General features: G+C 43.4%; 2 protein-coding genes across 2 annotated transcripts; one reads left to right on the top strand and one right to left on the bottom strand.

Annotated features, from left to right (window-relative positions):
- Positions 1–18064: 18064 nt before the first annotated feature.
- PIG-N (Phosphatidylinositol glycan anchor biosynthesis class N) lies at positions 18065–78465 on the bottom strand. Its single transcript, XM_075877451.1, has 25 exons — positions 78093–78465; positions 74692–74912; positions 71070–71176; positions 70468–70592; positions 70265–70395; positions 58136–58252; positions 51362–51462; positions 51105–51253; positions 50941–51019; positions 48889–48968; positions 48449–48639; positions 46320–46392; positions 44956–45058; positions 44776–44859; positions 33879–33970; positions 32969–33019; positions 31648–31726; positions 26901–27009; positions 25196–25298; positions 24579–24666; positions 24389–24487; positions 22899–22954; positions 22568–22643; positions 19574–19690; positions 18065–18472 (listed from the first exon to the last, which is right to left on the bottom strand). The coding sequence occupies exons 1-25, from the start codon at positions 78320–78322 to the stop codon at positions 18293–18295; spliced, it is 2841 nt and encodes a 946-aa protein (XP_075733566.1). The 5' UTR covers positions 78323–78465; the 3' UTR covers positions 18065–18292.
- Positions 78466–78855: 390 nt separating this feature from the next.
- Positions 78856–80759, top strand: LOC119176334 (transmembrane protein 70 homolog, mitochondrial). The gene is made up of 3 exons (XM_037427560.2): positions 78856–79095; positions 79288–79577; positions 80111–80759. The coding sequence occupies exons 1-3, from the start codon at positions 78991–78993 to the stop codon at positions 80430–80432; spliced, it is 717 nt and encodes a 238-aa protein (XP_037283457.1). The 5' UTR covers positions 78856–78990; the 3' UTR covers positions 80433–80759.
- The last annotated feature ends 44337 nt before the right edge of the window (positions 80760–125096 follow it).

The raw sequence follows: 125096 nt of genomic DNA, 5'->3' as shown, positions 1-125096 counted from the left end.
TGAAGACGTTGAGGACTGGTTAGCCCAGTATGAGCGAGTCACTAAGGCAAACCGCTGGACCACCGAGCTAAAGCTTTCACGCACTTACTTTGCTTTAGCAGACAGCGCTCGTGCGTGGTATGAGAACCACGAAGCAACGCTGTCTTCATGGGATGAATTTCGCCGCCAGATTCTCAGCACCTTCGCAAACAACGACCGCCGTGACTTTGCTCAGCAACTCATCGAGTCTTGGGTCCAGAAACTGAATGAAAGTGTCGCCATGTTTGCGGAGGACATGACGCGCCTATTTGGACGGGCTGACCCTGATATGCCTGAAGCCAAGAAACTCCGCCATCTGATGCGAGGCGTCAAAGAACAGCTGTTTGCCGGCCTTCTCCGCAATCCACCGACGACCGTTCTAGAATTCATCAAAGAGGCTACAGCTATCGAGCGCGCACTGCAGCAACGGTGTCGCTATTACGACCGACCAAACGGTGCCTCAATCAGCGTCTCTGCTCTGACGGCCGGCAGTGACGGTTCTGTTCGTGAGCTTATTCGCGAGATTGTTCGTGAGGAGATCCGCAACTTCCTTGTGACTCCGCAAGAACGGGCGATGGCTTCAGTTGGAGAAGTTGTGCGGCAGGAAATCAGGCAAGCATTTTCCCAGCCCGAATCACTACCAGCCCAGCGATCGGCAGCCACCCGTCGTCCGTCGCCAGTGCCGCACAACTCGTCTGCACTGGCTCATTCTTACAACATGCCGGCGCCACCAGTCTACAACCCACCGCCGCCGCCACCACCACCAACGACGACGACTCCGCAATATAAAGCACCTACTGAAACTCCGTTCTACCCGCCATTCTACCCTCCGCCGACACCTGCAACTTGGTCGCCGAGGGTGCCTACCAGTCGACCATTCGTTCGGAAGACGGATCTGTGGCACACCGTCGACCGCCGTCCACTGTGTTTCAATTCCGGAGAAGCTGGACATGTCTACCGCATCTGTCCATATCGTGAAGAAAGATACCCGACTTATGCGCCGACTTTTTCACGACCTCGTTTCAACACCCGACGTGACAGCGCGCACCCGCAGGGACAGCCATCCGCTCTGTATCATCGACCCCGCTCTCCGTCACCTTCGCCGAGCTCTTCGCCCAGCCGTCGTAGTTACGCCGACGCTGTCCGGGGCAGGTCCCCAAGCCCTCATCGGGGAAACTAACAGCTGCGACCTTTGGAGGGAAGGTTGCCACTCGTCGAGATGCTGCAATACCTCCAGTACCAGTACGATACGACGATACGACGAACCATGCAATGCCGCCGACCCCACAGGAAATCGTAAGCGCCGACATAGCTGTTTACACAGGCGGACGCCCTGTGACAGCGCTAGTAGACACTGGCGCAGATTTCTCTATCATGAGCAGAAAGCTTGCTGATTGGCTTAAAAAAGTTAAAACATCATGGACGGGGCCTAACATAAGAACCGCGGGGGGCCAACTGATAACGCCGACTGGAAAGTGCACTGCCAGAATTAGTATTGGTGATTCAGCTTTCGTTGCCACGTTCGTAATTTTGTCCGAGTGCTGCAAAGACCTGATCTTGGGGATGGACTTCCTTTGTGAATATGGCGCCGTCATAGACATTCCAGACAGGTCACTTACATTTTTGATGGCCCAGATCAAGTTCCAGATATGAGATGTAACGACCAGCGGCGTAAACATCTGCGCGTCTTTGAAGATCACGTGACCCTTCCACCCCGTTCAAGTGCTCTCGTAGCTGTAACATGCGACCACCCAGGCAACTTCGACCACATCGCTGAACAAATTCCAGCATTGCTATTCAGCCATAGCTTATCTGTTGCAAGAGCCGTCGTAAGCCTCAATGCAAGAGCCGGACACACGCACGTTCTGGTTACGAACTTCAGTACTGAGCGACAACATCTTGCAAAAGGTATAGCAGTCGCGTACGTCGAGGAGCTCATTGAGGTTGCAGGCTGCTTGACTGTGGAGAAAGCCGATGTCACCGGGTCAGCCCCTCTATCCGTCGACGTTGGCCCAAGTTTACTGCCCCCGCAGAAGCAAAGCCTTCTGAAGCTTATTAATGAATTTCAGGACTGTTTTTCTTCAACGTCCAGAGTTCGCCAAACGCCGTTGACGAAACATCGCATAATTACGGATGAAACGGCCAGACCCATACGGCAGAACCCATACCGAGTAGCTCCGCGGGAACGTGAGGCCATCGAAAGTCAGGTGTGAAAGATGCTTCAGGATGACGTTATTCAGCCGTCAAAAAGTCCTTGGGCATCACCGGTAGTATTGGTGAAGAAAAAAGATGGCACCTTACGTTTCTGCGTTGATTACTGCAAGCTCAATCAGGTTACAAAAAAGGACGTTTACCCGCTGCCTCGTATTGACGACTCTCTCGATCGATTACGCCATGCACGGTATTTTTCGTCGATGGATTTACGGAGTGGATATTGGCAAATAGAAGTTGACGAAAGAGATCAAGAAAAAACAGCTTTTGTGACACCCGATGGTCTTTATGAGTTCTCCCGTTCGGCTTGTACTCAGCACCGGCAACGTTTCAGCGGCTCATGGACACAGTCCTGTCAGGCCTAAAGTGGCAAACGTGCCTAGTATATTTGAACGATGTAATTGTATTTTCAGCGACATTTGACGAGCACTTGAAGCGACTACACACGGTATTTCAAGCGATACGTTCGGCCGGGCTAACACTCAAGCCAGAAAAATGTCACTTTGGCTTCGAAGAGCTTCTTTTCTTGGGACACCTTGTCAGCAGCGAAGGTGTACGGCCTGACCCAGACAAAATAGCCGCTGTTGCAAGTTTTCCTACGCCATCAGACAAGAAGGCAGTGCGGCTATTTTTAGGCCTATGCGCCTATTACCGACGCTTCATTGAGAATTTTTCGCGTATCGCATCACCTTTAACCCAACTCACCCGAGAAGACGTCACGTTTGTGTGGGGTGAGGAGCAGCAGGAAGCGTTCAACGAGCTGCGACAACGTCTTCAAAGCCCGCCAGTTCTCGGACATTTCGACGATGACGCTCCGACAGCGGTTCACACCGACGCCAGCAATGTCGGCTTAGGAGCTGTGCTCGTTCAGTGGCAAGATGGCGCCGAACGAGTAATTGCTTATGCAAGTCGGACTCTCTCCCGTACAGAGGAGAATTACTCTATACACTGAAAAGAGTGTCTTGCGGTGGTGTGAGCGGTCATGAAGTTTCGTCCATATTTATACGGCCGCCCGTTTAAAGTCATCAGTGATCACCACTCGCTTTGCTGGTTGACGAACATGAAAGACCCGTCAGGACGATTGGAATTGGACCATTGGACGACCCGTCAGGACGATTGAATTCTGGAAGCCTCAAGCTTCAAGAATTCTATATGGCTATAGTTTACAAATCCGGAAAGCGACATACAGACGCCGATTGTCTTTCTCGCGCCCCATTAGAAGACGTAAATGCTGAAGACCATGACTTTGCGGCGTTTGTCGGTGTAGTCAACACGTCTACAATTGCACTGCAGCAACGCGACGATCCCGAGTTGCAACCCCTTATTGATTTCTTAGAGGGACGCACATCTGCTATGCCAAAGCTTTTCGCAAGAGGGGTAGCATCGTTTTGTTTGCGTAATGAGGTCCTTTATAAGGTGAACTTTTCTCCGAGCGGCAACACTTACTTACTTGCCGTCCCAACACCACTCAGGAAAGAAGTACTAGAGGCGTGCCATGACGAACCGACATCCGGTCATTTAGGCCACACACGAACGCTATGCCGAGTGAGACAGAATATTACTGGCCGAAACTGATGGCAACCGTTCAACAGCACGTTCGGACTTGTCTTGAGTGCCAACGTAGGAAAGTGCCAGCCGTCAAACCAGCAGGGCTCCTCCATCCAATTGATGTGCCGGAAACTCCATTCGCTCAAGTCGGAATGGATCTTCTAGGACCATTTCCAACTTCAGCTGCTGGTCGCAAATGGATAATTGTAGCCACAGACTACCTTACTCGCTACGCCAAAACCAAGGCTTTGGAGCGGGGCACAGCAAGTGAAGCAGCACAGTTTTTCATTGAGAATATAGTCCTGAGGCATGGCGCTCCATCTGTAGTAATAACTGACAGAGGAAAAGCGTTCACAGCCGAGCTATTACGCACAGTTTTAAGTCTAAGTGGGACATCTCACCGGTGCACAACGGCATACCATCCACAAACAAATGGTCTGACGGAACGGCTGAACAAAACACTTGCGGATATGCTTTGCGTGTACGTCGATGTGGAACATAAAAACTGGGACGAGATACTGCCTTACGTCACTTTCGCTTACAATACGGCACAGCAAGAGACAACACGCATGACACCGTTCCGTCTTCTCTATGGCCGTGACGTCACAACCATGCTCGACGCTATGTTGCCGCATGAAAGTGATGGCGTTGACACAAGTGCAGACTACATAACTCAGCTTGCTGAAGAAGCCCGCCAACTTGCCCGCGTACGTATTCGTCACCACCATGACTATGATACAAGGCGCTATAACCTTCGTCACCGACCTGTCTCCTATGAACCAGGACAGAAAGTTTGGATCTGGACCCCAGTTCGCCATCGTGGCCTCTCGGAGCAGCTCTTGAGACGGTTCTTTGGGCCGTATAAAGTCCTCCGTCGTCTCAGTGATGTTAACTATGAGGTGATTCCCGACAGTCCACATTGTTCAAGACGTCAAAGACATGCGCCAGAAGTTGTGCACGTGGTTCGAATGAAACCTTATTTGTCCGAATGAACCCCTGGGCTGCCAGTGACTACAAAACCTTCCGCCATGATGACGAAGCATCGGGACGATGCCTTCTGGAGAGGGAGGCTAATGTCACGGTTATTAGCCGTAAGCAAAAAAGGAGGAAGAAGCCAGCATCACGTGTGGTGGTCTCTGGCGTTTTCGAGGAAGACGACGTTGCGCGTCTGCTCTTGCGCTTTGTTTTTGTGTGCCAATAGAGCCTTGCTGTTAACGTCGAAAGGAAGCCTTGTGTCTTGTTCTTTGCACGTTGCGACAATATGAAGCTGAGCAGCTTTAGGGGCGAAGCTTCTTAGAACCTAGCTTTGCCTTTCATTGTGGTCACTGCACAAAACAGTTGCTATAGTCGAAACATACGTGAGGCACAAGAAAAAAAAGGCTTTACATTAGACTTCAACGTAGACATTGGCTAATTATAAGGCAAAATATATATCGCTGTTCCCTGTGAAAATAATCTATCGAGAAGAGTATTGATGTGTTTATCTCTACCAAAATGTGTCTTTATATGTCGAAGACGAAGAGGCAAGCGCGAGCATTGGGCCAAGAAGACAGCTGGACGCTCACGAACGCTGATCACCGAACGCTGGTAGCGCTGATCCTGTTCTGCGCTGCTTCTCACGGATTGGAACGGCTTGAACGACGGGCGGCGGGATTGCACTTGAGTTTAACGTTTGCTTCTTTGTGGTTTTAGTGCTTTTTTGGTAGTTGTTTGTGGTTTGTGCCATATGATTTTCTGAGTTCAAGCGACTCCGGCTATTTAGATGTCGGTTTCTTCGCCTGGCCAAGGGCCTTCTCCTTAGCTAGCATCTATACCGGCCAAGGATTGGCCGATTGATTCTTTTCTTTGCAGTGGGGTTATCAACGTCCCCGTGGCTCTGGTACCGACCAATGGAGGTACGATACCTATGAAGAACCCGAAGATGATTCAAATGGAGCTTCGGAAAGCCACAACACACTTTCAAAAGATCACTGAGGTCCGGCATTTCGGTCGTGGTGGTATTTTGTGCTGCTCTGCCGACCAGGAGTGCGTCCGAGAGCTTCTCAATTGTTCCGAATTTGCAACGCAGCCGGTGAGCCCATTTATTCCAGCGCATCTTGCATGTTCGAAAGGCATAGTCCGCGGTGTAGATACGAGCCTGACCCCTGCAGAAATTCTTGAGTTATTTTCGGTAGCAGGTGCAGTGTCAGTATACAGGTGCACGCGTCTGGTTGACAATAAAAAATCACCTACCGAATCGGTGATAGTAACCTTTGCGGGAACGATAAGACCATCTGAAATTAAAGCTTGGCCTCTTATCTATAAGGTAGAGCCTCTATCCCCTAAGCCACTGCAGTGCTTGAATTGTTGGAGATATGGCCACAGCGTGAAAGGGTGTAGATCAACTGCTAGATGTCGACTATGCGGAGAAAATCACGACAGCCGTAAGTGCAACTCGACGGAAGAGAAGTGCTGTTTATGTCATGAAGCACATCCTGCAGACTCTTTAGATTGTGAGGCGAAAGAACGAGAAGTTAAGCTGCTGGAAATCGTGGAACGCAGGCGTTGCTCCCGGAGGGAAGCTGTGACTGAATTACAAGAACGCTCGAAAGGTTACGCAAGCGTAACAGCACGACATACCACTGCTACGGATGCATCGTTAGCAAAATATATAGCAGAGGCTGTAGAGAAGGCAACGGAAAAGGCGATGGAGCGTCTTGCCAGCAGTATTATTGGAGTCGTGGCTGAATTGTTAACATCTCAGTTGACCCAAATCATTGCTTCAGTGTCTATGAAAAATCAGACTTCACAGGATTTGGAGGTTTCAAAGTGTGCCGGGACAGAAAGTCCGATAGCTCCTACACGATGCGCATCTCCCAAAGCAGGACCCTCCAATAAGATACTGCGGGCAGATCCAGAACCCGTATCAGATGACACTGATGAATTCACAGATATGGATGCGGAATCTCATAATTTCTTGAAGCGTGCCAGATCTCCCCTATCGAAAAAGTCTTAACAGAAATCAAAATCTAAAAAGTTCCTGTCAAAGAAAGACGTTTTGGAGAACCTCTCCAAAAAAGACTTTTTGAAGAAAGATCTTTTGGATCAAGCAGTCTCTGCTGCGGGTTTATAGAGTCAAAATAGGCTCTTTAAAAGTATTACAGTGGAATTGTCGATCAATAGGGTCGGCTACCACAGATTTATCGTGTATTTCTTCGCAAATTTCCCCAGATATTATTACTTTACAAGAAACTTGGCTTACAAATGGACAAAAATTTTACCTAAAAAATTATCGCTTATTTTGTTTAGACAGACCTAGCAGAGGTGGTGGACTTGCCATTTTTATATCAACTAAATTTAGTCATAGAGCGAAGATTAACTACCTGTGCATGGATTCTAACTATGAAATTATGGTATTAGACATCACTCTGCCAGGCTGTTCCCCTTTTTCTTTTGTTAACGCATACTTTCCGGTAGGAGTACAGGACACAAGATGCTTAGATGCAATGTTAGCTTCCTGCAGGAAGGATGTAATATTAACTGGTGACTTTAATTCACACCACGTGTCTTGGGGTTTCAAGACTGATGTAAATGGAAGGCGCTTGTGGGAATGGACTGTTGATAATAACTTATCTTGTGTAAATTTCCCCACTGTTACGTTTATTAGGAGACAATCAAAGTCGGCGATATATCTGACCTTTTACAGCTCCTCACTAAACATTTCGTCGTGGAAAACATTAGATTGCGCAACAAACAGTGACCACCTTCCTATTAGCTTCGATATTAATCTTCCCGGGATATTTTTAACTGGTAAAATTGGCTCGTTTGTAAATTATGAGCGTTTACAAAAAGACTTAAAGTCTACTTTGGTTCTTCGCAAGGACATGCAGGAAGACATTCGGGCTATGAGTCTGTGTGCGGTATTGAGAAGAGCAATGAAAAAGTCAACTTTTTCAATAACTTCAGGCACAGGCGGGTCGTTTAGTCCATGGTGGAACGCTGATTGTATGAGGGGGTATAGAAAACGAAAAGCGGCGTAGAAGCAAATTATCCACAACCAATGCCCAAAAAACTGGTGTGACTATAAATACGTGGCAGCAGATTTTAAACGTACAGTACGCAAAGCAAAAGATGACTATGACACTAACAAATTTAGCTATCTTTCAAAACCACACAACAGAAAAGCGCTTTTTAGATTTTTGCGTTCCAGAAAAATGATACCACCATCAGACAATATTGATTCTTCAATTCTATCGCCTAGCGAACTCACTGAAATATTAGAAAATGTTGCTAAAGGATTAGAAGAAAGATTCAGATCAACAATGCCAAGACACATAGTAAAGCCAATTGCAGGGGAGGAGTTCAATGAGGTGACATTAGCGGAACTAGCGGGTGTAGCGAGGCACTTGCCTCCTACAGCACCTGGACCAGGTGGAGTAACTTCAGCAATGATAAAAGTACTACATGACATTTCCCCACATGAACTCTGTAATATGGTTAATTACTCTTTGAAAAATTCTTGGATACTGGCGGATTGGAAACTTTCCAAAATAATTCCGATACTTAAAAAACAGGGACTTGGGTATACACTTGACAATGTGAGGCCAATTTCTCTTACATCTAATTTGGTTAAACTAACTGAAAGAGTTTTGAATGCACGTGTAATAAAATACATTGAGGAGAAATCAATACTGAACCCCAGTCAAATTGGCTTTAAATCGGGATGCTCCATATGGTGTGCGCACGCGGATTTGGAGAGTCGTATACAGTTGGCTAGGCGTAGAAGAGAGTATTGTGCATTAGTTACTCTGGATTTGGCAAAGGCGTATGACAAAGTGGAGCATAAAATACTAATAGAGCAGATGGAAATGTCACACTTACCATACTACATGACAGCATAGGTAGCAGAGTTTTTAAGGGAGAGAGAGTTTTATTGCTTTCAAAGGGGTTGTTTTTCTAACAGATATCGACAATACCGTGGCGTACCACAGGGGGCAGTGCTCTCACCGGTGTTGTTTAACATCTTCCTCAGTTCGATTCCAACACATAGCGATATCCATTTATATGTTTATGCAGATGACATTGCTTTCTTTGCGACAAACAGTGATCTGCAAATACTTTATCAGATATTACAGAATTACCTAAACATGATAGAGGAATGGCTTGAAAAAATTGGAATGTCTCTAAACGTAAACAAAAGCGCGCTTCTAGCGTTCTCGTTCAGGGATCCTGTCAACATCTCCTTGATGTATGGCACAGAGCAGATTCCCCAGGTGGATTCACTCAAATACTTAGGCATCATATATAACAGCTCGTTAAATTGGAAAAGCCACATCGATCACATTGCGTCCAAAGCAACACGAGCCATGGGGTGGTTACGCAACCTCAGCAACATAAAAAGGGGGTTGCGAAGAAATACATTGGTAATGGTCTATAAAATGTACATTCGTCCTATCATGGAATTCGGCTGTGTCTTATTTTCGGGCAGTGCCACATAAAAAATGAGACCGCTAATACTATTAGAAAGGGAGGCTTTACGACTGTGCCTTGGACTGCCCAAGTTTGTTGGTAACAATGTGCTATACATGGAAGCGCGTCTACCGTCATTGTTGAATAGATTCAAAATACTTACTATCCAAACATTTTTAAAACTATACACTGTGCCCCAGAAAGCATTGTTTTATGCTTTTATTAAAGAACCAAGTTTATTTTTTGAAACTTGGTGGTCACGATTCCGCTGCCCACAGATCTTGTTCGTTCAAGCGCTACTAGAACCACTGAACGTCAAAATCAAACATATTTTCTCAACAAGAAACGTTAATTTAGATATTAAGATAGAATTTGAGAATATTTATCCCTCTAACGCAAAGCAAATGCCATTTCAATATCTGAATGATCGGCTGCAAGATTACTTGGCACATGTGAACATGAACAACATAATTGCGACTGACGCATCCGTATCAAATGAAAAGGCTGGAGCAGGTATCTTCTCACGTTCCCTTGACTGGTCCTTTTCGGTTAGACTCCCAGATTACACACCAATATTCATAGCAGAATTATTTGCTATTGTACTGGCACTACGGAAACTTCCTTTGGGCGAATCGGAAGCAGTCGTAATTACAGATTCTTTTTCAGTATGTGCTGCTCTGTCTTCAGGAGCCAACTTAACACTTATGCACATGTTTCGACAACTCATACCGACAAACTTGAAAAAACTGCAGCTCTTATGGGTACCAGGCCATCGTGGCATATATCTCAATGAGATGGCGGATGCACTAGCCACAGTATCTCTTAGCGGTCCCCTTATCCCGATTTTGCACGATACGGCTTACGCGACAGCAATAAGGTTTAGAAACCTCTGTTTGCATGAATACGACTGCTACTCATTGGATAAATATCGAGATTTCGCACATCTAAGATGCCGCTGGAATAGACAGTGGTGTGCAACACGGCACTTGGAAGTTACTGTTACAAGATTGCGTTGCAGAATTCCTCAACTGAATTATTATTTGCATAAAGCTGGTGTAAAGGCGTCACCTTTATGTCAGACTTGCGAAGAAATGGAAACGATAGATCACTTCTTTTTGTTCTGTCGCCGATATTCTCATCAGCGGAAAAGATACCTGGTAGCTCCACTTGAAAAATTGGGATTAGAATTAAATGTGGCAGTAATTTTGTCGTTTGGCAGCATTAAATTCGGTTATAGCCACAGGGACGTCTGCTCTGCGGTATTTGAATACATAATTGAAACAAAGCGATTGCCATGTTAATCTGCCTATATATATATATATATATATATATATATATATATATATATATATATATATATATATATATATATATATATATATATATATATATATATATATATATATATATATATATATATATCATTTTAGACCCACCATTACCTCTGTCTCAAATCGCATCTGATAGCCTGCATCGCTCCCTGCTCAGATATACTCCTTTTTCGATTTTCGGCTTTTCTTTCTATACTTTTTTTCAGCCCAAAATTAAGTTTCCTTTGAAAAACCATTAGCCTTTTAGTTAAGATCCTGCCGCCCGGTTCTTGGCCGATCCCCCTTTGTGGGTGTGCGCCAGAGTGTCAAGGATCATCATCATCATCATCATCATCATCATTGTGTGCCAATAGAGCCTTGCTGTTAACGTCGAAAGGAAGCCTTGTGTCCTGTTCTTTGCACGTTGCGACAATATGAAGCTGAGCAGCTTTAGGGGCGAAGCTTCTTAGAATCTAGCTTTGCCTTTCATTGTGGTCACTGCACAGAACAGTTGCTATAGTCGAAACATACGTGAGGCACAAGAAAAAAAAGGCTTTACAATAGACTTCAACGTAGACATTGGCTAATTATAAGGCAAAATATATATCGCTGTTCCCTGTGAAAATAATCTATCGAGAAGAGTATTGATGTGTTTATCTCTACCAAATGTGTCTTTATATGTTGAAGCTTTTAGAAAACTTGTAACACAAAGGCACACGTCGAGCTCTATGTTTCCCAACAAATTACCCATATCAAAATGGTCCTTTCCTACCCGTGAAATGGCGGGTTTTCGGATTCACTTTTGAGGCATATCCTCCACTTTAGCGATGTTCTAAATCCTCTTTAAGTTGCCTAAGATCGATGACTGCAAGACGAAATAAATGTACATTTAAATACACACTTTATGTCACTCAATTTACATTAAACGGGGAAACGCTCGGGTAACGTACGGTTACTCACCAACACGACATCCAGGGCTTGTGGGGTCGCCGAATGAGGTGGCCGCGCTAAGAAGACATGGACACAGTTGACACGGTCGGGCAAACCAAACATCGTGTGCATTTATTCAACTACTTTTACAAACGACGATATCGCCAGCCAAACCAAACAAAAACTCATTTAGATGCGATCTCGCGTAACACTAAAAAACGCTGGTGTAAGAGAATACAGCCACTCCAGGTAGACTGTTGGCACAGTTTTTTTTCCCCTTGTTGAGACCGCAGCCCGTAGCAGCTCCCGCCTGTTGTGGGGGCACAAGGCGCGCGCTGATCGTTGCCGCAATAGCGCGGCAACTATAAAGGCCAAACCCCATAACCACGAAAATGCTCGCGACAGCGACGAGCGACGCGACGTAGAATGCCTTCGCGCGAACAGTCGCTAGCGCAGGCAAACCTCATTCGCGCGACGGCTTCGGCGAGCGAACTCCACTGTATCTGGCGTGAGGCCGTCTACTCGTACCAATAATTCCGCGTAGTCGGCAACATGCAATGTAGAAATAAAATGTGTTGTTGTATAATAGAACGGATGGGGCGTATTATTGCCTTGCAGCACTTCTTTTATATGAACGTGCATAAACAATGCGCTGTGCACACATGACTCGGGCAAAGAGGAGCATGAGAGGAGGTGGTGGTTTCCCGGCACATGGAGAGAACCGGATACTTCAGTCAGGAGGGATGCTGCGCCTCCCCAGCCTACAGCCGCTGCGGCGACCCCGAGACCCTCGAGCACCTCCTCTGTGCCTGCCCTGCCTTGGCCCAGGAACGCTCGAGGGTCACCGCAGCCTACCGGAGACATGGCCTTCCTGCTACCACCCTAGAGCACCTACTGTTCCCATCTCGTTCCCATCTACCAGCGCTCCGGAGCCTGGTGGAGTTCCTGGACGAGACGGGAATCGTGGCCTACCGCTGAGGATGGGCCCCTTGCCACCCCTACCCTTGCTTCTGGACTGCTGCTTCTGTCGATGACAACCGTTCCACTGCTCAATTAATCTTTCCTCTTCTTTCCACTTTTCTCCCTTTTCCCTTCCCCACAGGCACTGCGCCGTGCTCCCGACCGTGTTGCAGAAATTAGGTGCCTTTTCTCATTTTCTAACCACTACCATTACCAGTCAGGTACATCCTGTTCCGGCGTTTTTGGCACAGCACTTCTGGGCGATGGGCGACGGTTTCCAAATCTGGAGAACCGAGCGATCGCGCGAAAAACTACCACGCGATACATCGCGCGAACGCCCTGTTTCGTCGCTCATAACATAACTCGTCGCTGTCGCGTGCATTTTCGCGTTTATGGGGTTTGGCCTTCAAAGTTCGAAGTAGTCGATTTCCTAAACAGTTCCACTCGGACGACTTTTTCTAACATGTCTACGCTCCGAGATATTCGGCTGCAGTTGCAGTTTGCATGATTACACGCGCTGAGCAGTGAGAGAGAGAGAGCAATTTTATCGAGGTTCACTACCGACGTAGGGGGGAGTGTACCCCGCGCCCACCCGGCTATTCCCACGAGGGTACCCACAGGCCTAGCCAGCGGGCCCTGTCGCGGGCGTATCAGACGGCCAAGATTTGAGACTATAGTGCAGCATGGCTTACAGCTAAACAGTGACGATCGTCGCAAAATACGTCCCTGCCGTTATGCGCCATTTCTTGATACCGCCAGCTGGTGGTAAAATGGGTAACATCTTTTGTTAACCTTCCTGCCTTTTCCTCATTTTATTCTCTCTCATCTTTGATTATGCTTTCGACCCGCTGTCAGATGAAACATCACATGCAACTGCCGTAGCTTTGCGCCAGACTTCACCGTCGTGTGTGATCATGCACACCGCAAATTAAACTTTACATCCGCACACCCAAGTAAAAATGAGTAGGCACATGACTGCCTCCAAACTTTTGGCACAATAATACGATATAATACCTGGGCTTTAACGTCTCAAAATCACTGTATAATTATGAGAGACGCCTTAGTGGAAACTCCGGAATTTCCACCGCCTCGTGTTGTCTAACGTGCGCTTACATCCCACAGTACAGGGGCCTCTACCATTTCGCCTCAATCAAAGTGCGACAGCCGCCGCCGGGATCGAACCCACGGCCTTCGAGTCACAGCCGAGCACTGCAACCACTACACCACTGTTATGAACAACTTTCATTACAAACATAGCGCCTTATAAAATTGATTATATCTCAGTTTATATTTCTAGTTGATTGCGAGCCTGACAGTGATAGTTAAAACCTTACTTCATGTCCCCTTGGATATATAACTGATTCCCAAATATGGTCTTCGTGTACCTCTCACAGCTGAATGAAAGAAGAAATGTTTATATATATATATATATATATATATATATATATATATATATATATATATATATATATATATATATATATATATATCATCAGCCTGACTACATCCACTGTAAGACAAAGGCCTCTCCCATGTTCAGTCTGCCCACCTAACCTTCTGTCTTCCCCTAACCCGCCGGCCTTCTCTGGGAATCCAGTTAGTTACCCTTAATGACCAGCGGTTATCCTGTCTACGCGCTACATGCCCGGCACATGTCCATTTCCTCTTCTTGATTTCAACTATGGTATCCTTAACCCCCGTTTGTTACCTAATCCACTCTGCTCTCTTCTTGTCTCTTAAGGTTACACCTAACATTTTTCTTTCCATTGCTCGCTGCGTCGTCCTCAATTTAAGCTGAACCCTCTTTGTAAGTCTCCAGGTTTCTGCTCCGTACCTAACTACCGGCAAGATACAGCTGTTATATACCTTCCTCTTGAGGGATAATGGCAATCTACCTATCATAATTTGAGAGTGCTTCCCAAATGTACTCCACCCCATTCTTATTCTTCTAGTTACTTCAATCTCATGGTTGGGCTCCGCAGTTATTACCTGCCCTAAGTAGACATAGTCTTTCACAACTTGAAGTGTACTATTACCTATCTCGGAGCGCTGCTCTCTTCCGAGGTTGTTGTACATTACTTTCGTTTTCTGCAGATTAATTTTAAGACCCACCTTTCTGCTCTCCTTGTCTAACTCCGTAATCATGAGATGCAATTAATCCCCTGAGTTACTCAGCAATGCAATGTCATCGGCGAAGTGCAGTTTACTAAGGTACTCACTATTAACTCTTATCCCTAACTGTTCGCATTCTAGGCTTTTGAAAACCTCCCGTAAGCACGCAGTAAATAGCATTGGGGAGATTGCGTACCCCTGCCTTACACCCTTCTTGATTGGTATTCTGTTGCTTTCTTTATGAAGCACTATGGTAGCAGTTGATCCCCTGTAGATTTCTTCCAGGATGTTTATATATACTTCATCGACGCCGTGATTATGCAGTGTCTGCATAACGGCTGATACTCCTACTGGATCAAACGCCTTCTCGTAATCTATGAAGGCTATGTATAGTGGTCGGTTATATTCTGAGCATTTCTCTATTACCTGATTGATAGTATGAATGTGGTCGATTGTTGAGTAGCCTGTTCGAAATCCTGCTTGTTCCTTTGGTTGATTGAATTCTAATGTTTTCTTTACTGTGCTAGCAATTACCTTTGTAAATAGCTTGTATACTACAGAGAGCAAGCTGATCGGCCTGTAATTCTTCAAGTCCTTGTCATCTCCTTTCTTATGTATTAAGATGATGTTAGCATTCTTCCAAGACTCTGGTGCTCTTTCCGTCAGGAGACACCTCGTAAACAGGGTGGCTAGTTTTTCTAACACAATCTGTCCTTTATCTTTCAGCAGATGTGATGTTACCTGATCCTCACCAGCAGCTTTGCCTCTTTGCATGCTCTCCAAAGCTTTTCTGACTGCTTCTATCATTACTGGTGGGGTGTCATCTGGGTTACTGCTAGTTCTTCGACCACCTGGGGTTCTTTAACGTGCACCCAAATCTGAGCACACGGGCCTACAACATTTCCGCCTCCATCGGAAATGCAGCCGCCGCAACTAGGATTTGATCCCGCGACCTGCGGGTTAGCAGCCGAGTGCCTTAGTCACTAGACCACCGCGGCAGGGCAAGTTCTTATAGTATTAAGCTCGTGGTTGTCCCGGCTACTGTACAGATCTCTGTAAAACTCCTCCGCTATTTTAACTATCCTATCCATATTGATAGTTACTTTGCCTTCTTTGTCCCTTAGTGCATACATCCGATTTTTGGCTATCCCAAGTTTCCTCTTCACTGCTTTGACGCTTCCTCCGTTTTTCAGAGCGTGTTCAATTCTCTCGATGTTATACCTTCTTACATCGTAGTATACCTTACACCTATTAATCAACTATATATATATATATATATATATATATATATATATATTTATATATATATATATATGAGAGGTTACAGCTTAATGAACCTGTATATGGGATGATGATCAGCAGCTTTTTTTTTACTGGACGCATCCTCTGGGATGCTATTCGAGTTTTCTTTTGCACTTTGCCTTGTACCAAGATGAGCACCTAGTTTGAATATAGTGCTGCACAATATGTACAGCAACATCCAGGAGCCTGGTGACTCAATGGCTAATGTCATCAGAACAATGACGATAATGACCAGCAGTGAGAAACGACTGGATTTACAATTGGTACCAGTTCTACACCGAACTTTACCATGCTGCAAATGTCATTTCCAATTACACCCATATTAATGAATACTAGATATTTGTGTCACTTGAGCCCAGTGGAGTGGAGGTGTCTTTCAAATACCTGTTAAAGCACAAAAAGATGATGATGCAAGAAGACAAGGCACACAGGACAAGCACTAGTCTCATCTTCTTTAACTCCTTGTGTTATCATTTCTTTGTCCCTTGACACAAATATGCAATCTTTTATACATGCCTGAATTCTCGTTCACTAAGAAGTCTTCAAAACAGCAAACTTGGAGATCCACAAATGAATCGCAAACAAAATGCAATACAGCACAAATGTGGCATCCAGGCCTTATCCAATTCCCTTTAACAAGATTGTACACGCCAATCAAGAGGATGCATGTATGCATAAAAATCTTTATTCCAAAAAATTAAACAGCGGCACATTAAGTACACTCACTCCTCATGAATAATGTGTGTGGAGTTCTATCCATCGTTGTAATACTTAATTTCAACGCTTCATTTATTCTATAGCTACCACATTGTTAAAGTGTAAACAGGACAGTATAAATATAAACACTGTACTGTTACTCCAGCACAGTGAATTTGGCACCAGTAACGTTCTACATCACACATACACAGCCTCCCTGAATGATTCCTACTTACACTGTGCTGGATACACTGCACTTCCACACATTTTCTAACCCTGAATATACATCTTGGGAATGTTTCCCTCAATAAGCATTACACCTGAAGCTTTTATTTTTTTCAAGTTCTTCGACAGAGGTGTTTGATCACTTCTAGCACTCGACCTTGCCCTCGAGGCACTGGAAAATGCAAAAGTTTACCTCAAAAACTCGTGGATTAGGTTTCAAAAACATGCACTGCACTTAACCAGCACTGCATAAGTCAAATCATTTGCTAAGAATGTTACTGCAGTTCAAATACTAATGCACAACTGATACAGAATATAAAGGTTCTCAATTGCTTTGTTAAATAACTTTCATAAGCATTGTGCCACTTAAAATATCAACACACTTCTTAGCAAGGAATTAAAAACAGCAACAAACGTTGAAACCACAATTTTTTTTTCTGCACAATGATAAGGTCTGTAAATATATGAGGTCAACTATCATGCACAGCTTCATATTTCCCGATATGAATCAGATGATGTCATGCATACACTTAGTCGTCTATCAAAAAACTAATATAGCCCTCAGTGGTGGTACAGCTGTCATTAACACCTTGTAGAATGAAGCTCTTTAATTAATTTATCCCCCTAAAACCCTTTCATACAATAAATGAGTGCAAAAGTGGCATGTAGATATATTTTATATAATGGACTATCAGTTACAAATTTGTTTTTGCCAAAAGTGTATCTTGCTACTAGGTTTTTACATCATAATCTGCATGAAGATCTTTCGAGTGTTCCAGCACTGCAGTGAGCATCAGCAACCTATCTCCCTGCTCAGCTACAACACAGCATTATTCCTTCCAAGTCACACATTTTGACCATTCAATCCAGCAAGTGACTTTCAACAAAGAAAAAAAAACACAAATGTATGACAAAGATGCATTTGGTGAAGCAATTTCGTTTAAATATTCTACCATGATATATTAACTTAGGACAGTTACCTGAAAAAAGTCTAAGAATCGGGCACTTATTCTAGAACAGAATCTACAATATTAGTACAAACCAAGGCTTAGAGTTCATATCCTGTAGCTCATCAAAATTCATGGTGGACATAAAATTAAATCAAGAGAAACTGTGTTTTTTATTTTTTGTACACCGAATAAACTCAGGCAGAAAATATTTGCTATAAGCAAATTTCACAGAATAGCCAGTTTTTTTTTTATAGATGACACAATCACACGGTGAAGAGACACACTGAGGTTCATGTATGAATAAATAAAGAACGAGGAGGCCCTTACAGAGTTGACATGCCTTACTGTGTAATGTAATAAAGACAGACAATACGGACTTCACTGGTGCAAGAGGCAATTTAAGTAAATTATGAAAAGGTATAAATAATGAGCTATCCTGAAAAGTTTAGATTTCACTAATAAATACAACACACAACAGAGCACGGATACGGCTGATTTAAGGAATGTGAGGTGGCACCTTCAAACTTCTTGGCCATACGTGACAGTGCTAAAGTGTTTGTAAAATACTAAACTTGGAATATGTCACAAAAGATGGCGTTTCAACTCATGTCCAGAGCACTCAAGTGAGAATGTGGTCATGAACCAGGCGAGGCCATGGAACACTGCTGTGAAGATGATCATTCCCATGGCAAGCAAATAATGGCTGATCGACATTCCAATGTCAAGCCAACTGCCACTGTCTTTGATGAAAAAAAAGAAGTGCTGGAAAAAGATACAAATAAATTTATGCAATGGCATGCTACGGCAAGAAGCATGAATGCCATGCAGATGTGTGTGCATGTGTATATAAAGTAAAATTCTTAGAATATCATTCCATGCTAGTAATACATGGGATAACAAATGCACTATCATAAACAATATGGGCTGGAACACCGAATTCAAGTTAATTCAACAATTTTTTTTCTTATGCAGTGATATGAGCATGAGATATTTAGTATTTGCCAGAGACACATTTCAGCTTCAGAATTTAGTGCCATGGGGCCACTTTTGCACTTGCCAGCTGTGCTTAGCCACTATAATTTTTAAAGAGCGATATCAGTGTTCTTTATCATTTGCTCAAAGCAAGGCAACAAGGTATGCAGGTGAAAAAAAAAAAACTACAGTACACCCAAAATGGTTGGTGGCAAAAACATTTTAAAAGGGGTCCTGGACCCCTTTTTAAGAAACCATCTAATGAGAGCAGTAATGAGGTTAGTGAGTGCTCCATGAGCCAACTGCTGCAAAAAGTTCTCGAACTCATCAAGAATGAGGGGAGTTAGAAGAATTCGTTGCACACTTTAAGCGCTTTCTTTTCCCTCTCATTCCGGGGAACATGCTGGAAGCTACATGGGGAGGGATGTCTAAGGAAAAAGAAGAAATATCAGCATGCGTCCTAACCTTGAGCATGCCTGATGAAATGTAATCACTCTTTTCTGTTGTGATTCGTAATAGTGCAAGTGTTAACAGACCATTGACCATTGAATGTTAACAGACCATTGACCATGGCGCTGGCAAGTGGCACCTCATGGTGAGCACATTCAATCTAAACAGTGCTCTCGGTTTATGTAGAAAATCCGCGAATGGCAGCAATAAGCTGTATTACAAAATACGGTAGACGCCCCACCCCGCTCACTGAAGAGAGTCTGCTAGAAAAAGTTGAAACTTCACATTCTACTTATAAACGCACCTTGCCACACATGACTGAAAGGTTCGGCTGAGTTGTTCAGAAGCCTGAGCTGTGGTTTATGACCCCTTTAATTAAACAAACTGACAGACAATAATGTCTGCAAAGAAAAAAGCCAACAGTATGCTAGCAGTGCTTACCAATGCAGTGAAGTCTGACAAGACAACGACTAGAAGGAAGAGGGCCGTGTTCGATACCTTAATTGACTGTAGAAGGGCTCGAAAGGCACAGCTCACTATGAGTAACGGGATCAAGACCTGCACAGAAGAAAAAAGACTGATTTGAAAGCTGTTGAAGAAATATGAACATGGTCAACAATAAAACACATTCGAACCCATTTATAAGAGCTTCCAATCTAAGAGACACCCGAGTGCCTTCATTGAAGCTGGTGTGAATAAGAAAACACATACATGATACCCTGCTTGTAAACGACACCTCATACAAAAGACAAGAATTGCAGCCCAGTGCATGTCTCTTATAAAGGGGTTCAACTGTACTGTCACCATTTTCAACATTTTCAGAAAGGACGAGAATGAAACTTCACAGTACTCATGTGAAGTAAAAGACCGTCTTGGACAGCACAATTTGAGGTTTCCTGTCTATAGTTCGCAATTGCAATCTAAAAATAGCAGTGTGATTTAGTAAGCACATCAGTGAAATTGAATGACATCCTGACCTTCCTTTACTCACTGGAAGGCATTATATTGGTAAACAAATGAAACAAAAATACTATACTGAGTATACTTAACTCATCATATTTCTCTCACACGTAACAATGCTAAGTGAGTATAGCACACCTATCTAGACTTTTCTGAGCATTTGTGGTTTTCATGCTCACTAAAAGCAAATCCAATGTTTTATAATATTAATGTACGACAATCTTGGCAACTTGCAATAACACTTTAAAGCTGTATGAAATCAATCTTATCCGTTATATCATTGTGACCTATTTTGCCGTATGTTATGATCAGTAATCTAAAGTAGTCATCATAAGAAACATATTTCCAACATTTTTGGTACAGTGTTCCCCAGCATCACTATGTCCATGTCCCTGTGGCAACCTTATGAATATAGCAAAGTTTTCAGCCTGCTCTTTACACTTTGGATGGCAACTAATAAAAATATTGTGAGGAGCACTTAAAGGGCCCTGCAACACTTTTTAAGCATAGTCAGGAGATGCTGATGATAGGTAGTCACGGCTTATGAGAACATGGGAGCCAAATATAGCACAGCACGCGGCCTGGAAATTACAATAAATTCTCAAACTCGGCTAAAAATCCCTTTCTCTTCTCTTGACAAATGATGCTACATACCGTAAAACGCCGAGCGAGTGCCCCACTCTCTTTTTTGGGAGATCTGAAATAAGCACCAATGACCGAGAAAGCCCCCCTTCCCCAACGAGCCAACACCTGAGGGCAACATTCGAAAACTGTTTTGGCAAGATGTCCTGTGCTTAGTATTTCAGGCTTGGGCAGCCGTTTTGGTAGAAACAGTGACTCGATGGTTCACCAGGTGAGGCATATCTAATGCACTAGATGATTTGGAAGATGGTGTGCTGCTTTCCAGGCTGTCTGGTATCGGCAATTTACCACCAGAAGACTGCAGGTCTCTGCAGGCCCAAAGCCCAAAGTGTGCAGTCTTCGAGCACCTTGCCGCCAATAATGCCCCGCTGCTCGCCATTGTCGATCACATGAGTCGAAGAGTCGAGTCTCACTCTTCAAATAACGTCAGTTTCCCTCACTGATTCGGCACAATAAATTATTAAAAAAAGCATGCTTTTGCACGTTTTTCGAGTGCCACGATTGGCTTATCACGTGGTACGGATCGGGGACCATCATTGGCCGCTGCGTGCCTGTATGTGCTGTGAAGCCTACTTGCAGGGTCCATGTCTTGTCGAGCAGCACAGCTGAACAATGCTTTTCTCTTGTATTTATCTCCGTTATGAATGAAAAAAGCCATTACTCGCGCGTGAAAGCTGTTGTAGCGACGCAGTCTGTAGGAATAGGCTACGAGCAGCGGGTCCGCATTGCGGCATTTGTTGGCTTGCAAAAGCCAATGCATCAAAAGACATGCACAGCCATCAGCCGGAAAGTTCGTGATGTGGCAATGGATGATGTCAGTGCCACTCTTGCAAGGTCGAAGGAGCTCACAGTGACGAAGCTTAGCGGGGATGACATTGCCATTATGTACTACGGGATGTGGCACAAACGTGGCCGCAAAATGACATCGGCACTGTTGTGTCCCTCAACACTGGACTTAGTTTAGATTTCGCAGTCCTGTCGTACTTCTTCCTAGCTTGCAGTCAGCACAAAGCTCTGCCAGATGAAGTGGAAGAAGTTTGACAAGCGTTTCATGGCCCTGTCTGTGAGCGAAATGTCTGTGAGGAGTCGGCTCGAAAAAGCCGAGAAAGACAAACTGATGGTGCTGGCGTATTTTAGTGGCAGTGGCCAATACAAGAAGGATTGTTGTTTTTGATGTGAAAATTTCATCGTATTTCTAGACATCTTTTATTTGCCACTTTTTTCAATGTGCCTCTACATTTTCGGGCACGTCTAGTGCTCAGATCTGCATGAAATTTTGCCCAAAATTTTTCCAAAGTATGACAAATACAATTATCTAGTTTAAATTTTATTATTTTATTTTATAATAGAAAAATGCATGTAAACCTTTACTAGGATAGGTGAAATATGGTCTTTTTTACATCTATTATTTTTCATTCCTATTACGTATTTTGTATGTGCTTACTAATTAGTTATTTGTATTCTACAATTTATTTGAAACATTATCAACTATGAATGATAAAAAATTATGGAAGTTTAGGGATGAAAAGAGGGGGGGTGGCAAAAGGGTTAAGGTTTTCACTTTGTCATTTCGCAGAGCTAAAAGTGAGCAACTTGCAAGAAAACTAATTATATATTTGAAATCAGCACAAAAATTTCCATAAACAGCTCAAGTTTCACTATTCTAGGGTGAACATTAAAAAGAAGTGTCTTCGAGTAGCATCTCCCCTTAACTAACTGAAATGCATTGCTGAAGTTTTGAAGTTTTGTAAACACACGTACAGCACTTTCTACAAAAGCCCCACCAGCACCATAACAGATGATTCACTATCTGAGAAAAAACGATGACAGAACCTTGATCAGCAGGATGGCAGCCATAGTGAATGGTCGAAATACTGTCATGAAACAGTAGAAGCTTGATATGGAAAAGCTGCAACGAAAGACGTTCATGTGAAAACAGCAGTAAACAATCTTCCCATATCTAAAGGTGTGCTCGACAAATATTCAATAAGGCTGAATTTGATGTTTCAATGTATGTACCTCTGAATACAGCTAGGCTAAAATATATTTCCTATGTCAGTTAGCAAATAGCATTGATATTAAGTTTATGCCTTGTTCATGGCACTTAGATATACATGAAAAATACTAATTTTATTAACTTCTCAAAATTTCAAGAGGGACTCACCTGTTCAGACTGGCAATGTTCCCAGTGCCATAAAATGCAACAAGCATAAAGAAAATCTGTATGATAGCTCAGTATATTTAACAGAGACACAAGCATCAAAGCAATAAAATCAAAGCAACATAAGCGACACTAGTTTCATGCAAACAAAAATGATTTTGAAAATTTAATTGTAGCAAATATGTAAAGGTGTACTGACACAAAAACTTTGGCCTCGCATTTTTTTTTTTTCGGCAATGCGTTCCTGTGGGCCTGTTAGTCATAACTCGACACATAAATTACTGCAGCGCATCACAGATAATCAATTACGAGCTCTTCATTACAGACCAGCGTCAGTTTTAATTTCAAAAACGACGAGCCTCTGGGTGCAACTACACTCAAATCTCAATATAACGTAACAGGGTGTAACAAAATAATGAATATAACAAAGTAAATGAAATTTCCCTTGACAGCTTCATTGAGAACCATGCATTTTAAACCTCGTCGTAATGAAGTAAAATTGATCGGTAGATGGATATAATGAGCTAAATTAGTCTATCAAAAAAAAAAACCAGCCTGCATGTGTTACATATATTGTTTTCTGTGGAGTTTAACGGTCGTTTGGCACCACTCTTTCAAAACTCCCGCGCCGACCTTACGGCCACGCCCCGCGCGGCCAGAGAACCGTCCTCCTCACACAGCCAGCGGAGACAATTGAGGAAGCGCTCAGCGGACCACATGATCGAGAAGCGGCGCTGCGGTGCAAAACGATTTCCCTCTGACAACGGCAACGCCTGCGTCTCCGTTGACACCACCCTTACTGATACCTCAAACAGCACCAAACGGCCAACCCCATCTGCAGCGCCCACCAATAATCAATATAACGAAATAATGGATATAACGAAATAATTGTGGCTCCCCTTGAACTTCGTTGTAACGAGGTTTGAGTGTATTACCACCTAGCGGGTGCAACTTTCAATGACATCAGCACAGAGAGCAGGAACCTCATTCCCCACGGTCCACATCAAAAGTTTTTTCGAAGAGAAAACGGGACAGCCATGTCGCCAAACACAAAACTCTGAACGCGTGCGTTGCGGCCAAGGACTTGCGAGCAGCTGCCGAGTAATCGTTTGCTGGTCTGAAGGCAGCAAAAGAAAAATGGCGGCTATGACATTATCCTAACTTGTTGCAGCGTGGTCATGTGAAGAAAGTAGAGAGGGTCACTAAGGGTCACTTTTGAGCGTGTCAATAGTGCGAGGGAGCTGACTACTCACACAAACTTCAAAATTAATTTAAAATGCCTTCTAAGCTGTGTTTGCAGTTGATATCTTGCAGATGATATATGCATGTTCACGGGAGTCTGTCCTGCAGACTATCTAGGCCACGAAATTTTTTGTCAGTACCCCTTTGAAGAATATTTTACTGCTAAATACTACTGCGCAAAATTGGTGCCAATGCCTCCCCAAAGGGTGGCAGTATGGGTGCACAATCTACTAGGTTACACAAAAGGATACAAAGAAGTAGGCCTTTCGGATATCATCAATTCGTATATGATATGTTACAACCTTTGTTTGTGATGAAGCATCTAGAGACTCAAAAGTCATGTCTTGTAGCTGCAAGAGCAAGAGCAAGGAGGAAAATTATGTTCTTGTTTTTTAAGACCCCTACTATTCATGAGGAGTGAAGTGTTGCACATAAACGTACCCTCAGTGTAGAGCCTGAAAGCTGGTGTTCAATGCAGATCCAGAGAAACATCACAAAGCATAATGCCATAAAGAACAGGCTTTCGTAGCTGAAGCAAAATTAAGGCTTAATGTTGTGCACTACATTCAATATAAATATGTATACAATGCAAAGCATCAAGCTTTTATAAGAACAACCATTCAACAGAAATCACAATAATGCATATGCATACACAAACTTGCGTAAGTCGAAGAATGCTGCACCATGAGCACTGAATAGTACACACATTTTGCCAACAATAACCTAAAATAAAATTAGTGAAAGTTCTTACATAATTACCTGCATCATTTGACTAATAAACAATATGGCACCATTGTCAAATTGGCTGACACTAACTTAAAAGAGCAACTCAGGGCTAATGGCAAAGTTGCAGTAACACCACAGATGTCTGTCGGGGAGTTTGGAAAGTTGATAATATCTACAAATATGGCTCAGCTAAGCCATGATGCATATGCTACACTCTTGCTTGCCAATCTATACGTGTAAATTCACTTTAACTGAGTTCATCTTAATGCAAGCCTGCTGTGAATTCACTATGTAAATGGCCTTAATATTCCATCAAGAAAAAAAAAAGATACAAGATGCACATCAGAAGAAATGGAACCAGCAGTGACAATGTTAGGTTCTGCAGCCTGTTCAAGAGACTTGTGGTTGAGAAGAGGCATAAAACTGGGGAAAGAACTGCAAAATAAACAAGCAGAAGTAAGAATTAGTCAAGTTTTCAAGCAAGAGCAGTGGTGTTTACTGATATACCATCTGATATGTATGACCTTATTCACAGTTTATAACTTTTTGCACACACTTACACAGTATAAATTCACTTGCAAAGCACCAGTACTTAGAAGCACTACCTTCATATTTGCAAACACTCGTTTAGTTACACGTAAAGGCAACTTCTCATAAGGAGAGCTTAAGGTAAAGAGTGAGAAGAGTTAAAGAGACTTTTCAAAAGTCCACCGTAGGACATTATAAGGGCACCTTGCAAAAGGCACCCATATCCGAATTAGTGACTGACATTTGAATGAGGCTATGCACATGTTTATTATTTGTCTATGCATGTGCGTAAAATTTATTCCTACAACAAAACGTTAATTAAAACTGTCCATGGGCACTCCTGCAAACAAGTGCCATTAACATTAGGCAGGCAGTTTACCCGTCAGTGACTTTACTTTGTTTGCGGGAGGCAGCATTAGCCGTCAGAATAACATGCTAACTCGAGCTTCATGTAGTTGCAAGCAGCGTGCTTGCATGGGCCCCTGACATCATTCAACATTAACCCAGTCTTCACTTATGGCTGTGCAAAGGAAGCGGAGTGTTCCTCCAGCTGTGGCCAGACAGTTTAACTAGCACATTTTCACACCGAGGTCCAACTGTAGAAATTTAAAGGTAATATAAAAAAAAGGGAAGCCTGACTACATCATGAAAGTGACTGCGACAGGCGAGTTCCTATTCTCTCTGCTCTATTTCACTACTTGCTACTTTAGTAGAAATAAGCAATTTTCTGCTGTAAATCACTTTTAGCTCAAGGGCTGATTTTGTGCCATATGTAATGACTACTTATAAAATCGATGGTAACAAAAAGTCACAGTTCTGCTGTAAGGGTGACAGGATGAATGCAATAACAACTAATTGGGATGTTATATGAAGGTTAGCATCCGACCTGGTGAAACACAACAAAACACTAATGTAACAAAACACGCGACTACTGAGAGCAAAGCGACTTTCATGCTATTTATCGCTCTACAAGATCAGTGCTGAGAAGCCCTGATCTTTTATTATTATTATTATGTTTTGCAATCCATGCATTGTGGGCTTCACATTGAATGAAGACATACTACAGTTAGACACAATCCGTAGAGTGTCTATTATGTAAGTATGCAGCTACTCTACTTTTGCAAGAAAGGGTGCCTGACCCTTTGTAAATTTTACTGTTTCTGAGCAGCGCAGGTTGCAGACGAGATCGCCACTGACACATTTATGAGTGACGCTTGTTTATTTGCAATGCCTGCACCTGGTGAAAAGCCCTATAGGAACACAATCTACAGCACATAATCACTAGCCTTATCTTTTACCTTATCGGATATATTCTAGGCCACTCAGATCACCCTTCATGTCCACAGCACACCACTCCATGCTTTTGCCCAAAGAATCACAAGAAGCAGCTAAGCATACACAGTCCATGCACATGGTCCATTCACTGAGTTTTTTTTTTTTTACCTGTTTATCATTACACCTGTTTTTAATGTAACATATGTCTACATAGCTGTAAAACTATTCACATACCCAGCAGAAGCCATGACAATATTTGGTTGAATAATGGCAGCCCCTCTTTGCGCTCAATGCTGTCTGCAGTGCTTCTTACTATTGCAATGGCCACCCAAATCAACACAACCTGAAAGAAAAAGAAACATCTAGTTTGGAGGATTCGATCCAAATCAACACAACCTTAAAGAAAAGGAAACATCTAGTTTGGAGGATTCGCTATTGATATTTGAAAGAACTGTGGCTATAATGAATGTACTAGCTGATTATTACACAATAAAAGAACCAAGTAAACAGTACTCCGTAAAAATGCAAGGACAACATGCTGCCACTTCGGCAGTCATCAATAATCAATCAGTTTAAACAAATCAGCCGCCAGACTCAAAGTTGCACACAGTGCACGATATGAAAACTGCATGGCTAGTTAATTTTTTAAAAAATTTCAAATTGTGCTGCATTTGCTACCACTAGAAAAATATGTTTTAAACATTCAGCCTCTGCAGGGCATTCAAGGGTATGTTTAGGTCACAAGAAACATGGGTCATTAGAAATTTTACAGTTAAATTTTGGCTCAAGTGCACATTGCAATAAAATGGCACTTTGAGCCAGTTGGTACATATTCATCATGCATAAAGTGCAGTGTGCACAGGAACGACGAACAAATCGGAAGAAGGAAACTTGTGCATGGGATGCAGGATGAAGCATATAAACAAGTTTGTTGAGCATGAGGTGGAAACTGTACTGTCCAGCTGCCAAACCTACACTGGGCAGAGCGGCAAATGCATAGATTAAAAGAGCATACATGCACACTAACTGAAGATCGACCATCTACCCTCGCAGACCATTGCCACAAGTGTGGCTGCTTCCACCATTTTGAAGACACAATGATGCTAACACATCACAGACAGCAGGTAGCCAGAGATATGTTGAAGCCTTCCATATTAGAAAGAAAGAGGAGTCATGTGCCAGCAGCCAGTCGACCGACTTGAGTGACATTGAATTTTATTATCGAACACTTGCAAGAGATGATGTATCTAGGAAAAAAAACGTGACCAGCCTTTTGTAAAACAGCGCTAGTCGTGTTTGCTCCTTCCCTTTCATCCGTCGTTCCCATTGGCGCAGCACTTCACGCATGATCAAGTTCATTTGCAGGTTCTTCCAAATTAAAATTCATTTACCAGTCTTGTTCTTGTAAATAAAAGGCATAAAATTACTGCAATGAACCAGGAGTGACCAATGAGGCTAAAATACTAAACCTAACAAATAATTTGAGAAGAAGCAAGCTAAGAACTGCACAATAAGACATGTAACAAAAGAATCACTGTAGCAAAAATAAGGAACACAGTATAGGTCAGAGAGCAAACGGGCTGGCAACTTCTGAACCATTAAATGAAGAGAAGTGGTGCCCAGAGTAGAAAAGCATAACTAAAAAAGTTATAAATTACGTTTTATGGTGACATTAAAAAATTTACGAGCATAAAATGAGCAACTTGAGATCGCTTGGAGAGATGTTCATCTTGTAGTAAATACAAAATTATAACATTTACACTTTTACTAATTTACCAGTGTTTATCTGTCTGACCGATTTTCACAGCCAAAAACAGTCACACATGTTATTGCTTGGCAAAAGCCAGCATCCATCTATCAGAACATTTTAAAATGTTTTAAGTTACTAGAATGAGACTATGTGCATGACACTAACAGTAGAGTATTCTGAAGATTGTACAGGACTTTATCGTGTACGTATATTAATAGCGAATGCGTTAGGTCACCAGGCCGAACATTCGACAATCGATGACTGTGCTCGCCACTATCAGTGTACTGTGAGCGTTATATGCTTTTCACCCAAAAAGTTCACCCAAAATAAGTTTTAACTTTATTTAATGCCCCCCCCCCCCCCTTGCTGATGTATTCACTGCAATACCAACATTTCAATATATACAATGATGATGATGATGATAATAACAATAAACTGAGCATGAACGAGTTATAGATAATTTGTGCTACCATTACTTTTGAATATTTATTGATCTTGTACACTGTCTAGTGAACAGGACAACGTTATCGACTCTGGGAAACGACATCTTAAACTGGGGATACTGTCCCTTTCCAACAATTCTACCATTGGCTGACATATAAATAATGTCTCTTCTTCCTTTTCTTTGCACTTTAACCAGAGCACTCGAACCTATAGTGATGTGGCTTTGGTAAGTACAATGGTATGTTTCAGAGCATTATAGTAAATATTAATGATCTTGATTACGACTTCTTATTTTTAAACAAACTTATTAACAGAAACACTTTATTACCTTCCTATCCTGGAATTTAGTCATCTGAAATTTTTCTTGTAACACACAGGTAATCCTCCTCTGGTCAATTCTAAACAAGAAGGCCACTTGAGATGAACAGTAATCACGGCTGTATAATGATGTATCGGCTATAGCCAGTGACAGAGTTGCCACCAATACATGCATATGCAGCAGTAATGAAAGAATAAAATTCTTTGCTTTAGATACCCCAGCCACAACAACAGAAAGAATTTGGTCAATCAACAATAACTACAGCACGATTCTAAAATATTCTACAACACTGTTATGACACAACAATCATAACAAAATTGCCTCCCTTTGGTGGATGTATGTTACCGGAGAAAAAATTAAGGGAACATTTCATGTGAAATTTCAATGCGTGTTCCAAATTACCATACAAAAAGCATGTCTCTCTGGCGATTCTTCTCATGCTATAATTATAAGGAGCTACCGATGAAGCAAAGCTGTTAATTGCTAGTGACATTTCACTTTTATCACTACTCAATAAACTGGTTCGCACCAGCATGATGCCATCGGTTCACCTAACTCTAGCTCATTGAACTTTGAGCCGACTTCATAACAGCTTTAGTTTATCACACCATGTAACGTAATACTAATGCTTTCAACCAATCGGCTCTTTCACAAGCTATTCATTTGTGGAATGATTTGTCAAATGATCTTGCATCAGAGCAGGAGCACGCAAAGTTCTGCCATACTCTTAAAAAAAAAATTTGCGTACCGAAAACTGCTGTATTGCATTTTCATAATCATCTGTGCCTATAGGGCTGTTAGCAATGGTTTCTTTCCCTCCTTTCTCTGCCTTTTTAAAGACGATTCTTTCTCGGGGACCTTCGACGCAAAAATTTTGGTCTGTCTGTCTGTCTGTCTGTGTGTGTGTGTCTGTACATTTGTCTGTTTGTCCACTCTTACCGGCATAGGGTACTTGAAACGGCCGACCCCATCTGCAGCGACCACCAATGTTGCTCAAGGTTGAGCGTACATGCTTGTGCAATTGTCAATTGAAAAGCAATTATTGCGCATGTCTGGGGCACCATAACAACACGCATATATTCTGCATATGCACCTCTTACTAGAAAACGCATACATAAGTAATTTTAAGGACCGTAGTGCTTATCACGCTGCGCTTATCATGCAACGCTTGCACGGAACGGGGAGTGTTTCCAATGCTTTGCTAAGACGAGATGGTCGTGGCACCTACCTGTCGCCTCGTGTTCTACACCTTATCATTTCTGAGACGGGCGCGCACGGCCATGCTCTTTGTTTTCCAAAAGAAACTGCCAGATGCTGCCGATGTCTCACGTGTGACGTGACTTGATGCGCTCATTCCCCTTTGCTGCAAGCTCGAGGCACTCTAACGCAGCGCCTCCGGAATAAAATTCACCGATTTTCTTGCGCAGAACATCAAATAAATGTTTTGTTCACTCTCTCCACACGCAAGACTATCGATCGTCTTTCGACGACATTTCCAGATTACATACAGAAACGGGGCCATTTTTTTTTTGCCTTCTGTGCATTTGTTTGCAGTAAACTCATTTGTCAGTTTTCTTTTTTTGTTGTTGCACTATTGCTGGTTTATAGTTACTATAAAATTATGTTTTGCATTATAACTTACTTTTCTAGTATGTACTGTGCATATATGTTCAGGAGTTGAATTGTATTTTCTTTAAAAATCAATATATATATATATATATATATATATATATATATATATATATATATATATATATATATATATATATATATATATATATAGTGGGAGTAATAATTCAATGGGCCAGTTAGTATTCGTGAAGGTATGGGATATGGCACAACGGGAGCGTTGTCAACAAGGATAAGTATATTTATTTCCCAACAGTTTTGCGAGGGGTCCTCCCTTCATCAGGGGACTCATCCCCTGATGAAGGGAGGACCTCTCCCGAAACTGTTGGGAAATAAATATATTTATCCTTGTTGACAACGCTCCTGTTATGCCATATATATATATATATATATATATATATATATATATATATATATATATAGAAAAGAGGTGTATACCTAAGGGCTCGTTTTTCCATGTTTTGACACAATATTAATGAGATTTAACAGACAATAATGTCGAGGAATGTACAGGGAAGTTATTAGATTAGAACCAATGTAAAGTAAATAAGAAGAAAGAAAAGTGGGTAAAAAAATAACTTCCTGCTCATGGCCAGTTATTTTTTCACCTGCTTTTTTTTCTTCTTAATTACTTTACATTGGTTCTAATAACTTCCCCTATACATTCCTTAGCATTATTGTCTGTTAGATCTGATATATATATATATATATATATATATATATATATATATATATAATCTGTGCCGCCCCAAAGTACTGTAAATAAATAAATAAAGTAAATAAACTTCAAATGATATAGGAACTACATGGATGCGAGGGATTATGTACTGTTTGCTTACCTGAAATGCAGTCAGAATAAGAGACCTTTGCGGTTCTTTTGGTATTTGCCTGCTGTTTCTAATTAATCCCATTTCTGGCCTGGAAGAAGACACAGGAAGTGTAGAAGGACAACATTAGGAATGTACTATCACCAACATTTACAAGGCTAAAGATGTGTTACTAACTTTTATTTTTAATGTTGTTAATGAATCTTGTACAACAATTTTCATAGCTACACTTAATACAGCAAAATAGTAATAAAGAATATAGAAAAAAAAAGTAAGGATTGCTAAATAATCAGGCTTCTCATGTAGACACTTAAGAATGCTGGTAAGTTGTCTGAAGATATCTGGCAAGAAAACGGCACACTGAGCTTGTGGAAGCAGGTTCATTTTGAGTGAACTGTATCTTTTATACTATGTCGATGTTTCTTAAAGAAACATATGTCGATTGATTGATATGTGGAGTTTAACGTCCCAAAAGCATGATATGATTATGAGAGACGCCGTAGTGAAGGGCTTCGGAAATTTTGACCACCTGGGGTTCTCTAACGTGCACCCAAATCTGAGCACACGGGCCTACAGCATTTCCGCCTCCATTGGAAATGCAGCCGCCGCAGCCGGGATTCGATCCCGCGACCTGTGGGTCAGCACCTTAACCACTAGAACACTGCGGCGGGCAAGAAAAACATACGTCTTAGCTGTCTAATGCTTATGAGACGAAATTCTGTTAGGTTTTCAGTGAAGTAGTGAAGTGCATCGTAGCTTTCAAAAGCTGAAGATTTCATCTTGCTGCTTCTCCACAAGCTTTTTATCAGAGAAAGCGATCTCCCTGGCACAAAAAGTTGCTGATAAATGAAAGAAAACAGAAAGAAAAAGTAAGGCTTATTAAAAAACAAAACAAAAGAAACTTCAAAATATTTGAGAAGTTAAGATATCTTTTAGTGGCACAATGAACCTGTGCAATGAAGGAATATTAAACTGAAGCAGTGCCCACACTAAATAATGCTAACTTACTGTCTTGTTAATGTGAAGTCAACACTCAGAAGCTTTTTATGAAATCTATTGTGGGTGGATCTGTGGCATAATATGTTCTATAAGGATTTACACATTATGATCCACAGTGAATTGTTTGTTTGTGATAATATCTCAGCAGCCCTTTCCATATCCATTAATGTGCAGTGCTTTACAAAGAGCTTGATGTGCGACTTGGTAATCTGTGCAAGTTCCACAGATAACTGTGGAACTATGCTATTAAAAAACCATACACTGTTTCAAATGTAAAAACTTGCATTGGATATTGCTTTACAAGAAACAAGCCTCTCAGGACAAGAATACATACCTTCTGGCACAATATGAAAATATAATGATGCTGACCCAGCCAGAAAGTGTCCTGACAACAAAAACACAGTTATTGAGACGGGCAATTACCAGAGAAATAAAAGACATTTGGAAAAAACACTGTGTTTTTCTAAAAAAAATGGGGCACCAATATGCATGAAGCCCTTATTTCCTGCCACTAACTAAATGGTAAAAGTGAGACAAACACACACAGTTGCCCATTTCAAGACAGAACAAAGCAGAGAATAATGCACAGTTAAACATAGCCAAAGCATTCGAAAATCAATACAAACATGTAGTCAATTGAAGAATACAAACTGTCAGAACTTTCATATATGAACAACTAGAAACAAGCTTTTGACAGAAATACGAGATGTAGCAGCCTATTAACTTCTGTTAACCGCAAAGACAGGATTTTTGCTAAAGGCTGGAAGAATTGGGTAAACTGAACGACAGGACTTAAAATGAGAACAGCTGCTGTCTCTCTATTTTTTGAACTTGCAAACCAACACACACAGACAAACAAGTGTTTACACACGCAATACTACTAGACGTTTGTAAGAGCACACAAAGAATAAAAACTGAGATTAAATTGTATATTTTGAACTAACCTATCCTTCATCATGAGTGAATTTACAAGCACAAAGAGCTATATTTAAACACCTTCGCATTAAGGTAGTGTACATGGGTACAACTTCTGCCCTTGAAAAAAAATAAAAATATGTGCTTCCCATCCCTGCCCAATTATGTGCACATACAGTTCCTCCAAAAAGCACTTTTTACTGCAGGATTTAAATAAACAATACAGCCTTCCTCTGAGAACAATCCATAAAAAAGCTCCAAGAATTTATATTACGCATGCAATGAAACTGAGAAAGCAGCTAAATTAACAGAGCCTGTGTCATACTCACACCAAGGTATAGTTGTGCTGTTTGCCAATCACAGGCAAAAGAGGAAATATCCCAAGCACAACACATCCTATCAACCAGGTACAACACATTTTCTGAAAGATGAAAAAATAATACTTAAAATATAAGTCTACACCCTAAACGGTAGCCTTTAGGTAGCCTAAACGCCTTTAGGTAACCTAAACCTTTAGGTAGCCTAAACGGTAGCCTTTAGCAACAGCCATACGAAATGTACTTTTTGTTTGCAAAGTTGCATTTCTATCACAACAGTTCTCAATCTGGATTCTAAGGTCTTTTGAGCAAAATTCAGGGGATCAAGAAGCCAGATCAATTCATACATAGAAGGACTGAAAGCTGGGTAAATTAGGCGACAGTATTTGAACATATTTTAAAACAGCGCACAGTTACACGGACACAAGAGAAGAAGAGAGGCTGGGTTGTGCTTTGACAGAGATTTCACAAAGGATCGGTTTATGGCACAGGGTTCAACAAGCTCCACATGCCCCATGTCACGATAAGAGAGGGGTTGGGCAGTTTCCTTTTAACACGAAAATAGAGTGACTTGTTGAACGAGTTGGTTCATTCTTACGGTAGTTTTTAGCAGGAAATAAGCACGAGAGACAGACAAGCGCACATATAATGTTCGTCTCTTGTCCGGCGCTTGTCTGTCTCTCATGTTTGATTGATATGTGTGGTTTAACGTCCCAAAACTACCACATGATTATGAGAGACGCCGTAGTGAAGGGCTCCGGAAATTTCGATCATCTGGGGTTCTTTAACGTGCACTGAAATCTGAGCACATGGGCCTACATTTCCACCTCCATCGGAAATGCAGCCACCGCAGCCGAGATTCGAACTAACGACCTGCGGGTCAGCAGCCGAGTACCTTAGCCACTAGACCACCGCCGCGGGGCCATCTCTCATGTTTATTTTGGGCTAAAAGCTACCGTGACACGAAAGTGCTTCATGCTGGCATTCACCATTGTTCACTGACGCATTTCCATCACGAATATGATGTTGCAAAATATAGACTAACAGATGGCAAAGGAAAAAAACTTACACAAAAATCTTCCATTATCGAGAGTCAAACCAATGACCTCTCATTGTGCAGCGCATGGCGCAAAATGATTTGGCCAAGAACCGTACGTTCCTTGAAGTACTAATAGAGAGCTATTTATATACACCATTTACTATATAATAATAATAATTATTGAGGTTTAACGTCCCAAACCCACCAATGATTACGAAAGATGCCGTAGTGGAGGGCTCCGGAAGTTTCGATCACGCGGGGATCTTTAACCTGCACCTAAATCTAAGCACACGGGCCTCAAGCATATACCATTTACTGTGAGCATTACTTGGACATCAGCAGCTTAAACATATTTTCGTTATGATTAGCGAGATGGTGCGACATGCACAAGGGTGCACTTTAAAGGTTGTAGCTCCCTGTGTTGCAAAGCACACCCGTTTATTTATGGTGATCTCGACAGTTTTTATGCCTAGTGCTGGCGTTGAAAGTTTCAGAGAGCACAAAAGTCACTTCACTCACTGCAACGATCGCTTTTGTGAAAAAAGCTTGCTGCTCAGACTGCAGCAATTGTTATTTCACGTTTGCCCATGTACCTATATTTAGGTGCAAGCTAAAGAACCCCCAGTGGTCGACATTTCGGGAGCCTTCGACTATGGCGTCCCTAATAATCATATTGGCAGTGACTATGGTGACGGGGCCCGTCAGCGTAGTGTAATTGTGACTACAGTAACAGGGCCCGTCAGTGCAGTACTATTGTTAAAGTGAGAGGGCCTGTCAGCATAGTGTAATCGCGATTATAGTGACGGAGCCCGTCAGCGTAGTGAAATCGAAACAGTGAGGGGACGCATCATAATAACGATATAGCTATAGCAACAGGCCCCGTCACCGTAGTGTAATGATAAAAATGAGGGGGGCCGTTGCCGCAAATTTGTAGTCATTTTAGACACCACCGTTTAGCTGTTTTAGTGGTGTAGTGGCTTGACGCGCAGTTGATAAAGCGATGGTGCCGCAGGTCGTCAGTTTTAAGTACCGTTTTGTTATTTTTTACTTTATTCTTTCTTTTTGGGGTAATGCATCAAGATTGACGTTGCTGCTTTGAAGGAATTGTAATTTTGCTTTTTAGCAAGAAAAAAGTCATAGCTTTGCTGCAAAGGCGAAGCAATAAACACGATAACAACAAATTGGAAGGTCAGGCGCTGAATGGCAAGCAGATCAAAACGTGCCTCGCGTTTCTCATGCACAAATGACACACGAAACATACTCACAGAAACAGATGAATGTGAATAAGCATCTCAGTTGTTACATCGCTGCGCCTGACAAGCGCACCCTTTTCGTAAACGGACACTGTGAAAATATTGCAGTGACCTCTGTGCGCCTGGTAACTACAACAGAACGTTCCGGTGAAAGCCCAAGGCTAGCCAAGGCGTACGATTGTCCCCACCACGAGATAAACAAGTGCACGTATGAGCATCCCCTCTTCCCCTTCTCTGCGGGGAGTATGCAGGACGATGAGTGCGTGTGTCGCTGCGTCATGATGATGTGGTGACGCGCGCTCATTGCGCTATCTTGCTGGTGATGCTGAAGATACGAGCTTCTCTTAGATGCCCATCACCAGCGGTAAGGGGTATATATAAAAACCTTGCTGCCTGAACGTTGAAGGAGGTGCTCCTTCGTGGCTCAGTGGCTAACGCCTCGCACTCACAATTCAGAGGTCTGACGTTCGATTCCACGCGCCGGAGTATCTTTCTGGATTATCTTTTTTTTCTTGCGTTTTCATATATATAGATACATATATATATACGCTGAGTGACGGCGACTCCGGCGGCTAAATCCAGCCAAGAGTGTCCACATAATTGCTATCGCAATAAAATCATGTCGCCGTTTGTGCCAGTTTTAGACAGCTCTACCATGTGAATTTCGTGGTGCAGTGTCTTTGGTGTCCCACTTCAATTCGAATCGCACTCTTTTATTTTGTACTCTCAGTATTGTTTCAAGTATTGTGACTAGTTTTTAAATGATAATAATGTTTATTCATCGCGGATATAAATATCAACCTTCTTTTATATCCAACATGGAATGAAGACTTTTCCCCGATGATTTCCAATTGATACTGCACTGGGTGAGCAGATTCCGCTGATGGGTGAATTATATTTCCGTATAAACCAGACTATAGGTCGAGTGGGAATATAGGTCGACCTCCCAAGTTCAGGTCACCGAGAAAGAAAAAAAAGGAAATCAACCCAAAATTGCCGAACAACAATTATTTGCGAATAGAGCACACCGCACCCTAATCGTCGGAGCTCCCCTCAACCACCATCGCAACTGTTCCTAATCGTCAGACGAAGCACCACTGTCTTCTGAAGACGAGAGTTTGTCGCTGGCCGCCTCCCACAGTGCGTTGTATTCCGTGCCATACAGCCAGTTGCTGATGGACCATTTCTTAAAAGCATTTTCCACCATGGAATCTGGCAAGGAACGCCAAGCGGAAAGCACCCAGCCACAAACAGTCGCAAGCGGAGGCCTCAGTAGGTGGCCCGTCGGTGTCTTTGAGCTGTTGCCGGACATCCACTTTTGGTAATCCAGCCACACTCGGTCCTTGAACAGCTTGTTTAGCACAACGTCAATCGGTTGGAGGGAGGACGTAATACCACCTAGTATCACGGCGAGGTCCGTTTTTCCATCGCCCAGTGCGTGCTTCACTGCGTCGGTTAAGTGACCACAAAACGCATCTAACACCAGCATGCTGCAAAGATGCAGCAGTGTACCTGGCTGACAGTTCCAGACTACTCGTATCCATTTGAGCATCATGGCCTCGTCCATGTATCCCTTTTTGTTGACGCGAACGACAGCACCGGGCGGGAACACTTTCTTCGGCATTGTCTTATATTTGAAAATGATGAAGCGGGGAAGTTTTCTACCATCTGCCATGCATGCCACCATGACGGTGAAGCGCGAATGCTCATTGCCAGTGGACAACAGTTTCATATCCTTGGCGCCACGCTGCATGATCACGGTCGATGAAGGCATGTCAAACCGCACGGGGGTCTCATCGGCATTGTCAATCTGCCCCATCATGTCGTTCTGCTCCCGAAGCCGGTTCAAGAAGCCCTGAAAGTTTATAAGAAACTTCTGACAGATGGATGTGCACTACCGGAAAGAAAATCCTTCGCGTCTCATGAATCAACGCACCCAAGAGTTTGGTGCACAAAACTTCTTTCGTGAGCCCAGCTTCTCGAGCCAGTTCCACAGTTTTCTTGCGAATGGTATCCACGGTCACCGGCAGCGAGCACGTATGAACTTCCCACACAAGTTCCCTAGCATATTCTCCAGTGCGAATGCGGATATAACAACTGTGGCGAAGTGCGAATGAACCGCACTTCGCCTATGAAATAACATTTTCCGAGGATTGCACATCTGCAGGTTCCCTTTCTGCACCCTCCAATAGTGCACGCTTTTTTCTGATACACTAAAGCAGCACTGAGCAGCCATATATTCGCTTCTGCGAACTCAACAACCTCTAGTTTAAACGCAGCTGAGTACTGCCTTCTCGTACCGCTACTCATATTCAGTGAACGAAAAAAAGACCACTAAAAATGAAACACAATGTCAAGCGGAGCGAGAACTTGGAACAGATCGGAGGCAAATCACGAACACAAAAAAATTGACAAGAGAGAAAAATAAAAACAACCTGCTCTTGGATTTGAATGCGAATATGGCCGTGTCCAGCTTCTCATGCACATGCAAGCCACATGTTGCCAGACAGTGGTGCACTGTGGGCTAGACACCGCTATATAAGATGAGGGGCGACTTTAGCTCGTTGTTTTCTTGAAAATATCTCGACTTATATTCCGGTTTATACGGTTATTTTTGCATAGGAAAACCAGCTCCGTCAAGGTTTATGTCACTTTGTATTTATACTGTAGCTACAACTAATAATTTGTTACACATAATGTGATGTTCCTAAATCGATCTGTTCCACCTATTTTTGGTGTCTCTGCATAAAGGGACATATGGGCTGATTCTAAATGTTGTGCAGGTTAAGATAGAATGTGTTTACAGCCCTGAGGGCTGGGTACTTGGAGAGTATGATTCAGTAAGTCCCAAAACCACAATACATATGACTACAATACATGTAGCTCTGACTTCGGGCATACTTTGCTTGAAATCACACACACAGGCTTCATGTGATCAAATCGGCTTCCTTAAACAAAGGCAAAATGCACGTCACTTACGTCCCATAAATGTGTGCTATTGCTATGCAAATGCATATAGACATTCGAGCTCTCTACGGTGCGATAGATACTCGCACGGTGGTGTGCTCTTTGTAGCTGCCTTCCCATCCTGAGATGACGCTTGTTCTGCAGGATCAAAACATGTTCCGTATTGTTCTCACCAATTAAAATGCGAGCATGCCTAAGGCGTGGGTTGTCTGGTTGCTTCAATTTGCAAGTGCTGGCGGGTGCAGATGAGAGCTGGGGTGAACCACAAAGTGTAACAAGGTTTCACCGAGTTAATGAAACGAATACACAAATATAAAAGTGCATCTAGCAGCATCGATGTATACTACGCTGAGAGAAGGTGAACGCTGAGGAAGCTTGAACGCGGTCATCTCGAGCAGCAGTAAAGGAAAAAAAAAAACAATTAAAACTTCTCCAATCACTTCACTAAGAGCACAAACAGCAGCACTATGTTGAGGCTCGTCACTATAGGCAGTATTGTTAAAACGGGCCACTTCATAATTAGATCGTTACAGCTGTATCAATTGCCTCGATGCGGTAGTGTCTGTCCACGTGCTTTTAAGGGTGGTGGTGAACACACTACACTTTTAGTACTGCAGTGAATTTCGTGATAGGAGGAGCTCAGACCAGGGCTCTGCGGTGGCTGCCACTCAGCGAGCTGGGTCCGTCAGTGAGAACCTAGACTCAGCTAATCGCCCAGGTTTTCGCTGGAGAGCGGCTCCTCCCTTCCCTCTATTGTACGATATTGCCCAGCGCGATTCTTTCTTTAAAATAGGCAACATTACTAACTGAAGTCAAACACCAACAACGCATCATGTTGCACACCAACAACGTACCCACTTCACCTCGAAAAATCAATGTGGTAGAGCTGTCTAACAACCGGCACAAACAGCAACATGATTTTCTTGCATAAAAGCAAGATTACGACTCCTTCAGGGCGGTAACATGAATCTTGATGCATTACCCAAAAAAACAAAAGTAACAAATAACAAAATGGGATTTCGAACTGATGACCTACGGCGCGGCGGCTTCCCCAACTGCGTGTCAACCTACTTACTACACCACCACAACAGCTAGACGGTAGTGTCTAAAACAAATAAACATTTAGGACAACGGGCCCCCTCATTTTTACTGCTATAACAATTATATGGGCACTTTCGGCTAGATTTTCCCACCAGTGTCAGCATCGCCATCACTCTTCGTATATGTATACGTATCTATATATATGAAAATGCAAGAAAGAAAAAAAAATCCCAAAAAAAGACTCCGGTGCGCGGTATCGAACTTGGGGCCTCTGAAACGAGAGTGCGAGACATTAACCACTGAGCCACGGAGGAGCACATCCCTCAACGTTCAAATGGCAAGCTGTTTATATCTACCACTTACCGCTGGTGATCGGCAACCCGGGGAGGGTGGACCTATCGTGCTTTTAACATTACCAGCAATATGGCGCAATGAGCGCGCATTGCCACCTAATCACGACGCGGCGGCACGTGCTCTCATCTCCCACGCGCACTTTGCCCCGTGGAGAGGAGGGGGTGGATGTTGCCTCGCATGCCCTTATCTCACATAGAGAAGGATCGTACGTCTTGGCTGGCTTTTGGCTTTTACTAGAATAATTCTGTTGTAGTTACCGGGTGCACAAAAATCACTGCAATCCTTGCACAGTCTCCATTTGCGAAAAGAGCATGCTTTTCAGATACAGCGAAGTAACAACTGAGATGCATATTCACATTCATTTGTACCTGTGAGTATGTTTTGTGTGTTAGTTTTTCGTGCGTTGTTTATTACAAGAAGGAACACAATAAGGCAAAGCAAGGCTCACTGTACAAGCAATGTTCTGCAGAAGGACTTCTTGCTGGGCTAGTTTGTGTCAGATCACATTCATAAAATAGCGCAAGAAAACGACAAGATGGACACGAAGAATGACACACCATAAGCGCTACCAAACGCTTAAAATACAAATCTAGCACCACAGTTCGGAACATAAAATCTTGCTTACCCGTGAGCTTTCCTTTTACTTATTGTGTTCCTTGTGGTCTTCCAAACGCAGACTCACTTGTGGCCAACATCGTGGTGGTTATGTGTCGCGATAGGCACTTGGGCTTTTGTATAAGGAAGGGCCTGTACCCACCTGAGGTCGGTTCTTTTTTCGGAGCCATCCCTCCATAATGTCAACATGTCAAGCGGGTACATAAGATTTTACGTACTGAACTGTGGTGCTAGATTCGTATTTTAAATGTTTGGTAACGCTTGTGGTGTGTCATTCTTTGTGTCCATCTTGTCGTTTTAATGCGCTATATTATGAATGTGATCCAACAACTAGCCCAGCAACAGGTCCTTCTACAGAACATTAATTATACTGTGGTTTTGGGAGGCTTAGCCCCAGATATCATCGACAGTTTGCGCTGGCCTATGTATATACTTGTGTGCTTGTTTCGTGCGTCCTTCTTTGTGTGTGAGCAATTAGTTCGCACTTCTTCTGTGTATGTCCTTTTCGTGCCACCTTTCTTCTTGAGGAGTGAGCTGAAAGTTTTGAGCTGCTTGCTGTTCTTCGCGTGACAGTACATTGCTATAGCATTCATTCATTTGCCTTGTGGTAAAACAATCCAGAACTGATGCCCAACAAGCTTTGTAAAGACACGTTTCACTTTCGTGTTTTACTAATTCCTGTGACAGACGAATCCCAGTCATGTTTTTTTTCCTCTAGCTGAGTCGACATGAGATTGTTGGCGGGTACAGTTTGCCTAATTTGGCCATATTGTAGGCAGGCAATCTGCATTTATTTGCCACTGCTAGTGACATAAAAACATGATTGTTCAGCTACAAGCAACAATGGCAGTGGACATTTCTAAGCATGGACAAAAAAAAACGTTTGAATTAACCAAATTTAGAAGGTGGGTAAATTTGAATAATGTGGCTTTAAAATACATAATGGACCAACAAGTAGGCCCAACAAAAATTTATCATCCATTCTAATTAATCGAAAGTCTGAATTATTGAGGTTCTATTGTACATTTTAACAAGCAAATCAACAAGCAGTATTTTGTTTGCCTCTAACTCACTGTTCTGCAGCATTGTTCTAGCGATTGTGTGAATCATGATCCGTTCAAATGGAAAATGTCTGTAGATGAGCACTTCTGTTTTCATTCTAGCGAAGCAATTGATATAGAGCGATACTTTGCTTTATAGACAAGTTTGATAAGTAATTAACTGTTAAAACGTATGGTAGGGTAAGTCGTATATGTCTGTTTTAACATAATATTTTACAAGCAGCTGCACACATTCAGATGAAATTTGACATGCTCATAAGAATGCCACTGCATATCACGGAATACTATTTTTTTTTTTAAACCTACGTTGCTTATCCTTCATATGACCCACTCCCAAATTTTTAAGTGGGTTCACTTATTCAATTTACCTTTTTTCTGCTACCACCGAAAGGAAGTGACGATATTCAGTACTGTTATTGTAGATACATGTATGTTATATCTGGACTAAAGAAATAGGACATCCTTTAGTGAGTTAAGGTGAAAGTAAAATAGCTGCATTCACAATGCACAGAGAGTGCATATTGCTGCGTAACTTTCTTACAGCTTCACTTTTCACAAAATGAGCAATTTTTTTATTTCAGATTGTTTCCAACTTGTTGCAGCTCATGCATGCAAAGTTTTATCAGAATTGATTCCGTACTTTTTGAGAAAAGGTAGATAAAAGTTTGAAAGTTTACAAAAAACGCAATCTGAGAAAACCGAAGTTGCATCTCTCATATTCATATGGTGATTTCGGGACACTAAACCCCACATATCAATCGAGAAAAACGAAGTTTTATTAGCGCGTACTGCGTATGCCAGAGGGCGCGCGGCGCACTTTGAAACAGAATTTAAACCGCTTGGAGCGGCCGCTCGATGTCAGGCTTCCACAGGTTTGTTCCTCAGAGTGCAGTGGATATTTTGCTGTCAAAATTGCAAGTTCAACTTTTTGGGGGGTTTACCCTACCATACATGTGCACAATGCTTTACACAGCAAACTGTAGCCCCTGGCCTTGTATGCACAACTTCTGTAATGAAGTTATTCCTTCTTTTATTCATTCATTGAATTTTTGCCTATCCATACAGTTTAATCATTGGAGCATGTAAAGTAAGCATGCATCCTCTCACTTTTGGAAGTTTCTGCTCATATGGTCATTCTGACCAGAGCCCGACCAGATATAGCTAATGTATGTATATGTTCTGTTAAATAAACAAGCACTCTTTGTTTTTTCGGTATGATACATTGTCTTCTTTTTGATGTATAATGCACATAAGGATTAATAAGGATTACATAGTGTGCATTATTTTTAAGTGTGCTCCACGTAACTTGTAATTCTCCATGTAATTTGCTCCCCCCTCGCTTTTAAAGCCTTAAGTTTCCAAAAAAAAAAAAAAAAAAACGTGGCTTATCCCCCTTATAGGAATCGGTATAACACGAAAGTGTAATGTGTCTTTACAGAGGTAGCTGACTCATTTATTGTGCATTGTTTCAGCAACAGCAACAAATTGTGAAGTCAGGTTGGGAACGGCAAGCAGCTCAAAACTTGCAGCGCACACTTCAAGCAGAAAGCATGCGCAAAATTAGCATACGCAGTACGAGTGCAGACTAACTGTCACAGCTAGACACTTAAAGCATGCTCTTCACACAAAAAGAAACACGCACAAAATGAGCGCACAAGATACACAGGACAAGCGCGAACAACTGTCACAATTTTTTCTGAGTCGTCTGTCAGCAGCGCGCTCCTTTCGTAAGCACGGCCGTGGCAGCGTGCGAAGTGACCTTCATTCTCTCCAAAATTACAAGTCTGATAAGCGCCCGCGTAGAAGAGACCACGCTCTGTGGAAGCGGTGCTTCGTGGAGTCGACGACCTTTAGAGTGCGCCCAACGTGAGCCTGTCACGCCATCTCACCACTAATAATGAAAACACGCTAAAGTTTCGAAGCTCTGAGGATCGCCAAACGGTTTATGGTGTATATATAATTGGCTTGCTGTTAGCATACCAGGCAACGTACGTTTTGTGGCATAGTGGTTAGCGTTACGCACTGAGAATCGAGAGTTTGCTGGATCAATTCCGCATGACAGATGCTTGACTTCTGTTTTTTTTTTTGTGTAGAATCTCTTGGTATATATTTTTCAACGTCATTTCCGTGACTGAAGTACATGAGCAGAGTCGTGGTGGACCCCAGCATAAAACACTTTCGTGTTAAAAAGAATTGTGCAAATTATGCAAGTAAATACAGTAGCAGTAGATAATTAATTTCAAATTATTCTGCATGTTTATGCTATATACTGTATTCGGAAAGTTCTTAAGGCTAACTTTAACATTGGATCTTTCTGGAATGTAGTGTAATCCCTGCTTATCAATAAACTAATGATAGGCGAGATATTGCCAAAATCTCATGAGGTTACAAAGAACTAGCAAGAGCACCTCAAGCCTGCATTTCATTTTTGAATTTCTGGTTTATAAGGCCTCACTGAATATGACAGTAATGTACTTAAAAAGTGCTGTTCTCCAATTGAGCTTAACATTTTTCTTCATTGTTTCAATTAGTGCTTGAAATTACTACTGATAAAAATATTCTAACATTGCAACACATACCTTTGATAAAGTGGTGCTGAAAGGCCAGAAGCCTATTACCAGGAGCCCAAGAGACATAATACCTCTGTAGAAAAAGGTGATGACCTGTTTTTGATAAAACAAGGGTGCATTTTAATGAAAACTTGTGTGAAAACTAGTGCCATTTTCAGTATTAAACAGTTTAGAGAATAAAGATCTTACCACAAGCTCCATTGCCGAAATTGCAACCACGGTCATAGTAAGAAACCACATTTTTACGTTGAAACGCCTCAGGTATGCTTTAGCTTCGTAGTAGACATCAAGCCTAGAAATTAAGACAAAAATAATTATACTAACCACAATAAATATTAGGTCACACTCAGAGAGCCAGAAAATAAAAATTACATGAATAACTTAATTTTTCTGCCAAGTTTTTCCTAAATGCCAACAAAATGCCTAAATGCTAAATTAGACGATGACAATCCTTGAAACTAAATTAACTTTTTTAAATACCATAAAATGTCTTTTATGATGATGGCAAATGCAGTGCAGTTGCCTAGGCTATGATTTCAATGTAAAATTGCGTACAATGCAGACAAAGATGACAGGACAGAAAGAACAATAAAGATCTTTCGTCTTAGTTGGTGCTGTATGCAAGCTTACAATGGTTTATAAAACCTTGCTTCAGTTTAGAATTTCAAAACTGGTCTACAGATGCAGAGTTGTCGACAATGAAAATATCTGGTTCTGCTGCCAAAGTGCAGCAAGTTTTTTGCAGATATCAGATTGCACTCCACGACCTCAAAAAGACACTCCAGAGCAACATGTTTAGTTACGTATTATGTTCATCATTATCATCATGATGAGCCTGACTACGCCCACTGTAGGGCGAAGGACTCTCTTGTGTTTCACCAACCAACCTGGTCCTGTGTTTGCTGCTACCACGTTATAGCCGCAAACTTCTTAATCTCATCAGCCCACCTAACATTCTTCCTGGCCCTCGCATGTTTGCCTCCTCTAAGAATCCAGTCAGTTACCTTTAATGACCAGCAGTTATGCTGTCCATGCGCTACGTGCCTGGTCCATGTCTTTTCTGGATTTCAACTATGATGTGCTTAACACCCATTTGTTCCCTGAACAACTCTTCTCTCTTCCTGTCTCTTCCTTAAAGCTTGCCTCAGTCACTCTAAACTTAGATCAAAAGCAGCAAGCAGCCCTTTTCTTTACGTAAATGTTTATGTATCTTTAGATGAATGTTTTAGAGGATGTCGGTAATGGCAGTATCAAAAATGTTTTCGAAACAGTAGTTTATTGATATAGCCTCAATTTTACCTGTGCCTGAAAACACCACTCTGTATGACCCTACAGGCGTGATTACGCTCACAGGAAACTACATGGGGCAATACTGAAAACAGCAAAACCTGTGTACCTTTTTTAGCAGAATTCAACTTACCATAGAAAGTAACACAGTGCAAAGCATGAACTTTAGGGAGTCAGCCTAAAGCCTTTAGTTTCTAATGCCATAAATAAACATTGTGTTCGTAACAACCTCCTGTTACAATCATGGAAATTCGTGCAATACTTACTCATAAAAAACCATTGTCCATAGAATAATCGGGATGAGGAAGTAAAAATAGTACATAACACGTGCATTTTGCACTGAAATGAGAAGAGATATGTCAGGTTAGCTAGAAAACTATTCCTTCGAAAATTCAAATTTGCTATAGTGCCATTCTGTCACGATTTAATGCTAAAGGCACGATTACGGTATTGTAATACTCCAGAACATCTGTGACAGACAACACAGTTTTAATCTAGGTATGATGAATAAGTATTTCTCTGCAGGTTTCATATTAAAAGAAGAGATTGTAAAACAAGTACAATTACCACAACAAGACATCTTTAAGGGCTTTACATTAACTTTTATGGAATTTGTGGAATGCTGTATCATAGGTGATGTTCCTGTAGATCTATCTAATGAAATGTTATAATAGGTGGTTTCTTTATATATTCTTCCTTATTACAATAAAGATTTGTTACAAAAATGCTATGGCAGTCAAGCACCTGGTGTCTTTGCACATGAACTCTATGGAAGAGATACTCGGTCGCACCTAAAGTTACTGCTCCGCATAAAACTCGTGGACACATACTATGACACTCCTTCTCACAAACAAGTTAAGGAGTTCCTCGCACCTATTTAGAGTTTAAACGGACACTAAAGGCAAATATTATGTCGACATTGATTGCTAAAATAGCCATCCAGAAACCTCGTAGTGACACTTTTATGCCAAGGTAGTGCTTTTTTTAAAATAAAATCATATTTTAATAGTCCGCATAGCATTAGCACACTTCAAATCCCCCGCCTGAAAGTGGACTGTCAGACGTCACTGTTACCATGCCCAACGATGCCCGCCTTTACTTTGTGGCCGTCGACACCAGTAGCAGCAGAGCGAAATTAGTGGGAGCCACAGTAGGTACAAAGGCCATTAAGCAATTCAATGCCATCTCGGAGGCCATAGTTCTGCTTGCTTGTATCAACTGGGCTCCGGTAGATAACACCACCTATCCACCCTAACCAGCCGAAAACTGAACTTTTGAACCATTTACACCCTTCCTCATAGTAACGCTAGGCAATTCTTTTTTCCATAAATCAAACAGAAATGGATAAGCAGAATTTTTATTTCCTACATCCGTTAATGCACAGAAAGTTCTTAGTTCTTTTTTTATTGCAGCTAGTTTGATTACTAGTGATTATTTGTACTTGAACACTTTCGCATCATCGAGATCATTTCGCAATTGTCCCACTCATGGTGCACATCGTGTGATATATTCAGCTTAATTTCTAGCTAAGTAAGGCACTGTTGTTGATAATATTGACGTTTTAGACGTTGTCATGCATTGAGCTTTCACTATGACGTAAATTGCCATTTGCCTTTAGTGTCCTTATAAGAAGGAAACAAAAGCACCGTACCTCAACCATAAGCGGTTCATTTGTGTATTTCAGATGACTTGCCATTTTTTTTTATCTGATTCTGCTGTGACATGCAATTTTTCAGCATTCATTATAGGGAATTCCGACCTGACTAACATAGTGGCCACATTTCGTACATGCCTTGCATGCTCAGTTTCAGAATCACCTGGACTGAAGAATTCAGTTTCGATGATTAGTATCTTAAATAAATGTTTCTGGATTATCAAGAGAATGGCATATCCTAGATCTTTTTCATATAAACAACTGGCCTGATATTAACAATAAAAAATCTAATTAACACATTTTATTAATTATTATTTTAATGGCAATTATGATATAACAAAGTATTTTCATCTCTCTACATATAGTTCATGAGCAAAAATGGCAGGTGCCTGACCATCATATAAATTTTTATAAAAAACCTTTATTGTCTAGAAAAAACCTTTTATAAAATAAAGTCAAACCTTGCCCCTACCACAATGTCACTGCCTCCTCCCCTCTCCCTCTTTCATAATTTTTACTTCACTTGAATCTGTGCTATATGCCCATGAAAAACGTGCAGTCCCATCGTTCATATTTATGTATACATGATCAGACTTGGTGTCAGAGTCAATACATAGACTGGCATGACCTTGCAAGTAAAATTGCACAACTCAGAGCCCTGCAGAATGCAAATTTTAAAAACGAAAAATTTTAAGAATCCATATCTAAGTATCAGCTTCAAAACTCTGGGTGCACTCTCACCATAGAGGAGCATCGTTGACAAAAACAGCACTAAAATGGACGTCGAAATAATCTTCACTTTTCCTTGCCAATCTTGACTCCTCTTGTTCGACTGACTTTCTAATGACTTGCACATGATGCCAGTATAGTTGCGTAGAATAAGAAGAATTACAAATGCCATCCAGCCAGTGAATCCAAGCGCTACTGCAATGCTAAAAAAAAGGCACATATTCAGTGTGAGCATACTAGCATTTTTTAAAGAACTATACTCAACAAATAAACTGCAACTTCTAAAAAACTGAATGCAGTGACTAAATAAGAGCGTGTTTTCTCAATTTCACCCTTTGTAATGTATTGACAACATGGGTTTCTACCCATGGTGATTAACAGCGTACAAAAATAGCACCTGCACTACATTACACATGAAGCCAATCAAGTGACATATGTATGAACAAACCTACCTCAAGGTCAATCTGTCATACTTTTGATAGTACACAAGCCCTTTTAGAGAGAGCTCAATGAACTTTTCGATGACTTGTACCTATAAAGGTGTAAAAAATAAAAAGCACAATATACATAAAAAAAGTTCAGCATTTAGAAAATGGTACCCTCTAACAAAGAACATTAATAAATGGTGTATCAGTATAAATGCAGTCACCTATCACTTGCCCTATAAACAAAAAAAAAGTATGACAGCTCCATGACTGTAAAACCTGGGAAAGTGCGCAGCCTGGCCACCCAGCGATTCCCGTTCGAAGAGTTCCCACTGCTTTGTTTACCAAAGCATCGATGACGCCAATGTTTAAGTAAGGTTTGCCCAGCACATGTAGAATCTTGTTAGGAAGAACCCCAAACTTAGTGTACAACATGTGCACTACCTTTTGCTGCCCTTTATACTAAATGTCCTACTTGTACAGCAGTTAAAATGCGTGTCGTCTGCAACGAGTTCCACCAGGTCATATCACTCATCAGATGCAGCAACGCAGCACTCGCGACGCGCAGGAGGTGAGGCATTTGCTTGCTCGGTGAGAGAGTGACGCCCTCTCTTGTGTGTAGCCAAAGTCAGTGACATGTCTTCGTAACATTTCTAACGATTTTAAGTTTATCATGGCTACTTTTTAGTTACTTCTGTTATTTATATTAGTTTAGATCTCGTTCATTCATTTAATCTGGTTTTGAGCATTGTTAGCCTTGTTATGGCCTGTACTGAACCCTTTGATGCAAGTGTGATCACGCCACATGAGATGTATGGAAAGACAAGCCGGGTGCCTAAAGTGCTCCACACATAAAAGGAGGGGTAAAGAAAAGGGACTTTCTACGTCGGGCAGGAATGCGTGTTATCGTTTGAAATCAACTGCACAGTAGCATTTTCTATGCTACTGCACAGAAATATTACTGCATATTTTCTATAAAATCAATTCCATAGCAATTCTTGCATCCCAAAATATGTCCAAAGATAGCTTGTTATACATTGTGCAGTATGCTTATAGTTACAAATTTTAAAGTATGAATTTCTGAATTTCAAAATGATAGAAACTTCTAGACAATTCATACATACATTCACTTTTTATATAATTACAGCAGGACTTCGGTTGCCTCATAATAAAAACATTTATTTCTGTATCTTATACGAGAGTGCATGAAGCTTTGTAAAGCGAACACAAGCCGCCTAGTGCTGATATAAATGATGTAGTGATTCTGGCATTTTATTTGGTGTGATGGTGTTTTGAACAAACTACAAACACTGAAGAGACAAACACACACACACAAACAAACAAAAAAATTCCCTATTGATTGTGCAGCAGCAACATAGTAGTATATAGCACGTGGCTACAGTGACAGAGTGCGTGCCAGGAAGATTGACTGCAGTCCATAAGCAGATAGTTTTCATAAAATATGCTGAAAATTTAGGACACAAGAATACACAGTCCAGTAGACTCTAAATAAATGCAAGTTGAATGTACTGGTACAAATATTTTTCATTTAACAGGAGTTCCATTTACTGAGTGATGAATAGGGGTGAAGAATACAAGTACGAAACAGATTGTATCAGAGACAGTTGTTCCATTCAAGTAGCAGTTTCGTTTTAACTTCTAACAGATTTCTGTTTACTGAGAGTCTACTGTATCTCTAACATTCCATCGCTCAGTAATTATTTCCCTGCAGCACTCATGCTAGTCTTTCTCTTTGCCTGTGTAACTTTTGATGAAACGATCAACCTTTATGGAAGACAGACTACTACATATCGCTGAATGCAATATTACTTTCTGCATTGTTTTATAACCACCATTCAAAGTAAACTCATATATATTCAAGTACTCTACATCACCACTTGTATAAATGTACTGCGTGTCACAAATAGCGCATGATGGCTCAAACCCTCACCTTGGGTCAGTATTTCGAAAATTAGCTTTTACTAGCACTTCTAGATAATTTGAAACTGTTGGTAAGTTTACAACGATATGAAGATTTCATTTAAGAAAAGGACATGCAGCATGGTGTTTATCACTTACTGCCTCCTTGTACCTCGACTGCTTGAGTAAAGTCTCGATCATCTCAATCAGCTCATGCTGCCTTTTGGGCATCATGTCCCTAAAATAAAGACAAAATGTGAAAACTCCATCAGAGCCAGAGCCACAGAAGATGTTTAACAAAATTCAAAATAGTTCGACCTCACCTGAACTGACGAAAGAAAAGAGAGAATGTTGTGTCTTCTATAATCTGTTTTTGCTGTTGGAACTGTGCTAGGATTTGCCTAGCATTTGTAAGAAGTGCCACTGCTCTGAAGTGCCAGTCAGTGTTGAGGTATTCAACAGGCAAGACGCCCTGCACAAATGCACTTGATTAAAAAAATTTACACACACATACAAAAAATATAGATAACAGAGAATAAATCTCAAGTTTACAATTGTGATTTAATGCTAAAATACTCACTAGGGAATTGATTGGGATAGGCACACCCAAGAGAACAGCCATGAGAGGTGCCATATCAGCCTGATTAATGTCCACTCTTCTGTATAGTGAAAGGTTCCAAGCTGTAGGAAAAGGGAGAGAGAGAAAAAAGAGAACGCATGTTGCTTATGTGCTGACAGGCATAAAAGATAATGACAAACACATAACTCCTACAAACCAAAAGAAGGATACAAAAATATATTTCTGTGGGCTAAATATTATTCCACCAATTGGACATAGTCTTCATTTTTCTATGCATTATGATAAGATAGTGTCCCTTGATGCAGATAGCAACATAAAATGCTTACACATCACTGCAAGTTTCCTCGCTGTTCTTTATTCTATATATTCTATATATAATCACAAATAGTGCTATGGTACATCCAGAGGTATACCTATATACAGTGAACTTTAGTAAAGTAAACTCAGATATGCCTGAAATCTTTAAAAATATATAATTATTATGCCCCCGCTTTGGCCACTTTTACATCGCAAAGCTGCGATGGCTCATCGCATGAAGAGCTTCAATTCCTCTATTTAACATGACTACAGAACTCCACTAGTGAAGATGTTAATTAACTTATCATTTTAATTACTGCTCCAAATGATCTATTCAGCCACCTTAATATGCCTGTGGTTACAGGAAAAGTCATTGTGAAGGCATCATGGCATCAAACAAACATTGCAGCTCTCTGATTTTTGCGAATTTCGGACACATTGCTTGGAACACCTGGTGTGTGGGTGTGTGTGTCCATAGCAAACACATCTGGTAGGTTGTTGGTCCTAATCTCTCTTGCTTCATACTTAATTTGCTTCACACAGCAGAGGGACCCAAAGCTCAACTTAGCGGAACGACAACAATGGTGCGCTGTGGCTCTGGCAGCAAGCTCAGGAAAACTGGAGATATATGCGCAGCAGAGAGCACAGACGATTCAGTGTGTTTCACCGCAGCGGGAGCACGTGCGGCACGCATTGACTCGGTGTGGGGAACTTTGATGCTGTGCTGTCAGCTTGGCGCACTGGAACAAGATGCTTGCTATTCGATGTTGCTTTGCCGACCACACGAAAGCGTCAGTGAGGTCCGAAGTATAGTTCTGTGCCACGAGAGTGCAGACAGTACCAAGACACGGAAACCACGTGTAAAACTTTCAGTTGCCGGAGAAGCCATACAAGAGAGAAAGAAAACATGCGTGGATAACCGCAGTTAAAAGAATAAAGTAAGTTCTAGCTTTGTCTTGCCTTCCGTTTTTGATTGTCTCAATTTGCTTGAAATCATTTGTTTCGACTACCTGAATCAGTGTACAACACAGTGTGCCCATGCAAGGACTGTAGCAATGATAGTTCGCTGTCTCCACGTATTTTAGAAGTCCAATAACAGTTGTGAGTTGAAACAACTTTGTGTGTTGATTCCGTGTGTTTGTGAGACGTAGCTGTCATTGTTGGATGTTTACACTCACATAAGCCATACCACGGTTGGCGTTGCATTGTTGGTTGCTTTCAATTGAACTGCACACATTGTCAAAGGTTCGCCACCTGCAATTCACGCATCGGGAAGGCTACAGCATCGCGCTGGAACGAACGTCTGTGCATTTTCAGTAAACTTTGACATCCTGGTTTGCTCTTTTTTTGTCGCTTCGTTAGGGTGGTATTTATTCGAGCCACTGAATCGAACTGGCACTTAATACATTCAGAGATGTGTGTTTTTTTTTTCACATGCACCATGTGTATGCGTGTTACACTTTGTAGAGTGCTTCCAGTGTGTGTTTACGTGTGCGCTAATTAAGTGAGCTCATCATGCACCCGATATCACATCGTGTCTGAAATACGACACTTCTCACGCTGAGCCACATTCGCGCAGCAGGCCTTATACACCTGTACACTCGATATTCTCATAAAACGGGAGTGCAAGCACAACGCGAGAATCGAGAAAAAAAACATGAGGGTAGCAATTCAACTTGCTTTGCAGTGTAACGTTATAGCTAGGCTAGCTGCCTCGCAGCTAAGCCAGCGTCTGATGCTCCAGTGCTACGGAGGGCATGACTCTATCACTTTATCAGTCTTTTTAGTGCTATGGCCTTGTCATCCTTGTTTATTTTTCGCATGCCACGTAAGTTCGTTCATGACAGTATGCGTTTGCTACTGCCAGCATGTACATCGAAACAACAATCATGTTTTTCATTGCTGACAGCGTAAAACATCTATCATGTGCGTGGCTTCATTTTGAACTGCAGATAGAGTATTAGGTATATTTATTGACAGAAGAAGCTTACTTTGGCCTATCGTACACGGTAATGTCGTAGACTTCAGAAATGCATTTCGCATTAAGTCGGGCGTCATTGTCGTGAGCTCCACAACGTAAACGTGATTAACAAACTTTTCTGATTTGATTACGTTTGCCTTTCGAAGTACTTTACATGTCCAGCTGGGAAATTTCTTTCAAGCGGTTCGTGGCACTCCCAAGCACTGTGCGAGAGCACTGCATGTCCCCAGAAGCGAGGGGCAGAGTGGCAGAAAGAAGGGAAGAAGCGTGACATACATCGCCAATTTATATTTTTCAGCCAGAGATGGTGCTGCCTGTCCAGAGTAGCAGCGCTACCACGCGTTACTTTGGATCCTTATAAGTGTGAAGCAAAAACATTTCAGCTCGTCTTTAATGAAGGTCACCACTTTCAAGAAAAAAATTCACAATTTACAGTTATAGCTCATAAGTTTTAATTATGGTTTTCGCGCTAGCAGGCCTTCTGTAAACTTAGTTTGTAATAACAAAATTGCTAGAAATCTAAACAATATAATTTATAAATCTCAGAATGTGCCAAAATATATATGTTGCACCAACAATCATAAGTATAAAATGGTCGGTATGACTTATACCCGATTTAGCAAGTACATAGTAGTGAAGACAACATTCTGCGCATCAACCTTCACGATGCAGACATCTCTAAGCTAAGGTGTGTTTTCATAAAAAGACTGATAGAGTTGATATTCAGTAGGCTTGTTTTGCACAAAATTGGCCAGAGTAGAAAAATTTCGGCTCTGTTTCAATTACTCTGCTTGAATGCACAGATCCATCCATAAAAGAAAGCATGCAAAAGTTGATGTGAAAACATTTATTACAAGGAAAGTTGTCACTGTTCACGTAACTGTAGAATGCAAAAAAAAGCAAGTTTTGAGAAAAATGACCTTAATGTTTTGAACTAAATATCCATGAAATAAAAAAACATCCAATATATCTGAAGTTCACCATGCTTATGGCTTGGGACTTTTTCTGAAGCAACGCAATCTTATTTTGAGCAAGCTGAAGCACATACCGTATTTACTCGCGTAATCCTCGCACTCGCATAATTCTCGCACCGTCCACACCGCTCAACAAAAATACGATTTCTTTTTTTCCTCGAGTAATTATCGCACCCCTGAAAACTGCCACAATAATGTCGTCCGCTCGTTCCAGCGACTGATGATCATGATGATTTGAGGCTAATCCTTTTGTATAATGATAGCGGGTGCCATCTCTTAACCATCAAGCGTACTATGGCACAGAGATTCAATCCAATCCAAGCCAAGCAGAAGTGGCCAGTGCGCGTTGCGGCGTGTTTGGCATGCTGTGTCGGTAAGCTTGTCAAATTATGAGGCGATACTCAAGCTACACGGCTGCTTTCAAGTTACAAGTGATAGACCATGCACTAAACAACAGCAACAGGGCCGCCGGTAGGCCCTTCGGAGTCTACGAGTTTTGTGTTCGCTACTGGTGACGGCAGCTGAAAGCCACCAAGACGCGTTGGGCCTGCTGTGTGCCTAAAACTGGGATTGATGGTAAACTTTATTTCTTCAGAAGGAAACTGCGGACGATTCTGTTAAAAAGCCATCAGCCCAATACTGACGTCCTGCGCTTACCTTCTGAGGGCTCCTGTTGAGCGACGAATGCTATCACTACACCCGCAACGTCCACAAGCTTTGCGTATTCTCGACTATTTGCTTCCACTTTTTGTGTCTCAAATAAATCTTGTCTTGTGTTGAACCTCTGCTTTTATTGTTGAGGTAAGTTTTAATTAATACTTCTTAAAGCTTGCTATTAGTTGCTGGTGTGAGAATCCCGATTTGCAGCCACTTCGTTTTCTTTTTCGCTTTGTACGTTTTCGTGGAAAGATTTCCCCGCGTAATTCTCGCACCCCCCAACTTTGCGTCGATTTTCCGGCAAAAAAAGTGCGAGGATTACGCGAGTAAATACGGCAATGTTTTTCTAGGTCATTTTGCATCTCCAACTGAATCTCCTCCATGTGCTCCACAGCAGGTCCAAACTTGGTATATTGATTCCTTAACTTGTCACGACGCATTTTTCCTCCGTCCTATACTTCACTACGCCATATTTCACGGAGTACTACCGTACTATAAAGTCTCTGTGAAACGACAAAAGTTAGTCCAAGAGCTTTAAATGATGTACGGAAAAGCACAGAGCTGTTCCCAACTTAAACAACAAAGTGCCACAGCCATGCGGTGGAAATTTTCAAATAAATAGAAAACATCATGTCCCAGAAGCTTTAGAATGCACTTAGACAACTTTGTATTATTTCTTCTTGTTATCTTGCATATATTTAGGCCAGGCCACAGCAATGTGAAAATGACATAGCCTTTGATAAGTGGCTCAAATATTTCTTAGTGCGTGAGCTCTCATCCATTATAAGAAATGTTGACTTGCTGCTATAGTGTTGCAGTCAGAGAAAATAAGTGCAGCATGAATATATTGAAGCAACTGTACAGATATAATTATGCAATACTAAACCCTAGCATGGGTAGTGACATGTTGCACTATGCCGAGAACCCTGTTTTAATCTTTCATGCGAAACACATTTCGCTGCTTGCCTGTTAAATATGTAGTTGTTAAAACCAAACGTTTTTTAGGCACACAATATTTGTCTTTTTTTCTTATGTCGTTTACCAACATCCCCCTATTTTTTCTTATCTCGTTCTTTTATCATCACACTATTATGATCTCAAATTTCCCACATATTACGTATTACATTAAAGTCTCTCTTTTAAAACAACATGCCAACTCAATAATCTCGAAATTGCAAGCACTTAGATTTCAAGCCGCAGGTGTTGTAACTCGTGTGCTGTTGCATGGGATGGGAATGAAGGATGTTGATGTTACACGAGAATTCTTGGCAATATATTTTCTGCGTTAACCATCGGCTGTGAAATTTCTTCTTTGATGCAGATGATGAAGTGAACCAGTACCCAAGCAGAATCCCAACTGGTGTAATGAAGGAATAGCCACAAGCGCCAGACACTGCCTAGTGGCTATTCTGCTCCAACAAATAGTTCATAATAAATAAACTATTTTTTGGATCAGAATGCACACAACACACAAAACCATATAGAAGCATGGTGCATTTCGCATGTCTCGACTGTAAGTCTTTTATGCTTCTGATAGTTGTTGTTGCTGCCAAAAAGAACGCAGTGGTAGCCTGTCGACCTTCTTTTGTTCGAAAATTTTATTTCAGCAGCACAATTGCTTAAGCACATAAAAAAATTATAGCACATTGACCTTGCACGTGCTGCACAATGCAAAACGCAGAAAGGCCCACACACCAGCAGCAGCAATGCCAGGGCGCACAGATATGTGGAGAAGAGAGAAACAGAAAAAATGCACCAGTTCAAGGCTACGCTCCTCGTCTTCGTTAAAACAGACTATACTGTTGGGAAGGAAAATTGGAGTCTTAATAAGCGGTACTGCGCTATCTGACCTTGCACTATGGTCAAAATTACATTTTGTGCTGTGCATCCCAATGCTGCACTACCTGTGTGTTGTGCTTCTGTATGCATTATTTGTTTTTTTTTTTATAAGTATAGCTTGTGGTGTCCTACATAGACCTAAAAAACTAGTTTGGAAGTAAGCACAGATCAAAAACTATTCTCAACAGCATATGAACAAAAGTTCCAATTGCTAAAAATGCAGACGTCACTAAAATCGCTTCGCATTTGTGAATGGGCAGCTGGAATTTTCAGTTTAATTAAAGCCTCCTTACATTGTGACAAAACAGCACAGACAACAGGACAAAGAGCATGCAGGGCGCACGGCTGTGTCCTGTATGTCCTTTGACCCGTCGTCTACGCTGTTTCACCCAATGTTCACGAATCAATGTTCTTGAACCTTTGGTTTACTGACATGGCAGTGAAATAGATTAAATAAAAACCACACTAAAATATACAGTATATCTAATAATAATATGTGCCGTTTAGCATCCCAAAACCAGGTATGATTATGGGAAAGGCTGTAGAGGAGGGATGCAGAAATTTCGACCATCTAGGGTTCTTTAACGTGCACCCAAATTTGAGCCTACAGCCCTACAGCATTTTCGCCTCCATCAAAAATGCAGCCGCCGCAGCTGGGTTTCGATCCTGCTATCAGCGGGTTAGACAGAACATCTACCTATAAAATAATTAGTCTGTATGTCTAACTGTAAGTATAAGAAACCTACATATATGTTGACAAAAACTCAGTTTTTTCCATGCAAGTATTATACTTAGTGCCATACTAAGTGGTACATTTCGCTGTAACTGAGTATCTTGGTTTTTTTACAGGTCATATATTGAAGTGTATTCTATGTTAGAACAAGCTCTAGTGAATGGACTTTGCCAGTACCAAGAAATCTGGTTTAGCTGCATCATTAAGATGGCAGTAAAAAAGCACTGGGAACGACACATGTCAACAACATGACATATGTTTCTTGACACTTGGAACAGACATAAGACTTGTACCTTCCGAGTATCCATCGTAGTAGCCATCACGCCCTGATAACCGCGGTGGTGCAATCCCTGCTCCCCAGGCAATAAGAGGCGTTTCAGTTTCAGAGGGGTTTCCTGCTCCATGATTACCTTGGTTAGAGATGAAAATTTCATTTTAGTCCCAACATTACATTCATATTAAAAACAAACTAACTGGAAATACTAGTTTATTACTATTGTAAATGAATGCCCAAGTAACCACGGATATCTGCTGGCTGTCCATTCTGAATACAAATGCCCGGTCGTATGAATATCCGACATGGCTAGCCAATGAACATGCTGTGAAAATCCATGTCCGGTGTGGCTGTTCTCTGGGCAACCGAACTGGATGTCCGACCGGACATTAGGTTTTGAACGTTGACTGGCTGTCTATATAAGAACACGCCAAGAATATGTGAATTTTTGCTCATCAATTATTGTAAAATTAGAATGTAGTGAAAATATATATAGATCTGTAGAATCCCGGCTGACAATCTTGTAAAATTGCATCAGAAATGCTACTATAAACTTCAAATTTCGGCACAGCATTTGATCCCAGGATGCCAAATAATTTTTGCTTTCTGAGGAAAAACAATGTGGCTGATTCAATATGTGTATCGTATGTTGTAAGAAACAACGTATTTAGTGTTATTATTATCGCATGTGAACTGACAAAAATACGGATTGAGTGCGTCATAGCAGTCATTAAGTAGGCAAACTTCCATGCACCAGCCTTGGCATTCCTCAAGCATACACTTCATGATAGCCATGCCACTCTGGATATGTTGGGAGAAAACACGCGTTATTGTGCCTGTTGTTCTGAAACCTGCTTGACCAGCAGCGCGCACTGATGGAAGGAGCATGTGGAAGGAGGGTGTTCGTGTCATGTCGAAGGTATGTACGCTGAGCTAGTCTCCAAGCGGCAGAAGGCAGATTTTTTTTTGAAGTGCGCCTGTGTGGTCATCAACAGCAACATGTGAAGTTACAAAGGAAGACTTTTCTACAGGAAACACCAAAACGCAGCACAGCCCACCACTGTTTTTGTCAGAGATTACCACGGCAGGCAGTAGCAACCCCGCTCACTCGCACGGCACAGATAAGGCCTCGTGTTACATACCTGTTCTTTACGTCTCATATCGGACATTTATCTGTTCACATTGACTATTGTCCATCATTTGTATAAGCCCTGGTGACACGTGGCATGTTTCCAGCTTTTCATTTGCTCGCATATTCCTTGCTATTAACCACTTTAATACACACGTGGTCAGTGCCTGTACACCTTCTTTAAAAGCATGTGCTACAACCACTAGCTTTTCTCCTCTTCTTGTCTATATGTACATATTGTGGTTATGAAATAACATTGCCATAAACACGCGCAAGTTGGGTTTGTTGCTAGTAATTTAATCTACCCGCAAAGAAGCAACTGCTGCCACCTAAGAAGTCATCATACTTGAAGGCAAAAGGGCAATGAACACTGAAATCTTGTAAGACTACGTACACACACTTTCACAATCGCGGCTGCAGACTGAGTTATGTGCTTTTTAGCCCAGATATATGTTGATAATAAAGGTTAAATTGTTCTTGAAAGCCCGTTTGAACTCCACCTTTTTAGAATTCATTTTCAGCAGGAAAGCTCCCGCAAAAAAAAAGATGGGCCTCTGAGTAGGCTGTGTGGGTACATTGTTCACATGAAAGGTTTTTCTTGAATATGCACTAGCTATATATGCATACATGCACAAACATTACATATATATATATATATATATATACGTGTGTGTGTGCGTGCATGTGCACGTGTGTGTGTTTGTGTGCGTGTGTGCACGTGTGTGTGTGTGACATAAGAAGGCAGGGATGGTTAGGAGAAGTAGATGAGGAAGAAGTGCTTAATAGAATAAACATGGCGTATGAGCCAGGCCACGCCTCCCATTCATCATAGCATCACGCGAGTCGACAGGATGAAGACCTCTGTTACGACCGGCCCTGGGGAACCGGGCAGGACGAGTTTGGGGGAGAACCGGTTCTTGACCGACGGTGTCGTCCACCCCCACCTCCCCATTCGGGCTCCTCCTCTCGCTGGGAGAGCTCCGGGGTCTGCTGTGCGTTCGTGACCATGTTTGGTAACATTTTGGGGCGCCGGGACCATATATGGACATCGTGTTGGGTTGTGCCACTCCATGTGTTGTGAGAGGTGTTTCCCCCTCCCTCGTGGCCGAGGTGCCGGGGACACCGTATTGGCTGACGATGCGGACAAGGCGCCCAGTGTCAACAACGTGGCGCTATAAAATGCCGAAGACGTTTTGTATCACTCCCACTCTTCTCTCTTTGGATCAGTTGATCACTTCTCCACATGTAAATAAATCTCTGTTGTTCGTTCGGGCGCTTCTTCTCGCTGAATTGTTGGACGATGGATCCTGCGACGGGGCCAGCTACCGAAAACGAGACCGGCAGGACCCGGAGTCCCAACAACTGGATGGCAGCGGCGGGATGCCGATAACCCCGAAAGCGACCACTGGACGGAGTGAGCCCAAAGTTCAACAACGGGAGGACAGGAGAAGGATGACACGAGCTCATCGACTTCCAAAGGGAATCGAGCGGCACTTCTGAGAGGCATGACGCCGGAGACATGACTGCGAACTGGGTGAGTGCCGGCTTTCTCTGTTAAATTTTACCAGGCATTTACTCTATGTGTTAAGTAAAAGCTGGTAGAGAGGGGCTGTCTTGGTCATTGTGTTAACAGGTAACTTGCGTCAGGCGGAAATTGTGTGATAGCTTGGTTAAGCTCTTTCTGTCAGTGGCGTCAAGGTTAACAGTGGCAGGGCAGGATTCCGTATAAGAGCTTTTTGAAGCTTTATTTGTAGACTAAGTTAACGGAAAACTTGAGGCAAGGCAGGAACCTAGAGCTGTTGTTGCCGACAAGGTTAATTAGTTGCAGGACAGGAATCTTTGTGGAACAGAGACAGCGGTACTGGAGGCAGCCATGAATCTGAAATCCCTGCGAAAGTCCATGTTGTTGCTACTTGCAAGGGAGTTGAATCTGGAGGTGTCGGACTCTCAAAGAAAGCCAGAGCTGATAGAGGCGATTCTCGCATTGGGGGCGGAGGATGACGAGCTGTCAGAATGTGTCGAGGAGATTCAGGAGAGGCAAGCGGCAGAGGCCGAAAGAAAGGCGGCGGAGGCCGAAAGGAAAGCGGCAGAAGCCGAGGCAGATAAGATGCGAAAGCACGAGCTTGAAATGAAGCGCCTCGAGCTAGAGATTAGCCATAATAGTAGAGCAGGAGGCAGCGAGGCATCCGGTACAGCAGAGCGGGTCAGGTTCAAAATGACGGACCTAATGAGATCGTACAAGCTAGGGGAGGACATTGGGCTGTTCCTCGTCAACTTTGAGAGAACTTGTGAAAGGCAAGGTTTCAGCCAGGATACATGGTCTCAACGCTTGTTGTCCCTACTTCCGGGGGAGGCCTCAGAAGTAATCGCGCGCCTCACGAAAGAGGAGGCTGACGAGTACAGTGAGGTAAGTCGAGCCTTCTCAAGAAATACAGGTTGTCAGCGGAAGGTTTCAGACAAAAATTTTGCAACGCCGTAAAAGAGAGCAATGATTCATACCCGGAGTTTGCTTACAAGTTAATGGCCAACATGGGGGAGTGGCTGAAAGAGGCAAAGGCGTATGGGAATCATGACAAGGTGCTCGAGTGTATCGGTCTGGAACAATTCTATCAAAGGTTACCAGAAAAGGTGAGGTTCTGGGTGCAGGATAGACCAGACGTGAACACCGTAACAAAAGCCGCAGAGCTCGCTGAAGAATTCGTTACGCGCCGCGCCCTCGGGGCAAACAGCGAGCCAAAAAGGGAAAAATTCCTACTACCGAATAAGGCGCCGTTTAGAAAACAACCGACAAGTCTCGCACAAAAGGGTGAGGAAAACAATTCATCTAACCATGGGGCGTCGGCAGAGGCAAGCAAAAGGAAATTTGAGGCGAGAAAACCGGCTGCTTGTTTCAATTGCCACGAAACAGGGCACTTCGCGAAACATTGCCCGAAAGAAAAGGTGGCCTTTTTATCTATAAATGAAGCCGACGAGAACATGAAGTTGTTAGAGCGCTATATGTACGACCTTACCGTGAACGGCAAGCAGTGTCGGGTTCTTAGAAACTCCGCAGCCACTATGGACGTAGTTCATCCGTCCTTTGTTCAGTCCGGACAGTATTCAGGAGACTGTGCCTGGATTAGACAAGCCGTAGAAGCAAACAGTCAGTGCCTTCCCGTAGCTAAAGTTGTCCTTAAAGGCGCATTTGGTACGTTGGAAACGGAAGCCGCGGTATCGCCATATCTACCCCCTCAGTATCCTTACTTATTTTCAAATAAGTCAGATCAAATGCTGAAGGAGAAAGGTCTAACGTTGGGAGAAGGCATAGTGCAGGCACTGACTAGATCGAAGGCACGTGCGCTGGCTGCGAGAGCAACATTCACTGAGGCAAACAAGCCTCAAATCGACAACGGGCCTGGTTGCGAGTTGGACACCACGGTAACAAATCGACTTGTGCGAGAACAGGCTGCAGAAGCCGTAGTCGCGGAGGCAACCATTCCTAAAGGCGACGTTGAACCTCCTCCCGAATTGGAATGGGTCAATTACGCCTCGTTGACCGAGCAAATAGAAAATGCCATTGCTCCCAAGCCGATTCCTGGTAGTACAGAGGATAGCACAGAGGGTGACACATTCCAGGTACTAGGAACTACAAAAGAGTTGTGTGTCATGCCAACTTCGGATAATTTCAGTCGGCTGCTGCAGGTGAGCCCCGCTTCATTAATAACCGAACAAAAGGGGGACCCGACGCTTAAGCAATTCCAGGACAGTTCGAAAGAGGGAATCGCCAAACGAAATGTGAGATTCCAAGAGAGGAGCGGCATACTCTATCGAAAATATCTAGATAGGCTAGGAGTAGAGTTTGACCAGGTAGTCGTACCTCAGGCGTATCGTCAGGATTTGCTTAGTTTGGTGCATGGAGAATCATGGTCAGGCCACTTAGGCATAAAGAAGACGAAAAATCGTCTTTTACAGGAATACTACTGGCCTGGATGCTTTAAAGATGTAGAGAGGTTTGTAAAATCTTGCGATGTGTGTCAGCGAGTGGGTAAGCCGGGAGATAAGGCGAAATTTCCAATGAAGCTGGTACCCGTAATCACGGAGCCCTTTCGTCGGTTGGTAATTGACACAGTAGGTCCTTTGCCCAAGACAACTTCAGGCTACCGTCACATCCTGACCTTAATCTGCCCAGCTACTAAATTTCCAGAGGCGGTCCCGCTAAAAGAGCTAAGTTCCGTGGAAGTAGTGAACGCACTTCTGTCCGTGTTTGCCCGGGTAGGCTTTCCTGCCGAGATACAATCAGACCAGGGCACCATTTTCACGAGTGCCTTAACGACAACCTTTCTAGAGCGGTGTGGCGTGAAATTATTGCATAGTTCAGTCTACCATCCGCAGTCGAACACGATAGAAAAGCTTCACTCCGTGATGAAGCGAGTGTTAAGAGCCTTATGTTTTGAACGAAAAACTGACTGGGAAATGTGCTTACCTGCAACGATGTTTGCACTAAGAACTGCACCACATGAGACAACAGGGTTTACGCCAGCGGAACTTGTTTACGGCCGCAGACTGCGGTCTCCTCTTCGTATGCTGAGAGAGTCGTGGGAAGGTCAGGGTGATGTTCCTGTAGTAGTGGAATATGTCCTCACCTTATTGGATCGCCTAACAAAAGCCCAAGAACTGACCGAGAGTGCGATGACCAAAGCACAGCAGAAGGCTAAGCTTTACTACGATCGGACAGCTAAAGAACGACACTTTGCTGTAGGAGACAGGGTCATGTTGTTGAGGCCCTCCCAAAAGAATAAGCTTGAAGTGCAATGGGTCGGCCCGGCCGAAATTACTCGAAAATTGTCTGACACCAACTATGTGGTAAAATTACCAGGAAGTCGTAAGGTACACCAGGTGTATCATAGCAACTTACTCAAACCCTATAAAGAGAGGGAAGCCATCGTGAACAAGACTGTAAATGTTCCGGAAGAGGTTCCGGCAGAAATTCCTGAATTAGCTCCCGAATCGGACGAAGTCCCGATCGAGAAAAGAGTTGAGGATTTAGTATCAAAGGCACAGCTGACAATGAAGCAGAAGCAGGAATTGCGTGGTCTTTTGACCGAGTTTCAGGACAGATTTGTAAGCGAGCCAGGCCGGACATCCATCCTCACTCATGACATAGAGCTTACCTCGCCGGAACCGGTAAGATCTAAGACGTATCGGGTGTCACCTCGTCGGCTTGAGCTAATAAAAGCAGAGGTTAACAGGATGCTGGAATTGGGCGTGATTGAGCCGTGTGAAAGTGATTACACTTCCCCGTTAATTCTTGTGGAGGTACCCGGCAAAGATCCGCGTCCTTGCGTAGACTATCGTAAGTTAAACCTCATCACCAAGGATCAGACATACCCAATTCCCCACATTGAGGAACGCGTCGAGAGGGTAAGCAGCGCAGAATTTATCTCAACGCTAGACCTAGTGAGAGGTTACTGGCAGGTGCCGCTCACCGAGAGGGCGAGCCGGTATGCTGCATTTATTTCACCATTGGGGACATTCCACCCTAAAGTGTTGAGTTTCGGCCTAAAGAACGCGCCTTACTGTTTTTCAAACTTAATGAATAAGGTTTTGCGGGGTCAAGAGGACTTCGCATTGCCTTACTTGGACGACGTCGCCGTGTTTTCTTCGTCCTGGCCAGAACACTTGGCGCATTTGAGAGCAGTACTGACACGCCTACGCGAAGCAGGTTTAACGGTAAAGGCGCCCAAGTGTCAGCTAGCACAAGCAGAGGTACTCTATCTCGGGCATGTTATCGGTCGAGGGCATTGCCGTCCCTCTGAAATGAAAGTGGCAGCTATCCGAGACTTTCCCCAGCCCCGAACGAAAACCGATATTCGGGCTTTTCTTGGAATAGCTGGTTACTATCGTAAGTACATCCCTAGATATTCCGACATTGCCAGCACTCTTACTGACGCGTTGCGCAAGACCGAGCCCCAAATGGTCGACTGGGATGAGGAGAAAGAAAAGGCTTTCCGCGTTTTGAAAGCGGCCTTGTCGAGCCAATTTTTGCTTAGTTCACCGGACTACTCGAGGCCTTTCATAGTCCAATGCGACGCTAGTGATAGAGGCATGGGGGCAGTTCTTAGTCAAAGGGATGAGGGGGATCAAGAGCATCCCATCCTCTATGTTAGCCGGAAACTCACCCTTCGCGAGCAGGTTTACAGCGCTAGCGAAAAGGAATGTGCGTGCTTGGTTTGGGCAGTCCAGAAACTGGCTTGTTATATTGCCGGAAGCAAGTTCATTGTGGAAGTGGACCACTGTCCTCTCACCTGGCTACAGACCATGTCCTCTAAGAACGGCCGCCTGCTGCGTTGGAGCCTCGTTTTGCAACAATATACGTTTGAAATACGCTACAAAAAGGTTGTACTCCATGGCAACGCTGATGGCTTAAGTCAATGCCCCTGACGCGAGAGGATGTCTCGAGAACTCTGGCATTTTTTTTCCTGACCTAGACAAGAGCTAGTGATTGTTTTTTTACTCTTTTAGGTGTACTTGTTTGAAAACGTTGAAGACACGGCTATCCAGGGTTTCGGGTTCGGTGTGCTTCCAGTGTTGTTGTTTTGTGTCACCTTAAAGTGTGAGTAACATTTTGAATAAAATGTGTATTTCCTTTAATATCAGTTAAAGGGGAAAATTGCCTGGTGGAGTTTGGCGGAATTGTCCGGCGCTCACCGGCTGAGTAGTTGTGTTTTCATGTGCGTATGTGATGTCTGTTGAGCCCACAATGAAGCAGGTGTTGCCCTCTACTTCATCAAAGACGGTCGTCACCAAACCGACTGCCGGCGCTGATCTCTCCGGACAGTGGCTGCAAACCTCAGCCCATCGACATCTTCACCCCCCCGCGCGAGAGACTGTTACGACCGGCCCTGGGGAACCGGGCAGGACGAGTTTGGGGGAGAACCGGTTCTTGACCGACGGTGTCGTCCACCCCCACCTCCCCATTCGGGCTCCTCCTCTCGCTGGGAGAGCTCCGGGGTCTGCTGTGCGTTCGTGACCATGTTTGGTAACATTTTGGGGCGCCGGGACCATATATGGACATCGTGTTGGGTTGTGCCACTCCATGTGTTGTGAGAGGTGTTTCCCCCTCCCTCGTGGCCGAGGTGCCGGGGACACCGTATTGGCTGACGATGCGGACAAGGCGCCCAGTGTCAACAACGTGGCGCTATAAAATGCCGAAGACGTTTTGTATCACTCCCACTCTTCTCTCTTTGGATCAGTTGATCACTTCTCCACATGTAAATAAATCTCTGTTGTTCGTTCGGGCGCTTCTTCTCGCTGAATTGTTGGACAATGGATCCTGCGACGGGGCCAGCTACCGAAAACGAGACCGGCAGGACCCGGAGTCCCAACACCTCGCAATCACTTCATCAACTGGCCATCATCATTGAAGACCTCAGCGAAACGCAGTGACCAAACATAGACCACAGAAGTGCATCGCCACTGGACACCGTTGCAACCATCATGACAGAACCATCGACTGACCTTGCCATCCCCAAGTACACCGGAGCAGCGGATGATGGACCCATGCAGGACTGATTCTACCTGTTCGAGCTTTACACTACCGCTGCATCATGGTCGGAACGGGAGATAATCACCAACTTCACTGATTACATCTCTGGTGAGGCTTTCAAGTTTTACTTTACACACATATTCGAAAACGACAAATCGTGGCAAAAGATAAAAGAAGAAATGATCGCCCGTTTTCGCAACTATGATGAAGACTTTCTTATTTTCAACCATTTGGAAACAATCGCACTCGGGCGCCATAGCCAAAAGAACTGCTCACGCATTGGGACACCAAGAATGAATCGGCCTTTGAAACAAGACCAATTAAAGCACCCTCTCACTGAAAAGCAGCCAGATCTGTTTGCAGGAAGAGTGTACCCAATACTACACCGCGTTTTGCAACTTCCCGATTGAAAACCAACCTTTACATCATCACTGCACCGAAGCACTCACGTTACAGAGCCAACCTGTGCACTGTATTCTCCGTCTTGGACACTTCGAACACCTCCTGCTTTCCCGTCGCTTGGCTCTTCACTTGCTCACAATGATGTCGCATCTCACATGCTCACTACGGTTGATATAGAGGCGAGGAACTCGAAAGATACTCAGCCAGGCTCTGGCCCTTCTGTGCAGATGCATGCGTCAGAACAGCTTAACTCGTTAGTTACACAGAAAGACAAACATTTCCGACTGAAATCTGACCAAGCCACGCTTGCTGCGGTGTCACCATCCAGTGCACGGACACCTGAGAGTCTTGACACAGGAGGCTCGGAAGCATCAAATCACACACATTGCTGAGAACCAGAAGCGTCCATTAGGAACGGCGTCACAAGAGCCTTCGAAGATCCTGCAGTAAATTCTAGCGCACAACCTTCATTACCCGAAATGCCACATAACAGTCCACAGACTACCATCTGCCTACTGGACACCACATCAAGTTGCCCAGAAAATCAGTGCTATGGTTGAAAACGGCTGCCACCTCAGCTCGTTCCGCAGCAACACCATCAATGCCAGCAAAATCAGGCCCAAGAACAACAGAGTCTCCAAGGGCTACATCAACAAGGATGATGACGAACGGAAATACCTTTGGAAGAACACTCAAGAATTAAACAAGGGCGTCTTCAAACGAGTCAAGTGAAGCGACGACAAATTCAAGATGTCTCGCTTAAGACAAACAAGTCATCTAATTCAAGACATTTTCGCAAAAAGGAACATCGCACAAGTTTTCTCCAGAAGAGATCAAGACTCAGTCTACAATCAAAGTTGTTGAGACAACAAGAGACAAAGTGACGAAAAAGGTGCAAAACCACACTCTGTATTCCCGAAGGATGCAGAAATCATCGCACTAGTCTTGTTCAACAAACACGCAGACTGGTGGTGCTACATGTGCACCAATTAAGGCAAAGAGCACGACGCCTATGGAAATCATGCTGCTGGCACTCCAAAGCCTTCACACCACAATCATTCCTCGCAAGACTACAAGCAGTTTCATCATCTGCAGTTTCCACGTTAAAGATGTACTTGTGTTTTCCAGTACGCAAACGTCAGCCTCGCCCACCAAAACTCCAGCACTTACCGGACTGCTGCACTCTCCTGTGAAGCTATAGTGTGTTTGCGGAAACTTCCTGGGACATGGAACGATCTTCCCTTTTTGACAATGTTCACTTCTAAGTCATGCAAATTCACTTTTCGTTTCTGTTCGTCTGACGGGACTTCTTTCAGGGGGGGGGGGGGAAAATCCTGTGACATAAGAAGGCAGGGATGGTTAAAAGTAGATGAGGAAGAAGTGCTTAATGGAATAAATATGGCATATGAGCCAGGCCACGTCTCCCATTCATCATAGCGTCATATATATATATATATATATCCTTTAAAGGGCCGGTCAATGTCTATGTTGGCTGTCCTGAATGGATGTTGAGCGAACGTACAAATTCTTTCCCTTTGTACATGTGATGTACGTCCATCAGATGTACAGTGACAGTGTACATCCGTGGACATTTGATGGATTTCTGGAATATTCGACATGTACGTCCCATTGTATGCCTACCTGATATCCGTGGTTACTTGGTTAATTGATATGTGGAGTTTGACGTCCCAAAACCACCATATATTTATTTATCAGAGAAGCAGTAGTGGAGGGATCCGGAAATTTCGACTAGCTGGGGTTCTTTAACGTGCACCCAAATCTGAGCACACGGGCTTACAACATTTTCGCCTCCATCGGAAATGCAGTCGCTGCAGCCGGGATTCGAACCCACGACCTGTGGGTCAGCAGCCGAGTACCTTAGCTACTGGACCATCGCGGAGGGGCATGGTTACTTGGTTGAAGGAAGGGAATTTTCGGGGGCTAGGTTCTTTTATGTTTGACACAACTTCAATAAAATGGGATTTAGCAATACAGAAATAACTGCAAAGAAAAAAATGAATTTGTTTTAATTAAAGCAATGGAAATCGCACAGACATTACTGTTGCCATTTCCACATACATAATGGCAGCCTCCAAATAAGGAGTGATTCAAGTAGTTTTGTGGTATTGCCAAAATTATATTACTTACTTCTTTTTATTTACTGAACTAATAATACAGACTAAACCAATTGAGAATTGTGAAGACGATCTTCAATATGTAAGTGTACAAAGAAATTTGCATTAAACATACTCATGCAAAAAAAGACAAAACAATATTTCACCTTCAAAGGCTCTATACAAGGAAAACCGACACAAAAAGTGGCAACTATGAACTGCCACTAGCGTCGTCACCAGAGCATGTTCCCATGCATGTGAAATTTACACAGTTCCTAGGCTTAGCATTTAATAGCAATTGTAGTAGTTTGACGTCGCAAACCAAGATTTGATTATGAGAGACACTATAGTGAAGGGCTCCGAAAATTTTGGCAACCTGGTTTTCTTTACTGTGCACATAAATCTAAGCCTCAAGCTTTTTCACATCCATCAAAAATACAGCCACTGTGGCCGGGATTCGATCCCATGACAGGCTCAGAATTTGAAAAGCAATAAAGGTTGTGTGCTTTCTGTAGGTGGAAGACACCACAGACAAACTGTAAAATATCTAAGCAAGTTTCATCATCAAAGCTAAAGAATTTTTTATTCCCACTGCACATGGCTAGGAGAATGAGGCCTCCATTGCCACTGATAAGGGTTCTGTGGAAACAGGCCATTAGTCCTTCCATCGATAACCATCATTCCTTCCATCGATAACCGTCAGTTTAGCAACATCCTGGCCAGTACCTATACCGCCAGAGGTGAAAACATAGAGAACACAATGCAACATGTTGCCTCTAGTATTGAGAGCTGTCAGAAAGGAAAAGCGAGTACACATACTATCACTATCATAACATGTGATAACTTGAAAAAAAAAACTATGTTGGATGGTCTTCTTACAGGCTATTCATCTCTGAAAATGTTATAAGGTGACAATTTCAAAGAATATTGAACGAAGCCCATTCAAAGAGCAGTTAAATATGTAAAAATACAACATACCCCAATCCGTCATTCCATGATCCGATGTAAAGATATAAGCAGTTTTGCCATCTTCTTGATAAAACTCTTCAATGAGCTTTACCATATGCTTGATGTTTCGGTCAACCAATGCAATGTTTTCATAGTACTCTCTAGAAAGAAGAGAATTGGGAATAACCCATGTGCAAGCAAAGTAACAAATATGTTAGATACAATGCACTTACGTGGAGTCAGGGTTATAACCGTGTCCTATGGTATCCAAACCAAGAAGGTGCAAAAAGAAAACTATCTTGTCCTGCCTGAGCATTTCAGTCAGTGTCTGATTATCTGCTGCACTGTGAAGAAACTCCTGAAACCAACCAGAAATTATCAAATACTGGTAATGAGGTTCTAACTGCAATCACTGGTGAATACTGTCTATTAAAATATCTCTTGCAAGTTGTAAAATAACAGTCTGTGGTTAGCTCAAATAGTCTACCGTCATGGCCATTTTAGTGCCCTACAAACATACTCACCATACTTTTAAAACAAAATCAGAAAATGAAAAGAACTCAGAAAAGAGCAGAAGAAAACACAGAGCCCTGTGCACTGCCTTCTCCTCTTCTCCTTTCTGAGAAAAATATTCAAGTCAGAGCAGGCTACGGAAAATGTAGCAGGACTCATATTTTATTTATTTTTTCTTGACAGAGGCAGAGTGTTAAAAAATTCTGATTAAAATTTTCAAATTGTACTGATAGGCAGATAATATTCATAATAGAGAATACAAAGCACATTCTACATGCAATAATTTAAAGGCCCGCCTCAGTGCAGGAACGTATATTCATACCTGAATCTTTCCAAAGACCCATAAGTCAAGCCTGGAGGCATCCTCATCAGCAAAGTCAATCTCATTTGTATCATAAGTGTGCGCATGAACATGCTTTTCATGGTCCCCTATTGTGCAAGAGTAGCATTTGAAGTTTAAACCAAGCTCTCGGGCAAAACAATCATAACAAAAACTGATTATTGACATGACCAGCTTGAAGACCACAATATATTCTTTAATGAAATGAAGCTATGACATTTGAAGATATACTGCGATACAAAAGCATATTTATCTTCGCAACTGAAATTCAAGAATAAAAAGCTAAATAATACAGCAGATATTGATGTGCTGGCCAGGGCTTGGCACATCAGCTTTACAGAAACAATTTGCTCATTTCAATCCAGTAACTGCACCAAGTGCCCAAGCCAATTATTTTGGTTGTTAGTTATACAGACTATCAGAAGCCATCACTACTTCAAAAAAAAAAAAAAAAAACGCCCGAACAGGCTGGACTGTTCACAAATAGCAAACGTATTTCATGTGCATAACAGATGGCTGTTGATGCACATATCAGTGCTACATCATACCAGTTTTAAGGTTCACCAGTATCGCATCAGACACTGGCACCTTCTTCTGGTCAGCTTAATGTCAGTCACTTCAAGTTTTGCATATCAAGAAATGAAAACTCAATGTAAGCCTTTACGTTCTATCACAATAACTTTAATCATTACGTGTATTGGTGGTCAGCAGGATTACCAGAATACACTTCTTGTTCAGAAGAAATCATTCGAACAAGAAAAACAATAGATATGCTCATTGTAAATCATGTGTTGTATATATAGGGTGTGATTATCATGCAGAAGGGCTTACATAGGACAAACTGGGCGGTTCATTAATGTTAGACTAAAGAAACACTTATCTTAGTTATAAGAGCACTGACATCGAATTTACTCATGTCAAGACTTTTGTGTCAGCAAGTAGCTATCGAACCCTTAGGAAGTAGCTATCGAACCCCTAGGAGCGATTCGCAACCTATAATGCATTAGAAGAACGAATAATTATCACATTTATTGGTTTATATTACTGGTATCTAGCACAATTCAAATCAGGCGGCAGTCCCGCCACTTTTTGGCACTGGGAGCGCTACCTTGCGGTCACCTTAGATCCCGCCACAGCTGACCATTTCTCCACAGAAAAGAGTGACGTCAGGATCAGCTGCTTCACAAACATTTTGTCTGCTAGGCACACATATGCAGGCAGACCTTGTCACCTGCATTGCCCTTAGTTCCGGCTAGGGTTGAATACGACAGTTTGTAGCTTGGAATCGTTATTATTCGCAGTGTTGTGAATAATTTTTGCTTTGATCCATCCTTTGCAGAATAGCGATTCTAAAATGGACTCCGTTTCAAGCAGGAATGAGGAGGTGCCTGAGGATGCATGCTTTGGCAGTGCTCTCTTCTGTGCCTCAATTAGCTATATTGGTGTGTTCTGGTATGCACAGCATTCAGGCATACGGAAAGGGGTCAATGGAATATCGGTATAGAGAATGCGCACCAGCGGAGAAATAGAATATGTTCCCTGCTTGCCAGGTACTTCTTTGCGTCTCCAGATGGCCCCACCTATCTAGCCTCTCAAGCACTCTCACGGTTGTGGCGGTAGTAACCTGGTATTATGCGACACAAGGAAGTCTACGGACGAACTACAATTTACTATTATTAACAATAACAGCGTGTTACTTGTTAGCAATGATATCTGTCTATTCGCTACTCCACTTTGATAGCTTGTGGTGGTGTTGGTCTGTAACATGCATGTAATGCAAAGACACCTTCGTTGCTCTTTTTCTGCTCTTCGAACCATATGACTGCAACTCACAACAGTTCGCCAACATGCTGACTAATGAGCTGATCTCTTATGGATGGTTTGCATCTTGGTAATTTCACGAAATCATTCAAAGCAGTGCGACGAAGACCAAACATGATGAATGAGTGCGTTTCCAGGCTTCGGCGCCAGGTGGCGCCACGATAAGAACACTCAGATTGTACATGTCGTCGCTACTAGCATATTGTCACTCAGGATGGTATGCGTGGAATGTATCACACCAAACATGTAGCACTAGTGTTGATGTCGCAGCGGCACTGCAATTTCTATTAAGCTCTCGTACGCGATTCAAATTTGGCCAGGAGAACCTTACACACCGAGCTATCGAATGAAAGCCACACCTTGATTCTGAAATTTGATGTCAGTGCTCTTCTAATGGCTTCTGGGGATTTGCACTTGCCAGTTCATTTGAGAGAGTGTGGCTGCCAACCAATGACAGAGAAAACCACTTGTTTGCTTAGCCATCAGGACAAATGCAGTAGGAAGATTGTGGAAGCTCCTTAAATAGAAGGAAAGGAGGAAGGGTTTTTTTTAGTTGTGAGTCAGCATCTGTATCGTGTCCTCCTTAGTCCTCATCTGTTTATAGCGTTGGTGGCCCTTGGTGAAAAGGAAGCTTTACACAGATTCAAAGCTGCCGCATTAAAGCAATTATTTTTGTGGAACTCTCATGCAAGTTTCTTGCCTGTAAATGGTTTGCTTTTTTTTTTTCAGATGTCCTCACACTCTACATTTTTAGATGATTAGCTATTTTGTAGATTGCTCTGCTGTGCGGATGCCATGGTATGTCACATGACTGGGTCAGCTACTTTATATATGTAAACATGCACCTTCCTATAAATTTTTAGTTGTGAGTCAGCATTGGCATTGTGTCCTCCTTAGTCCTCATCTGTTTATAGTGCTGTTTTTCCTGAACAATGATGAACCACCAACTAGCCCAAGCTTCTGTTCTAGGACATAAAATAAACTGAAAAAAAAAAAAAATGGGAAAGGCTGCTCGGCTACTGAGCCTTTGCAAACAGTGGGATGATTACAAACACACAACGGTCCCCACTTGCATAAACCTGCAGCTACACCAGCAAATATGTCGCAACTTTAGCACATTATCAAAAAGCTTTTTGATCTTGTGTATAGCTCATGCCTAGCTTTTTATCTAAGAAAAATATGACAATCACCATAAAGACTAACAGCATACTTAGGAATGTATTCGGAGAACTGGTGTGTAAAACAATGTAATGTAGTTTCAATGCCCATTTAAATACAGTGTTACCTTCTACAAGTGTTGCACAGTATAGAAGCCAAAAACAACAGCAAAAAAATAATAAAACATATTGCACTCTGGGAAACATAACATGCCCACAGCAGTTAATATATGTGGTCAGACAAGAGAGGAAATTCTATGAATATTGCTGTGAGCATGCAAATACTAAGTGTAGCAGAAAAGCTTGTACAAGATTTATGCACAGCAAAAATTTTGTACAGAAACTAGGTGGATAGCTGAAACTACATCCAAGACACTAAGTATTTCTGTTGCAATGATTCAGAACAATGTGTGAAAGTTTCAATCAGGTAACAGCATGCATGTATGTAGGAAAATGCATTAAACTCTCATAGGAGCAATAACTTTTCTTTCCCAGTGGTCCCACCACAAATAAAGCATTGGCTTAATAGTTAAGAGTAGGATTACATTAAAAGACCACAACTACGCTTGGCAGCTTTTTTTGTGTTGTACAAATGCAATTGGTAGCCTCAAGATGATTTGCCATACCCTTTGTGAATAGGTGTACCATGTCTGCTGCACCCCATGCCCAGACATGTCGACTTCTGTTGAACACTGAATCGAATTCTACAGGATTTTGCTTCCATCCTTTGGTGACTGCACTGACATCTTCATAAAATCCTGCTATGAGGGCAACATGGCCAGGCCTTGACTCAGTTGGCACACGTGTGTGCGACACTCCCCAGCTTCCTTTTTCAGTGATAATTGACCTATAAAGAAAAAGAAAAATACAAGTTGCATTGTTGCACCAAAACATTCTTATGTACTTATTTAAAAAAAAAGACCAAATATTCCTGTATTTCGATAGTGATGCTAATTCTTGCATCAGAACGCATATGCAGTGTCTACCAAACCCACAAGAAATTCCCTTATTTACCTGAAAAGCATACAGAGAATGGGAGGAGAGACAGCATGTATAATGTATCACATTTTACTAAAAAATTCTGATAGACAGTAAAACACGATGGAACAACTGCTAGGAGCTTTCAAGCTCTCAAAGGTCAGGAAAATTGTTTTCCTCGACCTCCAAAGTTTGTATATTTAACCACAAAGAGGGAACTTCATTGAACAGCATAAAGTTTGTTCTAAATGTTTGTGCAAGAACGTAGGAGCTCCTGCTTGAGACGAGACACATGGTAAAACACTGAATTCACTGAACATAAAGGGGTACCAATACCTTCTTTCCAAAGCAACTTTACTTTGCCGTACAAACTTCCTGTGTACAAAGAAGATTCTGAGCAAGTGTGAAGTGCATCAAATGCTGATATTTTATTTTGTCATTAGAGACAATTTCCCCATTGTGCACCTACTGCCATCGACACTAGCCTGACGTCAGGCTACAATAAATATTATGGTGACTTCAAGCAGCAGTCTGGCTAGTTGCCATGGTGTTAAATACTAAAACTTTTAAAATGACCGCTTTTGCATCACAAAAACATTCAAAATGGCCAATTCTACATCTCCAACGAAGCAAAGCCACAGTTTTCATGGCAGAACGGCCGTGAAAATGACATAATATTTTGCGCAAGGACATGACAAGAAGCTCATACGATGAAGTGACATGAATCGTATGAATCGAAACTAACTTTTAAAAACATGCTTTTACTTTTTCAGGGTGAACTCACACTTAGCAACACATTTCCTAGGATTTCAAAGGCGTCACCTATTATTTGATGCAGGAAAACTAGAATTGAAAATTTTCGTGTAAGTACTCCTGTAAGTGCCCGTCTTATGAAGGAGGAAAACAATTCCTCAAAGTTTTCAAGCTAAATACTGAGTAGAAAATTCCAAAATAAACCATCTCGAAATGATAATCGGTTTGTGAAAATAAATGGGCAGCCTTATCTCACACTAAATTGTTTGTCCGCTTGTTCTCCTTTATTTGCACTCGAGCAATGTAATTTGTTCTGACAATGTCCTAAATCTTGAAAGTCACAGGAGCTAACTTACACAAATAATGTTTTAAAATGTTTCTACAAATGTCTCAGATGAAACAATTAACATCATACAGAGCAGGTTGAAAGTGCTTATATTTTCAGCAACTTGCAAACCTCTCAAAATTTTATCTTTTATGGAACCTTTTTTATGAAACAAAGCTAATAATTTCAGTGAAATATGAAATGAGCTATGCATGGCATGAGCGCAAAAGAATATTGTCAATATTCTACTTACATCCTAAAAAATAAAGGCGAAGCATTTGCCAGAGTGAAAATGCCAGAGTGAAATGCCAGTGAAAATGCCAGAGTGAAAGACTTAACATTAACAGCTTCAACATTGATATGTTTTACAGTTAAAAGTGTTACATAAGATAACATTTTTTAGATAAAGAAGGCATGACAAGGATCAACTGGGAATCATTTGCAGAGGTAATTTTTTGCAACTTGTTTCTTTAGTTTGAACAATAATGATTTAACAAATTATATATGAACAGACAATATTTGGCTAAAATTTCTCCTTTGAAAGAAAATTTTGGATTTAGTAATATTATAGCACATAGAACATCACACAATGTTGATTGATTGATATGTGGGGTTTAACGTCCCAAAACCACTACATGATTATGAGAGACGCCGTAGTGGAGGGCTTCGGAAATTTAGACCACCTGGGGTTCTTTAACGTGCACCCAAATCTGAGTACACGGGCCTACAACATTTCCGCCTCCATCGGAAATGCAGCCGCCGCAGCCGGGATCATCACACAATGTTGACTTGAATTATGTCTAGAAGGCCAATTTTCAGTCAAGTCACCCCACTCTACACCTGTGACATACTACAAATTAACAAGGGTCAACTAAATATGATATGAGAGTGCTGCACAATCTTAGTAAGATATACGTGAAATTGAAATATCACAACCTCATAGTTACCTTACTAGCTATGTACTAGCAATGGATTATATATATATATATATATATATATATATATATATATATATATATATATATATCGTAGTTTCATGGCTGGTTATTTTCTCATCCACTTTTCTTTCTTCTTATTTACATTCCATTGGTTCTAATAACTTCCCCTGTACATTACTTGGCATTACTGTCTGTTAGATCTCATATATATATATATATATATATATATATATATATATATATATATATATATATATATATATATATATATATATATATATATATATATATATATATATATATAATCAAATTCTTGGCAAATAAAATGCATGACGGTAGTGTTAAGCAAAGCTGATGACTGTTTATGATCATGGCAATAGTGTCACATCATACACTGTCTAGAAACGGCAATAGCACAGTACTTAGCATTTATTTCTCCGCTATCGCCATTATGGAACCTAATTTTGTAGAATTAAAAAAATGAAGGGTCAAAACAAAAGTAACGAAGACCTGGGTAAACTAAATTGGCACAAAGAGTTGTTGATTCACTGCAAGCAAACATGCATACAATTTAAGAAAACGAAAGTTGAGCACCAGTAATCGGTATTTCAGTATGCACACAATGTCGACAATTTTGATTCGTAGCTCCTTTGCTAGCTGTGAATGTAAGCTGCGGTAATCAGCTACTTAAAAGCATAGCTATAAGAACAAATATGATTGCACTTGTTCATTTACAAAAATACCAGGAGGCCAACTACACAACGCTGTAACACTAGATTTTACTAATGTGTGCCACTTTTCCCCTTCGTCTTTTGGCTGGCTCAAATTCTCTGCATTATGTACAACAAGTCAAGATTACAACACAACCAGACTTCGCATGAAGCGCGCCCTGCAGACGAAGTTCCCGACTCCCCAGATGCGCGTAGAGCAGTTGGCCCGCAAACATATCACACCATTAAAAACGTGCACAACACCCTCACAGCACTCGTGAATCGTCGATGACGTAAATTTTAAGCTAACACTAAATTTTTACCTCAGGTATGGCGCTCTTGATGTTCCATTTTTCTGAAGTTCGAATATCTTATCCGCGCGAAGACCGTCTGCAACGATGAGCACCAGCCTCGAAGCTGGCGAAGGCAACGGCACTTCGTACGCCGGCAGTCCGTGAATGATGGGCGACTTAAAATAAATATCAAATATTGAGAATAGAAAGACGATATGTACAGCTAAGCCGATGACACCTGTGAAGACTGACAGCAACATTTTCCATGGAACGCGATTGTCGCTCCAACAGTTTCAATCAACACCCAAGTTCCTCAGTAGGTTAACTTTCGCCGTACAAGAAACGCCCATTTTCACAGCTCGGGGGTCAGTGCATAAACGGTGCTTTGACAGCTGATCCCTGATCAGTCTCTTACGAGTAATTAGCGATCTGCCGCGATTCTCGCAGGGAACCACTCTACCGACACACAGTGCACGTAATCTGACGCGTATCCGCAAATCAATAGCGCATTCGGCATCGCTTGGCTTGGCTAGCCGTTGATTGACTTGTTCACTTGTGCAAAAAATGCATTATGCTACAAAAAGTAAATCTTTTGTTACTTTTGTTACAAAATCTTTTGTTACTAAAAACACACTTAATAAACCTAAATTAGTTTGATTTACACAAATAATTTTGTAATAAGTAACCTACGAAACAATTTTTTTACTTAAAGTTTATGTCTATTGTTGGCCCGCTTACGAGCTCAGCGCTATGTTTTTGCAGCGTGTATCTTAAACAAAAGCACGATCACGGTTATTTGAGCTTCCCAGCTTAGGATTTTAGAGCAGCGCATGGTATCCGAAAGCTATTGAATGCCCTGTACCGGTGTGAATCGTGGGATCTCTCTCGATTTTGGACTCACTGAATCATAATTTACTAAGTGTTGAAAATGAGTGTCGTCGCCCTTGTAAGCAGGCTTCCTAAGCTTTCGTTCCAGAAATCTGTAGTAACCTTACGGGATTTCAGATGCGACCATCGATACGTAAAGCACGCTGTAAGTTGACTTTGTTGGCATTGGTGTGTGTATTCCCGATAGCTTTGAGTTTGGCGTAATTGGAATTTTAGATAATATACGCAGCTGACGAGAATTGGGAGAACGCGTGAACTATGCAAACGGTATTAACGTGTGCGCATGATGTATTCATACCATGGAATAGTCACAAGCTTTTGTTACTTGTTCTTCCAGCAACCAGGGGTTTCTCCTGTAATGCAAAGGAGCCACCTGTCAACGTCGACGCGTCGGGAACAGAACAATGGTGAAAAGAATAAAACCCTCGTCTACTTGGGCTCCATTCGCTCCACAGTGAAAATGGTGAAAGGCCTGTCCTTGACCACCAGCTTCCTTGGTATTCTGGCGCAGCCCATTTTACTTCAGAAGCTAAGTGGAGCATCATTGGGCGCAACCGTGATTGTAGTGTCATGCGCATCATTCTTTATCTTCGTCACCCCGCTGATGCTGCACTACATCACCAGGAGGTATTCCTATCCATTATTTAGGATACTTGTCAAGTTACATGGGCTGTTTACGTTAATTTGAGGATAGATATGGGTAAAAAGAAATCTTACTGTTTAGAAGTCGTATATTCGTTGCCTGCTGTATAAAGTAATGAAAGGTCAAACGGGAGGCAAGTACTGCAGATTTTTGCCATGCCATCTTTGATAACTTGCTTCTATTGATTCCGAGTATAACGATGATTTGGCGCAACCAAATCATTTTTAATGTCCATTACAAGCTATAATCCGTGATATGATTGGCAGCATTTAAATAAGGTACCAGGACGATACCTCTGGTGTGTTAGATTTTTTTTTTTTTTTGGCCAGCTTCTGTGACCATCACTCATCATAATATTTTGATGCAGCTCATTTTACTTCAAAAATCTTCTTAGCAGTATTGGTAAAACTGAGTTTTCTTTTGTAGTACAACGTGCAGTAATAATAACGTTTCTATTCGGAAGTTTCGATCGGTACAATGTTACTAATAGCCTCCTTTTTTTTGTTTTGTAATTTAGATATGTGACTGAACTCACGTACGACCCCGACACGAAGGAGTTCAACGCAACGACATTGACCCTGCTGAACCGCAAAAAACACATTAACTTTATTGCGGATGACATAAAAGTGCCTGCTATCCCTGGCCCATTTACAACCCTTCTGGCTAAAGGTCACCCATTGTTCGTAGAGGTGCAAAACATCCAGGACGCTGATGCTCTGGAACGCTTGATGGGATATGACAAGCCCATTGACCTACATGTGAAGGTGTCAAATTCACAAGAGGAACAGACGGAAATGAGAAGAAAACAGCCAGCACAGTACAGTGATAGGGACTCTTGATGTGCTAGCAGTATTTCTTGAGCATTATTAGGAAACCAGCATATTCTATTCAACTTATTGCTACCTGCTCACAAAGGACGAAGTGCTCTTCAACATTTTTCATGTGACTTCCAAAGCACAAGCAAATTTTCTTACAGCTAAGGAATATGTTCCCTTCTGCAGCCCCCCCTCCCCCCTTTTTTTAATTTATTGTGCAATGTTTTTTGGATCTCGTTATGCAACATGTTTTAACACAGCATTAATGACCATCTGGTTTGGGTATATCAGTAAAGTGCACAAACACTTAGTAGGCGTGTCAGCATTATTTCAATAGAAATACGTGGTAAATATGTACTGCAGCACTTTTTTTCCTTAGGTTGTGCAATGGTACGTTTTGTCAAAGCTGTTGAGCATGGAGGCAACTCAATATGTAGAATGTACTGTATTGTGCGGGTGGCTTTCTGAGCTTGCAGCATTTCTTTATGATGTCCTCCTGGTTTATCACAACTAGTACCCTGTTATAAGTGCTTTAAATGCAATCTTCCAAAATTTCAGTTTTTAACTGTTTATCTAGCACTTCAGTTATAATGCCTTTTGGTGTGGTGTCTTAGCATGAGACTCAACAAGTATTTTATTAATGTTCGTAGTTGCATGTATGCCAAAGGGTCAAGTGCACTGAAGGCCTTACAATAGGACTTTTGGTTCATTTTTCATGACTGGTTGTTAAAGCAAGGGTGTATGACAGGTGTCCTAAGTTATCCTGAAGCCTATCAAAGCTACACAAGTAATTTATATATAAAATGGTGGAGTACTCAATAGATTATGACATTGTATATGTATGGGGTTTAGTAGGATGTTTTACACACCCTTGATGCCATGTTCAGAGTAGTTTTAACTGAAAAGGGATGAAGCGGTACCTCGGGTTAGATGGTGTTTAAACAACATACTTCCACAACTGAAAAGGGATGATGACAGATAACAGCCTGTGTTATATATTGTCATCTGACCTGACTTATGTTGTGCTGTGCTAATATTTCTGAAAAGTGGCTGTCTGCTGGTTTCTAAGGATCCATATTTTGTAGTGAAGTAAAAGCCTTGCCAACAGAAATGCCTGTCACCGAGTGATTTCATTAGAGATATTTTTTAAATTTTTTTAATAGAGAACTTTGCACACAAGGTGGAACCAATATGTCATTAGTACTGGGTTCGGAAGCGCATACAGGATTTTTCGACGGAGAGTCGGTTTTTTGAGGGTCATAATAGCTCCTTTTCTTGGGGCTCTAGATGAAATGAATAAGTGGGCGGTGGTCAGAACATCAGGATGGCCTTCTGTATCTGCCCATGGTTTAGTTCATAGTGCCGCCATGCACCTAACGGTTTTTCATCTTGGCGATCTGTGTTTGGGGTACTCATTACTCGGGTAACTGGCTTCTCCTTGTGTATCTTTTTTCACTCCTCTTTCCCATCTGTCTGCCATGGTGGATTAGTGGTTACGTTCGGCTGCTGACTCGCAGGTCGCAGATTCGATGCTGGCCGCAGCAGTTGCATTTGGGTGGAGGCGAACTGGTGGCGGCCTGTGTACTCACAGGTCGCCACCACACATGTCGGTGCACGTCAAAAAAAGAAAAGAAAATGCCAGATGGTCAAAATTTCTAGGGCCCTCCACTTCGGTGTGCCTCATATTCATATTGTCGTTTTTTGGGACGTAAAATCCCAGATGTCATATTTTCTTTTCCCCTCTTTCCTATGACCCAGAGTCTTGCTCCCTTTCGAGTTGCAGCAACACTTGTACTTCCTTTCCTACTCTTCTGTTTCGCAAGTACAACTCGGAGCCTCAGTTTGAACATTGAGTGAAGCGACATAAGCCAGGAAGAAAAAAGATGGGTTGAGCGCTGAGCTACCGACAAATTTTAAATGCAAAGCATTCCTTGCCGAAATTTGGCGAGCCCTATCTATCTGTCTGTATGTATGTATGTATGTCTCTAGCTAGCCACCTATGACTTTTAGCTCTCCTGGCCATATGGATAATGGGATCTGTACCAAAATTGGTATGGGATAACATGATTGTATGGTGAACATAACTGACTAGTCATAACATGAAAATCATGACATGTATGTCATTAATGTCATGATTTACATGTCAGGGTCTTGCTGCTCCTACGGTGGTTTCGTTCACGACATATCGCAAAACTGGTATGGTGTGACATGATGCACTCGCAGCCGTTTCACTACTTTCAAATATACCAAATTTGGTATTACGTGACGTGAATAGATGATGAAGATAAATGACACGTACAAACATGATAATCATGACAAGCGTGTCATGTAAAACATGACTACACTCTATGCTCATAGCATGCTCGTGGCCGTTTCGCTAGCTTTACATATACCAAATTTGGCATTACGTGATGTGAATGAACGACTGAGCACAAATGCCAGGCGCAAACATGATACTAATGGCATGGAAGTCATGTACGGCATAATTTACAGCCACTTCGTAACGTTGAGCTGAATTTAATGTGTCAATTTAACATTCCTCATTCATGCTTCGCATATCATCAATTCCCACTGTATGTGGGATCTACCAATTTTTTATTCGATGACCCCATTGTGCACTATAGGGCTCACATCACACACGTGAAACCATATGTGGAACGAAACATTCGTGCCAAAAAATGAAAAAATAGTCTTCCAACTTGTAGAAAAGTACATGATAGTTCGCTGGATACGTGTTAGCCGTTCAACAAAATCAAGCTTTTCCACATGGTGTATTGAGGCACATACTGACATTTTGTGCCTTAGCATTAACCTCAATAATCTTGCTTTTAAACTGATTAAGACTGCGGCTCACACATCTGCCGAATGCTGGTGTGCAACCACAGGTCTTGCAATACAAATCAAGAAAACCGCCAGAAATATCTAGTTTTTTTTCACTGCATTAAAGCTCACAATCGTATTTTTGGGACGTAAAACCCCAGATGTCATATCTTCTTTTCCCCTCTCCCCTATGACGCTGAGTCGTACTCCCTTTTTGGTTGCAGAAACAGCCATAGCTATTTCCTCCTCTTCTGTTGCGTAAGTACAACTAAGAGCCTCAATTTGAACATTAAGAAAAGGGACATAGCCAGGAAGAGAAAAAAGTCAGCATATCCACAGAGAGAATGATGGTGAGTGGGGCGAAGTGTCCGTTTGTCCGTGCATGCATCCGATCGCGTTCGAGAATGCACACGGTGCGTGGGTGACATCGACGAGACGTGAGCCAAGCAAGCCGAGCGCAAGCGTCTTCAACGCGCCCGCCACTCTGCTTCATCCATGCCCCACCAACGATATGCCGCGCACGGCGACTATCCAGGAGACTGAGAGAAACACTTGTTCTCCGCGTACCCAGGCACAGCCCGCACAGCAGCCAATCGGAGAGTGGCGGTGCAGCGCCATCTAGAATATCCTCAGTTTGTATGTACTTATATCAGACAGCGCCGTCTGTTATACTGTTAGGGAGATACTGCCTTCTTTCTTTCTCGTCTTTTCTCTCGGTCACGCGTGACAAGGTTAGACTAAGAGGAATTGCGCCTCTAAAATGCCCCATCCTCCTCGAAGGGAATCGTGAGGTAATGCGAATCTGTTGCGTAGCGTCCATAACGGCGTTTCGCACGTGAAAATCCAACGTTAGGAGAATGTTTTCTTTTTATTACACCGTGAAGCCGATAGCGTCGTTTGCCATACGTGGTGCTTTTCTGTCGCGAGAAATGCAGTATGCGTTTCCAGCTGTAGTAGCTAGCGTGAATGGTTAAAATAAGCGCGCGCCCGCAGGTGTCGTTGACACTGCCAACGCCGAAGCGTGACATGGTGGGCGCCCCGGTTGCGAAGAACGTGGCGCGCTCGCAGCTTTTGCTATGTGAAAGGGTGGTGGATGGATCCCGGCTGACGCCTGACATAGCCCGACTAAGAAATGAATTCGCATTCAAAAGACATGATGAGCGCCGAGCTATCGACTGATGCTCATTCGATGACCTGATCGCGCATTATATGGCTCGCATAGCACATGTGAAACCAAAGACAGGACGAAATATTTGTGACAAAAAAAAAAAAAAGTCACAGCTTCGCCGTAAATGCGAAGCAATGAACGCGATAGCAACAAATTGGAAGGTCACGCGCAGAATGGCAAGCAGATTGAAACGTACCCCGCATTTTTCACGCACAAATGACGCAAAAAACGTACTCTCAGGTACAGATGTACGCGAACAAGCGTCTCAGTTGTTACTTCGCTGTGTTGAAAAGCGCACCCTTTTCGCAAACGGAGACTGTGCAACGATTGCTGTGACTTTGGTGCGCCCGGTAACTACAACAGAAACATTCTAGTCAAAGCCCAATGTCAGCCAAGACGTATGATCGTCCCCAAAGCGAGATAAGGGCCCGCGAGCGAGCGTCAGCCTTCTCCACTCTGAAGGGCAAAGTACGCTTGGAAGATGGGAGCGTGCGCCGCCGCGTCGTGACGTTGTGGCGACGCGCGTTCACTGCGCCATCTTGCCGGTAATGCTGAAAACACAATAGCCCCCCCCCCCCCTCTCCGAGATGTCTGAATGACCAGCGGTAAATGGTAGATGTAAATAGGTTGCCGTTTGAACGTTGGAAGATGTGCTGCTCGGTGGCTCAGTGCATGGTTAACGCCTCGAATTCACTGACTCGGAGGTTACACGATTCCAATCCGCATGCCGGAGTCTATTTCAATATTTTTTTTCTTTCTTGCGTTTTCATATATATAGATACGTATGCATATACGGTGAGTGACAGTGACGCCGGCGGCAAAATCCAGCGGAGAGTGTCCATATAATCACTATCGCAATAAAAAAAAAAAGCTGAACAGTCTTCCAAGTTGCAGAAAAAGTACATGATAGTTTGCCGGATGCGCATTCACCGTTCAACAAATCAAGCTCTTTTTGAAACGGTGTATTGAGGCACATACTGACCCTTTGTGGGGTATAGCATTAGCCTCAATAATTTTGCTTGTAAACTGATTAAGACTGCGGCACATACGATCACACATCTGCCAAATGCTGGTGCGCAACCACACGTCTTGCAATATAAATAAAGGATGATGATGATATGTGGGGTTTAGCGTCTCAAACCCACCATATATTACGAGAGACGCCGTAGTGGAGGGCTCCGGAAATTTCGACCACCTTTAACGTGCACACAAATCTGAGCACACTGGCCTACAACATTTCCACCTCCATTCTAAATGCAGCCGCCGCAGCCGGGATTCGATCCCGCGACCTGCGGGTCAGCAGCCGAGTACCTTAGCCACTAGACCATCGCAGCGGGGCAATATAAATAAAGAAACCCGCCAGAAGTATTTTTTTTTTCAAAGCAACAAGACTCGCGCAAGCGTTTATGACGCACCTTCCGCGCTCCTCTATATAGGCTGCCTATTTATGTAGTTGTTTTAAAAGCGAAACATTTTTTGCCTATTGTAGGCGCATCTATCTATCTATCTATCTATCTATCTATCTATCTATCTATCTATCTATCTATCTATCTATCTATCTATCTATCTATCTATCTATCTATCTATCCCCCTACGTATAGGTGCTGTCGTGATCAAGCCCTTAATCATCATCATCATTATCAGTCTGACTATGTCTACTGCAGGACAATGGCCTCTCCCATGTTGCGCCATTCAACTCGGTCCTGTGCTTCCTGCTGCCACATTATACCCGCAAACTTCTTAATCTCATCTGTCTATCTAACTTTCTCCCCCTAACCCTTCTCTGGGAATCCAGACTGTTACCCTTAGTGAACAGTGGTTATTCTGCCTACGCACTAACTGCCCGGCTCAGGTCCATTTGCTCTTGTTGATTTCAACTATGATATCCTTAACCCTGGTTTGTTCCCTGATCCACTCTGCTCTCATTTTGTCTCTTAAGATTACACCTATATATGATTTTACTTTCCATCGCTCTCTGTGTCGTCCTCAATTTAAGCTGAACCCTCTTTGTAAGTCTCCGAGTTTCTGCTCCCTAGGTAAGTACTGGCAACATGCAGGTGTTATATACTTTCCTCTTGAGGGATAGTGGCAATCTACCAGTCATGATTTGAGAGTGCTTGCCAAATGTGCCTCACCCCATTCTTATTTTTCTAGTTACTTCATTCGCGTGGTTTGGCATCGCGGTTATTACCTGTCCCAAGTAGACCTAGTCTTTTACACGTGCACTATTACCTATCTGGAAGCGCTGTTCTGTTCCGAGATTGTTGTACGTTACTTTAGTTTTCTGCAGATTAATTTTAAGACCTACGTTTCCACTCTCCTTGTCTGAATCCGTAATCATGAGTTGCAATTCGTCCCCTGAGTTGCTCAGCAGTGCAATGCCATCGGCGAAGTGCAAGTTACTAAGGTGCTCTCCAATAACTTTTATCCCTAACTCTTCCCATTCTAAACCTCTGAAAACCTTCTGTAAATACGCGGTAATATATATATATATATATATATATATATATATATATATATATATATATATATATATATATATATATATATATATATATATATATATATATATATATATATATATATATATATATATATATATATATATATATATATATATATATATATTGCTACGTTTGAAAGAGACTGGTACACGTTGAAAGGGGCTGTTTATTAGGTCGTTGGGGGGCAGCTCAGAAGCGGCCGACTGGTTAAAGATCCTCCTGATCCTCTTCTTCCTCTCTCGCTCTGGGCGACAAGTGCGTTCACCGTATACGCTTCTTTGTCTTCGTGCATGTACGCAACATTCCTCTCCGCGCAGACGAAGGCCGCCGGACGAGTCAGTCGAGTTTTCGTGGAGTGTACAGTTTCAGGCGGGCAACATGAACCACTTGAGTTTTGGCAGCTCGTCGACCACTCGCCGTGAGACGAGCTATTACATAGTGACCTCTGTAAGTCTGTCGACAATGACAAAAGGTCCATCGTAAGTGGCCAAAAACTTTTGGCATAACCCGCGCTTGCGCATCGGAGTCCACAACCACACCAGATCACCACGGCGATAAATCATTGGTCGATGGTGAATGTCATAGCATGCCTTCGCTTTGTCTTGCGATGCCAATGTGCGTAGTCGAGCTATGCGACGCGCCTCTTCGGCGAGGCAGAGAGTCTCGGCGACAGTGACGTTGTCGTGGTCACAGAAAGGCAATATTGTGTCGATTGTGTGCCAGGGCGAACGTGCATAAAGCAAAAAGAAAGGGCTATAGCCTGTAATCTCATGCTTCGCGGTGTTGAACGCGTAAGTAATGAACGGGAGTACGTCATCCCAGTTCTTGTGGTCGCATGAGACATACATAGACAACATGTTGATAATGGTGCGGTTGGTACGCTCCGTCAGCCCATTAGTTTGGGGGTGGTATGGTGTCGAGTGACGCAGGCGGGATTCACATAGACGGAGTAGCTCCTCCACGACATCCGCTGTGAATTGTCGTCCACGATCACTGATAATCAGGCGAGGTGGGCCGTGTCGGAGGATGACGTACTGTAACAAAAACGACGAGACTTCACTGGCAGTTGCGGAGGGGACGGCCGCCGTCTCGCAGTAGCGTGTGTGGTAGTCGACGCAAACAATTATCCATCGGTTGCCCTCAGCCGATTTTGGGAAGGGGCCCAGAAAGTCAATGCCCACTTGTTCGAAAGGTGCGCTTGGAGTAGGCATCGGCTGTAGAAGACCAGCTAGACCAGTTGATGGACGTTTGTGACGCTGACATTGCATGCAGCTTGCCACATAACTCTCAACAGACTTCTGCATACCAGGCAATAAAAGCGCTCTTTAGTCCGGGGAAGCGTCCGCGCCAAACCTAAATGTCCAGATGTAGGGTCGTCGTGCATGACGCTCATAATAACTGTTCGCAGGCTCTCCGGGACCACTAGAAGGAAACGCGCGCCACTGCTGGAGAGGTTCCTTTTGGACAACAGTTCATCACGCATACTGAAACGGTGTGCACTAGTGGAAGCGGATGCAGCGGCGAATAGTGGTGCTAGTTTAGCGTCCTTCCACTGTTCTGCTCTGAAACTGGGATAGTCCGGGAACGTAGGCGACACAGACGCTACAAGCTGGTCAAGGTCATCAGATTCACAGTCTGTTGTGCTAAGTGGCATACGTGAAAGACAGTCCGCGTCAGCATGTTGACGACCACTCTTGTAAGCGACGGTAAAACTGTATTCTTGTAGCCGGAGTGCCCAGCGCGCAAGGCGGCCACAAGGGTCACTAAGGTTGACAAGCCAACACAACGAGTGGTGGTCGGTTACGACTGTAAATGGGCGTCCGTACAGGTAAGACCTAAACCGCTGAATTGCAAATAATACCGCCAGCCATTCTTGTTCCGTAACAGTGTAGTTTTGGTCCGGCCTGCTTAGGGAGCGACTTGCGTATGCGATGACGTGTTCCTGGTCGCCGTAACGTTGTACTAGGACGGCTCCAATACCTATGACGCTAGCATCCGTATGAAGTTATGTCGGAGCAGAAGGACTGAAGTGCTGAAGGACGGGTCGTGACGTCAGCAAAAACTTCAATTGACGGAATGAAGAATCGCACTCCGGAGTCCACTCAAAAGAATTGTCCTTTCGTAAGAGGCATGTGAGAGGATACGCAACGTTGGAAAACTTCGGAATAAAGCGGCGGAAGTACGAACAAAGCCCCCAGGAAACTACGAAGCTCCTTGACGGAACGCGGCGCATTGAATGCCTCAACTGCTGCTGTCTTCTGGGGGTCAGGGCGGATGCCATCCTTGTCAACGAGATGCCCGAGCACAAGCATCTGGCGGTCTCCGAAGTGGCATTTTTTCGAGTTTAAAACTAGGCCAGCGTTTCGGATGCAGTTCAAAACAGTATCCAGACGAGAGTTGTATTCACTGAACGTGCGGCCAAAAATGACGACGTCGTCGAGGTAGTACATGCAGATGTTCTACTTCAAGCCACGCAGAATGGTGTCCATATACCTCTCGAACGTTGCCGGTGCATTGCACAGTCCAAATGGCATCACGTTGAATTCAAAGAGCCCATCAGGGGTTACAAAGGTACTTTTTTCCTTGTCCTCTGGGTGCATCGGAATTTGCCAATAACCGGATCGTAAGTCTACGGAGGAAAAATAAGAGGCCGAATGTAAGCAGTCCATTGCGTCCTCTATACGGAGCAGCGGGTATACGTCCTTTTTAGTCACGGCATTCAGTCGGCGATAGTCGACGCAAAATCTCCAGGATCCATCTTTCTTCATAACAAGGATTACCGGTGCTGCCCACGGACTGGCTGACTCTTGTACCACTCCATTTTGCATCATTTCCTGCACTTGGTCGTTCATAATTTGTCTTTCTGACGGGGAAACACAATATGGTTTTTGGTGAATCGGACTTGCCGCGCCAGTGTTGATGGTATGGCGCGTTCGAGACAGTCGGATAGGGATTACTTTGCCCTTCTGCGCAAAGTCAAATACCGAAACGTGCTTCAACAGCACATTCATTAAAGTTCGGCGCTCGCTTGAGCTAAGCGACTTATTTATCGTTGCCATAAGCGCCCCGTACAAATTGTGACAACCACTTCCGTCACGTTCTTCCGGCACGTCTGTGAGCTCGACCACTGATAAGGTCACGTGTTCTTTGCTGACCGAAGCTAATTTCAAACCATTGGGTAGTGTCACGGGCTCAGAGGAACAGTTTACAGTCCACAGGCCAATTCGTCCGCCATCAATCGACACCACACAATGGGGAACCAACACATTCTTTTTCACGCAGTTTATGTGCATTGGTTCTTCGCTCGCATCGAAGCTGTCAGAATCCGCGCCGCGACAAACAACAGGAACACGTACGGTAGACAACGCAGGTATGAATGTATCGCCACAGACACACAGCGTAGTTTGGTCATTCGCTGGAGTTTCCAGAAGTTTTGAAGGCATCTGGCCACTCACAAAGACTTTCCCCGTGCGACAGTCTACAGTGGCACCACATTCTCGCAAGAAGTCCATGCCGAGAATGACATCATGTGTCGACCGAAGAATAATCGCAAACTCTGTCGTTATCATAATGCCTCCCAAAAATACTGCAGCACTACACACATCAATAGGGCGCAATGGCTCTACACTCACTCCACAAAACGTTGAAGTTTCATCCCAGGTAAAAACAACTTTCCGCCCTAACACGTCTTTAAAGGAAGCACTCATCACGGAAATCATTGCACCTGTGTCCACCAAGGCCATCACAGGCACATGATCCACCAAAACACGCACTTTGTTTTTAAACATACACACAGGAGGTATTTCTCTCAGTAACACGTTTCCAGCGACTTCACCCCCATTGGCCGCGCTGGCTAGTTTTCCGGTGGCGATGAGGGCGTTTGCGACGCAGCGGTGAAGGAGAACGATGAGCACGAAGTCGCGGTGGGGGCGTTAAACTCCTGTCAGATGCCGGGGAGTGGTTGCGGAAGTTGCTGGGCCAATAGTTGTCATCAGGTGGTATGTGGGCCGGCCGCCGGACACCATGAGGCTGTTCGAAGGGTCGTGAAAAGTCGGATGGTTGGTGATACCGAGGAGTCACCCGACGGTTGCAAAATCGCGATATGTGGCCGGGCACACCGCAGGAATAGCACACCGGCCGAGGTCGAAAAGTCGGTCGCTCGTCGATGAATAGAGCGTCATCATTTGCTCTTGTGTGACGGATGTACTGGTCGGGTGCGTCGTACCGAGACGTCTGGTGTCGAGGAGGCATGCGCTGAGAGCGTCGGTTATACCACGACGCGGGAAATCTGGTTGTCATCCATGACTGTGCGGCTGGGCTGTACTCCACAGTTGCCGTGCTCATCGTCGGTTGCCATGGGGTCAAAGGAGGCACATCCATAGCCTGACGTGACAGACACAATTAACTCGCGATGGTCAGCTGTCTAACACGACATTTCTTGGTGGGAGAGTTCCTCACGAACAATCTGTCGAATGGTAGAAAAAAAGGTCGAGGCCAGGATTCGTGTCCACACTGGCAACAGTTGTAACGTCTGCCAGCCGACCAAACTTGGGCGCAATGGACCATATGCGAAATTGCTTTGTGCTCTGGCAACACTGTGCATTTAGGCCCCGCCGTCATTTTAACGTGGGCGAGCGGTCGACGGCAACGCGTTCGCTAGTACGGCCGTACGACTCCTGAACACTTGCTTCACTGTGCTGAGCTACTGCGATGGCCACAGCAAGGCGTTTCCCAGTGCCCAAACATGTGATGTGGACACGCTGTTTAGGAATCTTGCTACATCTTGCAACTTGTATGTCATTGCATCTTTCGGAAAGTGGTGGAAGGATACCTACAAGATATAAGCAAACAAACATTCAGTGCGACGTCATGAGCTAGGTTTCTCTTAGCTGTTTAAACGATTGTTGTTTACAAACACAGGCACTATCACAAATTCATCTCACAGGGAATAGAGGTCACATTTATATGTGCATTGCAGGACTAATGATGCACTTGTAATGTGACCCCCTCCCCCTCAGTTTTTTCTGTGCACACTCCCGTTTCCTAGCAGCCTTTCCTAGATATGGCCCTTCACAGCAAGCCTTAAGAGGCATTAGTCACTTGTGGACACTCGGGGGAATTTAAATCAGTTATTTTTTATATCTAAGTAGCTTCAAAGGTTTCTAGGAGCTGCGAGTGTAAGGCAGCCAAAATGCTGAATCCCGTACAACTAAGTTATGGCTGTCTCCACAGCTGTATGTTTTATAATGCAACATCAAACATTTTTCAAGTGAGGTGAGTTGCAACTCAAAAAAACAGCTGCAACGCAACTGAGTCAAAGAGACTAAAATGCAGAGAATGAATCCCGTCTTCCGAATAAGTAGGACTGCCGCACTCTGAACTCATGCAGAACGTCGTTCAGTCAAGCCCTGGCGATACTCATGGTGCCAGTTTTCGAAACCTACGGCAGTGCGCCCCGCTATCTTTTCGATTTTATTTCGTTCGTAAAGGAAAATTAGTGAGGGAGGCCCCAATGGAAAAGTTGCGTCCGCGCACGTTGGGGGAATTGAAGTTAACTGCCTGAGTAGATACTTTTCTGTTCCAAAGTGGGCATAGCCCTTATCTTCCGAATGACTGTTTTATTGCTGCGCGGTGACCGTACTTGCGGACACAACGGAGCTTAACGCGGACAAGCAACCGAGCCGCCTTTCTAGGACGCGTGTACGGCATGTTACTCGGAGTAGCGGAAGCTCTGCGCGCCTCTGTGCGCAATCACCTTCAAAAATAACATTTCTACGTCATCTACCTACATGGTGTAATCTCGTCACAAAAAAGCCCGTCCTAACAGTTCGGTTCTGTCACACTATATACCCCACCAGCAGTGGCGGACTCTATTCGACTGCAGGGAATCACCGGGGCTCTTCGATTTACCATCTCAGACCCACCGCGGATAGTCTGCGGGTAGTCTGAGGCTTCCCCGAAGTCATAAGAAAATTTGAATGCCGCACAGCTTCTCAGCGAGTTCGAGACGGTAAATTGAAGAGCACCACTGTCGTGTAGAGGCCCGACGTAGTGAAAACACCTAGCCGCAAAGCTGACAAACCTATATAAAAACACGGCCTGTCCGCGTAACACAGAAAAATGGTTAGTCCTGCATTGCTCTCGTGCAGCCCGCGCACCGCGGAGATACATGCATCCAAGACTGTGTCCATAAAGCTTGTGCACGCCATAACCTGTTTTGCGTTTAAATGATCGCTGCAAAATCGTAATTCATGCCACATACCTTGCTCCCATCGCTGTCTGTGACTCCGCGCTGCTTGCACAGCGGCACACAGCAGTGTACTGACATTTCGCCAGCAAAAAAATCTCACTGCGACAGTCGAAGCGTTGAAACGCGTACGTTCGCATGTGGGTCGCCCGCGCGTAGTGGTCAAGCCTCGCCAGCATCAAAATGGCGGATATGGTACCTGCTGCGTTCACTAGATGGCGCTGTTAATTTCGCATATTGCTGGCAGTGGTGGTAGAGGTCGGACGTGTTTTTGGAGAGCTCCGGAATGACAGCTACAGATAAGTGTTTTTGCATGTTTCCAGCTTGCCTCTGTATGTAGCGTTATGGCAGTGGTGGTAGAGGTCGGACGTGTTTTTGGAGAGCTCCGGAATGACAGCTACAGATAAGTGTTTTTGCATGTTTCCAGCTTGCCTCTGTATGTAGCGTTATGAGAACGTAAGGCGCTAGCGTAAAGCTTGATTAGGTCTAGTACGGTGTACGTTTTTTTTAGTATTTTGTACTGTGTCTTTTTTTTTTCTCCAGCCACCACGTGGCTGAGGCCTGCGCGTAGACCGACCACGTGCATGCGCAGGTGCTGTGAAGTGTAGCGTATTTATTTATTATTGTGGTTCTTTTTGGCTTAGACCAGTGTATTTTAGTACAGTTTTCTAACACGTGGGCATCGGTAAACTGAGCTAGCCATGGTCAAAAAGACCGTAAAGTGTTCAGAGTGCGGGGTAGGGTGGAAGGTGGAAATTAGTGCGGAGGAGAAAGCAGAAGATGACGCCAAGTGTAGACAGTGCGAGTTCGAGGAGAAAATGAAAAATATGATGGCGGTCCAGAGTGGGCTCATGGAGAAAATCGCAGAGCTGGAGAATGCATTGGCGAAGGAGCGAGAGAAAACGTCAGCCATGGAAGAAAGGCTCCGGGCAGCCGAGAAGGGCCTATCGAAGGTCGTGAGAGGGAACGAAGACGCAGGTGACGGCGGAAGCATTATGGCGACGACCCCCCGTGCGGGAGAGATGAAGGAAACAGGCATGACAAAGGCAGATACATTGGCCACAGGGCCCAGCTACCGGGAAGTAGTTTTGAGGGAGGGAGGGAGCAAACCAGCAGCCGTGACTCACGCTAGTCACCTAGTCAGCAGCCAGGTGCAGGTTTCAGAAGGAATGTCTGAACAGGTCATCATCGCCGGTGACTCAAATTTAGTCCGATGCGCAGCGGCAATCAAAGAAAGGGTGAAAGGCGACAAGAGAGTTGCGATAGGGACGTTCCCAGGACAAACGCTGGGGACAGTAATGAGTCAAGCGGGTGAACAACTCGCAGCTAAAACTAACAATCGTAACCTCGTTGTAATTGCGGGAGGGTTAAATGACGTCCTGAAAAAAGAATCGTCAGGACTAGCGACGACCTTGGCGAAAGGGGTGGATGACATGCGCACCGTGTCCCCCCAGGTGCAAATTGTAGTATGCACAGTACCGGAAGTACCAGTACGCAACGTCAACCTGCAAAGAGCGGTTGTCGACGCAAACAAAGAGATATGGCGAATTAGTCGAGAGAAGGGTTTCGAGGTAGTGGATTTAAACAGGGAAGTGCACAGGTGGGGTGGATTCCAAAGAGACAAGATTCATTTCGATAAGAGGCTTGGACACGAGGTGGGCTGGCGACTGGCAGGACGCGCAGTAGCTTTTTTGGGGGGCTCACGGGCCCTTCGGAGTCCGGGGTAGCTCGTAACAGGGAAAACAACCAGGAGGACGCTTTGACAGGTAGAATTGCGAAAAACCAGAAAAAAGGTAAAAGAAAAAGGAAAAAGGCGCGTGTTGCAATTAGTTACATAAACATGCAGGGTGGCAGAAAGAAGGCAAAATGGTTAGAGATTGAGGAGCAGTTAAACAAAGAACAGATAGGCGTGTATGCGGTTACAGAAACACACCTTAGAGACTTGGAAGAGCCACCACATATTAAAAATTATGTTTGGGAAGGGTGTAACAGGACCATATCGGAAAGGAAAGGTGGGGGTGTAGGAATGCTAATTCACCGCGGAGCCAAATGGGTTAGAGTGAAACAGACGTGTTCAGAGCACCTCTGGGTTCTGGGCACAGTAGGTGGAAAGGAAACGTGGCTAGGGGTAGCCTACTTGTGGACGGGGAATAACTGCAGAGAAAAGAATCAGGAGATAGTGGATTGCATGAGTGCGGATATTAAGGAATTTGGTAATGGGGCCGAAATCATTCTTCTAGGGGACATGAATGCCCACATACATGACCTTGACGGATATTCAGACACCAATGGGAAGTTATTACTAGATCTTTGCGAGCAACATAGTCTGGAGATAGTTAACACGGGGCCTAAATGTGACGGCCAGATCACATGGGAAGTCGGAAACAAGCAATCAAGTATTGATTATTGTCTCATGACTGAAGGAATTTACCACAAACTGACAGAAATGAGGATAGACGAGGAAGGCATTAACAGCTTGGGTAGTGATCATAAACGAATAACATTACAAATGGGATACGAAACTGAAAATATGAGCATGGAATCAAAGTCTGGCAGCTCGTATTTAAATGACAAACAAATAATAAATATAGCCGCAAGAGTCGAGGAAGAAGTAGGCGAAATACCAGGCAAGGACTGGGAGTATAGTGAGCTGTTACATCTAATGACGAAGGAGATAGGGAAAGAGAAGAAAACTGTTTGCTGGAAAGGAAAAAGGAAGCCAAAAAGTTGGTGGAACAAGGAAATCCGGGAGGCGATCGAGAAGCGACGCGAAGCATCACGGGAGCATAGAAAGGCAAAAAAGGAGAAGCGGCCGCAGGACGAAGTCAAAAAAATATGGGAAATATATTTAGAGAAAAAATTCCTTGTACAGAAATTGGTAGAGGCAAAAATTAAAGGTGAAAGTGAACGCTGGATGACAGAGATACACGAAAAAAAGGAGGCCGCGCCTAGGATTTTTTGGAGCCACATAAAGGCGCTAGGTAGGAAGTCTGTCACAACGCAACAACATATTCTAGATGAAGGAGGAAATCAATTGGAAGGGTACGAAGCGCTAGGTTACATCCAAAAGGTAACAGCCGATTCGTTTCAAAAGAGCGTCCAGGGGATCTCCCCGGTGAGTAAAAGTGTGGCGGAGAAAGCAACAGAGGAAGAGCTAGTACTTGATGATTTCAACTGGAAAAAGGCCGAAGGAAAAATTCCAAAGCGCACTGCCGCGGGTTTAGATGGGATTCCCGTTAGCCTCATTAACGAACTAGGACATAACACTAAAGAAGCATTGTTAAAAGCAGTAGAAAAAAGCTTAAAGGACGGACAAATACCGGACAGTTGGCGACAAAGTAGAATGAACTTAATCTATAAAGGCAAGGGAGAAAAGGACAAGATTCGCTCGTATAGACCACTAACCATTACATCGGTACTATACAGGTTGGCGATGCAAGCAGTAAAAATGAAAATAGAAACATGGGCCGAACATAACGATATTTTGGGAGAACTTCAGAACGGATTTCGAGTCGACAGGCGGTTAGACGATAACCTGTTTGTTCTCACTCAGTGTATAGAAATATCTAAAATAGAGAATAGGCCCTTGTACGTGGCTTTTCTAGACATCACTGGGGCATACGACAACGTTAATCAGGAAATTTTGTGGGATATATTGAAAGAAATGGGCATGGGCGACGACTGTATACAGCTTTTGAGGGAGATATACCGAGAAAATACAGTTTGCATAGAGTGGGAAGGAATGCGTAGCAAAGAGAACGTTGAGGTTAGCAGGGGTCTGAGACAGGGATGTCCTTTGTCCCCGCTGTTATTCATGCTGTACATGGTGAGTATGGAAAAAGCGCTAGAAGGTAGCAACATTGGTTTTAATCTGTCACACAAACAGGGCGGCATGATGATTGAGCAGAAGCTTCCAGGTTTATTTTATGCGGACGATATCGTCTTATTTGCGGACAGTCGAGATGATATACAGCAGCTGGCGAATATATGCGGAAGGGAAGGTGAAGCTCTTGGACTAGGATTCAGTGTAACGAAGTGTGGATTGATGGTATTCAATGATCCCTGTGATCAGACGGTGTCCATACAAGGCCAAGAAATACCGAGGGTAAGTGAATACAAGTACCTTGGAGTATGGGTAAATGAGAGTGATAGATACATGGAGGTACAGGAAAAAGCCTCGGCAGCAAAAGGAAAGAGGAATGCGGCAATAATGAAGCACAGAGCGTTGTGGGGATACAATAGGTATGAGGTGCTTCGAGGTCTGTGGAAGGGTGTAATGGTTCCAGGGCTTACTTTTGGGAACTCAGTGGTGTGCATGAGGGCAGAGGTGCAATCAGGAATGGATGTAAATCAAAGGACTGTGGGACGCCTCGCGTTGGGTGCTCACGGGAAGACGACAAACGAGGCTGTAAAGGGCGATATGGGGTGGGCAGGTTTTGAGGCGAGGGAAGCGCAGAGCAAAATAAGGTTCGAAGAAAGGCTAAGAAATATGAAGGAGAGTAGATGGGCAGAGAAGGTGTTCCGTTATTTGTATAGGAAGAGCGTGGACACACAGTGGAGAAAAAGAACTAGAAGACTCACTAGTAAATATACGGCTGGTATTGTAAGCCATATGTCAACAAAGAGCGTTAAGAGAAAAGTCAGGGAGGCGGAGAGGATTTACTGGATGGCAGCTATGGAGAAAAAACCGGCTTTGAGTAACTACCGAAAGGGCAAAAATGAAATAAGGAGGGAGGCATTTTACGATAATTCAAGGGGAAGCGCTTTACTGTTTGAAGCGAGATCGGGTTGCCTTAGAACGCGTAGTTATAAAGCAAGATTCAGTAAAGAAGAAGAACAATGCACATGCTGCGGGAAAGATAAGGAAACGGCGGAGCATGTTCTGATTGAATGTGGAGATATCCACCCAGGTGTACGTTTGGGCACGAGCCTACAGGAAGCCTTGGGTTTTAGGGACAACAATGGAAAGCTGAACACACCCGCGATTGAAATAAGTAAGAGACGGTTAGAGTATTGGTGGCAGAAAATTAGAGAGAAAGGACAAAAATAAATATTGGAAAAATAAAATATGGACAGTGTGCCGTAAATGGCAGAGAACTTAAACTGAAAATTTACCTTTTTTCCATTAAGATAGAATTTATCGAAGTAGAGGCATTAGGCCAACAAAAAAAAAAGAAAAAAGGTTTTTTTTTTTTTGTCGAGCCTGGTGGCATACTTTTCACCACCCCGTTATAAAGGGGACGCTCATAGCATCCATCCATCCATTGCCTATTCGACGCATCTTGAGCGTTTCAAACGTTCGGCAATGCTGAATGACGTCAGACACAGAACTGAGGCTTTCTTTTCCAATTGGAAAATTATACACGTCCTCAGCGATCTCTTTGAGCAGATGCACAACTTTGTCCTCTTCCGACATGGTAGCACAGACCACCTTGCACAACCTTAACACTTCTTCTATGTAAGTGGTGCATGTCTCACCTGGTAGCTGTGTCCGTTGCGACAGTGTTTGCTCAGCCCGCTGCTTTCTAGCAACCGAGTCGCCGAAACACGCCCTGAGCTCTTCAACAAAAAGATCCCACGTCATGAGTGCGTCCTCGTGGTTCTCGTACCATACCAGTGCGTTGTCGGTCAGGGAGAACACTACGTTGGCTAGCATAGCGGCTGCATCCAAACCGTTGGACTTGGCCACACGTTTGTAATTGGTGAGCCAGGCGTCGACATCTTCTTCGGCTTTTCCTCCGAAGGGCGGTGGAACTCGGTAGTACGGAAGCGGGCCAGATGGTGCCGTCCTGGAAACGCCTGCTTCTTCGGGCATGTCGAAGTCACTCACGGCAGATGGTGGGAGACCGGCAAGTCGACGGCTTCGTCGAAGCTGTGGCAGTGTGAAGGGCTTACCCAGCTCCTCCACCACTCTGTTACGTTTGAAAGAGACTGGTAGACGTTGAAAGGGGCCGTTTATTAGGTCGTGGGGGGCAGCTCAGAAGCGGCCGACTGGTTAAAGATCCTCCTGATCCTCTTCTTTCTCTCTCGCTCTAGGCGACAAGTGCGTTCACCGTATAGGCTTCTTTGTCTTCGTGCATGTACGCAACAATATATATATATATATATATATATAAAATAAGGGAAAGAAGTGTATACCTAAGGGCTCGTTTTTCCGTGTTTTAACACAATATTAATGAGATCTAACAGACAGTAATGCCAAGGAATGTACAGGGGAAGTTATTAGAACCAATGGAATGTAAATAAGAAGAAAGAAAATGGATGAAAAAATAACCAGCCGTGTATATATATATATATATATATATATATATATATATATATATATATATATATATATATATATATATATATATATAGCTGTAGCATTGGGGAGATTGTATCCCCCTGTCTTACACCTATCTTGATTAGTACTCTATCGCTTTCATTACGGAACACTATGGTGGCGGTTGATCCCCTGTAGATTTCTTCCAGGATATATATGCTTTGTCGACGCCCTAATTTTACAGTGGTTGCATGACGGCTGATATTTCTACTGAATAAAATGCTTGCTCGCAATCAATGAAGGCTACGTACAGTGGTTGGCTGTATTCTGATCATTTCTATATTACCTGATTTGTAGTGGTGAATTTAATGTGGTGAATTGTTGAGTAGCCTGTTCGAAATCCTACTTGTTCCTTTGGTTGATTGAATTCTAATGTTATCTTAATTTTGTTAGCAATTACCTTTGTAAATAGCTTGTACATCACGAAGAGCGAGCTGATCGGCCTGTAATTTTTCAAGTCCTTGTCATCTCCTTTCTTGAGTATTACGATGATGTTAGCGTTCTTCCAAGATTCTGCTACGCTTCCCGTTAGGAGACACTTCGAAAACAGGGTGGCTAGTTCTTCTAACACAATCTGTCATCCGTCTTTCAGCAGATCTGATTTTACCTGATCCTCACCAGCAGCTTTGCCTCTTCGCATTCCCTCCAAGGTTTTTCTGACTTCTTCTGCCATTACTGGTGGGATGCCATCGGGGTTACTGCTAGTTCTTATATTAAGATCGTGGTTGTCACAGCTACTGTACAGACAGATCTCTGTAAAACTCCTCCGCTATTTTAACTATCCTATCTATACTGGTAGTTACTTTGCCTTCCTTGTCCCTTGGTGCATACATCTGGTTTTTGCCTATCGCAAGTTTCCTCTTCCCCGCTATGACGCTTCCTCCGCTCATTAGAGCGTGTTCAATTCTCTTCATTTTATAGCTTCTTACATCGGATACCTTACGTTTATTAATCAACTTCGAAAGCTCTGCCGATTCTATTTTGTCAATTGTATTAGATGTTTTCACGCTTTGACGTTTTCTAATGAGGTTCTGCGTCTTCTGGGACAGCTTGCTAGTGTCCTGTCTAACTGCCGTGCCTCCAACTTACACTGTACACTCCGTAATGATACTCATTAGATTATCATTCATTGCATCAACGCTAAGGCTGGTTTCCTCGATGCGAGTCGAGTATTCGTTATGAAGCGAGACTGAATTTCGGCTCTTACCCTCTCAGTGCTAGCTCATTGATTGGCTTTTTGCGTATCAGTTTCTGTCGTTCCTTCTTCAAGTCTATTGGTGAATTAGAGACCGCAACATTCTATGGTCACTGCATCGTACCTTGCCAAGCACTTCCACATGCTGCATGATGCCTGGGTGTGCACCCAGTATAAACTCTATTTATTTCTTCCTTTCGCCATTAGGGCTCATCCATGTCCACTTACGGTTCCATTGTTTTTGGTAGAAGGTATTCAAGATCCGTAAATGATTTCGTTCCGCGAATTCCACTAATAACTCCCCTCTGGCATTTCTAGTACCGATGCCATAATCTCCTACTGCCTGGTTTCATGCCTGCTTCTTGTCTACCTTGGTATCGAAGTCGACCTTCAGTATAGTATACTGTGCTTTTACTTTACTCACTATCGATTTCAGGTCTTTATTGAAGCTTTCAACGAACGCGTCGTCATGGCTTGATGGAGGGGTGTAAGCATGTACCACCTTCATCTTGTATCTCTTATTGAGTTTAATTACGATACCTACCACCTTTTCAATAATGCTATAGTATTTCTATATATGTTACCAGCTATATTTTTGTGGATAAGGAGCCCCAAGCCCAGTTTTTTTTCCTGTCAGCCAAGTAACTATATATAGTGGTTCTTGAGAGGGAAAAATGAAGAAAAAAGCGCGGAGCTGTTATTGTCTTTCAGTACGAAGGCACCGACACGGCCCCGCGTGCAGATGGGGGAGGGGGAGTTAAAGAATGAGGAGGAAGGAATGGCAGGAGGAAGGAGGCATTCAACTATGTCGCGAGCGCGCGGGTACGATAGCAAAGGACGTGCCCATTCTTTAGCACTGTATAGGCCTAATCTGCCCTCCTAACCTCACTGAGCCCTATTGCATCCCATTTAACACCCTCTAACTCCTCGAATAGTTCAGCTGGACTTGCCGCACTAGATAATGTTCTAGCGTTAAACGTTGGAAAGTTCAGGTTCACATGCTGGCCTGTCCGGACCTAAACATTTTTAGCACGCTCTGCTTAGTTGGAGATCTGACCGCCGCCGTGGTCAGTTGCTTCGCAGCCGCTGGGAACTGAGGGCCGTAAAGTAATTGACGTATCCATGTGGGAGGTAGTGGCCAGCTACTGCACCAGGGTGGCCAATCCTTCCCTGGTGAGGTAGTGCGTTACCGGTGGTGGTCACCGGAAAGGCCGCACCTCGGACCTCTTAATGCAGTTCTATCACCACGCGGGTTTTTTTTTTAATCCGGTTGGGAACTGCATGGCATCGGGACTCAAACCAAGGGCCTCTGGCACGCGAGGCTGATACTTTAACCAATGCGCCATCGCTGCACTTGATCACCGTTAACTTTAACCTTCACCCTAAACTTGGGGCCAACCAAAATTAACTTGTATGGAAACATTCGACAGAAGTCTGTCTCGTTGGGTATGAAACTGGGAGATGATTTAGACTGCAACCAAAAGTTTTGAAGAAACCCGACGTTTCGAAACCGACTTGGTTCCTTCCTCAGGGGTGACTGCGAAGGCTAAGTGGCAGCGGCGTCTTCAAAGCACTCGCGGTGCGGATAATGACCCCCCCCCCCCCTTTCTTTCTCTCGTTTTGCCGTGCATGCAGCGCAGTCCATGTGTATACACGGGGGAAGGGTTCCGAGAGAGTGGCCGGGTTTCTTCAAAACTTTTGGTTGGAGTCTAAATCATCTCCCAAACCAAAAGTAGTATGTGAGGGTAAGATGGTCTGACGAATATGACTCATTGGTCATGACAGAAAGAAAGTTAGAATCCCGTCGCGTAGATCGTCAAACCATTTCAGCCAGACACGTGTGGTACATACCCGTATACCACGGGCGGGTATGTGCCACAGGTGATTCACAGTTAATAGCTACCCAGGAACGGCGAGAACAGTCATTAGTAATTTCAACGCAAGAACGTTAAGCAAAAGCTGACATCGGCAGCGTTAACCCGATGAATGCAAATAAATGTCATGGCTCCAGCAGGATTCGAACCCATTCATTCTGCATGGCAGAGCCACGCCAAGTCCCGGAACTGCTTTTTTTTTTATTGAATAGACCCTAATTTTCGCGAAATGTCAATTTTGGTTGCAGTTCTGTCTATCCAAGCTTGAGGTGCATTCGCCTTCGTATATGTCCCGTAGAAAAATGAAATATTTGCACGTGCACAGCGCATTGCATTAGGGTGATTCGATGAGGATCAACCCGCGTGCGGTAGGGTCATTGGCAGATTATCTTTCGGAGGTGGGGGAAGGGGCACCTTTTTGAAATAATCATTTTTCGCTCTGTATGCCATGGTGAAATTAAATAAGGGGGGTGGTTCGGGCTTGGTGTTCCCATCCCTGGCTACGCCACTAGCTTGCAGTTGCAAGAGGCGTGCGCACTGGCTCACATGACAGAAAAAGCTTGTAAACGATCTGATTAATATGCAATCAACAATGGCTAGTAAATGCAACAAAATAGAAGGTTAAAAGTAGCCATAGAGCTAGCCTGCTCTATTCTGCGTCGAACAGCGTCGTAAAATAGCCTGTTCGGTGCAATCTGGTTGCCGATGCGGAAACCTTCGTGCATGTGTCATAAATGATGTGATTTAACCAAAAACCCATAAACGCACGTTTGAATTACATAACGCATGTTACTAGTTAAGCCGGGACATGAAACTGAAAGATGCAGTTATATATATATATATATATATATATATATATATATATATATATATATATATATATATATATATATATATATATATATATATATATATATATATATATATATATGGGTTATCAGTGTGCGTTAATTGAAAAAAAGTGTGTGTGTTAGTGCGGTCTTGTTGGTATATACTGAAATTTATGAAACGCTGATTTGACCGTACACGGAATAAAGGTGTCGAACGGGGCGCGGAGGTTATGTTGACGGAAAAATAAAAAGAAGTTTGAGGAAAAACACACAGTTATACAGGACATGGCACATGCACGAAGACTGCAGTCACTATTCAAGGTAATTGTACTCTTTTTTACTTTTTTTAAAAGGAAGTTCAGTAAATCAATGCTTAAAGAGAATAATATCGCGGGAGAATTAATTTGGCTTCACAAATTTATGGTGTATCGTTCCTTATATCTGTTTAAAACCCGCCTGAAATCAAGGTTTGACGTGCATTCGCAATTCGCGCAATGCAGAGTGAATCGCTCTCTGCTCCACGTTTCGGGGTACATGCGTGTTTTTTTTTCTATTCAATCTCAGCGCTGTTTTTTTTTTCAGCCTTAGTCTTGGCTGATGCAGTAACACTTCTCTCAAAATTGAAGCTTTGATTTCAAAAGAATACGGTCTACCTTCAAATTTAAGTAAGTGTTACATAAAAGACGTTTATCACTGATGGCATGATGTATACTTTGCAAATAACTTGTGCCTGAAAATAAAAGCAAAATTTTATTTTTTGGTTTTCTTCCATAAAAGTAACTTGCGTGCGACATCGAAATTTGACCAAATGTTGCAAGTTCCAGGTGAGGTTCTCGTATGACCACTTCTCATCTTTCTAGCAGGTCAGTAAGAGAACTCATAAAATTTCGTAATCTGCAAAGTTCATCAGACGCGACATATATAAATTCGAAAGCTATTTTTGCATGTGTTCACGCGCTCACGCTGCAGTGGTAATCGAAAACGAAATCTTCATAAGAAGACATCATGATGCAAAATTTATGAGGTAGAAGAAACAACATTAAAAAGTTTGACGACGCAATCGGTTATCAACTGATCTAAAAAGCACCTACTTTAGATTTTTCTCTTGCGTCGCTTGCCGTGATGGTAAAATTAAAAGTTACCCGAACACTCAGCCCACTCAGTAGAAGGCCTCTGCGAAAAAAAAAAATATCTCTATGTATGCGTGCCATAAATAAAAAAAAAAACAATTGAGCAAGACATCTCGAGCGATTGCGAAGATCTGCAGTTGCCGAACTTGTGAAGCTCGCTATGGGGAGGGGGGGGGGGGGCCTTCGAAACAGCTTTATTTGCCGCACGTGAGAGACGGTGTTCCCAAGGTATGAAACTTCTTAGTAAATCCTGTCGCAACCGATATATGAGATTATTTGAGCGTGCTCCAGGTAGAGTCGTGCACACTAGACTTATATAAAAACGAAGAAGAACGAGAATTCACAATGAAATGAGCACGCCAGGCTTTATGCAATGGCGGTGCAGTTTACTGCTTGGTAATGAGGGGCGAGCAGGGCAGAATTTTTCGGTGATAGACAGATCACGAGAGTGGCAAGTGTAGTTATCTGTCTCGTACTGTTTGCGGCATAACGAATAAGAAGAAGAACACAAAAAAAATACCTACGAATAATGAGGGGCTCATGAGCTTTTCCACTTACTTCTGCACACACACACACACACACACACACACACACACACACACACACACACACACACACACACACACACACACACACACACACACACACACACACACACACACACACACACACACACACACACACGCACACGCACGCGCGCACACACACACACACACACACACACACACACACACACACACACACACACACACACACACACACACACACACACACGTGCACAATGCGTGAAGGTTTAGCCGAGGATTTTCTTTTCTTTTTTTCTTCTTTTTTGTGCGTGGCTACACGTTGTTATTCCCGCTTGCGCAGTCGAAAACGCGCAGAATGAACTGAAATCAGTTGATCGCACATGACAGTCATGCGAACATAAGGCGTAGGCAGGGTTTCCCTTTAGGGGCGGGGGGCGAAGGTTTGTCACACCCTTCCTAATCAGTGTTGCAAAATGGGCGCCTCCATTCCATTTCAATTCAATTTCATGGAATAGCAACTTGCCGCAATTTCATTCATTTCAATTCGTCGGAATGACAGAGTTTAGCCCATTCTCACTGCGGCAATGGCCAGACAGGTCAATTTAATTTTTTTCAATATAGGAAAGGCATATCTTGATAGCTTTATCGGGCTAAGAATGATTGTAACAACATAAGAATGTCCGATGTCATCGGATGCATAAAAACTGCAAAAGTACGCGAAAAAAGTTACCATAGATGAGGGATAGTAGCTTGGGGACTTCTCTCGTGCAGTATAACCACACTAGTAATTGCCACAGGGGCAGTTCTCCTGCTCCCTGTAGCATTTGCATGGTCAGAAAAATTTTAGTACAAAAAACATTAGCAAACAGTTGGCAGCAATTTTCTTGTTTCGAGCGTATTTTACTACCTTCGAAGCATCTGCAGCCAGCAGCTAGTAAAGCTTGAAACGTTTGCCATTACTAACCTTGCTTCTTGGTCTCTCTTGGTCTTTTTAACTTTTAACGTTAAGCAGTGTTACTAACCTTGATTTCTTGGTCTTTTTAATTACGCGACTACTAATCCACATACATTGCCAGATTTCTTGTAAACACCAACGTATATCTTGGAGTAATGGTGACACTTAAAAAAATTAGATCACATATCCAGCTTTCAGGGACAGTTAGAGTTATACTGTATATGCTACCTTTACTTAATGAACCAAAAACTAGATTTATTTTTTTCCTTTAAATAGTGAGGTTGAGGTTTCGTACTTTGCAGTGAAGGGTTTAATTTTCACTCGTGCCTTGACTTTAGCTACCAATCAGATAACCTCCTTCTAGTTAAGTCTACCCGCTTAATGTCTATTTTGCCCCCCCGGTCCCTAAACCCCAGTGCTTTGAAAAACTCTGCGCCATCATCCTGAACTATAGGGTGAAGCCCTTTACAGAACATTATTAAGTGTTCGGAAGTTTCTTCTTCCTCTCCACACGCGCTGCATACCGTGTCTACCCCTTCGTATTTGGCCCGATATGTCTTGGTTCCCAATACTCCCGTCCCCGCCTCAAACAGTAGAGAACTACTCCGAGTATTATCACAGATCCTTTCCTTGGGAATTTCCTGCTTAAAAGTTTGATAAATCTCTAGTGCGGACTTCTTAAACATGCCAGCTCTCCACATATCGGTTTCAGCTTCCTTCACCTACTTCTTAACCGATAATTCTTTTTTGTTTGGCCCCCTGCTGTTTTCTAAGTATTTACCAGTCAGTTTTCTGGTTCGCTTCCTCCATTTTGTATCGACATTCTTCATGTACAAGTAGCTGAATACCTTCCTAGCCCAACGCTCCTCCCCAATTTCTCTCAATCGCTTCTCAAATTTTATATTGCTGCTAGCTTCCCTGCCCTCAAATGATGTCCATCTCATATCACCTTGTACTCCCCGATTTGGTGTATTTCCGTGAGCTCCTAAGGCAAGCCCACCTATTCCACGTTGCTTAATTTCTAATCTTGCTTGAGCTTCTGATCTCATGCACAAGACCGCATTGCCGAACGTCAGACCAGGAACCATGACCCCTTTCCATATTCCTCTCACAACATCATATCTATTGTAATTTCACAGTGCCCTGTTTTTCATTACCGCTGCATTCCTGTTACCTTTAGTCGTCACGTAGATTTCGTGTTCCCTTAGGTACTCGGCCCCATTGCTTATCCATACGCCCAGATATTTGTACTTATCTGTTATCTCTAGCGTGACCTCCTGTATTCTAAGCTCACTACCTTCATTGTCATTAAAAATCATGACTGCTGATTTTTCCTTACTGAATCTGAAATCTAATCTATCTCCCTCATTACCGCAGATGTCCACCAATCTCTGCAAATCTTCCTTGTTGTCGACCATTAGCACTATATATATATATATATATATATATCCAGCGAGTGTCTTCTGTGAATCCAGTGATGAATAGAAATTGGCTTGAGCGGACAAACGTGCGAAAACGTTTATTGCTCCAACGTTTCGGCCGGGGTCCGGCCTTCGTCAGGGAAGGCCGGACCCCCTGACGAAGGCCGGACCCCGGCCGAAACGTTGGAGCAATAAACGTTTTCGCACGTTTGTCCGCTCAAGCCAATTTCTATATATATATATATATATATATATATATATATATATATATATATATATATATATATATATATATATATATATATATATATATATATATATATATATATATATATATATATATATATATATATATATATATATATATATATATATATATATATATATATAGTGCTAATGACAGTGACCGATGAGCACTCCTAGCGGCCACGGCTGGAAGCTCGCGCGTTTTCAAAGGGACGGGGTCATTTTTAGGCGATAAAAAATCTTAGGCGGAAATTCGAAGAGTTCTTTAAGGTAGAAGTTCTAGAAGCTGTACTGCACTTCACAAATGCAGCATTGTTAACATCGTGGCTTTGAATCTGTTCCGAAGACAAATAAAGTTTACACAATACGGTCCTATGGAAGCCATCGAAATCACAGCTTGTTTTTCAGGACAAAAAAATGGGCCTATTAATAAAATAAGTGGAAGCCTGAAAATTTCTAGGAGATATGAGTAGTACAAAGACTAAGCTTTGATTTGAGCCCGCAATAATGTTTATGCGTGACGAAAAATACGTTAAAAAACGCAGTTTTCCACAACACAGTCGCATCACCGACTCGAGTTTAGGACCATAGTATCTTGATAAGATAAATCTTATAGCCACGCACCCGACCGGCGTTAATATGGACGAGTTGGTTGAGGGAACGAGCTGGTAGCTCGCGCGCGTGCGATTTGGCGCAGCGTGGGTTCGAATCCCAAGAAAAGTAATTCCACTTTTTTTTCAAAGAATTTCTGTCAGTGGTTACTGTGCTCAGCTGCCGATTTGAAAGAAACGGGTTTGATCATGACCGCCGTGGCTCTAGCGATTCGAAGTAGGCGAGAATTTTTGGACTACATAGATTTATATGCGTGTACCCAGTGGAATAACTAGGGTGGGGTAAGTGGGGCACAAGTGCCCCGGGCGCCACTTGAAGAGGGGCGCCGAGCCGAGCCCGCCCAATATGTGCTCGGAGGCTTCCTGAGGAAACAAGCGGAATACTATAAAGCCCCTTGTCCCGTGGAAAGGTCGCCCCTACAGGTTCAAAAGCAGTGGAGGCATGCCACCACACATTTCGCGGTAACATACGTTAGGGTACTCTTTTTACTAATTAAATATTGCTCCTTTCTTTCAGCTAACGAAACATAATCTTCTGAGAGCCTGGGGCTCCTAGGAGCCTGTGGCTCATAGTAGCTCCTTGCTCATATTTAAGCCCATGAAAATTAATAAGAGAAATAGGTAGATGTAAACCTGTTTCCACCTAAGCACGATTTTGATCACGAACGTATACATGTTCATGATCGTAGACAAATCTTCCCTTTGGGATTCTGTCTTCACTTTATATGTGGTTTGGCATTTTTTGGTATGTGTGCGCATATATACACATAGACAAATGCAATGATATCGGCGCAGTGAGAGGTTGAACCTTCCTAACCTCCTTCTAGCTTCGCCACTGAACTTATCGCTTGAAATGATCTTTTTCTACTCGTTCGGCCAAAACCACTTTGGTTCTTCAACACGTACATAACCCTATATAGTGAAAATTGGAAAGGAAGAGCGCTGTCGATGATCTTGTTGCTGAAAAGTTGCGATCGAGAATCTCTAACAACTCATCAGACAGGTCAGTCTCTATGCTAGGGGAGCTTTCGTGGGCCGACGTTTTCACGATGAAATAAAAAAAAAAAAAAACTAAGTATAGACTTTCATGCAATGTTTCATTCTTATCTTTTCTGAAATCAGAAAATGTTTCACGTAATGATAATAGTTACTGTGGTTTAACATCCCGAAATCTCGATATGATCATGAGAGAGCCTTCCATTCATGATCATGAGATCATGAGTAGGGGGCTCCCAAAATTCCGACCACCTGGAGTTCTTTAACGAGCACCTAAATCCAAGTAAACGGGTCTCAAAAATTTTCGTCTCCATCGAAAATGCGACCACCGCAGCCAGGATTTGGTCCCACAACCTGCGGGTTAGCAGTCGAGTGCCATAACCAGTAGACTACTGCGGCGGGGCGTTCGCATACATCAAACTGTGTTACCTCTCCTCATTTTCCTCTGTGTACCGGTAGTTTTCTCGCGGCACTAGGCGTTGCATTATGGGAAATGATGTACCATAGTTATTTTGAGAAGGCTTCGAGGTGTTGGCGTTTTAACGTAGATTAGATGGTGTAACGTGTGAACTCACTGTCGCTCCCCAAATTGACATTTGCGTTCCTAGTCCACCCGCAAAGTTGCCTTTTGGGAAATGCTTGCATCAAGTGGTCATTATGTCGGAGCATACGTCGACTGCCGCGCCGTGTCTCCAGTGGTGAACCTCGTGCATAATAGCACTAAAGAGATACAGGAAGTGGGACTGCAATGGCAAATTACCCTATTGTGCAATAGAATAGAAAAGTGGGCTAGTTGGTAATTCATGATAGTTCGGCGAACTGGGAGCGCGGGGGTAAACACAGACACAAAGCAAAGAGGAGGCACACAGCATGTCGCTCAACTAACAAGAGTTGTTAGTTGAGCGCTCATGCTGTGTGCCTCCTCTTTGCTTTGTGTCTGTGTTTACCCCCGCACTCCCAGTTCGGCGTACCCTATTGTGATCACATTCCATTATTGCGGTGAACTTGGCTCTAACGAGAAAGAAAACTGCGATAAACTGAAGAATATGTAATATTGACGTCAAAATAAGTGTGAACAGTGGTAAGTATTAAAAATCTTATACTGCGGGCCCTCCAGTCACCAACATTCATAGGTGCGCATCAGTACTATTTTGCATCACTGCACATCTCCTCGGCGATGACTGCATGGCACACACTAGACCGTTGCTATAGTGCTTGCCGCTCTTCGCGTTCCATATTTCATGCCCTTAGTACCAACATCTCTTCACGTTTTTTGTAATGATCACAAACGCAGTCAAGCCGTGCTTTGCCGAGAGTCATCTCGCCACTGCGCATGCGTCGTACGATAACCTCTAGTGGGTTCCTGTTAAGGGACCAAAATAGCAGGCGATCGCAAGGACCACAAAGAGAACGCTATTCCTAAACTCCCTACTTACTTCTCTTCAGAAATAGAGCCATCCTGGGGAATTGCAGACAGAACCCTACGGCACAGTGATAGTAAGAGTTTAGCAGTTTCATATGCGCAATCTTATGCCTCGACATTGTTCAATAATACATTAAAAGAAAGCTCAAGTGGCTTTACAACCGGGCCTACAGCTCAAAGAGTCAAATACTCAACTGAAATCAAATCGAATTTTCTGTTCACCATGTACAGTATGCAGATGGAAGACAACGAAAAAAAAAATGCTGTCGAGAAGCGGCTTGACTATAGTCCGTAGCCCAAAGTAATCTATAGCATGTGGAAAACAGCAAAGAAGAAACAGTTTCAAACGAGAACATGGAAACGTATGAAAACTCAGTCAAGGCCATATACAACGCTAAAAAGCTTCGAGACATCTAGATGGTGTGTTTGAAGCTGCTAGCAGCTGCGGCGTAATAACGCGCTCTCTGGCGATCTTCCTGAACGTTAAGTATCTTTGGAAACCGCCGTCGACTCTCTCACATAAGCGTGGAAAAGATGTATTAGGCGTTACGTACTGAAGGCCTAGAATCCTAATAGGTAGAAGACAGGGGAGAGTCAAGTCCTCGCCTGCGTAGTGGTGCTTTGGGCGTATACGTCACGAATAAAAAGACACGGCGCCAGTCTTAGTAATTGGAAGTGACGTACATTGCAGCAAATCACCTGATGTTCGAGTAAAAATTTCTGTGAAACCATTCATTTCATGATGTTAAGATGTGCTGGCCCGGTGTAAGACCTTGCATTTCATTTGAATTGCTTGACGACATCCGACAGAAGTACACCTCCTTCATTCGACGAGCACCCCACGTAGTGCGCCAAATTGAACAATAATTTCGTGTGAAATGAGAGGGAAGGTATAATAATAATAATAATAATAATAATAATAATAATAATAATAATAATAATAATAATAATAATAATAATAATAATAATAATAATAATAATAATAATGGCAGCGTAACGTCCCAAAACAACTATAAGACTATGCGAGACACCGTAGTGGAGTGCTTCGATTCTTTAGACCACCCGAGGTTCTTTAACGTGCGCCTATAACTCCACACATGGGCCTCAAGCATTATCGCCTTCATCGAAAATGTGACCGCCGTAGCCGAACTTTCTACATTGAGCCATATGTTAAAATAACACCATGTTAGTTCGTGGGACCGATTCCCAGACGCGGCGGCCACATTTCAACTGACGCAATCTGCTAGAGGCCAGTGTGCTCAGATTTAGAAGCACGTTAACCACACATCGTTGAACTATTGAGCCCTCCACTACGGTATCTATCATATTCACATCGCGTTTTTTGGACTTCAAACCACCAACAATTATTATAAGAAGTATAACCGCTTTCTGTGCAGCCAGAGTGGGCCAAGTAGTCGAAAAATCTCGAGAACCATGGGGATGACAAGTTAACCTATGCTATGCTACAAGTTAAACGTAACCTAGCTAGATCTCTAAATTACGAAAATGCTACCATTGAACTGTCCAGTCATTAAATGTTTGCCAACCACTTCAATATCTGCCATCGGCCGAGCCTTTGGACATGGTAAAAAATTTGCTCAGCTTTCACCGAGTCGTCCAAGAATGAGGCGTAGGTAGTCGGCACTGGCTTGTCTGCAGGATTTACTATAGGCGCACGTTCACTCACACGCTCATGCAGAAAATTTTCACGCGATCACATTGCGATTCACGAGGATTAGCTAGGCATCGATCGGGTTCCATTGAGAGTCGCTTCGCAATCGCAGCACCAAGTACCCTTTTTTTGTGTAAATAAGCAATTGTCCTAATCTTTATATAAGCTTGATCTCGATTATGTTGCATCTTAGGTTGACCTAAAGAATTAGCTAGCTAACCGAGTTAGTGTTAGTTAGACTGACTCTTAATTAGTATTAGACTAAGCTCAACACATCTTACCTTGTTTTGCTCAGCATGATTATTGGCATATAAAAATATCAGCTTGGCATAATTAGGGTTTATTACAGTATAGTTTCATTAGCTTAGTTATGCGTAGCTTATTAGGTTTTCAAAAACAATTCTTTATAAATCCTACCTATGGTTACAATGCTTTAGAGAAGCACAGCGGTTCTTAATTTTGCTTGACGCCGTAGCCGCGCCAACATAATCATGGTTTTATATTTACGTCGCAAGCCGAACAAACGGCCAGCAATCACAAGAAGGAAAAAAAAGTTTATGTTTGGCTACCTTTTCAAAATGTCCGGTGCAGTCGCACAGCATTGCTTTTTCTGCTGAGTTGAATGATTCGTTGCCATAGAATAGGGGAACGACTAGCCTCATTAACGTTACATCTCGCCGGTCTTATCTTTATCGCCGTCGACGACGAAAGGCGGCAGACCAAGCCAAGTCTTGAACTTTTTTTTTTCTTGCCGCGACGCAACTCTTCAAAAAGGTAAAGTTCACGTGGCACGTGTTGGAAGGCAGGCGAACTAAATGCCGATGTCCATGAAAGCTGTATTTATGATGACGTTGAAATACTTGAACACAGAACATCTTTGTCCGAATAACAATCATAATTAAAGCTTGAGGTAATATACGCAAGTGTATACACGTAATCAATGCAAGAATATTTTACGAGGTTGTTGTCACTGATTGAAGCGCAGTATTTTCGAGTGGCGATTTCCGGTGTCTGAAGAAGGGGGTGTATCAACATGCCAAGTGATATTTCGCTGTACTGCTGAACCACTTGTTAGTATATCATGGTAGTCCTATGCCTAGGAAGCTCCTTGTCACACATGGTTGCAAAAACTGTCACTGACTGTCATCTGCAAATTTCCGGTGACTCGTCGATGGGGATGGAAATGGGGCAATTCTTTCATAAAAGGGTCTGTCACCGCAATGTCTTTTGCATTATTTTCATATAATTATTTCTGTATTGAGGAGAGGGTGTGAAGCGTATAGACACTCTAGCGCTAAAGAAACCAGTTCTGTTCTAGCCTTGAGGAAGACACGTCTCGACACAGCCTCTGTTTAGGGATTGTGCATCGCAAGCTTCCATCTTCCCTTTCCTATCGTTTTTTTTGTATTTCTGATTAAGTTTTTTCAGCACTTGGCCTCGTATATGCCACCAGACACTTGATTCGAAAGAGTTCAAGAGATCTATCAGCCAACTGCAGTAATATCACAGTGAAACAAAGATGAAGTTTATATTAGCTAAATGGCTTGACCAATGACGTAGCCATGATTGATTGATATGTGGGGTTTAACGTCCCAAAACCACCATTTGATTATGAGAGACGCCGTAGTGGAGGGCTCCGGAAATTTAGACCACCATGTCGCGGCACTAAACCAGGCCCATGCCCCCCCCCCCCTTCCTTTCACATTTTTTTTTTTGCTAAGGCATACTTATCGAAAAAGGTCCATATTAAAAAGGTGCCCCCCTCTCACCTCACCTAAAAAAGCTGCCTACGCCCTTGCGGCCGATCTGTCAATGACAGCTTAGATCACGCTCTTTCGATAAAATCGGAGGAATGTCATAAGGGTCATTAAAAAATTAGGGAACCCTAAAGCTTCACCTTTAAGAGTTTAACGCGATAGCAATCTTCTCCTAGTGCGTACTTCAAACACTTATAGCATGAAACCTTTTCGAACCAGCTATTCACCCTTTACATCGCCTTCAAGAAACAGGCGCAGTAGCTTGTGTGCATTTCGTAGCGGATTACCGGCTTTAAACCACGAATTCATCGAGATAATCACATGTTCTGAGGCCCGATTGCCATGGGCGCTTGTACCACAAATTATTACTGCAATATTTTATGTTGCATTGTGAAGCATGTATACAAGACGTGTGTGTTCCTGAAGCATGTCACTTTCGCTGTATTTCCAAGCAGAGGAAGTTATTCTCAATGCAAACCTAAGCTGACGCTTGGCCGTGTGGTAGAACATCCGCTTGTTACGCAAGCAACGCGGGTTCGATCCTAACCCAGTTTTTTGTTTTTTTATTTGCACTTTTCTCATTTTTTGAGCCACATAAGGTGATGATTTTTCGCTCACAACCAACGACGGCGGAGCCGAGGCTGACGTCATAATTTCTGCAAAACGAGCGCTTTAAGGCAATCGCGTTAAAATGGAAGTTAATGGATAAAATAGAACGGTGAAACATTACTCAGGCGAGAGTTTAACGATTTTTTTCCTGATTTATCCGAAGGCATGGAGCTCTATTATAACATGGGCCACATCGAAGACGAACGCTGTTGTTGTCTTCAGTATTCCAGCCTAAATGCGCCCCGCAAAAAAAAAAGGCTTTTCATAAGAATCTATTGTGCGCTTCTCCATTGTGTGATTGGATTGTGGGGTCGCGAGAGTGTCAACATATCCAATCACACCGTGGCCGACGCCAGATGAAAAGCGAGCGCCACTGAAACATTGTCAAAATTCATCGCCCCTCCGATCACAATGGAGGAAGTTACCCTAATAGTTTTATTTCCCTGTAAACACGCCTATGGCGGAATGAAAAAGATTATCTGCAGGCATAAAAGCATCATTTCCGTAAAGTAGAGCTTAGTTACAAACAATTCGTGACAATAGGAAATACGAAGGGGGGGCATTTCATAGGTTCACTGTGATACCAGCTGCCTCGGCGAACAGGTTCACTTCGCTTCCACCTTTTCTCTACACAGCGAAAGTACCAAGGGCAATTGCATATGCGAACGTAGGACAGAGAACACATGATAACTTTATAGACAAAAATGAACGACCTATGGCGGCTTCGACTGCTAGATAACAGTGTCAGTAAAGGTGTACACAAGCGTAGATTTGCCACTTTCAGGCGTCGCCCCGCCGCGGTGGTCTAGTGGCTAGGGTAATCGGCTGCTGACCCGCAGGGCGCGGGTTCAAATCCCGGCTGCGGCGGCTGCATTTCCGATGGAGGCGGAAATGTTGTAGGCCCGTGTGCTCAGATTTGGGTGCACGTTAAAGAACCCCAGGTGGTCGAAATTTCCGGAGCCCTCCACTACGGCGTCTCTCATATCATATAGTGGTTTTGGGACGTTAAACCCCACATATCAATCAATCAATCACTTTCAGGCGTCAGAGATGGTGCGCTGCTGTGATGTACTCCTCACTAGCCAGCAATTGCGTAGGCAAAGGAGGGGGTGCTTGAACTCCTTTCGAATTTTTTTTTAGTTTTGTATGTATATACACGCGCATATAAAAATGAACGCACAAGCATACATAGGATATGTATGAATACCCTCGCCCTTTCACTCGGTGACTGCGGCGAAGGTCCGCTGCGACGGCGGCATGGACCGATGTGCGCGGAACAGACGGCGAAACGGTATAGCCAAGCAGACGCGGAAACGCGACAAAGCGTGGCTGCACGTAGTTGCCATAACAACAACAGATATCTTCCATCGGCTGCTTTGCTGCTGGCTTGCGTTTCGTTCCTTGAATTCTCGGCACTCGCCAATTTCCTATGAAACAAAAAACAAAAATGCCGCAGGCTGATAAGATGCCTGTCATTCTTGAGTGTAATTGGCGGGAGCGCGTCGATAATACAATCGAGAGGCATGCAAGATTTCAGGACTATTTTTGTGAGGCTGAACAACACCCTTTGAACACGATCTTTCTTTAGTATACTCCGCTTTCCTGATCAGCATAACATCTGTGGTTTTACGGTCCAAAACCAAGAGATGATGATGAAAGACGCCGTAGTGAAGGGCTCCGGAAGTTTTGACTATCTGGTGTTCATTAACGTGCAATGACACCGGACAGTTTACGGCCCGCTACCACTTCACCTCCATCAAAATGCAACTGTCCCGGCCGGGATCAAACCCGCAACCTTAGGGTCAGCAGTCGACCACCATAGCCACTGCTACACGGCGGCAATCTCCCGATCAGCATATTTTCATCGGAAATATTAACCGACAACACACTAGTTTCATTACCGCAACGCCACTTTACGCCGTTCAAAGAGCAATCTCTGAGAGGCTAAGTTCAGGCATGGACACATGCATGTCGTCTTTACTGCTGACTTACCCGGAACACGTACCTATACGTCAGCACCAATATACAACAGAGTGAATGAAAGCATACTAGAAAAAAATTTCTACGTTAAGAAGGGCTTTTCGCGTTAAAGTTCTGCCTATAGATTCAATAAGCCAACTGTTCGAAGCTCACTATACTGCCTTTTACACAGTGTTCGTGAGCCAAACCCAATGATGGCTCATCAAACTAATGCATAGATCAAGTGCGCATTGCTTGTTTTCCTCAAGTTTGCAACCAATGTTTCGATACTCGCTTATCGCTAAAAAAAAAAAAAAAAAAGCCGGTGCTGCGTCGCATTCTGCCTGGGGTCTCGCATCACATTCGAACATGGCGGAAGCTTTTCCGTCGACGTTTTTTTTCTTTTTTTTATATCAAAACAGTTCTCCATTCGCTTAACGCCACTATTTGTCAGCGATAGCCTGTTCAAGCGACCTTCTTTCGTGAACAGTTTCTTAACATGCCTTCAACATTCGAAGTCACTAAAACGCAGCGCGTTTGGAGGCTGTAATGAGATAATGTTTCGATTTCGCGAACTTTAAACAGAGGCTGGCAAAAATTAGGAAGTGCAATTGTCTTACCGCAGAATGAAAATTTTATTATTTCTATTTAAGTGCCACAAATTCGAATTGGAGATTTTTATACTCATTATTACAATGTTGATTACGGCAATTTTAGTTAATTGCGTAGCTTGGCGGACTGCAAGAATATTCTGACATGCATGCTCTATAAGGCTCAGAAGCATAGTGCGCTAATTGGAAACGAGTAGTGCTCATTTATATTTTTTTCTCATCCTTTGACGCAGTCAGTTCCTCCTACATAAGGGTAACTTTTACTCCTTGACATTTGGTCCCTCAAAACTAATGAGCACTAAACAGTTCGTCCCCTGACTGTTACTCCTGAAAGGACGAATCGTTCATTCTTTGGGGAGTAATGGTTGTGGCTATGCAGTTACCTCCCAAAAGACGAACCACAGACCCCTTTTTACGTTAGGGAGGACTAGAATCATCGAGCGCACTGTCGTGCGAGCGGGTTTGCCACGTGGTATTTTTTGCATTTCGCTGGCATTTGTAATTAGCAGAAAGACATTAATACTTAAGAGATATAAAGTTCAAAACTATCTATTTGGACATTTTTCAAACCGCGATATACAACTTTCTCACCGAAATGTTTTATCCATCTTCGTTGCTTGAAAGGTTAGTTAATTAAACAGATCTAAATAAACAATATTAGAAACACAAAAATAGTCTGACTAACTCCAGGCAACGGTGAGCAACAAGCGTTTGGTCACGTCATAATTACGTGTTCCGGCATATTTTTGAAGTCAGGCTAAAGTTACGTGGGACACCCTGTATAGAGGCGGTAACATGTAGCACGTCCACGCTGACGAAGGCTTGCCCCCCAGCCCAAACGTTATGAAAACGCTGATTTCACTCTTACGTGACAGTGTTGATTGACACTGTCACGTGCTACGGTTCTCCTTACTGTAATAATAGCACTTGGGGTGTAACGCCTCAAAATAACGGCATGATTATTACGTATTTTGTATACGCAGGGCTTCGGAAACTTTCAACCACCGGGGGTTCTTTAACGTGTACATAAATGAGGTGTTAACAGGGGTATTTAGTAATAGTGTAAAACGCTGGGCGAGTTGGTTTGACACCTTGGTAACATTTCGGCGTGAACACAGTGAACTGTGTGCACGCCGAAATGTTATTAAGAAGGAAGTGTCTAGCCTCGATCCGTACCGGCCTTGATCGCGAGCAAAAATGTCCGTGCGACACCGAGATCATGGTGCGGTGTGAAAGCAAGCCTGGCTGCGTGCGTAAGTTTGAGCCACAGCCGCTTCGACGGCGCCAAGCTGGAGCTGGCAGCCACATTCGACAACTAAATGAAAACAAAAATACACATCTTTACATTCCTTTCCATACTCTCATTTTTAGCGTTCTCAAAGTTATCCTGTTTTACTTTGACGTAACGCAAGGAGCAAGTGAGCTTCACCTAAGTAGCAAACACACACACACACACACACACACACACACACACACACACACACACACACACACACACACACACACACACACACACACACACACACACACACACACACACACACACACACACACGCGCACGCACGCACGCACGCACACACACACGCACAAATGGTTATTATACAACCACAATGTCCTGTTCCTACCCAATCATAACACTTGATGATTGGTGAACACGAAACCCTGAAAGCAGCATGCTTCTCTAATATCCACACACATACGGCAGCGCAGAAACTAAAAACAAACAAACGAAAAACAAACACGTTTTTTTATACACTAAGGGTGCGTCTATCGCGGTCACATATTTCGTGCGAAATGCGGCGAGCTGTCTGGCACGAGTATGTCTAGAAACACTGTCAATCCATTGCCATTACTCGCTGTCGAGATAACGACGACACACCACGCTCATACCTGCGCACTGAGGGGAAGCCAACATTTCTGGGTGTGTGCACCATTTCTTTCGATTATATTTTATTTAGTGCTAAGTCACTGCATACGTCATGGCGGGACTTTTGAATCCTTTAAGGTTGATACGCCACGTGGTGTCGTTCAGGCGAACTAAACCGCTCGTGTCTCGAAAAGCTGGATCTCTTTTCAATTACGTCAGTTGCTTTGGAATAAAAATTTTGTTCTATGTGATGACGCATACCATTTATGCAAATAGAAGGGCAGACGATGATGTGTACAAAACGTCCAGTAGTTTTCCAAATTATATGGCTGATAACCTTTAAACATGGTGCTATTCCAAAGTAGGAGCTATAATAGCTTCAAATGGCTAATGACGTGGACTCCGCACGTTCGGATATTAAAGGAAAAAGTTGCGTTATACGCTAGCATCTTTCGCTTGTTATCAGGCAATGTCGGTGGCTGTTCCGTTAATGCCATGTATATCGTTCTCTGCGAAGGTGTTCTACGTTACAGCCTTCCTGCGATACCTGGAATTTCTCGAACGAACATACAAGCATGGGCTGGAGCTTGAGCAAAGGCCCCGACGTTGTGCCTTGGCCTTCCAAAGAACACATCAAGCATAAGAACCCTTGCTGAAAGTAGGCGCCTTTCAGCTCCTGTTCTTCTGCAGCAGGAGTTTCTTCGAGTTCACTTGCTTTATGCCACCGGAGTGCCGGATCATCCGCTTGCTTCAGACAGTAGTCCTGTGCGGCGCCTTCTCCAGCCACACAATCAGAGCATATAAATGCATGCAGAACCATCGTGGAAAATTCTTTCGTGACCATAGTCACCTTCGTGCCTGGGTTCAAGAGCAAGAGACGCACACCCGGACCAGCACTCATATATTTCACTCTAGAGCATTTGGAAAACAGCTGCAGAGCTCATCGTCATATTTACACTGAAGGCTCTGTTACGTCTACATCATTCGCCGTTGGCGTCTGGATTTCATTTGCCAATGTCACCATCTCTGCCACTCTCAGTCATTGCACCTCATCTACAGGGACTGAGCTGGCTGCACTGCGGGCTGCTATTAATTACATCATGGACCAGACAGCCGAATCCTGGGTCATCCTCACTGACTCAAGAGCAGCGCTGCAGTCGCTGAAGTCTCCATGTACATAGAAGCAACTCGTCACGGACATCAAACGCCTATGCAAGAAAGCCTGTGACCTCCATCACCGCATTGTTCTGCATTTGATACCTGCCCACTGCAGATTACAAAGCAACGTCCGGGCTGATGACGCTGCCAAAGCGGGACTTGACACTTCGGCAAAAATTGTCGAGATAACTTTTCCAAGGCAATACACTGCAACGCTAGTGTCGGCACACGCATGGTGCCTCCAGTGACCCCTCTGGAGACATACTAGCCAACAGTATGGGCCTCTGTACAAGATCGATCCATCGTGCCACTTCAGTATGCCGCGAAACCTCAACAGGCAAAATGAAACATGTTTACATTGCATCTGAATAAACGTTGCATGTACGAATTACTTCAGGAACAAAATTGACTGTCAGACGTAGCATTTTGTGCACAATGTAACGTCGTTGAAGACATCAATCATGTCCTCTGTGAGTGCACGATACACGCATCAGAGAGACAGTCTCTGAAGATGGCCTTAAAAATCCAACAGGACACAAACTTGCAGTTGAAAAATATTCTATAGGCCCATGGTAGAACAGCTCCAGTGCCTTAGACTCCACAAAAGCACTACAAAATTCTTACGGGCTACAGGCTTGAACGAAACGTTGTAAATAGTGCAGTGCGTGTGAGTGACTGTATGTGTTATGTGACTGTTATGCGTGTATGTAACTGTATTTATTGTGTGTTTATCATTGTAGATATCATTGTCATCACCCGGCCCCTAGAGTAGCCTGTCAGGTGAAAAACCAGGACAACCTCTTGTCGCATATCTGTACACGCGCGCTTGTACGATACACTGTCACGCGGCCCATATCGCAACACCCTCGCCCACGATGTGAATAAAAGCGCTTGGCGCGCGGTGGGCCGGGGGCACTTTCCTTCGGCACTCTTGGTTATCGCTATGTTGCTGGCATGCGAATAAAGCATGTTTGAGTACTGGCGGCGTCTTCATACCCGGAAGCCCTGGAACACGACATAGTTCTTGGCGACGAGGATCTTGGGACCTTGGTGAACTGCCACAAGAAGACAAGTCAGCGAAACGATGTCGGCGCACTTGGGGCAAGTAGAACAATTCGATGACTCTTCAGCAGATTGGGCTAGTTATGAAGAACGCCTCCAAGCATTTTTGCGTGCTAACAAAGTCTCGGAGCATCAGAAGGCTGATACCTTGATAAGCCTAGTAGGAACGAAGACGTACGCATTGTTGAAGTCGTTAACGTCTCCTGAGACTCCCGCAAAAAAGTCTTTTGAAGAACTTCTAAGCTTACTGCGAAACCACTTTCTTCCTAAACTGTCCATTATCGGCGAAAGGGCCACATTTCATCGCCGCTCACAACTGCCGCAAGAGACTATTACTCAGTATACACAGCTGCGTAGACTCGCGCAAACTTGCGAGTTCGGTTCTTTTCTTGATCAAGCGTTAAGGGAGAGGTTTGTTTGTGGCTTGCTCCGGGCTGACATACAACGAAGTTTATTTGCAGAAGACAATCAGTTTCAGACAGCAGTTGATCGTGCGATAGCCATTGAAGCTGCGATTCAAAGCGCATTTGCTACGCGCTCAACAGCACAGCAAGAATTTCAAGTGCACAAAGTTAAAAGCACTGTGGAAGCTTCTACCTCAAGTTATCGCTGCGGATCAGTGAAACACACCACCAGCTCTTGTCCGTATGTGAATGCCAAATGTTTTCATTGCAACAAAAAGGGCCACATCAAGAATGCTTGCCGGAGCAAACAGCTAAAAGAATCGAAAAGTAAAAATAAACGGCATGTTAGTACCTTGACACTGCCACGAAACAATTTGAAGAGTGTAAAACCTGCTGCAGAGGCAAGACAAAAACCAATCATTGTCGAGGTCGCTATTGATGGCGTGCCAGTGAACATGGAACTCGGTACAGGGGCTGCTGTATCCGTGATGCCTCTCACAGTTCCGTTCTCTTTTTCCCAGAGCTAATTTGCGCAGGACAAGTCTCACCTTGAGAACCTACACAAATGAACCCGTGAAGCCCTGCGGAGTAGCATTTGTTGCAGTCCAGTACAACGCGCAGCGCCAACAGTTGTCTTTGTACGTGCTCCACCAGGACGGCCAGCCGCTGTTGGGGCGCAGTTGGCTACAACACCTCAAGCTGGACTGGACGCAAATACAAGGTCTTCAACACATGCAGGTGGGAAAAACAAATGGCTTTGACAGATCGCCTACACAGTAAAAATGTTTGCACCCAAAAGGGTGTAAAAAGGGTGCTTTTACGAGAAAGCACCCTTTGCAACACCCTTTAACACCCATAAATGGTCGATTGAAAAAAAACACCCCTTTGTTTGGGTGCTTGCCTCGATAGCACCCTAAAATAGGCTCTAAGGGTGCTTTTGTGCCTGAGAAGGGTGTAGGTGCCGATTCATCAGATGGAATATGCCGCATAAGAAGAACACATAATTATAATATTTGGGATTTTACGTCTCAAAAACCTCGATATGATTATGAGGGTCGTCGTAGTGGAAAGATGCACAGACTTTCACCATTTGGTGTTCTTTACTGTGCGCTCATATCGCACAGTGCAGAGGCTTCTACCTTTTCGCCTCCGCCTTAATTCGACTGCCACGGCCGGCATCGAACCCGCGACCTTCGGATTGGCGGCCAAGCAGCGCACCTACTGCACGAATATGTGGACCTTGCGTTAAATGACGGCCTAATTGACTTAGAATATGTGAAGGTGCTCTCCGAATACAGCAGAATGTCAGCAGAAGCAAATCGCGTTTCATCTATAATGGCAATTAACTGCAATCCATGTTACGAAAGCTTTCCTTAGCGTTGGTTATAAGCTGCATGTTTGCTATGGATTATATACACACAAATGATGTTCGCCCGAGTATGGGTGTGTGTGCGTGTAAGCGCGATTGTGTGTACACCCGTGCATGTGTGCGTGCGCGTGTATGTGCGAGTCCGTGCTTGTGTTAAGCGTGTTTGTGCACATGTGTACGCCCATGCATGCGTGCGTTTACGGTTGCGCGTGTGTGTGGCTGTATGTGTGTATACGTGTATGTGTGTGCGCCTGTGAATAAGTATGCGTGTGTATTAGCCCGTGCGCCCTCGAATTTCGTGTGTGTGTGTGTGTGTGCGGGGGGGGGAGGCACTGCTTCTTATTGTTTAAGGTCCCACACCTGTTCAGACTGGGAGTCTATATGGGAGGTGGCTTAAGGAATAGCGGTGGCCAACGCACTGTACACGGACTATTCAGTACATGGAAAACAGCTGCACATTTTCGTACCTGATCGTTGCTTACGAACTTGCTGTGGTAGCTGATTAGGTCCGCTGAGGTGCTTCTACGCCCGAAAACGTGGGTTATGACCAATTCCCACGGAAAGCTGTCACTGCACTTATGCACAACCATCGTTTATATTAACAACGTTTAACAAGAAGGTGCCCTGCCTTTGCTACAGGTGCTTTGCTAGCTCATTGGGTAACCATATGGAATTATGTGCTGATCATGTGGTCAGCAAAAAGTTTGTTATAACAACCTCGGCACGTTTCGTGGTGCGTGACAAGCCTTCTAAACATCCGCGACTGTGGATTAATTTGTTCCAGCTTCAACTACGCATTCAGTGTTTGCGGCACCATACGCGGAAGTGCCACACACTGACAATGCAAAAAAAAAATTCCTCTGGAAAAAGGTGTAGCGATGCTCTCCCGCTAATGCCACCGAGGGCGAAATAATTATTGTTTCTGGCCATTCCATGGTGCACTTTGTTTTCCGCAAGTTTTGCTTCACTATTTTTCGCCCACTGCAATCGCATTCCGTCAAAATACTCAAAGAACCCGAGGCTGGTAAATTAGCTGCGTCGCTGTGGGACTGGCTGGAAGGAGAGTTGCCGTTTACAAGGAGTCATTTCGCGTCGAACGGCCGTCCGCCGTATGCGCCGTAGCGTTTGCCTTTCGGCGCCGTCTTGGCGGCGTTCCCGCCTCTCCTCCCCCCCCCGCTCACCCCGGCCAGCGTTGCTCCCACAACGGCGGCGTAGATAAGCGAATAGTTGCGTCACCGAACACCTGCGTCCACAGCTGCGGTGCCGCCGCCAGTGCCTCCTCCTTCTCTCTCTCAACGTCGCTCTCTCTGTCTCATCGTCTTTCAAATGCGTTGCGTTGGTCTGGGGTCTTGGTCGCTGTGTATGTTCTAGCGAACAGGCGCATATTCAATGGTGGTCACGCATGACACCGTGTTCGAAGTGACGCTCGGATTAAGGAATATTCATGGAGTGGCGGACACGGACAACGTGGCCCTGTTAACGGTGAGTGTACTGTTTTCATAGGCAGCAATCATACAGCGCTAGCTGGGCGCCTGCAGCAGCTCTGCCGAAGTAGGCTGCCAGCCATTTACAACAGCATGCGTTCGCGGGCCTGTTGCAGATGCCCGATTAAACGTGTGACTTAACGAGTTCACACTGCTATGCGCGATGTTGTGTAAGTGCCTGCATCACTCACACAGTGAGTGATGTGATCACTTAACAAGGGCGGGATTAGTTGCTGATCGCACATTGTCTCTACACTGCACAAAGTGATTGATATTGTTTTAAGATGTGCTATGGGCTACAACGTATTAACATTTCTATTAATACTCAAATGTGCAACGTGCTTCTGTAGGTGTAAGCGTAAAAAAAGAAAGAAAAGGCAAAAATTATGTACAGAGGCACACTGTACGAAATGCCTTTTTTTTGCCCAAAGACGGTATAGTTGGAGGTGCTGATATGCCGCGATGCT

The sequence above is a fragment of the Rhipicephalus microplus genome, chromosome X (genome assembly GCF_043290135.1).
Source record: "Rhipicephalus microplus isolate Deutch F79 chromosome X, USDA_Rmic, whole genome shotgun sequence".
Lineage (NCBI taxonomy): Eukaryota > Metazoa > Arthropoda > Arachnida > Ixodida > Ixodidae > Rhipicephalus > Rhipicephalus microplus.
Note: the sequence above shows the minus strand (reverse complement) of the source record. Positions and strands in the feature narration are given on the sequence as shown.

Bases quoted from the DNA above. Each gene is read 5' to 3' on its own strand.
- LOC119176334 (XM_037427560.2), top strand. From the start codon at position 78,991: ATGAGTGTCGTCGCCCTTGTAAGCAGGCTTCCTAAGCTTTCGTTCCAG. The intron at 79,096-79,287 runs GTAAGTTGACTT...TTGTTCTTCCAG, and splicing joins ATCGATACGTAAAGCACGCT to CAACCAGGGGTTTCTCCTGT. The intron at 79,578-80,110 runs GTATTCCTATCC...TTTGTAATTTAG, and splicing joins CTGCACTACATCACCAGGAG to ATATGTGACTGAACTCACGT.
- PIG-N (XM_075877451.1), bottom strand. From the start codon at position 78,322: ATGTTGCTGTCAGTCTTCACAGGTGTCATCGGCTTAGCTGTACATATC. The intron at 44,860-44,955 runs GTAAGATCTTTA...TATCAAAAACAG, and splicing joins TTTCGGCAATGGAGCTTGTG to GTCATCACCTTTTTCTACAG. The intron at 24,667-25,195 runs GTATCTTTTTTT...ATTTTGCTTCAG, and splicing joins TTTCTTCTGATGTGCATCTT to CTACGAAAGCCTGTTCTTTA.